The sequence below is a fragment of the Callospermophilus lateralis genome, chromosome 7 (assembly GCF_048772815.1).
Source record: "Callospermophilus lateralis isolate mCalLat2 chromosome 7, mCalLat2.hap1, whole genome shotgun sequence".
Classification (NCBI taxonomy): domain Eukaryota; kingdom Metazoa; phylum Chordata; class Mammalia; order Rodentia; family Sciuridae; genus Callospermophilus; species Callospermophilus lateralis.
In genome coordinates, this window is record NC_135311.1 from 19,958,294 (window position 1) to 20,101,839 (window position 143,546).

Here is a 143,546-nt window from a genome sequence, read left to right on the forward strand (position 1 = left end):
AGTGGCCACACTGCGATAGCGGGGTTCTACATGTGGCACGGCAGCAGCCGAGAGCAAGAGGAGCCGGTGCCCACCAGCAGGTGGGAGGTGACTGAGCTGGTTTCTCAAGGGAGGTTGTATCTGATCTGAGTCTTGAATGAAAAATAAGAACTTCCCAGGTGGACAAGCTGGCCAAGAGTCTCTCAGATAGAGGGGACAACAATGTTCTATGTCCCAGAGTTGACAGGACCACATTTGAAGCACCTATGATGCACGGGACATTGCGCCAAGTGATTTCACCTACACCCCCCACAATCCTTATGACACTGTTGACCCCACTTATAATACTGAAACTGAGGCTCCAAAGGCTCAAGTGACTTGTCTAAGGTCGCAGAGCCAGAAAGTGGCAGAACCAGACTAGGAGCCCAGGCAGTCTGCTCTGCAGCCCGGGCTTTTCCTATGGCCCGGCACTCCCAGACAAGCGGACCATGCTGAGAAGCACAGGCTTGCAGACTGAATCAGTGACCTATGTAAAAAAGGAGAGCACACCTCTGTGGGCAGGAGGCAGAAGGGTGAACAGACAGGTAGGAAAAGGTGTGTCCTGGGAGAGGTAGTGGCGAGATGAGTCAGTGACGAGGGCAGTGGGCAGAGAAGAGATGATGCAGGTGACCTGAAAAGACATCTCTCTTCCACCACATCAATTGCAGATTGAACAAGTCTACCCAGGGCTGCCATCTCCTAGCCTTTCCCTTTTAAATCACCTTGACGGTTAAATATCATCTTAAAAAAAAAATGTATCAGCTCACAAATTTTTTGTTCACCTACCTGCTACGAATATCATCCAGATGGCAAAATAAATAAAATCCACTGGTAGTTACAACTAGCCTCCCTGAAATGGTAACTGGCCTTGGGCTCACAGGGGCTCAGCTTTGCAAAGACAGCCTTAATAAATGAACTGGCAGATGAAACAAAAGGTTGGTGTCCGGGCACCGCGGGGCACGACAAGTTGGCCCCCCAGATCCTGCAGACACCCTTGGTCTGCAAGCTCTCCTTTTCAGGAAATGGTGGGGCGGCGGGGACGACAGACACCCATCATCATAATAAAATAACAGTACCAGCTAATTTCCTGAGGCTTCCATCTCAGCGGGAAAGGATATAATATTGCAAGCCAGCAGAAGCCAAGCAAGTGGTGATACAGTAGTTCTGTTTTACATTACATTAAATGTTACTATTTCTGAAGGGAATATCTGTGGAGCGCTGGTGTAACCCATGGCAACCAGCTAATAAATTGTAACTTACACTGGCTCAGCTTATTGTAGGGGTGGAGAACAGCAAAGGAAAAAATAAAAAAGGCAAATGCTGGCAAAAAAAATGCCACATTTTTTCCCCCTCTCACCACCCCACCTCCCCACGCACACTCTACAAACACAGGCTGCGTCAGCCTTCTCTAGCAGAATTACTTAAGGTGAAGTGGGACAATTAGCAGCCGAGGGTTTAGAATTCTTGACCTTTGTGTTGATTTATATATATGAGGCCTCTTTTAAAACCCAGAAGGTGTACTTTAAATGTTTCCAGCTCTATGCCCTGGCCTTTCCAAGGGTACCTCTTGGCATCATTTTGCAGCCTCTATTGAGGGTGACAGTGCTCAGCCTTCAGCCTACACATGGCACTGAGAGGCTTAGATCACCTTTCTTCCTTCTGTCTGCAGTAGCTCATGCCTAATTGCCCCCATACTTCAAATTCACAGCAGGCTGGTGAGCCTTGCTCTTTACCACACTGAGTCTACTCTTTGGCCGCAACCCCGATAGGTTCCTCCCATCCATTAACTTCTGTTCCCTGAGCCATTCGGTCTTTTCGCGTTCCGTCAGTCCCTGTGAAACTTGGAGACGGGATCGGTATTTACAGGGAATTATTCATGGGCACTTTGTGGCCTTCAGACAGAATGCGCATCTGTTGGGTTGATTAGCTGTGCACACCTACTGTCTGACCCTGGGAACAAGCACTGAACTTAATGAAACTGCTCCGTGTCTTAAAATGACTGTCACCAGCCATCTGGGGGAAGTGACCAGAACTCACACTATCAGAGTTTCACTGATAGCATCTCCCTTCTGTCTAGCCATCTCTGCTCTGCCTGTTAAAGAGGAGAGGCAGGGAGTCCACTGGTCTCCAGTTGTAGAGGTTCCCCTGTCTCTTTCTCTAGGGGACCCACCTGGGTTCAGAGAACAAGGAGGGCCTTGAGTCAAGCACTCGGTGTCAAGAGCCACCTAGGACACTTACTCAACTGAGTGTCATGTGGCCAAATCATTTTGTTTCTGGGGCCTTCCTTCTCTCACATGTATCCTGAGGACATTGAGGGTATCATCTGGGATGCACTTGGCTGCAGGTAACAGAACCCAGCTCACAGTTCTGTAAGAAGGAGGAAATGAATAGCCTTTCTCACGACAGTGAGTAGGGTGGCGGGAGGTTCAGCTTCTGCTTCAGTGTGATTCTCTTCTCAGTTAGTTCCTTTTATCCCCATTCCCCCACGCCAGGGCGGCTTTCTCCACTGCAGTGCCCACTGCACAGCTTTGGAAGAGTTTCACCTTGGTCTCCTCACCTGCACCTGGGCTCCTCACTCACCTACGAAGACTCCTGCTTCTAGCCCAGTGGCTGGTATGTGGTGGGTAAATGGGTGGGTGAGTGAGTGATTCTAAGCAGGCTCCCTTCTTAGACAATGACGAGGAAATTGGGGGAAAAACACAAGCTAAGGCAATATGTGTGAAGATGCTGTGTAAGCTGTAAGATATAATTACTTTTACTATTACAAATCTTCATGCCACAGAAGGAGCCTCTTGTTTGTTTGTTTGTTTTGGTACTAGGGATTGAACCCAGGTCTTTGTGCATGCTAGTTTGAGACAGGGTCTTTCTTTCTTCCTTTTTTTTTTTTTTTTTTTTAGTTGTCAATGGATCTTTATTTTATTTATGTATATGTGGTGCTGAGAATCAAACCCAGGGCCTCACACATACTAGGTAAGCGCTCTATCACTGAGCCACAACCCAGCCCATGAGTCACAACCCCAGCCCAAGACAGGGTCTTGTTAAGTTACCCAGGTTGGTCTCAAACTTGCAACCTCCTACCTCAACCTACTGAGTAACTGAGATTACAGGTGAGGGCCACTGTACCCAGCTAAAGAGCAGCTCTGCATCCCGGGTGAACTCTAAAGCACACCACCTTGGAAGTGGGATTTTTTTTTTTTTTTTTTTGAAGAAAAATGGAAGAGAATTTTCCAAGAAAAAGTAAATGACTTTTGTCCCTTAAAAAAAAATAATACCCACAATGTAGTTATTAAATTACAAAAATCAAAACATATCTTTACAAAGGAGAAATATCACACACACACACACACACACACACACACACACACACACACACTCCTTAACCAAATCATTGAGCCTAGCATCATAAGCATGAGGGAAAGAACTTACTAGGCCTTCTGATGTGGTTAGCCTCACTACACAGTATCACCTGTTTTGTTTTTTGATCCTCCTGCCTCAGCCTCCTGGGTAGCTGAGACTTTGGCTGTGTGCCACCAAACCCCTGTTTTGTGTTTTATGGTGTTTTATTTGTGTGTTTTGGTGCTGGGGATGGAAGGCAGGGCACCACACTGGTTAAGCACACTCTCTACCACTGAGCCCCACCCCCAGCCCACCTGTGTAGTATTCACCCCTCAAACATTTAGCTGTACTTAATCACCAGGAAACAATAGGCAAAATGAAGTTGTAGGACATTCAACAAGGCAGCTAGTAAATTCTTAAAAATGCCAATGTTATTAGCACAAGACAAATAAAGGGGCAGGACAACTCTTCTAGATTAAAAGAGACTAAGAAGATATAGCAAAAAAAATAAAAATCATAGTGAGCTGGGTGTGGTGGCGCAGGCCTGTAATCCCAGTGGCTCAGAAGGCTGAGACAGGAGGATGGCGAGTTTTCAAAGCCAGCCTCAACAAAAGCGAGGCACTAAGCAATGCAGTGAGACCCTGTCTCTAAATAAGTACAAAATAGGGCTGGGGATGTGGCTCAGAGGTTGAGTATCTAATCCCCAGTACCCTCCACTGCCCCCCTCCAAAAAGAAATCATAGTGAGTGAAGTTGATCAGATCCTGATTATAAAAATGCTATAAAATATATTTTTTAGATACTTGGACTACATATGAAAGAATATTATTACATTGTTAAATTTATTTCATTTTAGGAGTGTCCTTGTCTTTCTTAGTAGTTACATTGTGGCTGTAATTTACTTTGAAATACTTCAGCAAAAAAAAAAAAAAAAAAATCTCTGTACACGTATGATTATATATATATACACACACACATATACCCCTGTACGCACACACACACTATCCAGATGCACACAGAGAAGAAAATGTGGCCAAATATTGAGTAGTGAGCCTCAGGAAGGAATACTTAAATATTTTCTTAAATACTGTTCTTTCAAATTTTCTGTGACCTTGAACTTTCTCATTATTAAAAATCAGGGGACAGGGAGACCTTTGCAGACCACACAAAAGCCACGCTTGCCCATTGACACATGTTGTCCATTTTGATTCTATTTTTAGTACTATGCAGCTGTCTCTGGGCTTCTACCTGGGCTAACCGGGGGGACCCAGGGCACTGTCCCAGAGTTCACATATTTATGAGGACGCATCATTCTTTCAAAAGATTCTCTGGGGCTCCTGTTGTCCTGTTGAGTCTCCTTCCTTCCCCTTCCACTCCTCCATCCTCCTCCCTTTCTCCTTCTTTTCCTCCCTCGGCTCCTTCCTCCTCTCTTCCCTCTTTCCTGACCTCTCCTATCTTCCTGCCTGTGATCGCAAATGCCCTGAGCATTTAAATGACCTGGCTCTTGCCCTGATGCTCTGCATACCCCGGTTAACACCTCCTTTGAGCAGAAGCAGAGAGGTCGCTTCCTGGCCCTCCTCTCTAGGAACCTGCACTCCACAAACACACCTGAAGCATGAATGAGAAAGGACAGACTAGCATGCATCCTTAGTTGATCAAGTCCACATTCCAGGCAGCATTTGGGGTAAGGTCTTGATGCGGGTGGGGGGGCTCTGTCATGGAAGGCTTGGTCTGGCCCTGTCTCATAAACTGCAGATCAGGCCAAGTCCAGAATGCTGGACCATCTGGCAGAATTTCCAGGCGGCAAGTCCTTCCGGCTTTCAGTCCCTGAGGCCCCAAAAGCGGGCAGCCATTGGCAAGGGGCGCTTTGCCCTGTGGAGCGCCAGTCCTGGATATGCTCATCTCCGGATTCTCAGGCCTCTGTGGTATTTGGCCATCAGCTTTCTAACTCTCCCCTTGCACCCCACACAGGGCCAGACGGCTCTGTAGGCCAAATGGGTAACAAGGTCATGGTACACAGAAACTTTTTGGCACCGCACCCCACCCCACCGGCTGCTGTCTGAAATCTAGAACGGTTAGGCCTGACATCCGTTAGGCACAGCAGGCAAAGAGCCGCAGGCCCGCCACACTTTGCAGGCCCCACACAAATGTTTTCACTTCTAATGTCAGAAGGAAAATCATGGCCTTTTAATGTTGAAGATCATGTTCTCCCTTACTGCCAATCATAAAACATGATTTTTAATATTTTTAATGCACAAAGCCCAGGTCATCCCACTCCGTGCCCTCAAACACACACAAAGTGTCTAGCGTGGGAGGTCATCGTGCAGCCCTGGGGACAGTATGCTGGCTTTACTCCCCAGCCCTCCTTCCCAAACCGAGAGCACTGGAAAGGGAGTCCTAGAAACAAAGGCAGCCCTCAGGACCTTCGTGCATGTCCCCTTGGCTTGACTGTGACACCTTCCTCAGTTTCTCTCCCTGCCACAGCGCTATGGCTCACGTTTTCAAGAATCTGCGGCAAAATGAGAGAAATGAGGTCAGTGTGATGTGTTTCTCATCAAGCTACATGTAGACCAATTATTTTTCCTGAAATTATGTCCACCTTATTTTTTTAATTTTTTCCTCCCTTTTTTGGCATTGTTAAAATAAAAATCACAGGGGCTGGGGTTGTGGCTCAGTGGTAAAGCGCTCGCTTAGCACGTGAAAGGCCCTGGGTTCGATTCTCAGCACCACATAAAAAACAAATAAATAAAATAAAGGTATTGTGTTTATCTACGACTTAAAAACATTTTAAAAAACAAATGAATAAAAATCACAGGAGGACATTGTTTTTGCAGTAAGCTCTTGCACCAGGCCCCAACAGACCGGGCTAAAGATAAAAATGGAGTTACTTATACTACAGTTTTACTTCACCAAACCAAAACTAAGCCGTTTATCTGAACTTCTCAGAAATCAGGAGAGATGATAGCCAAATTTCCGACATGGGCCAGTTCACTCAGCATGATAATGAAGTTTTCTCTACTTTAATCCTTACCAGAAAAAAAAAAAACCTGAAGTTAACTAATCAGTAATTTTACTATTGTTCTGTCTCCCTGCCCCTGCCCTATAAGGAAAATAACTTTGAAACAACCAATCTGCTTTTTTCCTTTGTTTTTGCTTTCATGGGTCTTTCTCTACAAAACCAACCTCCTGCGCTCCTCCTGCTATTGGAGCACACTCTGTTTTATGGAATGAAGTTATCACCTGATTCTAGAATCGCCAGTAAAACCAGCTAAGGTTTTTAAATGTCTTGTAATTTTGTCTTTTGACAATTCTAAAATGTCGGGGTTTTTTTCTATAAAATCATGATAACAGCAGATGACCATCGTCTGAATAAATGTTATTTCACAAAAAAATGTAAAAGTTGATAACTCTTTATTGGTCCTCACAGCTACCCTACCCTCCACCCACCCCCAATTCCAAAGTCAGCTTCCTGGTCTATGAAGTCCCACACTCTGAGAAGTGCTGGCTTAGACAACCTGGGTTCATCTTCAAGATTTAACCTCTCACCAGACTGTAATCCCCGTGCCTTGGAGGATCAAGAGTTGAAGACCAGCCTCAGCAACTCAGCGAGACCCTGTCTCAAAATTAAAAATAAAAAGGTCTAGGAATATGACTCAGTGGTTAATTGCTCCTGGGTTTAGTTCCCAGTACAAAAAAAAAAAAAAAAGACTTCTCCTGACTCATCTGCACTGAGGCTCTCTGACCCCCGGCTCTAGGTTCTTCAGGCCCCTTTCTCTTTTCACCATTTTGCAGCACCCACTTCCTATGGTCCTGTGACCCTCCTCTCCCCTAGACATCTTCTGGAAGTCAGTACTGAGTCTTATTTCTTTGTGTCTCCTCTGTTTGGCATAGTGCCTGGCACCCAGTAACTGCTCAATCAATCTCTGTTGAATGAATAAATATATTAATTCCCAGAAAAAATTAAGTTAATGGATAGAATTTCTCAGCTTTTACTTTTTTTTTTCCTCTCTACATTTTTATTAAATCTTTGGCACCTGTTATTGCTTGTCCACTGCCCAGTGCAAGCAGATGACAGAAAGAATTAGCAAGTAGCAAATGAATATTAATGGAACCAGACATAGCCGACGGTGCTTAGTTTGACAGATTGTTTTTTTCTATGGACAGGTGTTTGGGCTTATGGTTGTGGTTTTATATTGTGTGTTAGTGTCTGTAAATTTAATTAAATTTAACATTTTTAAGCAACTTAAGCTTAAAGGCGCTAAATATGTGATTTTGTGCTAATTCATAGGCCGTATTTTAGACTTAAATCTATCAATATTTCATGGTGTTCTGCAAAGGCTACCATGACTGATTGGAGGAGGCCCAGGGTATGAAATGTTTGAGCTCAGAGAATAAAGAACCACTGCCCTAGTGCACATTTAGGCTCTGGGGGCAGATTTTAATTGGAATGCCTAAAAGGGGAAGCCCAAAAGAAGCCAGTAGAATGCAGAGAAAAGGCTTGGAGAAGTTTGTGCAATGCAACGCAATCCCCATCCCCCCTCCATCTTTTCCTGTTATTGCTGCTTTCCATTGTTTGGGTCCGAGAATCTCCTTCTCTCTCGTTCATTTTGTACCGAGGATTGAACTCAGGGGCACTTGACCACTGAGCCACACCCCCAGCCCTATTTTGTATTTTATTGAGAGACAGGGTCTCACTGGGTTGTTCAGCGCCTCGCTTTTGCTGAGGCTGCCTTTGAACTCACCATCCTCCTGCCTCAGCTTTCTGAGCCTCTGGGATTACAGACCTGTGCCACTGGCCTGGCTCTCTTGTTCATTCTTACTGGGGCTTTAAGTGGATCTTTATGAGACATCTGCGTACAGTGAGGGTGTGGTAAATGTCAAAAACAATTAGTTATTATTGGATAAAAGAGAAATGTTTTCCGTTTCCCTGCTAAACATGAGTCTTCCCACACTCAGCTTACTTTTATTACCTGCCTATTAAAACAATCTCCAGGGGTCACCACTTCCCATGAAGCAAACCCTGATTTCTTGAGCTAGTCTCCATCCTGACCCAATGTCCCTCTCCAGCAGTGTTTCTACTGCTCGCCTGCACACCGGCTGTGAGCCTGCCAAATTGAACTGACCACCTGATCTTCCAAACCAGTCCCCTTTCCCAGTCTCTAAACTTCTTCTTAACATTCCCTGTTTTCTGGATCTTGCTTCTTTGATAGAGATTGTCCAATTTCCCCCAAATGGATGTCATCACTATCTTCTTTGACCTCCTATATTGCTTTCAAGGCACTTAACAAATTCTGCTTTCTAGAATAGCTATTTCTGTATTTTATTATCCCCAGTCCACAATACAGGCACACATACATTTGTTGTAAGATGCTCGCTGTAAGGGAGTTTTATTCATCTGTGTCTAATACTGTGTCTGGCATGTTGTTCTCATTTTATCTATATTGCACTGAACAGAATTTGTGTCCTCAATAATGCTAAGCTGAATTCTGTATTTATTTTGCTGATGTTCTGTGTGTCGTAATTCTTCCAATTGCAAATCTCAGAAGAATCGACACAAAAGAGCATAGTGAGGAAAATATACGACAATATGTCATCTACTGAGAAGTCTGGGGGTAGAGAGGCTTCCAGGGTTCAATCTGCGGTAAGTAAGGTCATTTAGAAATCTGCCTTCTTCAGCTTGTAGGTCAGTCATGGTCCCGGCCATACTGTGGGTACTACGGCCCAGTTTCTACGTACTCATAAATATTGGGGATCAAAGAAAAGAAGCCAGTTCCTTTGTGATTCTCTTTTTATCATAAAGGAAAATCTTTACTAAGAGGCGACCAGTGGATCTCCTCTCATGCATCATTAGTTAGAATTGCAGCACATACCTGCGCCTAAAATGATCACAGGCAAAGGAAATAGAACTCTTTTGGCTGGTGCACACTATTCAAGATTTGCCCCCTGGATCAGGGAAAAGACTTAGATTCCCTAAGGGCTTGATCATCCCATATCTAAACCACATGGGGTTCTGTGTCCAAAAGGAAGTAAGAAGTGACTTTGTTTAGACAGGATAGTACCAGTCACAATCAATCTATATTATGGATGTCGTCACTCTCTTCTTTGACCTCCTATATGACTCTCAAGGTCTTGAGCTCTTGGACCCTAATGATTGGGATGGGAAACTTTGCCTCTTAAAGAGATGTAATATCAATGGATACTGTTCATTTCTCAGCCAGAATTTCTCTTCTCCTCAGCTTTCCAATATACCTTCACGCATCCTCAAGCTCAGCCAGTGACCTTGCTGAGAAAATACAAGCAAAGCAATTCCATATTTCTCTACCTACGTCTACCTGTTAACGTAGGTCGGCAGGCACATGGCACCTTTCCTTCCACGTCACATGTGATATACATACGGGAAGTCCCATCCCACCCATCTCCTCAAGGACCTCATCCAGTAGAACTCCTGTCTCCTGATTCTCCTTTCTCCTGTTGTACTGTTTGGTCCTTTTACCATGCTTGCAGATTCTTCCTTCTTTTCAACTGTTATGACACCCCCAAACTCCACCTTTATACCTCTCTACTTCTACTCACTCCCTTGGTGTTTTTTTTTTTTTTAATCAACCTCATGCTTTAATCATCATCTATATGCTGATGACTCCCAACATGCGTCTTCTGAGCCCAAACATCGTCCTTTGATTGGAAACTCAGACATCCAGCTGCCTGGCTTGACATGCTAATTTGAATGCCCTCAAAGGCATCTCAAACTGAGCAGGATCGTGCCAGTTACCTATTGCCACAAAATGAAGCTTAGTGGTAATTTAGGCTGGGTTCAGTCAGATGGTTCTTTTGCCTTGCCTGGGGCCACCAATGCATCTGAAGTCCTCTAAAGCTTTACGAGGACTCAATGGTTCAAGACGCTCTCACTTACATGTCTGGCCATGAGCTGAGGCTATTGACCAGGTCACTTTGGTTGTTCTCCATATGGCATTCCAGCAGGGTCACTTGGGTCTCTTTAATAACTAGGGGGGCATTCTAAGAAAGCAAGCCTCACTGTATAAGCCCCAGTCATGACTCATTGGGGGATTTAAGGTAATAATCTCTCAAAATGTCCAAAATAGAATTTACACTGTCTCATAACATCTACCAGCCTTCACCCTACCCCCAAATCTGCTCCACCCACAGTCTTTCTCACCTCAGTATATTTTCAGTTGCTCAGCCAAAAACCTCCAAGACATTCTCAAACTCCCCTCTTGTTTCCACTCTTCCTATTAAATCCATCATCAAATTCTATCAGCTCTTCCTTAAAAAAACATATCCTGAATCCAGTATGTCTCACCACCTCCTTTTCTACCACCTGGTCCAAGCCATCACCATCTTTCACCTAGATGATTGCATCAAACTTTAACTGGTTTCCCTTCTTCCACTTTTGACCCCCACACTCTACATCAACACAGCAGCCTGAGCCATCATTAAAACATTAGTCAGAGTCTATCACTCTTCTCCTTAAAACTCTCCCAAGTTTTTAATGGCCAACAGGTTCCCACATGACTGCACTCCTGCACTCCCCTCTAGCACGCAGATTAGCTTTTTTACCTCATTTCCTACTGTTCTCCCTCTCTCACTGAGCTCCAGTCATACCTGGGCTGAGCTTCTAGATATTTCTTAGTTATAACTGGCACACTCTTGGTTCAGGATGCATTTCTGAGCAATGTCTGCTTGCTTGGCTCCCTCACCTCCTTCAGGTCTACAGAAAAGGGTCACATTCACGGGGAGTCTCTGTGGCTCTTCTTTTAAGAAAATCTGACATTAAAGAAATTATAGCTTGCCAAAGGAAAAAAAAAAAAAAAAAGAAGTCCCTCTTTCCTGGACTCATCCTTATTCCCTTTTTGACTTTACTTATTTTTTCATAACATGTCTCACTGTCTGATGTACTATATACATTGTATTTCCTTTGCTATCCCTCACCTCCTTCAGGTCTACAGAAAAAGGTCACATTCACAGGGAGTCTCTGTGGCTCTTCTTTTAAGAAAATCTGACATTAAAGAAATTATAGCTTGCCAAAAAAAAAAAAAAAAAAAAAAAAAAAAAAGAAGTCCCTCTTTCCTGGACTCATCCTTATTCCCTTTTTGACTTTACTTATTTTTTCATAACATGTCTCACTGTCTGATGTACTATATACATTGTATTTCCTTTGCTATATATTTTACTTCTTTGTTCATTTCTTTTTTCCTCACCCTTCTAACATGTTAACCTCATGAAAGCAAGATTCTTTTTGCCTCTTTTTCACACTCAGCACCTAGGACAGAGCATGGCACTTAGTAGGTGTCTAATCATATTTTTAAATGATAAAATTCTCTGAACACTTACTACATGCTATGTATTTCACCCAGTGTATTATCCCTGTGGCCACCTGGCTAACCTTACGCAAAAAGCACTACAATATCTGAAGCAGATGCTATGGTTTCCACTTACAGATGAGGAAACCTTTACAGATGAGATTGACAAAATGATCTGAGGTTGCATAACCAGTATTGGGAAAAGAAAATGATACTTCAAAGACTGACCTTTTAACGGGTCAAAAGGCCTTAGATCTGCCTCAGAATTTAGGTTCTTCTAACCTTGTTTTGTTCCCTCCTCTCCCCCCAAGTCAGGGACTCTCTTTGGAATTCTCTTGTATGACAGGGGAAAGCTGTTTCCAAACAGGAGAGATTAAAAACCCAGAGAACACCTGGCATGGTGGCTCTCACCTATAATCCTAGTGACTCTGGAGGCTGAGGCAGGAGAATCAAGAGTTCAAAGCCAGCCTCAGCAACTTAGTGAGGCCCTATGCAACTTAGTGAGACCCTGTCTCTAAATAATATATATATATATATATATATATATATATATATATATATATATATATATATAATTGTATATAAATGTATATGTAAAAGAGGGGCAGTAGATGCAGCTCCTTTGTTAAATGCCCCTGGGTTTGATCTCCAGTACCAAATAAATAAATACAATAAAAATTAAAACAGAGAAAGAAGAGACTAAAAGTCTCCCACCCAGGACACCTGCCTGGACAGACTTTTCATCTATTCTTCTGAGGGCAGCTGAGAGAGATTACTTAAGAGACTTTATCTACCTAATAAGACAACCTCTCCTCTACTGTGCATTCTCTGAAGTTACTTAAGCCTCAACCATCTGGCCCTCAGGGAGACACATACTTGGTGTAATGACTCTCAAAAATACTTTTTTTTTTTTTTTTGCACATGGTAATAAATTTGTATGTATTTTTCTCCTATTAATCTGCCAATTATTGATCGATTTCAACAAAACTTTAAAGTCCAAAAAGCAGTCTTCTTTTGCCCCTTCGCAAAGAGGAAGGATGATATTTGAGTTTTGAACCATAGAGTCAAATTTTTCATTTGTCTTCTTTCTGTTCTTTTGCATTCCAGTGGTGAGGCTGGAACTCACAGCCAAGCTCATGGCCCTCCAATAAGCCTATTGTAGGGTGTGACTTCTCACCACCCTGCTGTGGCTCTTTTACTGCTGCCAACCAGTAGTTATGGAAGAAGAGAGGGAGAAAGACAAAAAGACTTGGAAGAAAAAAGATGGAGGAGGTGCTAGAAGCGATGGTGTCAGGTTCTGGTCTACAGTGGCCGACAGCACCATACACCAGCGCCCGGGGAAGGAGGGCTGTGTGCTCGGCCCCATGTCCCCCAGCCCTACAGTGCTCCTCTCACACCCTGGTATTATGTCTACTCCCTTTTTCTCCCATGGTAAAGACCAGACTCCCGAGCTACAAAGAGGCCTGTTAATAAGCAGCAGTTGTTGAACTTTGGGAACAAATCTACCCAGCCCCGCTCCACTCCCAGGGGGCTTTCCTTGTATCCTTCCCCACAACTGGCCTCAGGCAAGATCAGGCTTCACTCAGACCTGGGGTGGGGCTCAGAAACAGCTGTGAACCATCCCCCACCACTCCACAGGCTAAATGGCTCCGTGGTGGGTGAGAATGAAAGGGGATTGCCTACTGCCTGACATCTGGAGGCCAGGCGCAGGCTGGGGGAGAACCATCCCACTCCACAAGTCGGCCACTGTTGCAACGGAGGTTACTCTGGTCCCCTCACTGATACACACACACACACACACACACACACACACACACATTTAAAGGGAAAAAACACACACACACACACAAACAGTTTTTGAACAGGTTTTGACCATCTAGGCAGATGGCTGTGGTCTGGAGACAAACATGAACTTCTGCATTTGGGTTATCACACGACAAAGAAGCTCACAAAAGAAAGTAGCTTTGTTCTATCCCTGGATTCTCTGAGCAAGTAAATGCTTAATATCTGCCACGAGGTTCCTGCTGTTTCAGTAGAAACACTTCATATACATTTCATAGACACGTGTGGTTCCTTAAGGTTCTCCTTCTTTCTTGGGTATGTCTGACTGTATGCTGGAGATTTGACTTTGGAATCATTCAAGGCTGAGGCTCACCTGAAAGGATGCCCATTCTCTTCTGCCAGGTATCTGGCTCTTCTCCCAACACGGAACGACTTTGACCCCAGGTCTAGGTTCAAGATCTCTATCCGGGTGGCTGAGTCAGGTGGCAAGTCTGAGTAAGGATTGACTTACTTCCGATTCTCACTTATCCTAAGGACAGAGCTCCTGGGTGTCACCTTCTTCCTGGGCTTCCACGTTTGTCACCTTTGCCTTATAAAGACAACAAAAATTTGCAAGTTTGCTCAATTTGCAGATTTTTGTTCTATTTGCACCAATGAAGGCCACAGTGGCTTTGAGTCAGGGTTCTCTTCTTCTCCTAGCTTTTGCCTGCTAATTTCTTACCGCTTTCGTAATTTCTTTTTCATTTTAATACTTTATAAACAACATTTAAGTCTTGTCCAAGCATTCGAGTTGAGCTCAGAAGGAACATCAACCCAATCTCCTGGTGTGATATTATGAAAACTAGGACTCTTTCTTCCTCCCGATCTTCCATGCCTTTACCCTCCATTCATCTCTCTATGCGAATAGCATTCCTTTTTTTTTTTTTCTTTTCTTTTGCACTGTTAGGAAATGAACCCAGGGATTTACATAGGCGCTAGGCAAGTACTCTAATACTGAGATACATTTCCAGACTCAAATATACTATCTTCAAGCCTTTCCTGACGAGCCCATTGAAAATAACCACCTCCATCTCTGAATCCTCCGATTCTTCATAGCACTGAGCACTTCCTGATATTGAATCACATATGTATTTGATTACTTGTGTGTTGTCTGTGTTCCCAACAAGATTCTATTTATCATCCATTCAACAAATATTTATTGAGTACGTGCTATATGCTAGGTACTAATCTAGGCATTGAGCACACACTGAAAAACAAAGAAGACCAGATTCCAGATCACTGTGCGCTTACACACTCCTGCAGAAGTCAGACAATAAACTGAAAACCAAATATAGAATGTAATCCCATAAAGACAGAAAACTTGCCTGCATTCTTTACCACCTCAGGGCATGTAACAGCACCTTAAGGTAACTGGATATTTGTTCTTTTTTTTTTAAACAAAAAGGACAAAATTTTTGTTTCACTGTTACTTTCCAGTATTATTGAATCTCTGGTGTTTCAACTATATTGTTGGCTTACTGCTTTTTTCCTCTTAAATAGACAGCATTTCAGGTGCATTAAGGGTTAAACACACTTGCATGTCAGTCTGGAAATACAATCAGCATTTATTATACTACTGTTATGGGAAAATATGTTCTGGGTTCCAAATAATTAACTTCCAAGTGAACTTTTAGAAACCATCAGCCAGGCTCATGTGTATTGGGGTGAGATTTGCCAATGTCTTTGCACTCTTTTATGGGAGCGGCAACATGCCAGGTAGATCAGGCCAGACAGCCCTGGTGATCAGTGGGGTAACAGATGTCTTAGAAAAAGCACCTCATCCAGAAGGCTCTGTTCTGCTTTAAGCTCATATTTTGGGGGGGAATCTTAGAATCTCAGATCCACAGTGACACACCTCTCCCTGTGTAAGGACAGACACTCTGTGATTAAACCAACATTTCCCCCCCCCCCCCAGCAGAGGGCCCAAGACAAATTCTTAAAGAGTCCTCCACCTGGACCCCAGCATGGTTGAAAGTGGCAGCCAGCCTGGGCACACAGCCCAGATGCCCTGGGACATTGAGAGGGAGAAAGATTGGGGGTCAGCCAATTTAACACAGGGAAGTCACTCCAATGTGACAAGCATCATGGCATCCAGCCTCCCCACAAGAATTTTTTAAAATTCTTTAGCAAAGGGAGGATTCCCGTAGAAGGAAGAACTCAGGCCATGAGCCAGAGCTGGGTATAAGAAGAAGCAGACCAAAGTCTGTTCAATTAAAAAAAAAAAAAAGATGTTCTAAGATTTTTGGAAAAAGAGAAATGGAGAGCAAATATTCAAGGTTTGGAACGGGGGAAGAACGGGGAGCCTCTTGATCACTGCCAGGACTAATTTCAAAATGAATATTGATTTAATAAAAAGGTGAACTTTTTGGATTCTTTTGATCTCATTATGTAGTTGAGGACTTCTAGATCAAAAATCAGAAATGGACTGGAACCAAGGGGAGGTGATCCTGAACTTGTGAAGATCTTTTCTTGGTCAGTTTTTTTTGTTGCTATGACATAATATACAAGACTGGGTGATTTACACAGAAAAGAGTTCTATTTAGCTCACGGTTCTAGAGGTTTAAGAACATGGTGCTGGTATCTGCTCAGCTTCCGGGCAGGGACTCATGCTGTTATCAACTCATGATGGAAAAGTGGAAGGGAAGCAAAGGTGTTTGGAAGAGCATGTGTGGGAGAGAAAGAGCCAGAACAGGAAGCTGAACTCACTTTTTAAAAGTCTGCTGTCACCATAACTAACCTCCTCTTTCAAGATCTACACTGAATTCTTCATGATGGTTGAGGCCTCATGACTTAATAACCTAGTATTGGTTCTACCATCTCTCAACACTGTTACCTTGAAAAACCAAATTTCAACGTAAGTTTTGGTGGGGACAAACCATGGCAGATATATCATAAAATTTAAGAACCTTGAAAGTCATCTGGCTCTAGTTTTCAAACAAACTGTTCAGTAACAAAATCTGGGCAGGCCTGGGAATCTGAATTTTAGAGTGCTTCTGCTATAACTCATGCAGAGCAAGAGGAAGATTTTTGTGACAAGTTAAAGAACCTCATTTTACAGAAGAAACGTGCATCAAGAGAAGTCAAAACACAGCATAGGCAGTGAAGCCTGGATTGGAAGCTGAAACTTCCGGTTACTGGTTCCTTGCTCCCTGTACCATGTGAAGCACACAGCACACAAGTAGTGAAGAGAATAACTGATGAGTACTGAGAACTAAGTACCAGGCATTTTGTTACATGCTTTCCATATATAAAACCACTCAATCCCTGTGAAATTCAGGTTTTTCTTGTCTTTGTTGTTGTTGTTGTTGTTATTGTTGTCGCTGCTGCTGTGACTAAAATACATGACAAGAACGACTTAGAGGAGGAAAAGTTTATTTTGGCTCAGGATTTCAGAGGTTCAGCCCCATGGGGAGCTGACTCCACTGCTCTGGGTCTCAGGTGAGGTAGAACATCAAGGAGGAAGGACACGACTGAGGAGTGATGCTCTGCTCCAGGCAGCAAGGAAACAGAGGGGGTGGGTGGGGAGGAGACAGGGTGACAAAACATCACCCCCAGGGACAAACTTTCAGTGAATTGTCTCCTCTAGCCACACCCCACTTCCTACAGTTACCTCTTAGTAGATTATCCATTCAGATCATTAATTCATCAAGTGGATTAATCCACCGATTAGGTTACAGCTATCATAATCTAATAATTTCACCCCTGAACATCCCCACAACACAGGAGTTTTGGGGGGACAACTCAGATCTAAACCATAACAATCTCTTTGAGGCCAGGAGCTACTGTCACCCCCTTTTACAAATGAGGAACAAGATCTGAGCTAGGCAGCTTGGGGGGTGGGGGCTGAGGCAGGAAGATCGAGAAAAGGCAGCCTCGTAATTTAGCGACCTAGTGAGACCTTGTCCCTAAGTAAAATACAGACAGGGCTGGGGATGAGGCTCAGACCCATTGTCCTCTGTTGGTCAAGAAAAGAATGAGCAGAGCTGTGGGGTTTTGTGGAGAAAGGAGAACCTTAGCTGAATAGAATCTTATTTCCCCCTCTGGATAAACCAGCCATCAGCGCTCCACCAGGGCAAATCCAGGCCCTTCTCTGACACTAGATGGCACATGTCAAGTTCTGAGCACCCACGTCCGGGAAAGCCTTTAGGGGCGACCCATGCTCCACTTTGGTCTTGAGATGCAATAGTCTTCTTTCTCTATTTCTAAAGCCCCATGGTATATTGTAGAAGCTCTTCCTAGTCCTGGGCTCCGGGGATTCTTCCCTGGAGGAGGGTAAGCAACAGGAAGGAGGCTGGCGATGAGGACTGATGAGTGGCTGACTTTAGCTCTGCCTTGGTTGTTCTGTGGTGGGCAGGGGGAGGATCTGCTGCTCTCCACTTGGCATTTTCAGAGTGCATTCAGAGCAATTAACATAATTAACACTGGTTGCTTGTGAGCACATAGCTAGTGCCTGGCTACCTTTAGACAAAATTTCTTGCCCCCGACTTGACTTTGGGTGATGTAAGACAACTTGGCTAACCCCCTTTTTTTTCCTTCCAAATATAACTTTAGGCTGTTTTGGTTTATAGATAAACCTTGTGATGAAAGCTCCCATGGGTCTAGAGATTTGAAACTGATGGTACCATTTGTCCCTCCCTCAGTCAAAAAAACAAATTTTGTGTTGGGACTTAAACCCTATTTTCTAAAATTAGGAAAACTTAAAGGAAGTCTGGATTTCTCAATTTTCTCGAAAAGTAGGGAAATCAGGCACCAGGGACTTTTCCTCCCAGCAGCGGTGCTGGTCTGGAGCCGGGCAGCCTTCCTCGCGCTGTGCTCTCAGTCCCCAGGACCCCACTGCTTCTTGTCACTGTGCCTCCGCCTGGATTCTGCAGGCTTCTGGGTTTGACTCTAGAGCACAAGATCAAGAAGTCTTCTAAAATGTCTAAAAGATCCATTTGAGTCCAGGCCAATTCAGGAGAGGTTTCAAAATTCAAATGTAAAATGTTCCAAAGCAAACTGCTCATGTTCAGCTGGGGCCCCAGACAGATTTGCTGACTGGGGACTTGTGTGCCCTCCTCTCCTTTGATCTCTCTTCTTCCCTTAGGATTCTTTCCAATTTGATTCTCTGCTTGCTGATGATTCCTGAAGGGGCCAGCATCACGCCCCTGTTCATCCTTCCTTCCCGGAATTGCTTCGATGTCTGGAGGGCAGAGGCGTTCTTTTAATTGGACTTTTCTCTCCCTATCCAGCAGTTAGCACTGTTCTTTGCATATTGTCAATGCTCCATAAACGTGGAGATTAGAAAGAATGCTACAGTTCGAACCACCCAGAACATTTCTGCTGGGGTCATGGTACCCAAGGATGTGAAAGGCCATTCAGAAGGATTCAAGGCTTCTAGGAGGAGCGTAGAAAGGAAAGAATTTTAAGAACTGAGATAGGTTTATTGAGGGCCTGGGTTCAAGAGTGGAGCCTCAGGCAGAGGCCCCAGGAAGCATAAAAGTCTTGGAGAACGGTTTGGGCAGCTTTGGGGGTCAGAGAGCTCCCGAGTAGATTGAGGTGGACCTTCTAGAAGATTCTTTGAATCCCCTCTTTCTCCATATTTAATTCTTCGGAGAATTTCATTGGATTGACTTTGGAAATGCTTCCAGACTCCACCCACGTTTCATCACTAGCACCTCCAGTTGCTCTTGACCAAGCCATGATCGCCTCTCACCTGTGTGACTGCCAGAGGCTGGGACTCAGCATCCCTCCTCCACGCCCACTCCTGACTCTCCACTCTTCTCCAGCAGCCGGGATGAACCAACACTCTCCTTAGTTTTTAAGGTCCTACATGATTTGGCCTCTGTGGCCTTTCTGGTCACATCTCCTCTTCTTTTTCATGCTATTTCAGACCTAGTAGCATAACTATTATTTTCAGAATACTTGCATTTGCTGTTTGCTAAACTTGGGATACCCTTCCTTCAGAAACCTCCAAGGATTCCTCTTCCTTCTAATCAGGGCTTTGCTCAAATGTCACCCTTTCTGAGAGGTCTTCCCCGAACACCCACCTGAAGCAGAATCTCTCTCCTTATCCCCCTCTCCCCCCCCCCCCCCAGTATTCTCTTACTGGACTTTTCTTTAGGACATATGTGGCATTGTGTTATACATTTGTTTCATTGTCTGTTTCACACTACAGTATAAACTGCATGAAGGCAGAGACTTTTCTTGATACATAGTAGATGCTCAATAAATAAATAAAGGCGCCTAGCAAAAAGGAGAACAGAGAGATGCCAGAGTCACAGTTTTCTTGGGGAAAAGAGATAATATTAACACAAGAGGAGATTTTTAATACTTTACATATGTGGTAAATATTCAATTCAATTCAATTGAAGTGTTTATAATGCAATTACACACACAGATCCAATATCAAGAGTTATTTGGGATAAATGATAATTAAAGGGCAGATCCTGCCTGCAAGGAATTTACAGCCAAGGGAGAGAAGAGAGAACACAGGACTCTCCAGTTATCTTTGAATTCCCCATAGCATGATCTTCATTGTCCTGCATACTGGGGGTATTACACTATTTATTTATTTTTTTGGTATAAATTAATTATCAGTATATCCTTCCATTAAATTCTTTTACTGTCATATAGTCTGAAAATCACTTTACAAATCCATAATCCTTTTTGAGTTTTTAACTTCACCCACTTACCCACCACTGATTACTTCTTTGGACACTGTCACCTGCTGCTTCTTGGGCATTTCACATACAATATATCCAACCTTTTCCTTTGTCTCCTGATCTCCACTGAAGCTGGAATAGTTGTTTCTGCCCATTCCTCACATTCTCTTGCATGTAATGGGGCTACCTCCTGGCACCAGGGGACCTACGGATTCCTCTTTTTCTGTTGCTGCTTCTGTGATCTTGGTCATCATCATGTTTTTCTAGATTTTCAGCAATGCCACCCCCACCCCTGTCCCAACCTCTGGTAAAACTCCTTTCCCATCCTTTCTGTGAGGACAGATGGTCTTTCTAAAATTGGAATCTGATAACCACACTCCCTACTTAAGAACTCCAGGGTCTTCCTGATGGCCCCAGGCTAAGGGCCAAACCCCTTAACACATCATACAAAGCCCCCTAGCTTCTGGCATCTAAGAATTGGTTCTTCCAATTGTTTCTCACAGTCTAGTCTGGGTCCCACAGAGACTTCTGGTTCTCTAATGTGGCTACTCTCACCTTCCTTCCTCCTTTCTCTTCCTCTGGACCCTCCTTCTTGCTTCACTTTCTACCTAGTTTTCCTATGACCAGTACTTGGCTCCTTATCCCCCATAATGGGTTGTGGGGGATGTGCTTCCTGGACACTGTTCTTGTCATGCCTGTTTTATGGCCTGTATCCTCATTAGACTGCAAGCTCCAAGAGGAACCTTGTCCTGTTCTTCAGTAATGTTGAATGAATGAAAAAGCACTTGCTTGGATAAGGCGATTAGCCATAAAAGATTAATAGTTTATACTTACTGAGTGATTATGATGTATGGGACACTGTTCTAAGTGCTTTCTAAGTATGACCTAGCCATCTCACATAACCAAATGGGTTTCTCTCCTCATATAACAGAGGGGGAAACTGAGGCACAGAGAGATTAGATGACCTGGTTAAGGTCCCCAATTAGGTAGTGGAGAAACCAGGCTGTTTTCAGGGTCCAGTTGGCATCAGAGAGTGAAGCCACAGTATGGGGGGTACCTTACATGAACAGATCCAAGTCCCCAAGGAAGGGCTTTGCTTTTGTTTCCCAGAGAGGGGACGCGCTCTGGTGCCGCCCTCTTCACGCCCCTGAGTCCTTCGCGGGGCTTTGGAAAGGGCCTGGGCATCTCGCCAGCGGGCAGGGGTCTGCGTGGGAACCGCTGATTAACTTTCGGGGCCGCTCGATCCGCTCGCAGCTCTACCCAGGTCCTCCGGTGCCTCCCCCCACCACCTCGCGCCCGGCGAGTCCCCCAGGCCCCAGCCGCCCGCGGGTCTCCGGGCGGGGAAGGGGCGGGGCCGGGGCGGGGCCGCTCACCGAGGCCACCGCCCTCGCCCGGCGCGGCCTCTCCGGGTGCCGCGGGCCGGGCTGGAGCGGGAGGGCGGGGCCTCGGGAGGGGCCGGAGCGCGGCGGCTGGTGCGGTGGCAGGCGGAGAGGAGGAAGCGGCGCGTCCCCCGAGGCGTGCGCCGGCGACCCACCGACAGACGGACCGACGCGTGGAGGGAGAGGCCGCAGGGCCAGGTCAGGCTCCGGCGGGGTTGCGGGCGGCGCCGGGGCGGGGGCGGGGAGGGGGCGCCCGGAGCTGGGCGGAGGGAGGCGCAGAGGCTGGCGGAGGGCTCGGGGTCGGCCCGGGCCCGAGCCCCTTCCCCGGGGCTGGCTGGCCCGCGCAGGGAGCGCGCTTCGGCAGCGGAAAGTGGAGCCGCCGGCTCCCTTCTTCCCCGGTCTCTTTTCTTTTCCAATCAGCGAAAAATAACCCCCCGCCAAGGTACAACAATAGCGGGGCCACCTGGGACGCGGCGCGCACCGAGCTCCCGCGGTCGGTCGGGGCGGGGGCCGGCGTGGAGCCCGGGAGCCGTGGTCCCTCCTCGGAGCCCCGGACCGACTTGCCCCGGTGGTGGGTGGGGCTACCCGCGGCGCCGGACTCGGCAGGAGGCCACGGGAAACCTCCGGAGTGAAGCCGAGGGTGAAAGTGTTTCGGGAACAATCAGCCGGGCTTTCTACCAGGGCTCTGCCTTGGGGAGGGAAACTGAGGCGGAGGGAAAGGGAGCGACCTGCCCAAGGTCAGAAACGCAAAGATGGGTCGTCCTCCCTCGACGAGGGACGGGACCCGGGTGTCCGGAGCAGCCCAGCGCTCGGCCCCTGTGCGTTTTGCAGCGGTTGGATTGGCTGTTGATGAATCTGTTCTGTTTGTTTTAGAGATCGGGTCTTGTGGGACCGCTGCGGGGCTTCCGGATGCCCTGGGCAGGTGTGGGGCAGGTGACAGCTCCGTGACCACCATGGATGGAGAGGGACTTTTTGATGAGGAAATCCAAACTGTCGATACCAGCCAGGCTGATATGGCTGTCCAAGGTCTCCCTTTTGGGGAATCCGAATGAGGGAGATCGCAGACACCTTCACTGCGAAGCCAAGGACATTCCTGTATAATCAGTGGATGAAAGGATTTTCTCAGACTCTCCTGCTCGCCTTTTTTTTTTTTATTGAGGATTAATCCACCACCATCTACAGTTCCAGTGGAAATGACCAGGCACACAATGTGGCAGAAGCCTAGAGCGCCCTCCGCATTGCTCTGGACCCTTCCTTTAGCCTAAGGGAGTTTTCACACTTGCCACTCCCCCCCCCCACCCCCCCAGCGCCCTTCTTTTGATTGCCATCCTCAACCCGTGGTCATTCTCCGAGTTAAGTTCTATTTCCCAAACTGTTCTCTGGAGCTATAAGTGGATTGCCAGAAATGAGAGATTAGGTGTTGGGAGAAGAGGAAGCGCCCTGTGTTGTGTCCTCTCAACTGCTGCTGCGGCTGCCGACATGAAGTGCTTTCTCCGGGTGCTGAGCTGTCTGGCTATGCTGGGTAAGTGGCTGTGCTTATCACTGCAATCGATGTGAAAGTTTAACCTGCTCTTGATTCCTGTAATTCCTGTGTTTCTTTCCCATCCGCTCTCGACTTCAGGCGACACCAGGAGGGAGGTGGTGTGTCACAGGTTGAAGTAGAGACCTAGAGGCCCATTTCTGACCCTGGAGGAGTGGTGGCATATTGTGTTTGTGTTTAAGCAGGAACATTTCTGCTGATCTTCAGGTGTCTGTCCTGAGCCTTGGGGTGAGGTCTCTCATCTGCACATCCAATGGTGTAGGGCTGCATGTGGATTGTGACTAGCTTCCTGGAGTAGGACGGTCATGGATGCTGCGGTGTGTTTTCACGTTTGTGTTGGTCTGCATTCGTTCCTAATTGGAAGTGGCAATGTAATTTCTACTCTGTCGGGAAAGTCTATTTGGTGATAATGATTTTTTTTTTTTTTTTGGAGGGGAAATGAGTGGGATGGGGTTGAAAGGATGTTTTTCCTACCTAAGGGGTCTGTAGGCTAAGTGTTTGAGGATGTTAGTCCTGTGTCTCCTCACCAAGGAATCTCAGCATGAGCTCCCAAGAAGAGGAGAGATTGGAGAAGTGGAAACTGCCTGGTAAGGGGTGTGCTAGGTTTGCTTTTTGTTCCCTCAGAGAAGGTCTGAATGTTTGGAGTGGGAGGAATACACTGTGGTCCCAAGTGGTGAGCCTCTGATCCACCCCCAGGAAGAGCACACCCCCACCAACACTTGTTCATGCTTTCATGCCACCCCGCAAGGCTTAAGTTTGGTGTCTTAGAACATATGTTGGGTTTAGAGTGAACTCACTAGCCAGGACCTAGTGCATTCTCTCCCTATCTCCTCAAATCTCAACCGTGGACACACCCCTTGCCCTTTATGTATGGTTCTCTTCTCTGCATTTAAAGGGTATCTCTCACTGCTGCCTGTGGTGTTTGCCTCTCTAAATCTAGGTATTTTGCACTTACGTAATCTATTATTCGAAATCTTTTGGCACTGGAATTTCTTTCCTGCATTGCCCACACCTTTCTGAGAGTTAACAGGTGTATGGAAAGAGAATGGACTTTGGAATCAGAGCGTCTCAGCTCCAGGCACAGTCTCACCGTGATTGACATCTGAGTCTCAATAAAACATCCAAGGGCTGCCGTGGCAAGTCAAGAACGTGAGATAGTCTAAACATCTTGACTGCCTTGAGTAGTCTGAAAACTCCTAACGGTAAACATGTTCCATCAGTGACTCTCAAAGTTGGGTCCATGTTGATATCATTGAGGGAACTTTAAAAAAATCTTGAGGCAACCGCTCCAGACCATTGGAAGCAGATTCTGTGGGGTTGGGGCCCAGGCATTAGTCTTTGGGCTCTCCCAGCTAGTCCCACGTGTGGCTCAGTGAGGGAGCCAGTGTGCGAGTTCAGTAGAGCCAGCCCGACTGCTCGGTGCACACGCGTATCCCAGCCTGGCAGCTTGTTTAGTCCTTGGCTGCCCATCTGTGAGTCAGGATGCAGTCTCTGCGCCTCCTCTCTGCAAGGAGAGGCAAGGAGGCAGGTAGCCCTCCCTTTGCCAGCCTCTGAGTGCCGTGTTTGTGTTTGTTCTCCTGTATGTGTCATTCACTTAGTATCTGGATCTGAATCAGCAATTAGTGATTCATGTGGATTCGAAAGGACACAAACAAGGAAAGCCCTTTGAGAGTTCTTGGGTGTGGAGTGGGGTGTGTGGCTGGAGTGGGAAAGAGGACTGAGTGGAAGGGTTGGACCCCAGGGCAGGAGAAGGAACCAGCAATGGGAACAAGGAAATGTGACATTTGTGCCTTTTGTTTCTTTTGGCTGCTCAAGAAAATGTAAGGCAGCCTGCTGCTCTCCCTGCTGTTCGCTCTCTGGGCCGCCGTGGAGTGGAGCTGGGCCCTTGGCACTGGGTGGGTGCTGTCATTTTCCCTCCACCCGCCCCCCCTCCTGTGCCAAGAGGTGCCCTGAAGGAAAATGAGCATCAAGGTGGTTTTAATGGGGGAACAATGACAGAAGGCCAGACGTGGGTGAGAGGGGGGACGTTTGGAACCGTGGACGCACTTGGTAATCTCTGCTTGATTTTGAGCCTTACCTGTGGCACCTGTCACTCCTTAGCACCCGATAACTGTCGGCAAGTCAGGGGAAGAAGGCCTGGCTTCGACTTCACCTGGGAGAAGGGGAAGGTGTTTGGGGAGGGATCACAAAGCCTTCTTGGGCTTTTATTTCCTGCTTGCAGTCTGGAGCAGTTTGATTCATGCGTCAGCATTCTTGCCGTGTAATGTGAATTAACATGTAATGTGAACTAACGTACGGTGTGAATTTAAAACAGCCAAGAATCCCAAGGTTCTGAGCCCATGTGGAATCAAATTTTGTTTGCAAAAAAGTTGGGTAAGGCCGAGTGCTCTTCAGTGTGAGACGCATGGGTGCCAGTCTCCAGAAACAGCAATTTGAGTTTAGGAATCCTGTGATCCTATGTGCAAGGGGGTACACAGGGTAAAATCTCCTGAGATGTTTGTGACTCTCGCTCGGCATCAGTCGCCCTGTGCTTTTCTGCTCTTTTCCTTTGCCGGTATCAAGGATTTGGGTCAGGCTCATCTTTTACTGCCTGTTGGGATACTGGTCCTGTTCATGTCTTTGTCCCATTGAAGCTACTTGGCTGAGGCTTGTCCTCCGAATGCTGTATCTTGTTGCCTGCCGTTGCAGCCCTGGGTGACCCACCTCCCTGGGAACCATTGGCTGCTGCCACAGTCCTTGTTTCAGTTCCAAAACCACCTTCAACCTGGGCAAGCCAGGGCGACAGTAACATCTCCACTACTGAAAGGAGGTGGAGCCAGAGGGGCAGAAGACGGGAGTGGTAGTAAGGGCTGGTTTGAGTACGAAGAAGAGGGAATGAGGAGGGAGGAAGAGGGTGATTGGTGCTCTGTCAGTGCCTGGGAGCAGCCTACGTGGGTGACAGTGATAGGGAAAAATGACAACAGTGTGGGAGAAGAGAATAGGATTTGTATCTGCAGGAACAGGAAGAGAATAATCAGGAGAGATGAATGTAAGCTTTAGACACAGAAATTTTGATTTTGCGTACCATGAAGAGTCCCACCTCCCAGACCCGTGCTGATGGAGTTGCAAACAAGTTGAAATGACTTTGAAAGTGTTAGCCACGACAAATGAAGGGGGTGGGCTGTCTTTGGATCCACACAGGAGAACCTGTAGATGACGAGTGATCACTTGCATTTTCCTCCAGGGGAAAGAAGTTCTTCTGCAGAGTTTGGGAAGCCTCTTGTTTCAAAAGGATGGGAGTAAGAGATCACTTACCTCCCAGTTAGTTAGGGGGGAGGCCAGAGGGTGCTTCCAAAACAGACTGAAAGAAACTTTGATCTACTGATGGGTCTGGGCTGAGAGGCAGGACTGTGGAGATCAAAAACAGAAGAGGAGGAGGAGGCAGAGGAGAGAAGGGAGGTAGTTTGGGCATTGAAGGAGAGGTTCTCAAGGAAGGGATGAGGATGGTGATTTGTAGGCAAACAAACACCACTGTCCTAACACTGTCCCAGAGGTCGTACACTTTGCCTTTCTAAGGGTCATCTGATGAAATGCCGAAGAAGGGAATTCTTGTCAGGAGGACTCAACTGGCTAGGGTGCTTTTTTGTGTTAGTCGGCTTTCTGTCACTATAACCAAATACCTGCCACAATTAACTTAGAGAAGAAAGGTTTACTTGGCTTACAGTTCTTGAGGTTCTGCTCTGTGACTGATTGGCCGTGTTGCTTTTGAGCTTGTGACAAGACAGCACATCATGGCAGAAGGGTGAGGTAGGAAAAAAAAAAAAAAAATACATGCACTTCAGTTCCAGAAAATGGAGGAAGAGGAAGGGGCCTGGTTCCACTATCTCTTCTTTCCTTCTAGTTCCACCTCTTAAAAGTTCTGTCACCTCTTAATACCACTGCCTGGAGACAAAGCCTGTAACACATGGGTTTTGGAAGACATCTAAGATCCAAACTATAGCATCTTTTCGGCTGTGAGCATCATGGAATCACCTGTAGGCACTCAGGACTGTTAAGGTGCTCCATTTGCTCCATTTTGCATTGCAGCAAGATGACTGTTGCTATTCTAACAGCAGTAAACCAGCTCTCTTCACTCTGGCCTATACTGTGAACCAAGTTCTCAAAACAACCCTGCAAGATAGATATCTTGTATTATCATTTTTTTTTTTTTATAGGTGGGCATATTGAAGTCCAGGGGGATTCAGTTACTTGCCTAAGATGTATTACTGATCAGGTTGATGTAGGGCTTCATACTGTTAGGGACCCAGACTCTTCTGACTCGTCCCTTGTGCATGCCCCTACTCTCACGATCACCTCAGAGTCCAAGATGGCCATTCAAGCTCCAGCCATCAGGAATGAGGAAAGGGTTGGTGAAGGGCAAGTGCTGTTGAGTTAAGGATACTTCCTGGAAGTCATGCACACCACTTTTGCTTATGTTTCTCTTGGCTAGAATTTGGTCATGTGGTCAGACTTAGCTGCAAGGGAGTCTGGCAAGTAGTGTCCTAAGTGGGATCTGTCAAAAACTCGAGGACCTGTTACTTTAAGGAAAGGAGAAAATAGATTTGGGGGTCAATTACTGGTCTCTGCCATAGCCACAACCTTAGAAGTGATAGAGTGGAATTTTGAAGCCAGGACTGTTTGGTGTCAAATCCTTTGTTCTGTCATTTAACAAGCAGCCTCATCTGTGAGAAAAAAGGTCTGGCCTCAGCCTCTAAGAAACCCAGTGGGAGAAACATAAGCTCAGTGAACCACGAGTTGTTACCTAAAAGCACTATAAATAGGCATATATTTAACACTACATGTGCAATGTTAGCAGTGAGTACTATAATGTTATGGGATGCTTGTGTGTTGGGCCATCTCTGTCATGTTTAGTTGATCACTGTAGCCTTAGAAACTTGGCCTTGGGGCTGGGATTGTGGCTCGGTGGTAGAGTGCTCGCCCAGCATATGGGTGGCCCTGGGTTCGATCCTCAGCACCACATAAAGAAATTAAATAAAGGTTGTGTCCAACTACAGCTAAAAAACAAACAAACAAACAAAAAGAAAACTTGGCCCTGTGCCAGGCAAAAAGTAAGTAGGTGCTCAGTTAAATTTTTTAAATGAGTGAATGGTTTTATAAGACAAATGCATCTTTCTCTTTTGTTTTGTGGTGCTGGGATGGAACCAGGGTCTCCTGCATATGAGGCCAGCCTTCAGAAAATAAATGCTGTCTTTATGTTGGCTCTGTTGATCCTGATGAGGACTTTCAAGGCTAAGGAGACTAAGTAATTTTGTTCAAAGGAAAAAGCTAGAAATTGGCAGAGCCTGAATTTGAATCCAACTTTTTTTCTGATTACAAAGTTTATTCCATCGAGTTTGGGGCTTTTAACCTTTTTGTGGCATGAATTCTTTTGGCAGTCTGGTGAAGCTTATGGACCTTGTCTGACATAACATTTAAAAATGAATAAACTTGGGCTGGGGTTATGGTTCAGTGGTAGAGCGCTCGCCTAGCATGCGTGAGGCACTGGTTCCGATCCTCAGCACCACATAAAAATGAAATAAAGATATTGTGTGTCCACCTACAACTAAAAAATATTTTTTAAAAATGAATAAACTTAAAAATGCATGGGATAACAAAGAAAATAAATTTTATTGAAATATAGCTATTAAAATGTCAAAAATTAAATTTATGATAAAGCAATATACCTCTTTAAGAACACATTAAATTAAATAATTTCTACCAGCAGGCCTAACCCTTGTTATGATTCTGGTGTTGTGATAAGTATAAAATTGTATTTTGGGGTGTATGTAGCCACGGTGATATGAAAGGATGTGATTTCTATTGTGACAAATCACAGGCGCTGGAGATATTACGATGTTGGTCGTTCCCATTCGTAATCAAAGGAATTGTGAAGTTCACGTGGAGGCCAGCAAAAATAGAGAGATAATTTTTCCTCCATTTAAGTTCACATGCCTCTTGAATTCTCACCACAGACTCCCGCAGAGTTCAAAGTATAGTTCAGTGTAGGTGGTGGTGGTTCAGGAAGACAGTGTATTAGCAGAAACAGGATGAATGTTCAGAAATGGGTAGGATTTGGACAGGAAGTGCATGCGATTTCCAATCAAATCCTTTGTGTATTAGTTTTTGTCTTTGCTTGGTGAGCCGTCATGGTGGTGGTTGGAATGGCCTTTTGGGGATTGAAGAAGTGGCCAGTGGCCATGAGGGACCCGTTCAGGTTGGAGGATGCTGGATAGGAAGATTGATTTAGATAATAGTGAGTTTGGGGTTGGGGTTTGGAATGGGTCCCTAGTGCTCAGACCCCTTCCACTGAGCCCAGGCCTGGGAGCTGAAGGAAGGGGTTCCAGTTGCTGGATTATCTTGGGGACCCTGTGCCTGCTTGAATTGAGGCTCCTTGATTAATACTTGTCGGTTCCTTTAGGAGTTTCTGACCTGCCGTGAGCAGACACCTGTTTCTCTGCTGCTTCAAAGTAAGCACAGCTATTCCTTGTAAAAGGTTGGCTTTTAATTTACAGAAATTCAGGACACCTGTGTGTGAATGCCCCTGATTTTTCATAGAAAGGAGTGGTTACATCAAAATCAAGCTTATAGTTGTAGAAAATCACATGCTGCCGAATTCCCTCATCAAGAACCCTTTATTAAGTGACTAATTGTGAGCCACAGTGGTAGGCACTGCACAAAGACCTTGGCCCTGGAGCTCCCTCAACCAAAATCCTCAGTTAAGTGGGATTTTGTTTTGATTTTTTTAAACTTCACATTCAGAAAGGTAAAGAATCACAAGATGCAGTAGGAAGGATTTATTCTACAAATTAGCTTCCAAGCAATCATGGGCCCAGCCCCTACATCTTCCACTTCTATAATTATAGTAGCAGAAGGGAATGATGGGCTTGGGGCTTTGCAAGGTTTTAAATCAAAGGTTAAATTATATTAACTCTACCCAGGCTGGAAAGTGGTCAGATACATTTTTAAAAACCTTTATAATAGGCTTTATACTAATGAGCGTTCAAGCAAAGTTTCTGCCTGAACCTCTGTTAGCCCTCTAATTAAATTTACCAGAACACCCTCTCTTCCCCTCACTGAGTTGACTGCGGCCTAGCTGCTCACCACTCTGCCCCTGCCCTCTAGGAGACGGTCATCCAGGGCCACCAGAGACACAAACAGAAAATGGCTTTGCCGATGGATGGGAAGACACTGACTTCTGAGGTCTGTGCTCTCTGAGGATCGGTCTCTACCGGGGAGAGGCAAGTTTGGTCTTGTTTCCAGTTTATTAGGAGGAGTGGAGAGAGTTTTCTGTGGAGGAGAGAGATGAAGCTGGAGGAGTCGGTGAGTGGTCAGTTTGGAGAGGCTCTCTGGTAGAGCTGGGATTCGGGGCTATTTTTTAAGTACTAGGAGAGTAGTGTCCTGGTAGGATTATGGGGTAGTGGACCATCTGGGCTCACTTTGAGGAGGCTCGTAGAAGGGTGAAGACGCATGAAAGTCTAAAGATGCTGGGGACGGGAGAGGCAGTGCTTGGTAAGACCAGAGCAGTCCGTTGGCCTGAGGACTAGGTTTGGAGGTAGGTGGAAAATAGCAGAAAGCTCTAAGTGGGTATCCTGGAGGGACCCTGGGAGAAGTGGCCAGGGTCCCCTGGGCGTTCCTGGAAGTGGGAGTGAAGGCTGGCCTGTCCCTCTCTGCACCAGAGATAATCAGATCCAAGACATTCTAACAAAACTGAACTCAGAGAAATCAGTGTCCAGTTTCCTAGGGGTGCCCAGCTTCCCGTCAGGTCCTTATCCTCCCCTTTGATAAAACAGAAACAAAGAAAAAAATCTGATAATGGTTGTGTGTTTTTTCTGACAACAATTCTTTGATGCCTTGAAGTCTGCCCAGGCCTGTCCTGAGTCGCTGTTAATCTTTGTGCATTGATTCTTGTCTTGCTTGGGACCCACCATCCAATACTCCAGAGTGCAGCCTGCTGTCGCCTCTGGCAGGGCAACCTCTGAGACCGGCTCTGTGCCCAGTCTGGCCCTGGTACACCTGTGGCAGCGCTGCTGGCCAGGTTGCGGTGTTAGGCAGGCTTCCAGTTCCTACTTCTCAAGGACCCATTTCATTACTCCCCTGCCCCCAGGACCTCACATTTTGAAATCTGTTTCCCAGACAGACAGCATTTACCAAGAAGTAATTAATCATGTGGTAACTAGTATGCTCGCTCACGCTTGAGATAATCCAGCTGTGAAGCAAAAACCTAGGTTTGCACTCTGGGTTGCTGATGACCAAAGAACACAGGTGCCTGGCCCTTTAGCTACTGAGTCCTGCATCTGCCGTCTGGGAAAGTGGTGTTACTGCTTGGTGTTTTTGAAAATCTCCAGTGTGGCCAGCTTCTGGACTCCAAGTGCTGCTTTGGGCCTTAGGGACCTTGGACCACCTAGGTGGTGTTTGAAAGTGAATTGTTTGCATTAGTGACCTTGATTGACTTTGCCAGAAAGCACTTTCAGGAGGGAGAGGGAGGGGACCTGGGGTTGAGCAACCTTCTGTGTTGCATTCAAAATACACCCACCTTGTCCTGGCCTGGGCCAGGGACAATCAACTCCTTTTTATTTTGTTTTATTTTTTTAAAGACTTCCAGAGAATGTACACATTGTGTAATCGAAACAGCACATTGTAAATCACAAACATAGACAACTATTATGTATGGGTTCTCCAAAAGGGGAAAAAGGAGAGAATGAAGTTTTGTAGCCTCTTAGGTATAACTCCCCATCAGGAAATCTAGATTTTTACTGAATATTTGATTTGAATTAAGTCATAATTTACGAAAGCTAACAAAATGCTTTAGGGCAAAATGCTTTATAAAAGTAAGATGATGTGATACTGGTTTTAACTTTGTGTGGTAGGTTGTATTTTATATATTTTAACATTTTAACAGAGGTAACAGTGAATAAAATTCTGTTGTAAGAACTATAGAAAGTAAAATGTGAAAGTTCCCCCTTTTGTCCCATGACCCTTATCGCATTTGATACATATTCATGATGATTTAACATATATTCTTCAAGATCCTTTGCTATGCATGTATTCAAACAGATACAGTTTTTTTTTTGACACAAATGGAATTATATAGAATATATTGTTCAACAATATGATTCTTAAGGGGTGATTTACTTCACTGTTTTTTCAGGCTTAATTTTATGGCCACATCAGAACTGATTTGGTTATTTTATAGCTAGTTGAAGCTGTGATTTGTGAAATCATTGGGGAGTAGTGAACCTCATTCAGTAGCTCTATAACAATAATTTTGTCTTTCTGTATGAGGAGCGCAAGAGTCATAATAAAAATCCCACCCTTAAATTTTGATGTATCTAATGAGAATCATTGGCTCATTTATTCTGAATATTTTCTGTAAAGAATGTATAAATTCAACAAATTAAGCACATTTATATTTTATTGACCATTTTGTCATAATGTTGAAATTGTGTTGAATTAAAACGATGCCTGTCACATAAAACTTGTTAAGAAGACAACCAGATACCCTGCACTTTGCGTCTGATCCAATCAAGTGTTTGTTCATAGACTAGAAGAAAATGAGACGCCGGCTACATTTTCAATTCTCAGATGCTTCCTCCATTTAGAATGAAGGGACTAGAATAACCTCTTAGGTCTCTGGCTACCAGCTCTACAGTAAGACTTTAACTCAAAGAAAGAGAACTTTCCCCTCCGGCCTTGCAGAGCAGCTACTGCTGGGAAGAGATTATCCTCTCAAGGTGATGGGTTACTTTTTAAATTCACTAGTATGACTTTCCCTAAGACCCTGAGAGAAGGAGGAGGCTCCTTGGTTGGTTCACCTTCAGACCTGAGTTTTTGCATAGTTGCTATTTTTGGAAGTTGTTGGATTCACACATCGTAGTCAATGCTGTTAGACATCAGAGATTGACCTGCTACTACTGCCCTTCCAGGGATCACTGAAGACAGCCCCTCTTCTGCTAGAATCTACTTATTAGATTTTTCCTTAAGAAGACTTCTTTATGCATTCATTCAATAAATATTTGAGTGCCTGTGACAAGCGCTCATTGTTATCTGTGATCTCAAAAAACCACAGAATTAAGTTAAAATCATGATGCACATTTTTAAATAGTCACCTGATATGTATTTTTTAATCTTTAATAAATAGAACGATTAATTAAAAATACTCTGACACTGGGGAACTCTTTTTTTTTTTTTTTTTTTTTTTATCCCTAAGTCTTTCTTCTTGCTGTCACTTCAATATCCTTTTTTCTTAGCTCTTCTTGAGCAGCCAGGAATTACCAATACCCTGGGCACCCCAGAGAAAGAGACCTCTAGGAGTGAGCAGATGAATTCCAATGATGCAGGCAGGTTAAGATGGGTGGGGGGTAAAGGGAAAAATTCTTTCTCCAGAAAACACACAAACATCCCAAGTCCTAAATATAGGGAATGTCCTTATTAACGGCTGGGGATGTTGTCTGTCTGGGGGAATTGGGGAATTTCATACTTAGCTCTGAATTTCTAGGAAGCCAGAACAAAAGAGAAATAGAAATAGAAAAATTGCATACTTCCCATCGGATCGGGTAGTTAGCAGCCGCACCAGGGGGTTTAGTCAGCTTTTTTTTTTGCTGCTGTGACCAAAGGATCTGACAAGAGTCATTTTGGAGAAGGAAAAGTTTTTTGGAGCCTGTAGTTTCAGAGGTCTCAGTCCGTAGAGGGCCATCTCCATTGTTCTATGCTGAAGGAGGTGAGGCAGGTACAACCCGTCTACCCCAAAGACACGCCCATGGTGACCTCCTCCTGCCACACTAGTTAATCCATTCAAGTGGATCAGCACACTGATGAGCTTAAGGCTCTCAAGCCCAATCATTTCCCCTCTAAACGTTCTTGTGTCCTCTCACCCAGGAGCTTTTGGGGGACACTTCCCATCTAACCCAGAACACTGGGCTTTCTCCGGAGGACCTCTCATTGGGACTGGGATGGTTGGGCTGAGCCATCCTCCCTACCTTAGACTCTGCCCCCTGCCTCCCTCTGTGTGACTCCTGGTGGAGCCGTGGGAGGGAGCAGTGGGACATGGCCGCCACCTCACCGCTGCCCGGTGCCGTCCTGGACGTAGGCTCAACCCTAAAGAGGCACGAATCGGTGCTTTTCTCCCATGTCCTTGTTGACCTCCGAGGTAGCCAGGTGTTCCTCCCTTCTCCCCAAGTCCCCTAAGTCTTCAGGTCCCAGCGGGGTATGACTCTGCCATGGTCCAGAGCAGCTGGCCACTGCCCTGGAGGCCTGGGTAGGATCCTCCGCCTTGCGAGCTGCCCTTCTCCAGGCCTTTCTGGTTCTCCTCATCAGTTTTATGGGGCAGCAGTGTCCTGCTGGTCTGGAGAGGGGAGGTCAGTTGGGAATTCTGCCTTACAGGTGGAGACGTTATTAGAGGGCTGGTTGCACTGAGAGTTGGCTCATCCCCAAGCTGGACAACCCTTGATACTCTGGAGAGGTGGTTTACTGAACAGTTTTGTGATGTCTTTGGGTGTCTCTGTACCAAAGAGAGCTTGCTCAACAGCTCTGCAGTCTGTCTTCTGGCATTTCATTACTTAAAAAAGATAAATAAATAAAAAAAAGCAAGATCCCATTCTGAGCACCCTGACCAGCTCTTTCTGCTTCCGTCTGACGGGATGGAGGGGTGATGGCCCTGAACAGGGAGCCTTTCGGAAGATCGGGAACTAACGTGTCCCCCAGATCTTGAATTTATTTTGGAAGACTCTTTACAGGTCTCACGTTCAATCCTTTTATCTTAAAGGTGGATTCTTCTAGAGGTGAGGGAAAGACTCTGGTGGCCTGCGGCCAAGGGGACCGAGGAGTGGGAGGAGGACTGGGAAATGCCCCTAACGGAGACTCTGCTGCATGTGGCCTTTGTTTTAATTAAAACATTACACAATCCGAATGTTGCCTTTCCACTCTTACCCCCCACCCCAACCACCACAGAGGAGCTGTAATTTCCCATATTTGGAGTTTGGGGAGAGCTGGGCCTCCTCTGAGGATTAAGGCCAGATTGAATCTCTGCTTTGGGGGGAAGTCAGTGACTATGGGAGCCTCGAGGGCTGCGGCATTTCTGGTGAAGATGTGATTAGGAAATGTGCCTCCTAGTCATCATTATTCAGCAGCCCCTCCTGTCCTGGAGCTGGGGCTCTGCCCGTCAGTAAGCTGACTCTTGTTTTCTTGTGCATATTTTCCCTTCTGCAAATGTATCGGCATTCAGCTTTAATCAAGGAGGCTTTTACTCTGTGATCTGTAGCAGGGATGACTGAAGTCATGTGGAGGATTTTAAGTAACTAATCTCTTAAGACATTCAGAGCATAATCTCTCCTCGCCCGTGATCATCCTGCCTGCATCTGGGAGATTTGGGAGGTTCTGCAAAGAAGGCAGGATGGGGACTGGCATCCTTCAGAGAGACCAGGGGTCCTCCTGTTTGCTTTTGGCATGAGGACAAGGCCTGCTGTTCACTTGCCGTGTCAAGAGAGTTCAAGACGCCTGGTGAATGTGACCAGTGTGTTACTCAATCTCCAAGCTGGTGCGACAACAGGGACGGGCGGGCCAGAGTCACATGGAGATCGCATCCAAGCTCCCCCTTGTCTCTCCGGTGCTTGTCCCGGGCTGTGGAACAGATTCAGAGGCCTGGCACTCGCTGGCGCTCATTCATATTTTTCATTAAACTCCATCAGGTTAATCAAAAGATCAGGGGTGCAGGATCTGAAGTTTTCCTATACTTTGCTTATAATTTAAACGCGACTTCATAGGTATGTGGTCTGTTGGACCAAATTAGATTACAGTTGCTCTTTGAGTGGTCACTTCCTTTTCAATCTCCACCCACCTCCTGATGTTCGCTCAGGTTCCCGCTACCAGAGGTGTTCTTGCAATGAATCTGGTGAATCTTACTTAAAGTGCTGCCTTTGGTACTTCTCTCTTAATAGAATGATAAAATCCCTAACAATGTAGACTAATGAGGAAGATTAGTTTGAATTAGGAAAATGCTTGAATTACCAAATATTTTTCAAGAACTTCACTGTTATTACTTTTAAGTAAATACTGTAACTCAAACTACACTAATAGAGTGCCTAATAAAGATCCTTGGGGGATCCTGCTTTAGGAGAGAAATAAGAATGATTTGCAATTAGCCTACCGATTGTTTATGTAAATGGAGTTTCTGAAATACTAGGCTGTGCTTGAAAATCGTTTGTTCTCTTAAGTATTTTAAATAGTCCCTATGAAACCCTGAGCACGCTGGAAGTTTACATGTTGTATAAAGACCTGTTTTGTGAGGACCTAACTCAACCACGTCAACAATATCAGAAATTCCAAATTATTGATGCCCCCGGTTCTTTCCTCCCAAGATTAGGTTTGCTCTCTTTGCCAGATGCTGCCACAGTACTTGGCATTTGACTGATGTAACACAGATCAATAAATTCAGCACATACATAATGTGTTCTCCCGTGTGCTTGGCAGTATGTGAGATGGAGGAGACAGAACCGTCTTTGCGAGCCTGGAGACGGCAGACATCCTGAGGTGTCCTCAAGGAGGCAGTTTATAGGCTAACAGTGAAGTCAAGCAGTGAACGAATAAGTGCACATATAGTTGATTACAGCAGTGAAGCTAGACTGTGCGTTACTTGAGTAATTAACAGTGTAATACACTGGACTGTATGTCCCATCAGGACAGGGATTGTGTCTTTGTTGTCTGTCATGGTATCCCAAGCCTCTCTAGCCTTTGCCTGGCATTGAGTCAATCCTAGATTGAGGTGTATGACATCACTGTTTTTGTAGGTCCAAAAGGGTCAACTATCAGCAGTGTCATAGGGTTCAACCTAATAGTTGCTCGATCAATATGCGTTGAATATTGAATGTGTGTTGTAATCAATGAGGTCTTACAGGAGGCTGCGGTTAATGCACTTTTCTCTAGCCAAGGAAATGCCAGCTAGGGTATTTGAAAAGAAATTCCAAAATGTCAAGTAGCTAGAACTTGTGGTCCTCTGATGCAGACATGGGGTGTCCGTGGGGCTGGGGAGCCTTGTGTCCAGGATATTTTCTTAGGACATTTTCCAGCTCCAGGTGGAGGCATGTGTCTCTGGGCCTGGAGTGCTGTCAGCAGCCCCGGGAACCTGAGGGATGACAGGCAGGGAGGGGAGCTGGTTGGCCTCTAGAGGAAAGAGGGAGGAGGAGAGGATTGGCACAGCTGGAGGAGCCGTGTCTGCGCCTGAGCACAGGCAACACTTTTCCAGACAGCTCATGCCTCCGTGTGTTTCCTTGATGGATCTGTGTGTGCCCACAGTGGTGGAGTCTGGATCTTAATGTCTCCAAAGGCTCATTAGCTATAGGCTTAGTTACCAGCCCGTGGTGCCATTGGGGCTGGTGGAAGCTTGAGATCAAGTGGAAAGAAGTTAGGTCATTGGGAGAGTACCCTTAAAGGAGTGTCGGGACCCTGGCTTCTTCCTGTTTCCTCTGTTTCCCGGCTACCACGGGATGAGCAGTTTTGCTGAAATACACGCTCCTTGCCATGATGTGCTGTCTCACCACAGGCCTAAAGGTGGTGACAGAGCCAAGTGACCATGGCTGAAACCTCTGAAACCATGAACCATAATAAAACCTTTCCTTCTTTAAGTTGATCATCTCAGGTATTTTGTTACAGTAATGGAAAGGTGACTGACAAACACAGTGTGCTCGGTTACTTGCTAAGCACTAACATTCCTCATGGTGAGCCTCTTTGGGGCCTGGAATTTCTGCATGATGAATTGTGAGCTGGACTGTAGACCACTGGCCCATCAGAGGCAAGAGTTGAACTAAGGAGAAGGCCCCAGCTGGGCTTCCTGGGAGAAGCCCAGCACTCTGGCCTGGGGCCTGCTCCCTATCTATGGAACTGGGAGTTGGGCCCAGGCTAGGGCTTGGATCAGAGCTACCCAGACCTTCTGTATAAGAACTTCTTTTTTTTTTTTTTTTGCATCTGTTTAGATTTCATGGCTCTCTCTCCAATTTCTGTGCACAAATGTCCAATTGTGCTACCATATTATAATGCTCGGTATTTTCTCACACCCACAGGATAATTTCTAGTTCAGCTCAATTCCACAGCTATTTGTCGAGCATACTTATGTGCCAGCCAGAATGGGGGTGGCACGTGGGAGAAACATACATACGGGACCCTGGCCCCTGCCTGTGGCAGACACAATTAATAGCCCATGCAACAGCCATTTTTTCTCTTCCTGCGGGCAGAGCCCAATTTTGTTTGGGTGCTACACCTTCCACACACCATTCCAGGAAAGGTGACCCTGCTTCTGACTCTAGGGTAAATGCTGATGGATAAGCCAAACCTGCAGTCCGTAGTTTAGATGCAGGCATGTGATACAGAGTTGAGAGGTCTGCTGGAGGATTCTGGGAAAGACAGCTTCTCTCCTAAAAAGAAGCACCTTTTTTTTTTTTTTTCTTTTACTAGATTCGTGGAAATGAGGCAGGCGAATTGTCACCTTGAGCAAAGCAAGTTTGTTGAGGCTGTCAGAGGGAAAATATAGGAAGAACCAGGGTCCTAGTTGACTGAGCCCCTGGAGACCGAGAAGTCCAGCCTTCGTACTTTCCGTCCTGTTTAAGTCGTTTGTGTTGGTATTTTTATAGCTGAAGGCAACCCATATCAGACACTCCCTCAAAAGAGCACGGAACAGGGTTTCTTCCTATAAAACACTATGATTCAGATTATCATCAGAAACTGTCCAGTTCAGAGCCAATGTTTTGCCGTGGGGTAAGCCAGAGAGGAGAGAGGGAAATATGTTGGCGAGAAGGGCTTATAGGAGGAGATTGTGTTTGGAGTGGATCCTGAAACAGGATTAGGCTTCCAGGAGGAAGAGCAGAAGGGAATTCTGGGGAGGGGATGGCATGAGGCGACCCGTGGAGACAGGATGAACGCGGCACTGTCCGAGAGAACAGTGGGGTTGTTTCCTGGTTCTGCTACCAGAGCCCCTCAAAGGGCAGGTGACAAAGTTGAAACCTGATTTTCGCAGTGGGGGAAGTGCTGTGTGTGGGCAGGGAAGAAACTTAGCAAAGGATCCTGGTGGGAGGAGGACTGGGGAACCGTGTACCAGATTGATGGAGAAGGGGAAGAAAGTAAAAACCGAGTGACCAATTGAAGCTTCTGGAATAATTTAGTCGTGGGTGGTGAGACTTTAGTTGGTAGCAGTAGGAAACGGGGGTGGAGGGGAAGATATCAAAGGAACATGGTGACGGAATACAAACTGATGGAAGGAGGGTTGGTTGAACGTTGAGGGAGGGCAGAGTCTGAAGGTGGCTCCAAGAAGGTGAGCATGAAGACGGTGGGAATTTGAGAAAGGGGTGGATTTTTGCCCCTGGGATTTTGAAGTAGTGATAGAAAATCTAAGCACTGAGACCTAGAATTCAATGAACATATGGGCTAGACTTTGGGAATGAGAGCTCAGAGCTTAGGATGGTGTTGCACAGACCACGGCGGCGGCGTGATAGACATGCCCATGGGGTGGTGGGCTCGGGTGGTGTGCTCGGGTGGTGTGGGGTCCTCCTGGCTTGGTCTGCAGGGAGGGGCTAGAGCTCGCTGCCCAACTTCACTTGTCTCTAGGACTCTCTTCTTGGAAGGCAGGTTTACACCCTGGCTCCCCAGGCCCCTCCAGCTCTCCACGGAATGGGATCCCTGTTCATGAGTGAGATGCTGCTCTCTCCATGGGTCACCACACGGTTAAGCAGCTTGCAGAGGAGAACGTTTGGGGCTTGGTGTCCGTCAGTGAACCAGGTGGAGCACCTCAATTATCTGGTTAAATGGGCAGCTTCAGGAAAAGTCTCAAGATGCCCAATCTAGACTCGAAATGAGGTGCAGAGCCCATCTCTTCATCTTTTCCTACTCTTAAAAGATTTAAAATGTGCCTTAAAGGCTCAGGGTCCAGAGCTGAGCACTGGCCTGCATACTCTTTGTTATGGCGCTGTAGTCATTCGGTCTGGCTGACTCACATTATTTTCCTAAGGGCAGAGGGCCCTGGTGTGTGCTGGGAGGCATTTGGCATCTGGTTTTCATCAGGCAGCAAGGAAAAGTGCAGACGCAGAATCTGATCTTGCTATAAACAAAGCGGAGTGAGACGCGAGGGAAAGGCGTCTGTGAGCCCCTCTCCGGCTCTGTGTGTGATCTCCCAAGTCACCGCTGTCTCCTCTAGCTAAACACCTTGACTCCATAAACACCCGGAGGAAAACGCTTCAGGCTTGGGAGACAGCGGGCGCTGCCCACTCTGGGGCTTTTCTTTCTGTTTTTGGAGATTCGGACAGCAATGGCACCGTTTGTCTGTCGGATGGAGAGCTCAGATTCTTATTTTTCCTCCACTTTAGCATAGCTCTGGGGTGTCGTGAGTATTTGTTGATGACATCCAGTCGTGCACGCTGCCTTGTCTTTTCTGACCAATGAGCCCTAAGAAGGTCCAGGTTTAATCCCAGGAAGCAGATGTCACTGTGGAGCCATCTGACAGCCTGGCCTTTTCCTTGGATGGCCTTTCCAGTCAGGCATCCATCTGTCCGTGCAGCCAGCGTTCCTCAACATTTGCTATGGAACCAGCGGAATGGTTTTGGGCAAGTTATTCAACCTTTCTAGGCTTTCCATTTCCCCATCCGTAAAATAATAAGAGATACTTAGTGGAGTGATCGTGAGGTTAAGTGGGTTCACAGGGGAAGTACCCAGGAGTGTAGATGGTGGCTGCCTTTACTGTTGGCAGGGTTGCCAGCTTGGTCAGCTGACTGGCCACAGGTTGCCTTAGGTATGGTGTGGCCATTTGGAGATTGGATTCATGCCTCCCTATCTAGTTTGCAAGCCATAAAGGCCTGACCTTTGGACTACATTGTTACCTCCCTTGGGATTGCTTCTTGTTCTTATTTCAGTGTTTTTTTTTATTGTTGTTGTTTGTTTTCTTTTCAGTGCTGGATTGAACCCAGGGCCTTTTGCATGCTAGACAAGCACTGTACCCCTGCGCTATATCCCCAGCCCTTCCTGTTTCAGTCTCCATGAGGCCATTGTAACTGAACTCCCCAAATCCCTGAGCCACTGGCCCAGAGTGTGCACTAGCCTGGACATTGTCGATTGCAGCGGGCACTTTGGTGTGATTCCCCAGCCTCATTGTTTGGGTGTTGCTGCCCGAGCCTCCTCTGCCCTTCCTTGTCACTTTTTTTTGCCATCTGCTATATTGTTGTCTCTCAATGTCCCCCCAGTATTTAAACATTTTTGCTTCTACCTTTCTCCATCTGCTCAAGCTTCTATTTCTGTCCGTGCATCTCTTCTGTGGCCTGCTCTTTAGGGTTTCCTTTGTTTGGCTTCTTCCCTGTGTTTTCTGAGAATGGTGTTGATGTCATCTGGTGTCCCAGGGTGTGTCTAAGGGAGGAACCTGCATTAGCCCTTTGAGTGTAAGGTAATGGCAGAGTATCTAATGAGAGGACTCCTGGGGGAGGGGGGTGATTTGTCACTGGGTGGTGGGTCCAGGAGGGTTTGGGGAGGAGATTTGGGGAGGTACCTGATTTGGTACCTCCTGACACACGGGCATCGAACAGGCACAATCACGCTGGCCAGCCAGCATGCTGTCTTGGTGATGATGGTGGCCTGGGACCCGAGGCATGCGGGGTCCTTCCTTCAGCCGCCGTTGTTACCTCCGCTTAGCTCTCTGCTTCTTTTGCATCCTGTCACCACTGACAGCTTACTTGCTCCAGCCTGTGGTTACCTGAAAAGTCCATGCACCTTCTGCCTGGCTCCTGCTCTCCTCCAGTGAATGGAGGAAATTCTGTCCTTAGCCGTTTGTGAGCCAAAAAAAAACTCGCCCTGTCTTGGCCGGGAAGGCGTATTTACTTTTGAAGTAAAATTAGACATGATCAAGAACCGGCACCGTGAACTCCCAGCCTTTCCAAGTTCCTAGAAGTGTTTTGAATCCATCCTCTTTTCGCCCTCCACCCCCCACAGAAGTCTCCCTTCTTCCTAAAAATAATGATGTTAGTGTTTCACCCGGCCAAGGAATGTCGTGTCGGTCCTGTGGGAAGTGGCAGAGAGCCCTGTGTTCGTGTCACAGAGCCTGAGGGTTCAAAGTCACAGTGAGTCATAAAGGAGACTTTGTCCTTGTGGGCTCAGCCCTGGGTTGGATCCCACGTGTGCCGGAGGCGCTGCGGTTGTGGAAAGGCACCTCCGTGACCCCTCGTGATGGTGGAGAAAGGAGAGGCCTGCAGCCACGCTGGGACTGGCCCTGAGGAGAATGGCCAGGACAGCGGGAGTCCTGCAGCCCCCTCCCTTTGTGCCTCTCCAGTCTCCTGGTCCCTGCCAGCAGCCACGTCCTCCACTGCCCCCCACCACGGCCCCACCCAGCTGCCCTGCAGGTCTGGCTCTTCTCAGCCACTGTCCCTTGTTCTCTCTCCTTAGTGTTCAGTCCCTCATCGAGCCCTAGCTCTTCCCTGGCCCCGCTGGATGGAAGGTTTATGGGTGACTAGGAGGAGGAGCAGAAGTGGGCCACTATGAACCCCCACATTGTTTCTGGCTCTCTGCATGTGGCCCTGGCGGGGTGGGGGGATGTTACACAGTCCCCTGAGTACATGAGGTGGTGGAGGCCTAGCAAGGTTGTGTAATTTCACTAAGTCGCAGCTCGCATGGCTGTCTGTGTCTTTGGACTACAGCTAAGGAAAAGGAACCCAGTGTTTTTAAATACCGTTTATTGTGATGTAATTTGCATACAACAGAACTCACCAATTTTAAGTGTATGTAGTTCTTTGTTGATAAATGTGAATAGTTGTGCAAATACCATCAGAATGGAATATGGAGTACTCTAGACACCCCAAAAAAAGTTCCCTTGTGCCTCATGGGGTCAACCCCCTTTCCCACTGCCAGGCCCACGGCAGCAAGGGATCTTAATCATTCTCTCCTCTGTCCTGTCCAGACTGGGATGCACATGGAATCCTGCAGCACAGCCCTCTGACTCTGGCTTCTTTCATTCAGCACGATGCTCCTGAGAGTCCTTCATGTTGCCGTGTGTAGTTTGTGCTTTTTATGGCTGAGCAGTGTTCCATTGTGTGGATACACCATTGGGGTGTTTTTGGTTTGTGGCTCTTATGATAAAGCTGCGATGACACGTGTACATTTGTGTTGACTGGATTGTTGTCATCTGCCAACTTTATGTTTAACCTTTTGAAAAACTAACGAACTTTTTTAAGCAGTTGCATCGTGTGACATGCCTGCTGGTCGTGTATGAAGGGGACCTGGTGCTCATGACTAATGACCTGGAACCCTTCTGTTGTATTACAGTCACTAGCTGTTGAGGTGTTAGTGTGCCCTGAGCCTGCCCTTTAGTGAAATATCTGGGAGAGTTTGACACCGTGGACTCAGTTGATGGTGGAGAGGTTTCCTTGGGGAGGTCCCTTGACACACAGGGCTGCCTTCTTTGATGGCCGCCACCATCCACATATCCTCCCTCTGCTGCCTCCCGTTGACTTGGTTCACAAGTAAAACTCACCTGTGGAGCTCCCACTGCTGTAACTGAGACCCACTTACAGTCTGTGTACACTGGAACAACCCACTTGGATGCCGCTCACTTTCCCAGCTTTTACAAGCTCCTATTATGCAGGCTCGTGGCCAGAGCTGGAGTCAGAAATGCACTCTCTCAGATGAACCTGAGTGCAGAAGCCGCAGGGGTGTGGGGACGCTGCCCCAGTGCTGTTGCGGTTGCCAAGCTGGTGGACTGATTTGCTGGTATGGGGGGCGGCACAGGGCGGTCCCAGCTCTGTCTTGGTCTGGAGCTCCCTGCCCAGGGCTGTCTTTAGCAGGGGACCAGAAGGAGGACTGTAGTTTCCTGCATTGCTTTCCTTTAGGTCTCTGGTGTTTAGAAAGAGCCCAAACCAGACAGGGGTGCTATCAGGTTACAGTTCTGCCCAGTGTGGTGCCTGTGACTGGATCGAAGGATGTCAGGAACATGTGGTTGGATTTCCTTGATTTGCGACGGCATTTCCTGAGTGGGGACCACTGATTATTAGGTATTCCTTGGACCAGGGACCTGTGTGAAGGAAAAGCACAGGTTGTCACAACCAGAGTGCTGAATGTGAAAGTTGGTCCCACAGCATACATGCTGGGTGAGCTGCCTCACTGAACTTGTGCACATGATTTAGAAGGGCATAGAGGGCCTGGGGAACTCCCCTGGTGACTGGAGAGTCCTGGCCTTGGAATTGGAAGCTCTGTTTCTTGTCCTCCCCCTGACTCCTGATAACTCTGTGACCTTGGATTAATCACCTGGCCTTTCAGGACTTCATCTTCCTCACTGCAGGGTACAGACAACATCCCTGTTTCACGGGGGCTGGAAGATGTGCTGCACACAGAAGCCCTTTTACATATGTGACAATATGAGACCTGGACATGGCCACTGCCCTGTGTGTGTGCTGTGGTTGGGGAAGCAAAGATAGCACCCAGGCAGCTCCTTGCCATTCCTCTCCTTACCCTGGTAGTCACTATGCCTGCATCCTCAGGAGGATGTGCACGGCTTGGAGCAAGGGACAGGCTGGCCCCTGCCGGCCCCTGAGCATCAGCCTGGAACCTTCTTGCTGGCTCCTCAGGCTGACAGTAATAAATGCACAGAGCTGCTGAGGAGCGGCTGGGAGTCAGGACACAAAGAACTGCTGGGGGCGGGTGGTGTCAGAGCTCCTGAAGGTCACTCAAAAGGGAATACTCAGTGATCCAAGGTGAATGAAAAAGTAGCGGGCAATTCAGTACCCAGGAGTGAGGTGGGACGGGAGGGACAGGAGTATGGATTTGAGAATTCGGAGACCCATGTTCTTCAAGCCACTGTCAGGAACTAGCCGTGAGCCTTTGGGGAGGCTGACCTCAGTTTCCTTTTCAGTAAGATGAGGGTGCAGGACCAGATGACTAATTAGAGCTTCCACCTTGCACTGGGGAGTGAGGCTCATGAGGAGCCTATTCGCTGTGCTTTTTGGGTGAGACATGCAGGACAGATGAGCCTTGCAGCCCCTTTGTTGGTAAATCCCTGTGGTTAATGAATAATTGCTTCAGGGGCAGAGGTGGGCGAGTGGGGACAGATAGGCTGCAGGCAACACTGTGCAGAGCCACCTGAGAGTGACTCCACTAAGCAGTTTTGCCCAGGGCTTGCTGGCAGGTGGCCCTGGTGGCCCCTGCTGACATCTGCCACTGGAGCTCCCAAGGCCCAGCACGGGACAGTGATGGATGACACTGTGACAGAACCGCCACCCGAGAGCAGCTCTGCCCCTGCTGCCCACCACGCCCCTGGGTTCAGGACACCAGCTGACAGCCTCAAGTTCCCAGTTCCAAACCATTGATTTAAATTCTTGTTGAGGCTTTTCCTTTGCCACATTTTCTTGTGCTGTGGAGTCAGTGTGTTTTCCTCCTACTGGTGAGACAGGAGTTTTGACTCCCTTCCAGGTCAATGTTCGCTGGGTCCGAATCCCATGATGAGTGTGTTTCTTCCTTCTGGAGGCCCTGACCCACACCCGTCACCTGGGCCCCTTTCCCTTCAGCCAGGGCTCCATCTCAGTTCCCTGCTGTGGCTGCCTGGAGTATCCAGAATTCTCATGTTGTTGATCATAATTGCACTTCACTTGGAAGCATACAGTCTGACCTCTTCTCCTAAGTCATCCCAGACTTAAATTCCCAGTGAACCCCAAGGACCAGTTTTTTTTTGTTTTTTTTTTTTAAAAGTAAAACATTTTTGTGTTTTTAAAAATAATAAGTAATTCATGTACATGTTAAGAAAACAAAAGTGAGGTATTATGAAAACATGAAATGTTCTGGACGTCAAAGTAAAATTGTAGGAATAAAAGCTTGAGTGCTTTTTTTTTAAAATGGTGCTCGACATGCAAATTTGATAAATAGTGTTCTTCTCACTTAAATCATAAAGAGGCTCAGAAACATGTCTCGTAGCCTCCTTTCCCGGTTTTCTATTCGTCGTTCATTCCTGCCTGCTCTACCTCTGCTCGTGGAACAACCCCCCTCTGCAGTTTCCTCTGCTTTGCTTTGAACAGTCCTTGCTGGGATGCTTCACAGCTTTTTCTCCTTTTAATTTTCTACTGTGAAAATTTTCAAATAAATACCAAGGGGGAAGGAATAAGGTCATGAACCCTCACGCACCCCACCACCCAGTTCCAACAATTAGCAGCTCATGGCCAATCTTGTTTTATCTGTACCTCCAACGTGCTTCCCTACCCTCCTGTATTATTTCCAAGAAAATCCAAGGGACGCTTATTGAATTCCTTCGTTTGTTGAAAACTCTTATCTGCTAAGCTGCCTTTAATAGAAATTTATTTTCCCTTTTTGGGGGGTAGCGTGGGGGTAGGTTACTGGGGATTGAACTCAAGGGCACTCGACCACCGAGCCACATCCCCAGCCCTATTTTGTGTGTGTGTGTGTGTATATATGTATATATGTGTGTGTGTGTGTGTGTGTGTGTGTGTGTGTGTGTGTGTGTATATATATATACATATATATATTTCAGAGACAGGGTCTCACTGAGTTTCTTAGCACTTTGATTTTGCTGAGACTGGCTTTGAACTTGCGATCCTCCTATCTCAGCCTCCCGAGCTGCTGGAATGATAGATATATGCTACCATGTCTGGCTTATTTTTTTCTTTTAAAATAATTTTTTTAGAATAACATGAAGGTAAAATTTTGCCCTCATCAGTTTGGTGAAAAGGTGGTGGTCAGACAATACCAGGAGCTGACCAAGACATGAAACAGCAGGAACACTGAATCACTGATCTGAGGAATATAAATTGGTGTGATGACATTGCAGAGCAATTTGGGCCTTGCCCAGTGTGGGTAAAGACACCCTGGATGAATGTTTACAAGGATTTTTTTTTTTTTTTTTGTAGGGAAAAGTTAGAAACCACTTTAAAAGTTCATCAATAGGAAAGTAAGTGAATTGTGCCACATATGTTGCATATTTGTACAATGGGTTATGACATACAGCAGTTGAAATGAGCGCACTGGAGTGACACATGTCAACAAGGATTACCCTCAAACATGTTTTGTCAGGTCATAATAAGGATGCAAGAAGGTGCATACAGGGTGATGTCATTTTAAACAGTTCTAAAACATGCAAAATGATGTTGTGTATGGCTACATCTATATGTAGTAAAATATAAAAATGTGAGAGTGGAGAATACCATTTGGGGTGGGTGAGGCTGATTGGGTTGAGAAGCAGGTGGAATAGAGACTCGAGCGGAATCCATAATGCTCTTTTTCTTGGAAAAAAAATCTAAAGTGAACGTGGTGAAGCGTTAGGATTTGGCAAATCCTGGACACACAGGTATTTATCTTTTCTGTATGTTTTAAATACTTTTCTTATTTAAAAATTAGCTTACAAAATGGGTGATGGTCCTTTCCTTTCTGATGAGCTCAACATGGTCCCTGTTGTCTCTCGATGTCGCCGTCTTGACTGATGCTCAGAAACTTGACGTTTCTGGTTATCTAATCCTGAAAAAAAAAATGATATTTACTTTATCAGCTAGTGACAGTAGCTCATGGATCCCCCAAACTTAGTGGATTCCTAGAGGCTCATGACTCTAGGTGATTTCCAGACACATATATTACTGGCAAAAAAAGCAAAGTAACAAAGCCCTAATGATTTGACTTGACAAGTTTAAAGGGCAACCTGGCACTATCTTCTTTTTTCCTTTGGGAGGAGGGGAGAACAGTGGAAAGGGAGAAGGCAGAGGGGGGAGCGAGCTTTCTTTGCCTCTGTGTGAACTGCTCCAAGATGCAGCCTTTCTTCTGTCATCTGCAGTTGGTTCACACCTGTCACCACACCTGTGGCTTGCACAAAGTAGGGAGGATGGGTGCAGAGGAGACTGGACTGGGCCGTGCAAAGGAACTGCAGGATTTAGAGGTGATGAGTGGTTGAATAGATGGCACAGGATGAAGGGCCCCCAAGACACATACCCTTTATGTCCCCACCTCTGGTGCTCCCCACCCTGTTCACCGACCCCTTCCAGTAGACCCACACCAGCCTCCTCAGTGGGTGCCCCATTACCCTTTAGCAACAGGGTTTTGCATGTGCCCTCATCTCTCCGGTGGAATGGAAGGGGTGCCTTCCCCTTACCTGTCCTGGGCTGCCTGCCAGACTCTGGCTCACTTCCCAGACTCTGGTCAAGGTGATGTCCAGGTGAGCGCCCCCCACTGCCACCGGACTCCCTGGGCTGACTCCACCCTTCCACTACGGATGAGATCGGCACGTTTTGTGCTTCCATCCCTAATTCCAAGCTGGTCTTCCTACCTAGGACTTCCCTCTGCTCAGGGATGCCGGTGGAATGATTCAGAATGCAGACTTTGTGCACGACCAAGGGCAGAGAGCCACCTGCCGCTGAGGCTGAGAGTGGTGCCTGCTTCAGATGGTCACTGGGGGGCTTGAGTGTTGTCACATGTGTAAAGGCCTTCGTGGAGGGCTTGGCAAGACTCGCCTGTCATCTGCTGCACCTGTTGCCGTCTACCCCATTTCTTCTTTCCTCTCTCCTGTCCCGGCTTTTCCTATTCACTTCCTTCTTCCCTTGTTCTTCACGTTTCTTGTTCTCTCACCAACACCGAATGGATGGTTGTCCGTGTAAGGGTGTGAATGACAATGGTGGACTTGGGGGCAGTGGCACCAACCTGTCACACCACAGGGATGTGTTTGGAAGGGACCCCGGGAGAGTGAGGCTGGAGAAGTGGGCTGGGTCCAGAAGACAGAAGCCTTGGGTGCTGAGAGGAGGAGTTTGGACCCCACGTGATTGGTGTTGGGGAGTCACCAGGCCATTGTTCACATGCTGACAGACTTTGTGGGGAGACTTCCTAGCAGTGGCTTGTTAATTTACAAATATGCTAACGACCTTGAAGATTGAAGAGCAGAACTTTTGGTTAGGTTGGTGAGAGTGACAGTGAGCAGGACAGCTGTGGGTGAGAGAGGAGCAGGCTCACTGGCTAGAGGAGGGGACATAAGAGAGGTGTCATCTTGGCTCTGAGATTTCTAGCCATCCAGATTGCAGGAAACCACAGGAAGAGTAAGGACCGCATGGGTAACATTATTATTTTTAATTTTTTTTATATGTATGGGATAGCTTAGGATTTGGCCTCCATTGGCATATTTATTGAGTATACCTACTGTGGATGCCAGCAGGAGGGTCTGCAATGTGATATGCTTATAGGCAGAACAAGAGCAGAAGGGAAATAATGTGCCTGAGCTTTGTCTGCACAGTTTTCTGGTGGTGTTGGGGTGTTGCAGGATTCTGTCCTTGACCTTTCTTGAGTTTTCCTAGTGCATTTAAGGAAAGGAGAGTTCATACTCATCTAAGTCATTTAAAATCATCTGTGATTTTATGATTTTTAAAACGAGAAGGGACGGCAAATGTGTGGTTTGGCAACTAACCTGTTCGGATAGAATCAGGGGTAAATGCAAAGTTCTGAATCCAGTGCATGAAGAGTAGGAGGAGAGGCTATGGCAGGAAGGTGGTTTTAGTTGGCAGACATCAACCATGTGATGTGGCTTCCAAACAAAGCTGTCCTTCTGTACAGAAGGAGGGTGGTCTGCTTCCCCTGTCCTGGTTAGCCCATACGAGGGGAGCAGTGTGCATTTCTGGGCAATACACAGGGATGGAGACACACTGGAGCCCTTTTTAAGAAATGGGGACAGGAACTGATGCATAGAACACAAGCTCAGATTGTTCAGATTGTTCCCATGCACCTATTTGAAGCTTTAGTGCCAGCTTCAGTGTCTTATTCCTAGTGTGTGCTCAGCTGCTGTCCATTGAATAGATAAGTAAGATTGGGCTTGTCCTGTATCCAAGATTGCTGAGCCCAGTTTCAGTTCCAAGTCAAGGAGGACTTTCTAGTTGAGCTTCGTCACATGCGCTGCCCTCTACAGAGATGTGCACCTGCATGCAAGGTGTCCACAGGTCCAGGGGAGCGACGTGGTTCGTTGAGTGAGCCCCCAAGATTCCATTGTTCTCCAGATGATCAGGACTTTTTGGTTGGGGAGAGGAAGGGAGAGTGGGGTAAAAAATCTGTGATCAGTGAGGGCAGCCAGGAGCGAGTAGATTTGTAGATGAATCGGCTGGCAAACTTACAAGCACACCCCCTGCCACCAAACAATGCTTTTTGTAATTTCTAGATAAAATGCCCTAATTTGAAACAGCATCGAATGGAATTTAAGTTAATGGTGTGAATTGCAGTCCCATCTGCTCAGCTCCATGGCCCAGTAGATCTGTGGAGCCATTTGTCACAATTTGTTTTAAAGCCTGGAAGAAAAATACTCCTGGAGGCTGTCCAGAGCCTCTCGTGGAGATGCTGTCTTTGGAATGTGGAAGGAGTGGGTGGTGAGAAAGCTGGGGCTGGACAGAGGCGGGCATGTGCTGTGAGGGAGAAGATGGCTCCAGTCTGCCCTCCAGGGTGTGCCAGTGACTTTGGGTGAGTTCTGCAGCCATTTAGGGCTTGGGGCCCAGTGTATAGAGAGAAGGTAGACATCCAACAGTCTCTCCAGGGTGGGGGTGGGCCAGGTGACTATTTTTTTCTTTCATTCATTCAAAAAATTAACTTTTTTTTATTTTTGGGGTGCCAAAGCTTCAACCCAGAGATGCTTAACTGCTGAGCTACATCCCCAGCCCTTTTTTATTTTTTTTTTTGAGAAAGGGTCTCACTAAGTTGATTAGGGTATTGCTAAGTTGCTGAGGCTGGCCTCAAACCCGGGAACCTGCTGTCTCAGCCTCCCAAGTTGCTGGATTACAGGCGTGAGCCACGTTGCCTGGCTCAGTTAACTTTTTTGAGCTCCTATTATGTGTCACACTTCATCCTAGGATCTGGGGATTTAGCAATGCTAATATTTTTTTTCCGGGTTTAAGATCAAGAGTACTAAGAATATTGCTGTCCATTTCATTGTTATCGGAGGGCAGCATTTCTTCAGGCTTAAGGACCATATATGCATGAAAACTGTCCTGAACTCAGGATAAGTTGTCACTAGCCTTCCTCTTGACATGCTTGGGGCCTCAGCAGGGTAAGAGGTCCATCTTGCAGGGCAAGGAAGCAAGCCATGAGGGTGAGGGCAGCTGAGCAGATGTGTACAGAGCACCTTTGGTCACCAAGGGGAGGGTGAAGCTGGTGGAGGATTCTTCCCAGGAAAGCTGATTGTGGAGTGGGACTCTCAGGGGAGAGGAGGCTTGATAGGTGAGGGCCTGGGGTGATGTGAGGCACCCGTGGAAGGAGCGTTAGGTTTTGGAGTGGAGGTGCACTGGGAATGGGGTTGCAGGAGAATGACTAGTTGATTCAGCCCTAGGCATCTGTTTGGCACCTCCTGTAATGAAGCAGAGGCACACACGAAGATAGGTTAAGACGAGGCTCTGGCTGAAGGTGCCCTGAGTCTCAGGAGGCAGGCAGGTCTGGAGATCAGTTTCAGTGGGGTGCAGGCACAGAAGGGAGTTAGGAAGGGTTCCTATCAGAGATGCTAGGTGTCGGGTGGAGAAGGGGCCTTTCCAGGCAGAGGGCTTTGGAAGGCTCTTGTGAGTTTGCCTTCCTGTTTTGCTTGGAGGCCAGAGACTCCAGAACCAGCTGTTCATTTGATTCTTGGGATGATGACAGCTATATTTCAGGGCCTCCCAAAAGGAGGTGGTCACTGTAATGGAGGATGAGAATATTTTTTTGTGTGTGTGCTTGAGCTGCCTTAAGTCTTTTCTGGAACATTGTGGGTGTGGAAAAAAAAAATAGTCCTTGCAGTTGTGTGTGGGGAGTTGGGAAGGGTGGTGGATTGGGAGCTATGGGGAGGCAATGATGCAGCCCTGGGTGCAGAGGCCTGGCGGTGTGTGCAGGCTGTGCCGGTAGGAGGGTGTTTGGTCCTGGGGGTCACCCCTTAGGTAATCTTCCGGTTTCCCCCTCTAGGGCCAAATTCCCCACAGCCGCCAGCTGGGGCTAACAGGTGTTGGGAATAAGTAGAAGATGAGGGTAACTCTGTGAGTGAGGGTGAAATTAGGAAAGGAGAGAAGGAGAACAGACTCCTGTATTCCAGGAAGAGAAAGCCCAAGGCCTGCAACGGCAGGATTGTTGGGAGGGACAGGCAGTCTGGACAGACTCAGGGAATTTATTTAAATAGATATCTGGAATTGGTGGCTCAAGCTTAGAGCCTTCAAACCAGTTAAGAGGGCAGCATTTCTTTAGACTTAAGGACCCCTTGCATGAAAACTGACCTGAACTGGACAACACACAGGGATGGAGACACACTAGAGACCCTTTGTCAGAAAGGATTCTGTCCTTGACCCTTTTTGAGTTTTCTTAGTGAGTTTAAGGAAAGTAGAGTTCCTCCTCATCTGAGCGGCCGGGTATAGTGGCACACACCTGTGATCTTAACCCCTGGGGAGGCTGAGGCAGGAGGATTGTAAGTTTAAAGTCAGCCTCAGCAATTTAGTGAGGCCCTCAGCAACTTAGAGAGACTCTGTCTCAAAATTAAAAATATGAATGAAAAGGGCTGAGGATGTGTCTCAGGGGATAAGTACCCCTGGGTTCAATCCCTGGTACCGCTCCCCCCACCAAAAGGGATGGAGTAAAATGAGTCAGTAAAGTTCTGCTGTTTAGAGGCACATGTTCCAGTCGTCTATAGCTGTGTGTCAAACCGTCCTAACTCTCAGTAGATTAAAACAGAAGTCATTTAACCTCTTTCGTGCATCCTGTGAGTCGGGACTTCAGGAAGGACTTGGCTGGTGGCTCTGGCTCAGGTTCCAGCCAGCAGCAATCAGATGGTGGCCGGAGTCGGGGCGCAGGGAGCTGGAATATGGAGGGTGGGCATCTTGTTCTGTTCTCGGGGTCTGTCCCGAAGGCTGGCTTGGGCTTCCTCTTTGTGTGTGGCCTCAGAGCCGCGAAAGGGCTTGCAGGGTGACTCGGGGCTCCCAGGGAGTGTCCCAGAGAGATGGCTGTGGGGTTTTGATGCCCCAGGAGGGTCAGAGTCACTTGTCAAGCAGAGCAGGCTGGGAGGGGCCGCTGCAGCCAGCTTTTGGAAATCCACTTGTGCAGGTGGGACAGTGGCAGACGAGCTGCCTCTGTGGGTGACTGTGGGTCGGGGAGGGCGGCAGCCACCATGTAGGGTTGGGTGGGCAACCCCAGCACCAGGCAGGAGCCTGGAGAGCAGGCAGCAAATGACTGAGGATCGGTGCGCAGGGAGGGAGGAGGGAAACGGGAGGTGCGCTGGGCGCCTCGCCAGCCTTGCCGTGGGTGCTCGCGGGCAGATGTGAGCGAGTGAGGACAGGAACGGGCTGGGTTTGGCCAGGACCATGTGTTCTTGTTTTCTAGCTGTCTTCACTCACTTGAACCGCCCCCCCCCCCCGCCCCCGTTTCGTTCCCTTAGCTTTTTAGACAACATTTTATTAGGAAATTTAAAATTATCTTCGTCTTTTTTGCTGTCTCCGATTTTCCTTCAGCTCGTATTTTTGTGCATGCATCTTTGCGTAGGCAGGGCTCGTGCGTGTGTTCAGTGAGAAGGGAGAGCCGGGGAGACGGTGCGCGTAAGTCTGTTCCTCACCCTGTCCCCCAGAGCCCACCACTGTTCTGCTTCGTGTGTGTCCTTCAGAATCTGTTCTCCACCAACTTTGCCTGGTTGGTGGGCACTGCGTGTAGCGGGGCCAGTGTCCTGCTCCCTGGCCTCTGGTTTCAGCCTCTGTAGAGCCTTGAGAAGGAGGGCCTGCCCACTCAGCGCTGCCTCAGCCCTGGACTCGGCTCCAGCCTTTTCCGAACCCATAATTTTCAGTTCTGCTTCTGATTCACGTCAGAGTCATTCACGTTGGTTCTTCATTTTGTTGTCTGTGGTTTCTGAGTGTTTCTTTTTAAACCTAAGATCATGATTTGATTTTTATTTTGTGTGTGTGTGTGTGTGTACGTGTGCATATCTTTCTCTTGAACAGAGTATAATATAGAATTGTGGGGTCTAGATGTTCTGGATTTTGGTACAGAAGGACCCAGTGATGGAGCTGAAAGGGGCTTGTAAGAATTACCTTTTCCCCCTATCTTTTTACATAAACTTTAAAGAGTTTTTTTTTTTTTTTCTTTCCATATAGGGAATTTAGTCCTTGAGAGGAAATTAGGGCTATCTCACGTCTCCCCACCACAAATGTAAAACACTAGGAAAAAAACCAAACTTTCCCGAACTTTCTGGGGTGGATGGTGACCTGCAGTAACCTCCTAACACCTTTGGCTCCCTGAAGCCGGAGCTGAGACGCACTTGACCCATCAGTGACAGGATTTGAGCCCACATCCCAAGTGCAAGGAAGGTGGGGCGGTAGTGCCATGCCCCGGCCTGGGGCCGGCTTTCCAAGAGACCGATGCAGCTGAACTCCCAGTCCTCCCAGCTGCAGCCCCGTAGAAGCCGGAGGCTGTGTCTCTGCAGTGCGCAGCCTCATCGATCCATAGCATTTGAGGCTATTTTTCTCTGTGAGTGTCCACAAAATTCATTACTTTACAAGGAGCCTGGGAGGGGGATAGCTGTGGTGGAGAAACTCTGCTCGGTTCCCAGCGTCTCTTACTTCTGGGATTTTGCCTGAGCAAGTAAATCAAATGCTCAGTAAATACACTCACGTCGTCGCCCCCCAACCATGGGATTTGGAACTTTCCTGAAGCTGCATTCTGTCTTTTGACTTATCTGTTCCTCGTTGCAGCCTTTTGTTGTCCTGGAGCAGGCCAGCGTCTGTCCTGCTCACACTGGGGCCGGGGCGCTGTGGGCTGCACACGTGTGGCCCGTTGTTCATCCTGCCAGACAAGGTCGGCTCTGAGTTCATAAGCACCATCTCTCTGTTTTCCTCCCTAGAATACGAATCCCTTTAATGTCCTTCCTGTGTTTGGGGGAGATAGCAATACATGGCTGGAAAAGGATTGCGGGGAAGAGTTAAAACCGAATCCTTCAGCATCCGCCTGCCCGTTTGCTGTCTGGCAGGGTTGCTTTCCTACCCGCCTCTGAGGGCGCCTCATTCCGTATGCTGGGCCATCATCCTGCGGTTATCTCAGAGGTGGTGTCTGAGTCGCAGTGTAAATCCTAGAGAACATGTCACCATGTGATGGCACTCCGCCGCTGAGCCGTGCTGGCACCCCCCACCCCACACAGATTGGTATCTCACCTGGATGGACGGAAAAAGGCCACTGATAAGTCCGGTTGTCAGCACTCGGTAGACGGGTGGACCTCTGGGATGGTCAGCCTTCTCCGGGTTCGATGACCGTGTAGGTATTTTAAACGTGAAGCTCTAGCAAACTGACAGCCTTCCCTGCTCTCCCACCAGAGCCCTCATTAATGGGATCATTTTCTTCTTCTTCTTCTTCTTTTTTTTTTTTTTTGGTGTATGTGACGGTGGGGATTGAACTCAGGGCCTTGTGGATGCTAAGCATGTGCTTCACTCCCAGCCCAGTGGGATTATTTTCTGATAGGACATCTTGTTTGTCCTTCTTTTTTTTTTTTTTTTTCCCTCAGTAAGCTCATCAGAGTCTCCCCGAGCCCTTCCTTGGTTGAGCTGTGTAAGTTTTTGTAGCATCTTGTTTTCCAGGAATGGGCTCTGCCCTCAGTGACTTTTGCTCCCGTCTGAACCTTTGTGGTGAGCACAGCTCATTTGGGAGTTAACGGGGTCCGCAGCCGATGGAGACTTTGAGGAGGACCGACTGCCAGGTCTTTTAAAGTGGCCCTCAATTAACCATCTTCTGGCATCTCTCTCACATCGATCGATGGGTTATCACGGCCCGTGGAGGCAAATCCTGTCTGGATGCTTGCCATCTGTCAGCCATGGGAAGGTTGGTCTCTGCTCCCTCAGTCCTGCTGAGGGCGGGCTGCAGGAGATGGGGTTTTAGGGTACATGACAGGGTGGTTTAGAGAGTCGGCTGGGCCTGGAGAGTAGATTTTCTCTGTCCGGTGGAGACCCCACCATCTTCTCCCCAGCAGTTGTCCAAGGCCTGGGATTGGCTCTGGACTGCCCCCTGGGTGCCTCCCTGTTCTCGTCTCTTGATTGCATCTCCTTGGATGGGTCCTTCCAGACTTCCCCCTCTGCCCACATTATTTGCTCTATTGGGGGGGGGGTCCTCAGTGGCTTTCACGTATGTCACTTCAGGAGTTTTCTGCTAGGACTCCTTTTGCCATCTCTCCTGCTAGAACCGTCTCCCCGAGACACGATTCAGAATGTTTGCTTTCTTCTTTATGCTCTTCAGGGGCTGTCCCCTGCCCAGGGGCGGAAGCCCAAGCTCTTCAGCATGGCACCTGAGCCTGGCCCTGGCCTGGCCACTTTCTGCTGCATTGTCTCGGTCATCCCTTGCCCCTCTGCACCACCCCCCACTGTCGTGAAGCTCCCGCACTTCTCTGGACCTCCAGCTCCCTGGGTCACTCTTCATGTCCTCAAGCTGCTCTGTGTTGACACCCTGCATTACACCCCAACCTCCATCCAGAAAGACCCACTCCTCCTGTTGAACACCTGGCACAGGAGCCCTCTCTTCTGTGGGGCCTTCCTGACCCGTCCCCCATAGTTAGAAGGGACCCTTGGCTCCATTCTCCATGTCCTTCACAGCACCATTAATATATCTGTCTCCCCCTCCTCCACCGTGAGGATGTGGGTCTGGTAACGGGGCCCTTTGACACTGTGGCCATCAAAGAAGAGGCACCATAAATATTTGTGAATGATTACATGAAAGGAGCCTGGAGTCAGAGATGGTGGGTGATGCTTGTTCTGCATCTCTCTCTGACAGTTCCTTGGACCCTCAGTTTGCACGAATCTGTGAAGAGGAGACAACGCACTTTTCTCACAAGATGGTAATAAAGTTAAAATGAGACGGCACCACCGGGTTTGGTGGCGCATGCCTGTAATCCCAGTGACGCGGGAGATAGGAGGATGGCGAGTTCAAAGCCAGCCTCAGCATCTTAGCGAGGGTCTAAGCAACTTAATGAGACCCTGTCTGAAAATAAAATATAGGAAGAACTGGAGTGTGGCTCAGTGGTTAAGCACCCCCTGGGTTCAATTGCTGGTACACAAGAAAGGGTGTGGGAGGGAGAGAGAAGACACCTGTGGAAGAGCTAGGATTGTGCAGACTTGGGCAGTGCCTGCGATAGCAGGTACAGAGTGCTTTCTCCTTTCATGTCTGTTTCTAGGATAATACGTCCCCTTGTGTCTTTTGACTTCTTTCGAAGACAGCTTCTTAAACATTGCCCCCAAATAAGAGGGTGTACCCAGGGAGCTTCTTACAGAATGTGAACTAGGTCGGCCACCAGGGGCAGAGGCTTTGAACCCTTGCTGCGTTGTCAGGCCCTGCAGCAAATGTTCAAAGCCCAAATCCTGAAATCTCAGTTCCTGCAGGGCCTGGCGCTGGGTGGGGATTTAGAAACAGCCCCGCACCGCGTGCCTCGTCCTTGGCCCCGTGTAAGTCCGCGTACGCCTGGACTGGATGCCTACACTTGTGCTTTCTCAGGATCCTCCAACCATCTGTCATTCAGGTGCCCTCACTGTGCCCCAGAAGGATGATTTTCATCAGGCCTGTGGTATCTGTTAATGCTGCGTCGAGGCGTCCGATTGGAAGAGGCAAGAGCAGAGACGCAGTGGAAGGCTCAGAAGGGATCAACGTGGAACTGAAAGTTTAATAATTCAGAAAATAAGGAGTTTTTAGGGAAGTCACTAAACAGCTTAGAAAACTTAAGTAGATGAGGTCAAACCTGTTGGACCAGGCCCTAGGCAGTCAGCGTCTACATAGAGGGCAACTGAAGAACCCTCTGACCCCTCGCTCGCTCGCCTGCTGGGTTCTCCTGCCAGCCTGGCCCCGGCCAGTTTTGCCATCGCTTCCGCTCAACCCCTTCCCTATCTCACATGGGCTCCCTCTCCCACCTGAGGCCCTTGGCCACGACTCCTGTCCTATTACACAGCCCGGGAGTCATCTGCACCAAAATTCTGATCTCTGACTCCTTTTGGGGGTTGTTAAGGCAGACGATCTGGGGAGTGACTGACGATCGTTTGCCCTGATCATGAAGGCAATCCATTCAGGGTGCAGGGTACCTAGAAAACTCAAAACACAGAGGGGGAAGTCCCTTGAACCTCCACCAGCTTTTAACATCTTATTTATCCTAAAAAAAAAAAAAAAAAAAAAAAAAAGGCAGTATCCCCCTCCCCAAAACAACACACAAATATGTGGGCGGGTTATTTTTCTTTGCAAAATATTTTTAAACCCTTTATAGCCTTTCCCCCCTTATACTTGATAACATGCTACCAGCACTTTTAGGTGTTTCTGAATATTTGCCTCTGTGATTCTTATGGTTTTATTGGTGCATTGTAATTATACATAATAATGGGATTCACTGTGACATATTCATACATGCACATAATTTGATCCGTTTAATTCCCCAGGTCCTCCCTTTTCCACCCCCTATTCCCTTCCTCTATGGGTCTCCTCTTTTTTTTTTTTTTTTTTTTTTAAATTTATCCATTAGTTGTTTACCAAAGTGGAATATTTGTGCGTGGACCTGGCATAATTGGTCAGTTTTATTCTTCCTTAGCCTCCCCCTCCTCTGTCCCTCTTGGTCATTTTGTTCTTTTCTGTTGGTCTCTGTTTTTATGAAATCCCTTTCTTATTCCCCTTTTCTCGTCTCTCATTTTCACATGCGAGAGTTTTTCTCTGTGATATTTAGTGGCGACATAATACTCACTGCCTGGGGAAGTGCTGTGTGATTTACTTACTCTGTTCTTTCTCCGTGGACCTCTTTCTGCTTTTGTGAACTGCCCCATGGTGGGGTGCTCCTTCTTCCCTGCACTTCTCCTGTCGGGGCTACTGCAGGTTCATCCTGACCCCAAGGGTTCTGCTTCCTGTGTTTGTGATGCTGTGCCCTGGTCAGGACCCACTACCTGTCCATTGTCATGCTTAAAGCACGTAACCTTGAATTAGAAAAGGTGCAACCCCACATCTGTGCTGCCCACAGATGAGGGCAAAGGGCAAGAGCCCAGAGCACCAACAATGAAAGTCAAAAGTCCAGGAGGAAGGAGTGGCCATGGGTCACTGTCATAAGGGACAGGTACTGGGGAAAACCCCCAGAAGCAGTGTGAGTGCTCCCAGTTGAGTGTAGACAGTGCTCTGTGAGGGTGCTGTCTGTATTTCCAAGGTCCCTGGCTGTCCACACTCACTGCAGGGGGAGGTGGTTGTATGCTGAGTGGTGGAATACAGACGCTCAGATGGGCACAGCTGGCTACACCTGGCTAGAGTGAAATGCATGTCATCAAAGGCCCTCAAAGCTACAATTTTGGAAAGCTGGTTAACAAAAAAATTCCTTGGCCATTGCAGTTGCTGTCTGGGGAATTTGCACTCGAGCCGTGTGAGTCCGGCATGGGCAATAGACATGTGTGGGCTGAATATTTGGAGCCCAGGTCTGTGGCCAGGAGAATAAAGGGGATCCCTGGAGAGCAGAGGGACAAGGGGACTGTCCTGAGGAGCATGGTTGAAGTTAACAAGGCTTTCCAGTTCTGGTCTTCTGAGACCTCACGGTGCCCTGAGCTGTACCCTTGGGCTGCTTTGAAGTCTCATGCGCTTTTTGAACCCTCTTTGCCCTCTCTGCCTCCTCTACTCTGTGATTATGCAGTTGACATCCAAGAGGACATGCTGTGGGCTCATTGCTAGTGATTATGCCATAAAGGGTCACCAGAGTTCTTCCAGGAGACCAAGGGGTGTCACTGAGAAGGCTCTGGCCGGTGGGGTCCCACTTGGTTTGGGGAGAAATGCATATCATTAATGGCCCTCAAATCTACAATTGAGCATTGGTGGTGTGTACAGGGGTGGGTGCTGGAGGGCTGCTCCTGGAGCAGGCTCCTCTCCAGACCCCCAACTCAAAAGTCTGCAGGTTCCTTGTCAGCTCAACAGCCCTGTTTTATATGTCCATGGCATGGTGGGAGACGGAAGGAAGGGACATGGTGTTGAGGGATGTGCTGTGCTGACTTCCCGTGGCTTCAGGGAGCCGTGGGCACATCTTCATATCCAGGTCTGTTCCCCACGCCACTTGAGAAGGCCCTCACGGCCCTCTGCCTTGTTTACCCCTTGCCCACCAACGCTGTCCCTGTCTGTAGTCACCCAGGTGAGTGACATCCTGATGCTGCTGAAAGAAACCCTCTGCCGTGTTTTCAGAAAGGGCAGGCTTAGCAGTCCTCTTCCCGGGGCCCCAGGAGCGTCCAGGGATGCAGGGGTGGAGGGAGGGAGCACACAGAGGTGCAGCTTGACAGGCGCAGAGGAGGAGTTATTCCAGGCCTCAAGCTAGCAGGGCGGCAGCGGGGGCCAGTCCAGAGACTGTTTTGAAATCTAGCAGCCGCCTTTCTACCAGACTGAAAATCTGGAGAAACTTAGGGCATCCTAGGTCCAGAAATGAAGCCCACAATTGCAGCAGCAGCAGCTGTGAAGGGGAGCGAGCCACCGTCCCTGCTGTGAGGGGGCGTGAGCCCGTCCCTTCCTGGAACTCACTGTGAGCTTGAGGTTCTGCAGGCCACTGGGCTTGGCAGAGCAGGCGGGGCCCCAAGGCTGCCCTCCTCAAAGGAGGAGCCCATTTCCGCTATCTTTGAAACCAGATGGAAAGGAAAAGTGGTCAGGGTAATTACGGGGAGAGCATTTACAGGCAAGTAATCGGATCCCGTCTCTTAATTTCTTTTTTTCTCCTCCAGAAAATAGAAGGCAGATACTGGCACTCGTAGTCAACTGGAAGGGTTTGGATTGGGTGCTGGTTGAGTCCAGGTGGAGACGAGGAAAAGGCCTACCCTGTGGCCGTGGGCCTATCCTGCTGCCTGTCTTTCCAGATGCTTCTTCCATGCCACCCTTAGGAAGGCCAGGAGAGGGGATGCAGAAGATGAATAGAAGCGGAGGGCAGGACTCTGGGGCATGGTCCCACCTTCTCTGGAGAGGAGTTGGGGGTCATGGCAAGAGGCGAGTGATAGGAGAGAGGGGGCAGTGTTAGAAGAGCAAGAGGTAAATGGTCGGTGGGGACATCCTAGTGCCACATATGTTATGGGATGGAAGAGTTAGGGGCTTCCAAGTGATGGCCCTTGTACTAGAACTCACGCTAAGCATATGGTGCATGGAGATATTTTTATATCTCTTCCCCATGGTTTAAATGATTATGGAGAGAAAGGCTGGGAAAATTTCCCAGGACAAGAGGTAGAAGGTGGGTGTGCAAAGAGAGAAGAGCTCATTGATATAGGAAAAAAAAAAACACACACACACACACACACACAAAAAAAAAAAAAAAAAAAAAAAAAAAAAAAAAAACAGAGAGAGGGTGAGAGAGAAAAGAAAGACATAACCTAAATATTCACCAATGTGGTATAATCCTATGATAGAATACTATATAGCTATCCAAAAGGAAAGAACTCGAATTTTATTTGATTTAAAAAAAAATTGAGGAGGAAAACCAAGAAGTGTTAAAACAGTATAAGGGATGATGATATTCATGTAAAAATGCTGGATGATACTATAAGTTATCAATGGCTAAAAGTTATTTTTTAAAAAATTCTGGGTTCAGGAGTGTAGCTCAGTGGTAGATGGCTTGCTTAGCATATATGCAAGGCCCTGAGTTCTATCTCTAGCACCAGAACAATTCCGGAGAGCTGTATTCCTAGGTTACAGTTGTGGTAATCGAGGAAAACGAAGAGGAAGCTAGATGACCAGTGGTGGTAGTCCAAAGAGATCGCAGGCTTGTTAGAGTCTAATAGCTAAACATTTCTAAGTAAATATTTCTAACCTAAGTAAATGTTAGATTATGTAAAAATTTTCTGGAGTCATAGCTTAGCAATCCACTCAAGAGGCAGCTCCTGCATTTAGTAATGAGACCATTAGGCAACGGCGGAGCAGCAGCCCCGGGCTCACCAGCTGAATGCCTTGATCTAGGACAATCTGGCAGCCTGGTGACTCAGCAGTGTGGATGTCAGGGAGATGGCAGTGGGTCGGGGTGAAGTGAATCATTGGTAGTCACACCCGAGAAGTGGCATCAATAATTTAACATTGATTAATCATTGTGTCTACACCAGCTCTATTTTAGGCACCACTGGAGATTCAGATAAAAGAAAGAAGAAAGAGATGAATGAAGAGTATTTTTGCCCTTGGGCATCACACCCTGCCAGGCCCCATCTTGTGTCCCTTGACTGTTCATTTGGTCTCCTGCTCCCATTCTTGCCGTCTCTCCAACATCCTCCAGCTGCACCAGAGATTTAGAGACCCGAACCTGAGCTGTCTCTCTGTGGCCTCTGGTAGTCTCTGGCCCCAAAGGAACTGTTTCACTTTATTGATGTGCCTTCTTCCTCCTGTGCTGATGCGCCCTTCAGTCGCCTGGCAGACCCGGGCCAACCTCTGCTAATCTGGGGATGTTCTCCATTGTTCACATGTGGCCTGGGCTTCCCTGGCCTCACAGATCCACTGCTTTCATGAAGGCTTTTGGACCTACTTTCTCCCTCTCAGAGGCTCAGCCTTGCCCTTTGCACCTGCCTCACTGTTGGCATATCCTGTTGTACAATAATATTTATGCCTATTTTGGGGGGAGGAGGATTATCACCCCTGATTAAAACTCTACCTCATTCATCTCTGCCTTCCAGGTATCCATTGAAAAATAGGTTCTGAAAAAATCTTGATTGAAAATGTAGTGTATGTATCAGTTATTTTTGCTGTGTAACAAACCATTCCAAAACTCAGTAGCTTAAAACAGTTATTTTGTTATGCTCACAGAATCTGAGGGTCAGGAAGTTGGGTGGGGCCCAGGAGGTAAGACTGGAGCTTTAGCCGGGGAGATTGCAAGGCTGGGAGGTAGAGGGGTGTATACTTGTGTGGCTGGCAGGCACAGTTGGCAGTTGCTTGGAAGCTCTGCTAGGGCTCTGGACCATGGCTTCTTGAGGAACCTCAAGACAATGTGACTAGCCAAGTGGAAGTTGTGTTGCTGTTCATGGCCCAGCCTTGGAAGTCACACAGTCACAAGCCTGCCCAGATCCAAAGAAAAGGGAATTAAGTTCCACTACTAATTACTACTATTACTACTACTACTTCTTTTCTTCCTTCTCCTCCTCCTCCTCCTCCTCTTCTCCCCCTGCCCCCAACCCTTCCCATTCTGGGGATGTAGTTCTGGGACTCATGCATGCTAGGCAAGTACCATTCCATTAAGCTATATCTCTGGCCCCAAACTCTACCTCTTGATGGGAGTGTGGATGGTGACATTGCAGAAGAGACCATGGGACAGGAGATACTTTTATTTTCATGTTTGGAAACTGCAACCTATCATGATGTTTGAGAGAATCAGTTCCACATCGAGAGTTAATCTCTCTCTCTCTCTCTTTTTGGGGGTGGGTAGCAGACTGGGGATTGAACCCAAGGATGCTTAACCACTGAGCCACATCCCCAACCTTTTTTTTTTTTTTTTTTTTAGGTGGTGCTGGGGATTGAACCCAGGGCCTTGTGCATGCAAGGCAAGCACTCTACCAACTGAGATGTATCCCCAGCCTTCCCAACCCTTTTTAATATTTTATTTAGAGACAGGGCCTAATTGAGTTGCTAAGTGCCTTGCTAATCTGCTGAGGCTGACTTTGAACTCATGATCCTCCTGCCTCAGTACCCGCCAAGTTTCTGGGATTACGGGCATGCACCACTGTGCCTGGCTGGAGCTAATATCTTATACTACAACTGCTGCTGCTAAAGTTGGTGGCTTAACATTTGTTGAGCATATATTATATTCCAGGAATTAAGTTTTAAATATAGCAAGGGCTATGAAGATTACACTATTTTACAGAAATATCTTGGAGAAACTGAGTCTCTGGGAGGTTATGTAACAGTTCAAGATCTCACAGCTATTGCCTGTGATGTGGGAAGTCAGCAAGGCGGGTGGGGGGGTGGTGGTATTTAGGAATTGGCTCCATCCTTCAGGTTTGCTGTTGGGTTGTATAGAACTGCACTTACTATGTGGGAGTTGGTGGCTATTTCAAGGGACATTGGATTTGAGATAGGACATTGGGTTGCCCAAGCTAGTCTCAAACTCCTGGGCTCAAGGGATCCTCTTGCCTTAGCCTCCCAAGTAGCTGGGACCACAGGGGTACACCATTGCACCCAGCTCAAGGGACAGCTTTAATGAGAATATGAACCCAGAGGCAGGTCCCTGTGCCCGTGGTCTTGTGAAGCTGAGCCTCCAGTTGTCTTGGTTTTGTGGCTCCCCCTGTGCCCTCTGAACTTTGACTATACTGTCCCTAGAGGTGGTGACATTAACCTGACCCTGGCCTTCTTTGTTAGTGTGCTTTTCATAATGCAGGTATATTCAGCCCTGCTTTATTCACTCCCCGACTTCTTGCCTCAGGTTCAGTATCTGTGCAGGGAAGTCACTGAGAGTGTCTGTCTCATGGGGTCTCTGTCAGGGTTAAAATTAGTTCATGCATAGTTGACCCATGCCCAGAACTTGGAATAGTGCCAGATACCTGGCGGGGACTCCGTGAGTGCTGGCTCTGGTTCTTGGTAAGGCCCGAGCTTTATGTTTGTCTGCTCCCTAATCTGGAATGGGGTCAAACAGAGGATCTTTTAGCTGATGTTACTTCTTGTCCTCCCTTAGCTGAGGCTAAAAAACAGGAATCCTCAGAGGTTGACTCTGATGTTCTGGCTGACGCTGCTTTCCGGAGCTCCTCTCTTTGAAGCCTCTTAGTTATGTGAAGCACTCATTGGCCTGGTCTCCACCTATCCAGCATGCTGCACGTAGCTGTTCCCAATTTTAACTTGAGGTTACAAGGTTCCCCACTGTGTCCTCTAAGACCCGGTGGGCAAGGAGAGGCAGTTGGCGTTCTAGCACTTATCACTGATGCTCTCGGAGCATGCTCAGTACGAGTCGTGGACTACGAGAACCATTAGTCATGTTCTGTGTCATGGAGAAAGTCATTTAACCTTGAAGACCGTTTCCTCCTCTGGTAAATGTGGCTGTAATGAAATCGACCTCGTTCAGTTGCCGTGAGGGTTCAGTGAGATGATGTATGCAGAGCAGTAAGGACGGTGTCTGGCTCACTGAAGTGTTGATCATTATAGCCATTTAGCTTCATCGTAAGAGGACCATGTACTTGCTTATTTAAAAAATGGAGCCAGGCGCAGTGGTGCAAGCCTGTAATCCCAGGGATTTCAGAGACTGAGACAGGAGGATCACAAGTTCAAAGCCAGCCTCAGCAATTTAAAGCCACCCTAAGCAACTAAGTGAGACCCTTTCTCAAAAAAAAGGGAGGAGTGCTGGGGATATAGCTCAGTGGCTAAGCACCCCTGGGTTTAATCCCAGTACCAAAATAAATAAATTAATTAAAAAAACAAACAGAGAAATAAATATTTAAAAAAAATGGGATTGAGTGTGGTGCATACCTGTAATCCCAGCTGCTCAGGAGGCTGATCACATGTTTGAGGCCAGTCCCATCAACTTAGTGAGACCTTGTCTCCAAATAAAAAATAAAAAGGGCTGGGGATGTAACTCAGTGATAAAGCACGTCTAAGTTTAGTCCTTAGTACCAAACATAAATAAGCAGGAAAATTGGGGGAAAATAGAGAATAGGAGACATTGATATTCCTGCAAAGGGTGAGGGGGAAATCACTCATATTCACATCTCGGTCATTCAGCCCAATATAGTGTTTTGTGTGATCATTTTCTAGGTATAAGGTTGTTGTTTTTTTTAATTTATAGCAAATGTAATTTTAACCCAAAGAAGAAGAGTAATGTTCTTTTTAATACTCTTATGTTTATAAAAGTTTTTTTTTCCTGTTTTTAGATTGATATCTCATATTGGTAGAAATAAGGCGAAATTTTTAAATATTCATTTACTGAACTACACAGTATTATTTGATCTGTTGGGTTCCCTGTGAGAGTGCTACATTATCTATTACATTGTTTCCATATTACAGACAAAGAAATATACTAGTGGGACTGGGTCACATGCAGAATTTGGGACAAGGAGGTGGTGGATGAACTTTGGTGATAAGGTAGGCCTCCACTGGAAGTGTAGACGTGAGATGGCGAGGTGAGACCTTCTGACGCTTTGACGTGCTCCGTCATGCATCTTGATCCTATAAATTGGATCCTGTGCTTAGAGATGTAGGTCCCTGAGCCAAGAACGGGTTCCAAAAAAAAAAAAAAAAAAAAAAATGCATGAGAAGCACAGTGTCCTCTCCCTGCTGAATCAAAATGCCCCTAGCCAGGATCATCTAGGACTTGGCCACAAAGCAAAAGTTGGAGAGTCCTTGGGTAAGCAATATCTTGAGAAACTATTTAAGTGATAGCATGTGTTTGCCAGGGACTGTCAAACTCGATCTGAAAAGAACATGGCCTTGTCCACTCATCATGATTCTTAATCTTTTGGGGGGGGGGTTGTAAATCCCTTTCGGGGGGGTCTTTTGAAATTTGTGGACCCTTTTTCCAAAAGAACTCACATGCACATGCATCATTGTTTTTCACTTGTTGTCACTAATGAAAATGCTAAAGGTATATTTTGGTGCAAGTTGAATTACCCCCAAAGGCTTAAAACCACAGTGAACGTTTACTATTTCAGACTTCGTGACTCGGGAATTCAGTAGCCTCTGAACTGGGCAATTCTGAGCAGTCTCCCCGGAGGTCCTCTGGGCCCACTATCGTCTGAAGGCTTGCCTGGTGCTGGAGAATCCACGCCCAGGTTTCTCACTCACAGTTGGGTAGGTTGGTGCCGGCTGTTGGCAGAAGTCCTCCTGTGGTCCTCCGGGTCAGGTGGCTTTAATGCCCCACTACATGGCATTTGGTTCTTCTTCAGAGTATGTGCTCTGAGAGAGCAGGGAGAGACCCCAGTGTCGTCTTATCACCCGTGAAGTCACGAGTCGTCCATTCATCGTCCACTTCCTGTTGGATACACGGGTAGCCCCATTCAGTGCATAGGGCAGGGTTTGGGGGTGGAGGGTGATAGCGCTCCAGTGCCTCTCCAGCTGGACCACTTTCCCAGCACCTCAGGGTGCTCACTAACCTGTACATGAGGGTCTAGGGTTTCATCCCTTGGGCATGACTGGTTAAATCATTGGCTTGGTGACTGGACTCCATCCCCAGCCCCACTTCTGTCCCTGAGGTCTGGCGGCGGCGGGGGTGGTGGGTTGGGGTAACGGGGAGGGGAGGTGTTGAAATTTCCAACCCTGTCAGCATGACCAGCTCCTCTCTGGAAACTCTCCAAGGGCCCACCTGGCGTTGCTTCATTAGCATAAGCTCTTGTGTGGCCCAAACCAGCTCATCATGAATATGGAGAGACTCCCATGATTCCGCCAGTTCCAGAGGGTCAAGGAGTTGAGGGCCAGGAACTGGGGCCAAAGACCAAACATCCCCCCGCCCCTCCACACACACACCACCACCATTGAACACGTTTTACTGCAATAGTGAATACAGAAAAATATTTAGGCAGCAATCATACGTCATTTTTATTTTTTGTTTAAAAAAGTCCTCCTAGTTATAAAACTAGTTCACGCTCATTGCGGAGGATTGGGGGAGGAAGTAAAAAATAAAGAAGAAAAAAAACCCTTTGCCACCCGCTAACCCAGTATTTTCTCTCTAGTCCTCTTTATATAGTTATGTATAACACTTTGATCTTTCCTTTTGCTTTACAAAAGTGATATTTGCTTATTGCAAAGGAATCCAAAGAGTGCAGAATGTCTGAGGTTTAAGTTGTTTTTTCAAAAAGCAGTTCTTGCCTGGGAGGAGCCTTCTGTTGTCGACTGAAGATGGAAGTGGGCCCCGGGGCTGGAGGATGTAGGCAGGGCAAGGGACTCGGTCTGCGTGAGGGGACCACGGCAGGGACAGCAGCAGAAGGGCATTGTGGGGGTGCAGTGTGGAAGACTTTTATTTGTATGCTAAGACCCACTTCCTAGGTACAGCACTGTTTTCTGGCATCAAAGGCCCTTTATGGGGTGGGCGGGAAATTAAGGAGACATTTAATAAATGGGTACAGCTGAGCATGTGTGGTCGCAGTACAATCCCAGATTTATTGGTGAGATTGTTTATGTACCTTTTCCGGCCTGGACAAGTTGTTTTGACCCTGCTGCCCTGGCTCATTCAACGGCCACTTAACACTGTTTACCTTGTGTGCGGCGGGTGTGTGTGATCCGCTTACCCTGGTCTGTGAGTAGAATGCACTCTGGCTAAACTCCTCGTTGCAACATCATGGGCCGGGTCTGGTGGGTCTCAGCTGCTTTCTTTGGACAGGGAAAGACAAGAGGAGAATGAAACTTTCTTGAATGAACTCACCGTACAATCTCTAGAAGGAAGGAACTTAAAACCACTGAGAGCCTTAACTTAGGATAGGTTCACGTGAGCATCTGGCTGGCACCATCTCGAGAGAGACATTTTAAAGCAACCTTTCTTGACCCTGGGGGAGCTTTAAGATATCCTAATGCCCAGGCCGCGTTCCAAATCGGTCACGTTGGACAGGTAGAGCTCGCCCTGTGCCCTGTGATTCCCTTGTGGATCCAGGGTTGAGGAGTAGTCTTTACAGGAAGGTGCCGCGGCCCTCACCTACCTGCTGCCTTCTTTGCAACATGTGGGGCCTAATTCTTGCTGCTCTGTCATGGAATGCTGAAATGAAGGAGACCCAAGTGTTAGGATTGTCATTAAGTTGTTTTCAAAGTGTCAGCGTTTCAGAGTGACTACAAACATTTGATTCAACTGTCACAATGTGTATGTGGGTGGGTGTGTATTTAAAATTGTCATTAAGAGAGTACATATAACCAATGTTATGTGCCAGATTTTAACATTCTGAAAATTACTGATGAGTTCTCTTCTCCACGGTTTTAAATATAGTCATGAATGTCATCAGCCAGAATGTATCACAGTCGCATAGCTCCTGTATCCCCCTCCTCTCGCTCCACCCCTCTTTTCCATTTTTTTCCTACTTCTTCTGGAGCCAGGATGGGGTTCTGTGTAAGACTTGGGGAGAAACGGTTTTGTGTGAATTGGATTAGAAGCCACAGAGCTTTCCTTGTATAGCCAGCGGTTTTGAGGTCTCTCATCTTGCAGATGTCAGCTTGCTTTGAGGCACAGCCAGCTGGACTGTGCCTGAGAGCTGCCTTCCACTAGGCTTTGAGCATCCCCCCAGTCCCCCCACCAGCTGGGTCCACCTTTGATAGGTTTATGCTGGGGCAGCTGCCCTTCCCATTTGGGGATAGAAGGGAAACTGCCATGGGAGTGATCCGTAGCTAGGAGTGAAGGTAGGCACTGATGTGTTCTTGAGCAGTCGTTGGCCAGAGCCCATCATCTGTGGATCCAGAGCCACAGAATGTCCAGTCAATTTGGGTCCTAGTAGTAGCTTTTTATTGAGAACTCATTGTGTGCCAGGCACTGTGCTAGGGACTTTATAGACATAGCCAGTTCTGATCCACAGCTACTTCTATGAATAGAACTTGTGTGCTTTTTCTACTATGCTGCTGTGCCTGGCTACTGCTGAGTGGGGTACAAAAGGGAGTGCCTCCTCCCACCTTTCAGGTAGCTCAGATACAGTGTGCTGTGTTGGTATATTAGTCCGTTTTCTGTTACTATAACAAAAAGCCTGAGGTCGAGCACTGTGTTTTGAAAAAGGTTTATTTAGCTCACAGTTTTAAAGGCTGCAACTCTAAGACTATTGTCCCATTGAGTTCTGCCTCTATGATATTGCTCTATTACAACATGGTGGATGGCATCATGGCAAAAGCCTGTGCAAGAGGTCACATAGCGAGATAGGAGCCCAGAGACAAGGGAGAGGTTGATCTTGCTCTTTTTTATAAGGACCTACTCTTTTGGAACCAGTATTCACCCTTCTTGGGCATTATCTCTCATTAGGACCTGTCTCTTAATGGTTCCACCACCCCTGACATCACCACACCGAGGACCAAGCTTCTAGCACATGGACCCTGGCGGGGCTGCCGAGGGACGGGACCCACAGTCAAACCATATCCAGACTAGAGCAGTTGGCATGTAGTGAGAAGTTCAGTTCACCATATTTTATCTGTGTCCCTGTGAAGGGATGCCATGCGACAGAGAACACACAGAAGGCAGGCAGAAGTGACCTTGGAGAACCATATCTCCGCCAGAAGGCCGGGGTCTGGGGCGAGTCGGAGCTGAGCGCTGCGGGGCGACCTGTGGCTGTCCTGTTACACATTTCGCTGTGCACTGTCTGCTTCCCCCACTTGGCCAGTTGGTGGGAATCTGGGCGGCAGGGATCTGCCTCGGCGCTTCACGTTCGTATCAGCGTGTGCTCAGCTCCAGCTGGCAGTAGCGTGTAGGAGCTCCGCTCTGCTCCCATTTATGGAGGAAAAGGAAGGAAGGAATGCTCCTTGGGATGGTGGGGGGAGTTTGCAAATGTTTGCAAATGTAGAGCGTAGCCCCCCAAAAAGGGCCTCTCTCCGGCCAGCCTTCTAATTAAGGAAGACACGCTCAATTTCAGCTACATGGTGTGAGAAGGTTGCTTTCGTTTGTTTTCATCTGAATTTGTGCCAAGGGTTCAACTTTTCCTGCTCGTTTTATTTAAAACTTTGTAAACAGCCATTAATAATCAGATATAAAACTGCTGCCTACATGACAGAGGGACTGAGTGAAATTCACAAGGGTCAGCCGCCGAATAAGTAACAGAACCACGTCCTTGCACGATCAAATTCCCATATAGGCAAATCAGAGACAGTGCCTTAACCACAGAGTGTTTTAATTAATATTTGTAAATCACACAGAGCCTCTGAAAGGGCCAGTAAGCTATATTATATTATCATCATGTCACACAAATGACAAACCCTCTGGAGATGGCGGCCTGTGTTTGGTCTGAAAAGTAAGCGAGTGTGTTGTGTGTGTGTCTGCCTCTCCTATAGGTGTGGTGTCAGCACAGCGGCAGGTCACAGTCCAGGAAGGACCCTTGTACCGAACAGAGGGCTCGCACATCACCATCTGGTGCAACGTGAGTGGCTACCAGGGACCCTCCGAGCAGAACTTCCAGTGGTCCATTTACCTGCCGTCAGCCCCAGAGCGGGAGGTGCAGATTGTCAGCACCGTGGACTCTTCTTTCCCCTACGCCATCTATACCCAGCGTGTCCGAGGTGGAAAGATCTACGTGGAAAGAGTCCAGGGGCACTCGGCTTTGTTGCACATCACAGATCTCCAGGCCCGGGACGCCGGGGAGTATGAATGCCACACGCCCAACACCGACGAGCGCTACTTTGGGAGTTACAGTGCCAAGATGAACCTAGTGGGTAAGGAGATGCTGTTTTCATGTGGCCAGTGTCAGGCCTGAGTCCCCGTGTCTCGTACCGCGTGTTTGACTTTATCAGGGCTCCCCGGATATTTTAGAGGTCGACAAGTGGCGCACGTGAACAGAATTTCTGTGCTCACTTGTAAATAATGGAATGCTGGTGTTAAAGCTTAGAAGAGAGCCCGTGCAAATGTTATGCACTTCAGAGGCTGACCAGACCTCCAGCTGGTGAAAGGGATGATGAAAAAATATAAGGCAAGGACTTTATAGGTGATGATGATATAGAAATGAGATAGAAGATAGAGACTATTACACCAGCCAGAAGGGAGGTAAAGGCCCTGGAGGGACAAAAGAGAAAGCTTCCCTTGCCCCTTCCAATAGGTAGACGAGTAGAATAGCTTTAGGAGGAGGTACTCATGGGCATGGGGGCAAACTGGAGGAGAGTGACCACCCAGATAACCCAGGGAGGCCCAGATGCTTATGGGTCCCGCTTCACAGGGGAGAAGGAGATGGGGAATGAGGTAATTTTGAGGGGTCATAAGTGACTTTAGGTGAATGAATTGGCCAGTGTTCCGACAATAGTTTGTAAATTATTCTCCCTGGGAAGCGTATGGGCCAAGAAGACGGACAGTAGCTTGTGACAGAATCGGCCCAGGTGTGGTTGCCTTCTTCCGACTTCCTCCCTGTGGATATGAGTTTAGTTAATGAGAACCCAGGGCAGGGACCAAAGGTAATTGCTTTCTTCTTTGGCAGGTCTGGTCTTGATGCAGATAAGGGAATATCAGAGTATAACCTCTTGCAGCAGATGCTGCTTTCCCAGGGCCTTTCACTGAAAATAACCAGCCCATGAGGTTGCCCTATTTTGAGGGGGAATTCCCTGGACTCTTTCAACTGTCAGAAAGGATGGCCCCTTTGGACAGGCTCTGAGATGCCCGGGTGCTGCTCAGTTAGGAAGAGAAAGCGGCTGCAGGTCCTTGCTCAGCCCTCTGGCTGCCCGTGTAAGGAGTTGTGAACCGGCTGTCTCCCTCCATGTGTGTTGAGTGACGGGGAGGAGTCGGGGGGCGGGGGGCTTTCCACGTTGATGGCCTGGCCACGGTTTTACAAAGCTAGTGTGAAAGGTTGACAAGATCAGGGCTGTTATTTCTCTGCTCAGGTCTTTAAATCACTGTTTTTTTTTTTTTTTTATTATCACAATTAAGCAGGAGTGTTGGTGGTTCTTTGATTGACAGCAATGCGGAGTTTTGCTTATTTTTTTCCTTCCTCAAATAACAGGAGGACTTTAAGACCCAGTTCTGAGACATACAGGGAGAAGATGCCACACTGGTTGTGACCGGGGTGCCCTCATCAGGGAGAGGGGTGGTGTTTAATCTCCAGCAAGATGTAAGGATCAGGGTCAAATTCCCACCAAGGGAACGCAGCGCAGTCTCCTCACTTGCCTGAGTCCTCCCATATGTGGCTTCCTTCCAGTGTGGACCATTTTGGCTGAAAAATTATATGTGTTAAAAGTAGGGCCCGTGCGTGTTGGCGCACGCCTGTAATCCCAGGAGGATCGATAGTTCAAAGCCAGCCACAGCAAAAGCGAGAAGCTAAGCAACTCGGTGAGACCCTGTCTCTTTATAAAATACAAGATAGGGCTGGGGATGTGGCTCAGTGGTTAAGTGTCCCAGAAATAGGGATGGCGAGGATTTTCTCTACAAAAATCAAAACAAAACCAAAGCTTTCCAAGGACCATGCGTTGTTGATTAAGTTGTGGAATAGAGAAGACAGTGAGCTGAGGAATAGGGAAAATGAGGCCAGCCTTTGCAATTTCGCAAGGCCCTAGGCAATTTAGCAAGGCCCTGTCTCAAAATAAAAAGAGCAGGGGATGTGGCTCAGTGGTAAAACACTGCCGGGTTCAATCCCCAGTACTAATGAGTGAATGGATAAAGGAAGGATATCAAAGCAATACGGAAATCAACAAGAAGTCAGCTAGGTGTGGTGGTACACACCTGTAATCCCAGTGATTCAGGAGGCTGAGGCAGGAGGATTGCAAGTTCAAAGCCAGCCTCTGCAACTTCGGGAGGCCCTAAGCAACTTAGTAAGACTCTCTCTCAAAATAAAGTAAATAAAAGGGCTAGGGATGCAGCTCAGTGGTTGAGTGCCCCTGGGTTCAATTCCTAGTAACTCCCCCCGCCAAAAAAAAGCCTTATTAGACTTAAAAGAAAACTATTTTGACACATTATGTTTAGGAGAGTTCATTTATTACAGTTAACTAAACTGTTAAAGGTAAGTGTGATGTTTCCCTGCCCCCTGAGTGTGTTTCACAGCGAAACAGAAAACTCTTCCTGTGTATCGCCTTTCAGGGTTGTCTGTGGCCATGGGACAACTGTCAGAGGCCGACTCTGTTGGGAACAGAGGAACAGTTGTGCCTGTGTACACAGAGCAGGGACCTTGCTTCCAGTGAGTCCCAGACGCTGTGGCTCTGTGTTGGCTCACTGTTGGGACGTTTTGTGTTGCAGTGATCCCAGACTCCCTGCAGACCGCTGCCATGCCCCAGACCCTGCACAAAGTGGAGCAGGATCCGCTGGAGCTCAGTTGCGAGGTGGCCACAGAGACGGTCCAACACAGCCACCTGTCTGTGACCTGGCTCCGGCAGAAGGGTGGCGAGAAGCCGGTGGAGGTCATTTCCCTGAGCCGGGACTTCATACTGCACTCCAGCAGCGAATACGCCCAGAGGCAGAGCCTGGGGGAGGTGCGGCTGGACAAGCTGGGGAGGACCACCTTCCGCCTCACCATCTTCCACCTGCAGCCTTCTGACCAGGGCGAGTTCTACTGCGAGGCCGCTGAGTGGATCCAGGATCCCGATGGGTCATGGTATGCCATGACCCGGAAGCGCTCTGAGGGAGCCGTGGTCAACGTCCAGCCCACTGGTCAGTTTCTCTGAGCCTCTTGTCCCTGCTTGTCACCTGGTAGCGAGGGTGGTCAGACACTGGGAGGGTGCGGGGACATCTTTGCTTCTCGTGTGAAGTTAGAGATGATCTTGTCTGCAGCCGGAAGACACAGGGACATAGGTCTCCTGAGAGACCTGGTTTTCCAACAAGTCCCAGACAGTACTGCCCAGGCTGAATCCTGCCTATTGTCCTGGTTTCTTTACCTACACGCTATTGTACATTTTTTAAGAATATGAAATTCATTTTAAAAATTGAGAAATTTCACAGAAAGCAATTCTGCCTCATGACGCTGGTTCCCATTCCTGTTTAGCCACGTTCGATACCCCTTCTTCAGGTACCAATTCATAGAAGACCTTGTGATTATGAGCCTTTCATTGGAGGCCTAGAATTTTGAACTATAGAAATTTTGGCCTTACATTATTACTTTTTATATGAATATTTCTTTAGTGGTGGTGTTTTACAGTTTCCAATCTGCTTTGTCATTTGTTGTCACGATCCCTCAACAGTTTTGTCAGGTGATGAGGTAGGAGCATTTCCATTCCATAGGTGAGGAGGTGGAGTACAGATGACTTTGTGGAGGGACCCCAGGAAGAGGCCACGGGTGTGTTGATGAGGCCCGTCCAAAGAGCACCGTGTCCCACCATAGGTGCTTTCTCAAGGAAGACCTGGGCAGGGCCCCTCAGGAAGTTGGTGATGTTTTGAAGACTGTGGCAAAGTGATAGTGGCCTGGTGAGCTGCACTGATCTCCGGCTTCTCTTGGTGTCTACCACTCTAGGCTCCTGAGGCTGCTAAGCTCCAGGTCAGAGCCAACAGCTATTGCTATGCTTCAGTGGGGCTGGGAGCCAGGATCTCATATGGGCCACCAGCCCCTGGCTTTGGTTGGAGGATGATCATTAGGTATCCTGAAAGTGACAGTGGCCTGTGAGCCTTTCCTTGTGTTGACACTCACCACTGGTGAGGACTTTGGTGGTCCTGGTGAGGGAGTGGAGATTTGGGTGATAGATGGGCTTCTCTCATCAAGACCATCTCTTGACCTCCTTTCCCATTTGTTATAGTCAGTTGTCTTGGTCCCTGTGTGGTTCCTCTGACCTTCAAGAGCAGTGCTTCAGACTCACCAAATTGGACCCTTTATGGGCCTCATCCCAGAATCCTGAACCAGGGGACCCTTGGGAGGGACCTGGGAAGCTGGGTTTCTGGTGCACTTCTCAGGTAATTTCTTTGATTGTCTACAGTTTGTCAAGTACAGCTCTAGAGGGGATAGGGGGGAAGGGCTTCTCTGTACATTTATTTAATGGGTTTGAAGACTTTTACCAAGGGGTTGGATTCCTAGACAGGGAACAGTGATCCGCTCTGTAGGACCCAGGGCTTTTAGCCTCTTCTGGATCTTCTGAAGTTAAGAAGTCTACCAAAGGGGCTTTATTTCCTATTTTGAATCTTAATGCTTTTAAATTAGGTTGCATCAGTTAATCTTCTTTATTTTAATCTTACCAATTTGGAATTAGGACTTTTTAAATTTGCCCTGCAAACGTATCTAGACTAAGCCAGCAAGGGGAAAATTAACAACACCAAAAGTCGATGACTTTGTGTTCCTGTTCAGGCTCCGTGGTTGCATGACTAACTTTGTCCTTTGCTTTGTTCATTTTAGTCAACACCAGTCAAGTCTCTACAGCACTGAAGTTGTGGTGCAAGGCCATAGGGGATGCAGAGATGAATAATACTTAGTCTCTGTACTTAGAGTACTTGCAGACCTGGGAACCAGTGGTCAAGGAGAAGGTGCTGAGTGCTCGGTAGCATTTGCAGAATGCTCTGGAAACACAGTAAATGCAAAGATTTTTGCTGCTGTGATTTTTTCCCTGGATGGAATATTGGTTAAGAAAAATCCAGGAAGGTTGGTGACTTGCTTGAGGTGTCAAAGCTTGAGGAGAAGCAGACAGAGGAAGAATCTGAAGGCACAGAATGATTTGTTTGGCAAGTGGAGAAAAGTCATGCAGGACCGGATGTTGAGTCGTAGCTATGGGTGGTGGGAGAAGAAAGGAAGGGTAACCTAGGGCCCTAAATGCTGTGGTGTGGAACTTGGACTTGACTCTGTGGACCAGTAGTTTCCAAGCCTGGTTCTTTCTTCTGGGAACTTCCGAGGGGAAGACACCGAGGAACCCCTGGGAGGTGCCCGAGAAGGTCCACCTTGTGTATGCACATGTCCGTATGCACGTGTGTGCATCCTGGGGCTCAGGGGGAGGTGTGGGAGGGCCTGAGTCTTCCCCTCTTGCTTCAGCCAAAAAGATTTTATATGAAGAAAGGAGTTCCCCTTCCACTGCCTCCTCCTGATAAAATTTGACAAGGGCAGGATAGAGATTTTTAAGCAGTTAGTGACCGATTAGGGGTTTGGAAGGAAGAACTCACGGGGGCCACCTGCAGGCTGATCAGACAGGGTGGGTCTGAAGTCAGTAGACCTAGTAGAAAAGAGTTGTTACAGCTAGAGCAGTGGCAGTGGCCTGGAAGGGATGCCGTGACCAGAGGCAGAAGGATGGAGGACTTGATGGAGGGAAGAAGCCAGCCGGAGGGAGCCCTGGGGCTGGGCCTGGGGCTCCTGTGGCTCTGGGCACTGGGGGGAGGTAGGAGGAGGAAGCAAGGGTAATGAGGAGCTGCAGAGTCCTGCTTGAAAGTCAGTTGGGGTGACGCTGGCTGTTCTTTAGTCAAGGAGTCCATCCCTCAAACTCTCAGAGAGATGCTCAAAATGTAGAAGGAGGCCTGTGAGTGAGGAGGACCCAGGGAAAGCCCATGTGGCCACAGGAGGAAGAGGCTCAGGAGAGCCGTAGAGGGGGTCCCTGGGGGGTCAAGGCTCGTTCCAGTGAGAGAGAAGACCAGAGTGTTCCGGCAAGCAGGGGGAGAAGCCGAGGGGGGGACACCAAGGATCCCAAGGGACTCGGGGGGGCTCCAGAGGCTGAAGCACACTTGAGAAGAGCCTTTGCTTAGGGTGGGGTGGGAAATAGGGTGAACCACGGGTGCCATTGGCTAGGTCAGTTACTTGTGGGAGAAGGGCCAGAAGCCAAATTTCAGTGACCGGGACTCGAAAAAGCCTAAATTAATTACTGTCCATTTACTTGACTGGACATAACGGAAATCCAATTGCTCTTCCGAAAGGGGGCGGTGTTATGTATCTTCCACCCCTGAGCCAGGCGGGCATTCTCCTGGGATGCAAAGTCTTTGGCTGGCAAAAGAAGAAAAAGCCAGTTGCAGCCAGCCTGACCCAGGGCAAATGGAAATTCCCGAGGTCCAGGGCACCCCCATCGTGTCCACACTGGCGTTTATGTGGAAGGAGTGCTTTTTTTAGCATTGATGTTGGGTTATGAATCACTGCACTTGGGTTGACCAGAGGGCTAATAACAGAGCAGATAGCATGGATAACCTTCCCACATGGTTGTGCTCATGCGGGCAGACGGTGACAGAGTAGCCACATCTTTTAATACTGGCTTCTTGGGAAGGGGACGCATGGGCAGGCACCGATACATTGGAGGTGAGCCCTGGAGTTGTTGAGTACAGTTTGCTCTGTCAGGAGGTTTGGGTAAAGGCAGGAAGGAGTTAAATCACTGGAGAGAAGGGATGTGTGGGGCAAGACACCGTCCCACACGGCAGGGGAGTGGGGATGGGAAATGGGCGGGTACAGAGCTGAGCTGAAGGAACATTGAAGTATTTGGGTCATGATTCCTGTGTTTTCTCAGGGAAATGGGATTCTCCTCTGCTGGAAGAGTGGGTGGGATCCTAAAGTGAGGCAAGGGTCCTAAAGATAGATGGAGGTTAAGACTGAAGGCCATAGAGGGAGGGCAGTTCATGTCGAGACTATAAAGTCTACAGGGAATTCAAACAGCGTTGCGATGGGATTTCCCTTTGACGTTCTCTTTTGGAGGAAGGAGGGGAATTTGGGAAGTGGTCACAGCCAGGGCTCTGTGACTCCATGTGACTCCATGTCCAAGGACAGAAGTCTCCTCCATCCCTCAACTTCTACGTCTTTCCCCTTAATTTTGCATGGGTGCCTCTGAGATTGGATAATAGTCTCATGAGTTAACAACTCACTGTGCACCATCATATAGAATGTGGTCCCCATGACGAGCCCTTCTTGCATCTCTCCCCCGTGCCTGGTTGGACACCCAGCTCTTTGAAGAATGCTTGGGTTCCTTGGCTGCTTTGAAGGTGGTCTGGCTGTCAGTGCGAATGGGCACAGCCCACATTTAATCTGGCAGGTGATAGGCCAGCGAAAAGATGTTAGTTTTCATTTTCCCTATGCCGTGCCGTTGGGGCTTGTCTTATCCATGTCTTAATTCCAGTCTTCACATGGGGGTTGAGAGAGAATTTCAGTAGATTCATTTTTGAGTATTTATTGGGATTGGGGTCAGCACCTAGGCCACTATAATTTTTTTCTCACTGATGTGTGAGGTAAATCCTACAATATCTGCTGAAAATACTTGCAGTGGCGTTGCTTCTGTGGATATTCAAGGCCAGACCTTTGCCATCTTCCATTTAAGTGATATTAGGAGCTCCTATTGGGTTCTGGGGAGTCTAATCTAGGGCTGTATAAGCTTTGAGCAGAGCCTCATTGGTCTTAACGGAGATAACAAACTCCTTGGAGTGTCTGGATCTAGGTGGGACTTTGTGATATTCATGAGTTTCTTTGGGCCTCAGGTAACCTGGGTCTGAATTGGATTTTCTCTCAAGTGCCGGGGCTCTTCCCTGTGGTTAGCATTAAGAAAGGCCAAGGGAGTAGGGTTTTTCCAATGTAGTTTATCTGCAACCCTCATTCTTCCAGAACAGTTCAGTCTTTTTTATTGTTATTTGTTTTCTCAGACAAAGAGTTCACCGTTCGGCTGGAAACGGACAAGCGGCTGCACACGGTGGGTGAGCCCGTGGAGTTCCGATGCATCCTGGAGGCCCAGAACATTCCCGACCGTTACTTTGCTGTCTCCTGGGCCTTCAACAGCTCCCTCATCGCCAGCATGGGGCCCAACGCCGTGCCCATCCTCAACAGTGAATTTGCCCACCGGGAAGCCCGGGGACAGCTTAAAGTGGCCAAAGAGAGTGACAGTGTCTTTGTGCTGAAGATCTACCACCTCCGCCAGGAAGATAGCGGGAAATACAACTGTCGTGTGACTGAGCGGGAGAAGACAGTCACTGGGGAATTCATTGACAAGGAGAGCAAGCGTCCCAAGAACATTCCCATCATAGTCCTCCCCCTCAGTAAGTAGAGAGAGCTCTATGTGCTTGTTCCCGTTGGCCCCTGGTTCCGTGCCTAGAGCCACTTAGCAGAAGAGAGAATACAGCTGGGGTGGGGGAGTGCAGGGAGGGTGGACTGCAGCGTTAGAGTGGAGCAGGAGAGAGCCCCTCTGAGACCCTCTGCCTCCTCCTGCCCACCTGCCACACCCAGCAGCCCCCCAGGTTCACAGGCGTCAGGCGTGTGTCTCAGCTGGAGATGGGCACCAGCAGACCCCAGCTGGAGCAGCTCAGTGCAAACACAGCCGTGCCAGCTCTGCCTGGAGAAAGACCAGGATTCCTGGAGAGCTGATAGCTCCTGAGTGGGAATGGCGTCCCAGAAGAAGTGGGTTGAGGCCTGTCTTGAAATCTCACCGAAGGAGAGTTGGTCTTTTAGGGGAGGATTTTAAATGATAAAGTGCATTCTTAAGAAGGATTTGCTGTCTGGGTTTTTCTCAGTATAAAGGTGGGCATTTCCCACTGGTTTCTTCCCTGGGTGGGAAATGGCTTTGATCAAAGTCAGCGGGTGGTAGAGGTGTCATTACCAGCACAAAGGAGAGGAGCAGTCAGCCGACGGGGTCTCTCCTGGAGCAGGCCTCGGAAAGCTCAGCCTCCGTGAGGCTGCTGCAACAGGCCCTGCCTCCGTGTAAGCTGGCGTTGTCCGGGTGGGGTGCAGCCCTTGCTGGGGACTCCAGAGACCACCCGGTGTCTGGGCATGTTGTGTTCCAGTGTCCATAGCGTCAGGTTGTTCTTATTAATCTCCTGTCTCTCGTAGTTCTGTTTAGTAGAAAGATAATAAAAACGTAACAATGCTCTGATTGTAAACAAGAGGATGAAGTTTTAAAAACTAACCTTTAACCTGTCCTTAGCTGCTCAAACTGTTCTTTCAGTCTTCTAATGATTTCCTTTACATTTTTATTTACACCTTTACATATTTAAAATATTTCTCTTCAAGTGGAAAGTCAAAAATAGATTTGGGATTTGAGATTTTTTTTTTCTTCTCCTCAACAGGGTTATTTTCTTTCATGCTTGTTGTGTTTTTAAAAACCACACAGGTACATGCACACACACACACACAGACACACACACACACCTAATTACCTTGAAAGTCTTCTGTTTCTTTGACCTTTTCCCCTGTAATGCCTAGCATGGTGCTTTGCATAGAGTAGGTGCTTGCTGAATATTTGTATGGTTGAAACTGTGGAATTGAATGCCCACTCTTCTTTACCATTTTCCTGTCTGTCTGTGCTTGCCTTAACCACGGACTCTCTAAAATCTACGACTAATTCCTCCCTTATTAAGGATCCAGCGAAGGGCAGCCACACTGTTTACTTCCTGTATCTTTTGTACTGAAAGATTTCCCCCCACCCTTTCCAAGAACCTGTTTGATGATCTGTGGCCTGCTATATTGCTTTTCCAGCAGATAACTGGGTAGTTAAAGTCCCCCAGCACCACCAGATCCTGCCCCAAGGCCACTTGGGTAAGTCTACCAAAGAACAACAGCAATCACATCGGTAATGGTGATGATACCTTGGATTTGAATGGCGCTTTTTCTCCCAAGAGTCCAACCGTGATTCTGCTTAAATTATCTCCCTCTTTGCTCCCACCTCTTAAATCCCTGTGGAGGCCGATATTATATCCATCCTGAGATACAAAGAAGTCAGAGCAGCACACAGAGAAGGGACTGAGCCCATTGTCCACTCAGGGGTTAAGCTTGCATTGCGTTAGAGACGTTCGCTTCTAACTCCAGATCCACCGCTCTGCGCTTGGCCTGTGCTACACCGTCAGCCTCCTGTTTTGAAGTTTCATTTTTGAGCCTGCACTCAGATCCTCATTAGTTCTGTCCTCGTTTTCACTTAATCCAGAGAGTTTTAACTTGTCGGTTGCCTTTTTTATAGGCCTTGGGGTCCTTGTAAACAGTCAGAATGGGCATCACGGCAACAGGTCTGTGCTCACCTTTGCCTCGCCTGCCAGAGTGGTTTTCCTCCCAAACCGTGTGGTTTTCCAGCCTTGCTCCACACAATAGCCAGAACTTGAACCAAAGTCCACTGCGGTGACAGTAGGGTTAAGAGTGACATCCTGCAAACCATTCTTCTGCATGAGACAAACAAAAGGATGTTCTCCCTCGATGCTGAAGATGACCTTTCATCCCTCTCAGCATCTTGACCCCAAGAAGTAGGCACGATTAGCATCTTCACTGTGTACATGAGAAATCAGAGTTTGAGTGGGTTGTGAAATGACACCGTGCTTACAGAGTCAGGAAGTCGTGAGCTTAGCCAGATCCGTGCTTTTAACCACCAGTGCTGTGGTTCTGCAGGAGCCCCCTCATCTCCATAAATTGTCTCTGCAAGACCCTCAAGAGAAGTTGCCCTCCTGAGAAATTGCTATATTCCCCACCTGTCCAGCACCCCTCACCACACACCCCCCCCATGTAAAACAAGCAAGTCCAGAATAGGTAGCAAGCACACGCACTGTAACAGGAGCGCCACGCTGAGCCTCAGTGCTCATCTTTGTCTTTTTCTGCCTGTGGGAGACATAAAGAGGAGAAAAGATTGATTCAAATGCATTGTTATGTGTACGTGTGTGTTTCCCTCGGTAATTGGGTGCGCTTCTTAATCGGGGATTTGATTGAATTGATTGGTTTAAAATCACTGTACATGTTTTGTGTGAGTGGTCTCCAGAAAACTGGAGCCAAATTAGTTATGGCGCTGCGCTTTGTGTTCCTTAATACTTACAGGTCTTTTGAACTCATTGTAGATAATCGTATAAAATAGCGTATGCACCATTCACATAGATGAAAATGTACATGCTATATACGAAAACAAGGAGTTTTTGCAAGGAGTAAAATTAATCATGATCATGGTGAGCACTTTTGAAAAGCTGTTCTGTTAGGTGATCCATATGTATTGTCTCATTTACTTTTTACTATTTAAAAATTCTACAATTGCAGGTAGCATTCTACCTGTCTTACCAAAGAAGGGATGGAGGCATGTAGAGTTTAAGTTATTCAGCTGAATGAGACCGGCTGGCTAAGTGAGTAGCTAGACTGAGGTGGGAAGGGAATGGGATTGTCTTTCCCACTTTGATTGGCTGAGTCTTTCGAGGTAGGGAGCAGAGGAACCCCAGGGCTGAATGAGGACAGGGAAGAGAACAGTAGCTGACAAGCCCCTGGCTTTGGTTTATTCCTCTGTGTTGATGAAAGTATGAACGCTCACCCCCGTGCACTCTGTTAAACTAGACCATCTGTGCTCCGTTATTATCCACCCTCAAGCACATGCCATCTTCCAGATACTTCCCGACATTTTTTTTTCCACTTCCTAATATTATTCTGAAGGACTCAAATGGCACATTATGGATATTTAACTTTGATTTGACTGCTGTAGCACAGGATGGTGGGAAGACCAAAATGCAAGCAGGATTTGGGACTTCCTCATCTTGCTAAAAATTCAAGTTAAAAGTCTTAAACTCCAGCTGAAGAGGTTACCCCCATACATTGTTTTATGCCTTAAATGTCATATCATTGTACTGCGATTCGGTCTCAGGTCCTAGAACCTCATTATCCCAGTTCTCTGTATGTAGCAAAGAGCATCCTGGGTCATCAGATCTAGAGTCACAGGAGCAGTACCCAGAAAGAGCCAGGTCATGTAGCAGCGAGTGTCACAGTATTTTTATTCTCCATCACCAAACATGATTGCCTTTGCCCCTCTCCTCCGGTGGCATCTGTGGGGAGGGCACCATGGAGACCATAAAGGCCCCAGTGTGGCACTCTCTCCTCTCCACAGAGAGCAGCATCTCCGTGGAGGTGGCCAGCAACGCCAGCATCGTCCTTGAGGGCGAGGACCTGCACTTCTCCTGCAGTGTCCGCACAGCCGGCAAGCTGCAGGGCCGCTTCTCTGTCATCTGGCAGCTCGTGGACAGGCAGAACCGCCGCAGCAACATCATGTGGCTGGACCGCGATGGCACCGTGCAGCCAGGCTCGTCCTACTGGGAGCGCAGCAGCTTTGGGGGCATCCAGATGGAGCAGGTGCAGCCCAACTCCTTCAGCCTGGGCATCTTCAACAGCCGGAAGGAGGACGAGGGCCAGTATGAATGCCACGTGACCGAATGGGTGCGGGCCGTGGACAGCGAGTGGCAGATCGTAGGGGAGCGCCGAGCCAGCACCCTGGTCTCCATCACTGCTCTCGGTAAGCGAGTCCCGGGCGGTTATGGAGGCTGCTCTGCTGTTCAGCACTTCACCTCGATTTTTATGGGTCTGGAGTTCTCGTAAGGAGGCAAGGCACTTCAAAAGTCCTTGATTGAAGGGAGTCTTTGGGGTGGTAGTGGCACGGTTGAGAGAACCAGCAATGGATGGGAGAGCTCCTGGGGCCTGCAGTTGCTGGGAGCAGTTATCCATCCTGGGACCAGGTGGTGGGGAGGGGTGTTATCAGTATTCTAGCCAGGTTAGTGTCACCACCCAAGAGGAACATGGCCACTGCCTAAACTGGCCTTACAGAGAAGGAGAGGAGCCCTCAAAGTGGTAGAGCTGGGTAGAAAACCCCACGTCGCCATTTATTTGGCATTTTACTCTGTGTATGGCTGAGTCTAGGCATTTGAGCTTAATTGTCCCCCTGAATCCTCACCTAGCCAAAGGGGGACATGTTCATTTTTCAAGGAAATGGAGACGAAGACAAGCTCGTTTGCCCAAGCTGGTGGCTTTTCGATGACCGACCCATAGTCTGAACTCAGGAAACAAACAATTCTGTCTTAATATTTTTCAAGGTCTGTGTTTTTTTTTTTTTTTTTTTAATCTATTCCTCTGTAAGGCCCCTACTTAAGAAAGCCATTTCCTCATTGCATGAAAAGATATCTTGAGGATTTGCTAAAACCAAAGAATATTAGATTTGCTTCTCATGGGGTGGTTAAAGAGGCTTCTGTCAACTTTTATCTGTCAAAGTCAATCAGCATATTAAATTATAAAAGACCAGCCTGCTCCTTTGCCGGGAAGATAACGTGGCGTGGCACATCTTCTGTTTACCAGGAAGCTGGCCTCCGTTATCCTCAGCAAAACTTTACGTGTCATTTCTGGGGACCATGTCACTGTGTTCTCACAGGGAGGGCTGGTGGCACTGTGGGAACACCCAGTAAAGAGCAGCCCCAATGGATTAGCCTGATACCAAGTCCTCTACTTTCTCATCCCTCTGAGATTAGGATTGTATTTGTTTTTATAAGATTAATTCCAAAGGTGGACCTGCTGTCTGTAATAACCAAACAGCTCGGATTTCTGCCTCCCAGAACTCCTCCAGTGATCGAGTTTCCTAATCATTGCTGCCCTATCCTCAGCGCTAGTGTGGACCTTTGGAGACAGAACTTTGGGTAAAGCTCCGGGCATCTGTACTGACGTTTCTCCCCACCCACGGTCCTGTGAGGTTTAGATGTCTGAGGAGTGGTTGGAGTTAGGACTGTTTCTCTAGAGGTAATTTCACGGTGATTTCAAACTCACCACGTGTCTGGCCAGTCCCACAGCCAGGTCATACTGAGCGGCCTGCCCTGGGCTCTGGTGCCTCAAGATGCCTCTGGCTAAAGCCACATCAGTGCAGACCAAAGAGGTGGATTAGAAAAGTGCAGGAGGGGCCCCCTGGACTAAGGTTGTCTCTTTAGTCTAAAATAAACAATGACCCCCACACAGATTTTCACATTGGTACAACTAGGGTATGGATCTGCTCAGCAGGAGGTGGCAGCCTCAAGGTTGTGGATGAGGTTGTAAGAGGGGCATCTTCTCCTCGCCTGCAGGCCTCAAGACTGCTCAGGTAGGGTGGCTTGGATGCTGTGGCACTGTGACCATGGTGCACCAAGCAAATCTTGTCCCCCAAGGTCCTGTTCCACATCACTCTTGTGATAACACGCTACACACAGGTGTGCAAATGACTGTCATAGCCACTTAGTGTTTAAGGATGGGCCTCTGAGTCTGAAATCTTTCTTTTAAGAATATATAGTAGGAAATCCAAATTGAAGATCCAGAGTTCTCAGCAACCTTTGCCTCCTTATTCACTGACAGTCTCCCATAGAAAGCCCAAAGGTTCATTCTGTATGACCACTTTCACCTGTGGATTTTAAAGTACTTGACTTGGTATCTGTTTTGTTTCCTGAACAAAACACACATTTAACAAAATATGTATCCTGTGTCAGGAACTACCCAAGTATTTTACAGACACTTATTTGTTTAACCTTCAGAAACCCATTTTACGTATGAGGAAACACAAGCAGAGAGAAGCTCAGTAACTTGTTGTCACACAGCAGGGAGGTCTCACAGTCAGAAGGCTGGCTCCAGAGTCCGTGCGTTTTAACTACTGTGTTACACTTCCCATGGGTAAAGCAACCTCAAAAGGCCCCTGAAATCAGTACAGTCAGGTCTGCAACCTGATGGTGCCATTTGCTAGCATTTTAACTTTGGGCAGTTTAATTTCACTGTGCCCTGCAAACAGGGACAGTAAGCCTAACTGTCCTGCAAGGTTGATTCAGCGAAATGTGTGAGCAAAGCATTGGGCACTATGCCTGGCATATAGATGGTGCTCGATTCATACCGGCGGCTCTTAGATCCATGATTGTACCCTAACATGAACTAGCTTGATTGAGGTGTGACCATTAGGGATTAGTCATGCTCCCTCATTCTGTAAGGAGTATCCAGACTCACCAGCTTACGGAGATTGCAAACCCTGAATTCAGGACCATTGTCACCACCTGCTGAAGATCATTCCCTCCTGCTGGACATCCCTTACTGCCTCCCTGCCCCTGGACTTTGTGGGGGAAGTGGAGCAGGAGCTGGGGCCTTTGTCTGCCTCCCTTCCAGGGCACCCATGCACTAGGGGGCTAAGGAAAGATGTCCAGGTGGGTGGGTGTGCACTTCTTGCTAGCAGTGAAGAAAATTGGCTTTGAAGCTTTTTTCCTCCTATTTTTGCACAGAATTCTGGGATTTCAAGGAATGGCCCTGGCTACATGGAATCAGCCCCCCCCCCCCCCCCGAGCAAATGATAGCATCCAACTCTAGAGGAAGGTCTAAAGCAAATCCATGTGACAGTCTCCTGAAAGGGTCTGGGCTCTAGAGTTTCTCTAGGAATTGCTTAGACTCTTTCTGTGAGGTCTTGTAAATTGTCAGTTTGTGCCTCCATATGACATAGAGTTTTATAAACCATCACGTGAAAAGAATGTTCCAAAGAGAGCTGGTGAGCCTTGTCTTTGCCAGGTGCGCCACTGCTGAGGTCACACTGCCCCAGGAAAGCCAGGTGCCTCCTCTGGCTGATTCTCTGCTCTCTTCTCCAGAAACGGGCTTTGCGGTCACAGCCATCTCCCGGACTCCAGGGGTGACCTACAGCGACTCCTTTGACTTGCAGTGCATCATCAAACCTCACTACCCGTCCCGGGTCCCCGTGTCAGTGACGTGGCGGTTCCAGCCCGTGGGCACTGTTGAGTTCCATGACCTGGTGACCTTCACACGGGATGGAGGGGTCCAGTGGGGGGACAGGTCCTCCAGCTTCCGAACCCGGACTGCCATCGAGAAGGCTGAGTCCAGCAACAACGTCCGCCTGAGCATCAGCCGGGCCAGTGACACAGAGGCGGGCAAGTACCAGTGCGTGGCTGAACTGTGGAGGAGGAACTACAACAACACGTGGACGCGACTGGCGGAGAGGACCTCCAACCTGCTGGAGATCCGCGTGCTGCAGCCAGGTGGGTGCTGCCGGCTCAGGGTGTCCCTGTTATAGGACCTGTGGGATGTGCACTTGCACCACATGAGACTTTTGTTCTTGGAAAACAAATTGTTACTTTTAATTTGTTCTTTTTAGATATTCATGGCAGTGGGGTGTATTTTGACATACATACTTGGACTATCACTTTCTGTTCTCGTGGTTATGCATGATGTGGAGTTACACTGGTCCTCTGTTCACACATGAACATAGGAAAGCTAACAACATGAGATTTGAGGACATGAGCTTGCATGACACAGAAGACCCGTGAGGAGGGACAATAAGTGTGGGTTGAGCCCTGCCATAGCTTCAGTTTCCCAACTCAGAGAAATTTCAAGTCAGTAAGAAGTTGCAAGAATTGTGCAATGAACCCTTATCTTCTCTTTCCTTGATGGCCAGTTCTTGATGTCCCACCAAACTTGTGTTGTGCCTATTTTGGTTGTTTCTGAACCATTTGAGGGTAAGTAGTAGACATCAGGACACGTCCCCCTGAATACTCGGGCATGTAACTCTAAGAACAAGACGTCGTCCTACCCAACCACAACACCACTGCCACACGTGGGTATTGAGCATTAGAGAGTGGTTCCTTACTTACCTTTCTCCAGTTGTCCCAATATATATTGCCCTTTGGGATGTTTGTGTGTGTGTGTGTGTGTGTGTGTGTGTGTGTGTGTGTGTTGTGTGTGTGTTTTCTTGCAAACAAAGGATTCAGAGAGCATGCATCACATTTAGTTGACCTGTCTCTTTAGACTCTTAATCTAGACCAATTCCCCTTCTTCTGTGTGTGTGTGTGTGTGTGTGTGTGTGTGTGTGTTTGTGTGATGATATTAACACATATTGGCCTGGAGTCTGCAGGCCAGTTGTTTTCTGGAAATCTCCATCTCTTTACTCAACCTTATCTCCTATAGTCTTTGCAACAATTGTGTAAATGAGATATCATTGTCCCCCTTAGTAGACAAGGAACTCAGAGGGGAGGGGAAAGGAAAGGGGATGGGCTCTTTTTGAGCATCTGCTTCATACTACGTGCTAGTCATCAGTTACTTTCTGAGAATTTCACAACCTTGGGAAGGATGCATTAGCCTAAGGTCTCCTAGTTGGTCAGTGGTGGAGGTGGGATTGAACTCCTGTGGTCTTTTGTCTGTAATGTTTCCTTAACCCAGGTCCTCTCCATAAGTTCCTTATTCCATGGAGTATGAGACCTCTCAAAGTAGAGATAAATAGAGTTTGGTGGTTTCTGTCATCTCCCACCTCAGGGCCTTCCATGAACATGGAGTGGTAGCTCAGTATGTCCCGCTCTGTGGGCTTTCCCCGTCTCTTCTGGTGGCCTGCCAGGTTAGAGGCTGGTGGAGGGGGAGCCCAGGCTGCAGGCTCCTGCATGCCTCCTGTTGTCTAGCCCATACGCCGGGTAGAACAGGCACCCACACACTGAAAGGTGAGAGTGGACCTTTGCAAAGACTTTTTTTGTGACTTTCTGCCCCGACCATTTTGCAAAGATGATTTAAATGCCTTGAAAAAAAGGATTTTTATTTTTTTCTGCCCACTAAGAGCTGCGATTAGTGCCCTACCTGATCTGCTGGCTGACTTTGTATAGCCACAGGGTTGTTTTCAGCCGTGTGAGGTTAAATAATGGTAATGTCTGCGTTTTTCCTTCCCCGACTTCTGACGCCATAACAGAGGCCTGTTCTGTACTGGTCTTGTAACAAGTGAGTTGTATAGATGATGAGATGTTCCCGGGTCAATTAGAGCCTGAGGCTGGGCTGAGAAGGGCCGGGGAGAGGATGTTCTTAAGTGGCGTTGCAGGTTAATGGCAGGTTAAGCGGGACACATTTGATGTGCGCCCTTGTTGAGGAAGCTCTGAGGCCCCCACTTGCCCGCCTTATTGAAGAGAACATTGGGATCATAATTGTGCCTTTTGTTGTCTCCCCTGTCACTCAAGGTCTGTGTTCTGAGCAGCAGTGGCTGTCACATGGTCCTGTAGCTGTGGAAGGTAGAGCTGAGGCTCCCAAGACCTTGCCTGTCATTGCCTCTCTGAATAAGCCCCTGATATTTGCTCCTTTCTGTTGCGGCTTGGACTCTTAAGTCTGAGTGCCTCAGGGATAAATATAGCGTTGGGTCATTGAAGGCTCTCATTATTTGGATTCTGGTTAATTCACAGTAGCGCTAAAAATAGAAAGGGACAGAAATGAATGAAGTTCCACCTGGGCGCCAGGCTCAGTGCTAAATACTTACACTTCCTTTTTAAACTCATCCCACAGGCTGATCATGTGGATGTCTGGGTCCCCATTTTGCTAGAGAGGAAACCCAATGGTTCCGAGCCCTGAGGGAGCCACCACCTCCTTAAATGGCAGAACCGAGAGGCTTGAACTGAGATTGGAGCCCGGTTTCCTCTGACTTGTGCACAGTTGCATTTTCCATCGTACCATTTTATGGCCTCCTAATAGAAAAGTAGCTGGAGATGCAGAGGCCCAGCCTCTGCTCCCAGGACTGCCCTGAGTCTTGTATATGTCAGGGTGGCTTCTGTTTGTGTTTTCACTGTACGGTGAGGACCAGCAGTGGTTGGCCCAGGGGACTTCCGAGCATCCCTGGGCTCATAATGTTGCGAGCCCGCTGCTTTCCTAAAAGTGCGCCGTATAGTTCACTTTCCTGACCCTCTGGAGGCTGGAAAGAGCAAAGGTGGGAGCTTGAGGCCCCTCTTGGCTGAGGCACCAGGGAGAGTGCGTGCCCTTAAGTGTAGCTGTCTCTCCTTATTAAATATTTATACAGTTAGCACTTAATATTTTCCAAAGAGCTTCATGTCCATTTCTCCTCTTTTTCCTAAATATGCTGGTTGGTACTGGTGTTTTTATGTTTTGGGGACATAAAAGTGGAAAAGTACGTGAAGGCTGACTGTGTGCCAGAGACAGTACCGAACACTTGGTGTGTATTATCTCACTGAATTTTCACAGCAAGCGTGAAGATCCTGTTTGATAAACGAAGTAGCAGAGGCTCGGAGAGATTCTAACTTGCCCAAGTCAGATAAGCAGTGAGTGGGGAGGCTGGGGTTTGAATGTGGGTGTGTCTTATTAAGAGCACTCAGGGTGGGAAGAGTTGGACATCTCCTGAAGCCTTATAATCCCACGTTATGTCTTCTGCATTCAGCTGATGGCACTCTTTATAGAAGAGGCTTCCCCTCTTCTATAGGGGTCGCTAGTGCAGAAGAGTCTTGTCACTGGTGAGGCTAGCAGTCACAACAGCAGTGGCACCAACAGCAAATGGTGACTTTCACCATTTCTTGTGTGGCCATCACCATCCCGAGTGCTTTGCATGCAGTATCTTACTTAATTCTTTCTCACTCTGTGCACTGCCGCCGGGGATACTGCCTCACCCATTTTACAGAAGAGGACAGTGCAATAGGGGTTAAATAAATAGCCCAGTGATTCATAATAATGGGCAGAGCCAGGATTCAAATCTGGACAGGCAGTCTGGAATCCAAGTGCTTAATTTTATTACTTTATGTACTTTCTAGACAAAGTACCATTTATTTATGTAATTATTTTAGGAATCCTTTGGCACCACGTACTGTGTGTGTGTGTGTGTGTGTGTGTGTGTGTGTGTGTGTCTGAGAGCACACATGCTGGGGAGGGAACCCAGGGCTGTGTGCGTCCTAGGCATGCCCCCCACCACTGAGCTACACCCGAGCATATGTATTTCTATTTACCATCTCCTCTCTCTGGTTTACCATCTTGATTTCCCCACCCTTAAATTTGTTTTGTAGAAGTTGGGGTCACACAGCACTCAGAGAGCTTCCTCAGGAAACAGGTTGCTAATGGCAGAGAAGTTTCATCTGTGCCCCTTGAAGCTCCGTTGTTTCTTCTAACTTCTGCCACAAGGTGGCTCTAAGGCTTGGCAATATCAGAGCCCCCAAACCGTGCCAGCCTCCCTTCCTTCCACCGTCCCTGCATACCTTGCTCCCCAACACATGAATTCTTGGCCCTGCTCTGACATCTTCTATAGAAATGTCTCCTGTCCTTTGCCCCCCCCCCCACCTTTAAAAGAATATTCTGTCGAATACTTTTATTCTGAGAGAATCAGTAGAAACCCAGGGGCTGGTGACTGTCTCAGGTTGGTCCATTTGTCATTGGCTTTGCTGCTGTGATGTCATTGCCCCCAGCAAGCCTCTGTGTGGCCTGTGCCCCGCTGGTCCCTGCCAGGGCCACCTGCTGATCCTGACCACATCGCGGGTATTTGATTCTTCAGAACCTGCTGTGGCTCTTTTACCGCCTGCCCCTTGGCATTGCTGATCCCTGGACACCTCCTCAGAGAAGTCTTCAGGGAGTGAGGGCCTCCCTCTCTCTTTCTGTTGCTGATTAAGCTGAGGCTTACTTGCCTTGATCTGCATAGTGTGACCCCCACCGGGCATTTAGGCAAGACTTTTAGCCAGGTTAGCATACTCTATTCTTAATTCTTAATCGGTTCTTTTCTCTTTTAATTGTAAAGCATCACCTTGCTTCCTTCTGATTTTCCAAAAACACCCTCCAATTACACATGGCTAAATACAGAAGCAATAAGGGAAATGTCAGCCCTCATTTTTCCAAATGTTTACGACCATATCTTGGCCTGCCTATTAAACATTGCACATTAAAATCGACAAAGCAATAAACAGGCTTCCAGGAGGACAGCCTCCGGTGGTAGAAAGCCGACTCGTCGGTGGGTATATTCTGCTGGGATTTTACTGATGGGTAGTCAGGATGAATATTTAATATTCTATGGATGTTGCCAAATCCTTTTCCTTCTATTTCTTATTGCTGACCTGGCAGATTAGGTTAGCTGAGGGCTTTTTCTTTGACTTCCAGGAGTCCAGGCCAATTGAACACTGGCTCTCATTATCACAGTGCAGCAGGGGCTGGCTGCCCCGTCCTTCCCCAGAGTGGCCCCAGCTTTCTTTCAGGGAAGCCTGGGGTTCTCCTTCCGTTCCCTGTGGCTTGTGCCTGTCGTCTGCATAGAGACAGACTGAGCATGAGGACAGGAGCCCTGGCCCTCTCCCTGTGCCTCACGGCTTGTTGTCATGTTGACACCAGGTCCGCTTGCTATTGGTGTCAACCAGAAAGGATCACTGGTCCCCTCTGCAGACAGGTAAGGCGAGGAAGGGTGTGTCTGGATTTCTCCTAATGAACTCTTACTCCGTCCTTGCGATTTTCCCTTTATTCAGCTCTGTCTCCTACCTCACCAAGCATCTGTGCAGCTTCCCTGCTGGATGCTAAGGCTGCAAAGACCCATATGTCATGGTTGCTGCTCTTCAGGCTTCCTGGAGGAGGCAGCAGGCTAGGAATGCAGGAGTGTCCTAAGGCTCACAGGTGTGGTGGCAGAGCCAGCGCAGGGAACACTGGAGCATAGAGGTCGCATGTGTAATAGTTAAAAGCAAATTTGAACCAGGTGGCCTGGGCTGGAGTAACTGGCTGTGTGACCTTGGGCAAATGTCTTTGTAAGAGGATAATAATACGTATTTCACAGGACTGGAAAATACGTTCTGTTTGTAACATGCTTAGAATACTGCTGAGCACAAAGTAAGAGGGGACTATATGAAAGTGTGTTGAATAAATAAGAATATACTGAACTGAGGGACTAGGACTTTCAATCTTATGCAGATCACATACTCCTTTTCAACAACAATTTGTGATATTCTCTTTACTGCCCTGGAATGAAACTCATAGACAATATAATATTCCTAATCACATAACCTTTAGAAATTGTTATATTACCCTAATAGTGGGATAAAGGAGATTTTTTTTTTTTAAGAAGCTCATAGTAAAACAATGTGCTTCACTATGTAACTGCTCAGGGACAGTGACACTAGGAGACACACTAACCCTCACTGCTACAGCTGGCAGAGGCTCTGTGAATGTCGCCCTTAAATGCAGAGTGACAGTCACTACCACAGATCTGCGCCCCAGGCAGCACTGCCCACTGGGACCGACTTTCTGAATCCCCAACCAATTCTGAAGGAAACAGGAAAAAACTCTCATTTATTGAAACCGTGAAAAACAACAACAACAACAAAATATTGTGCTTATGATAAAATCAAAGTTAGGGACACACTTTTCACCCCTATGTCATTTGAAAGTCACATAGGACGCAAGGCAGAGCTTTATCCTGTAGTTTTCCCCAAAGATCTGTTATTGGCTTCTGACCATCAGATATTTCCAAGTCAATTTGACAACCAAAGACAGGCCTCCAGATTTTCATGATGTTTGGGGGCTTTGGCCACCCTGTTGAGAACTGCCTGGCTGTGGGTGGTGAGTTGAGGCGGGCTCCTTGCTGGGGAGTGACTGTTCCCCCTTGCCACTTAGGAAGGTCTCCCTGGCTGTAGCTAAGGCTGGGGGCCCACAGGTTGCTGAGTTTCTTTCTGACCCAGTTGGTTCTAACAAGTTCCAGATAATCCGCGCTAATCTGTGTTGATCTGTGCCACAGAGGCAGGGATCTTGGCCCGGGAGCCACAGGTAATCGGGATCGAGTACGAGCTCTGGGTCCCTCACAGCCTGCTGAAGCTCACCCTTGTGACTGACTCACCGTGCCTGAGCACTTGCCCTTCCCTGGTCACAGTGCACAGAGGGGCCATCTTCTTCTCAGGTGCCCTTTCACCTCCTTCTCCACTTGTTGAACACCTGCTCATCCGTTTCTCAGAACCAGAGTCGCTGAGGTCACAACTTTTTGAAAGGCTCTCTCCCTCCCCTCACAGTCAACATTCATAATCCCTCTTTCAAAGATTAATCCCATTTCCACTCAGTCATCCGTTTGTGAGTTTGTTTAGCCATGACTGAGGTATGTAGTCCTTGCCCTTCAGTCCTAGAGAAGAGAAGACCTTTAAAAAGTTACCTGCAGAGCAAGGCATCGTGTAACAGAAGTGGAGTGGGGTTTATGGGAGTCCTCTGTTTTGGTGGAAGGAGGGAATAGTATGTGGGGAGTGCACACACAGATCAGAATCGGGTGGGGAAGCTGGCCGGAAGGCAGCTGCTGTTTCTTGCTGCCCGTTTCTCTTCTCTCCTGTCTGTCCCCTTGATACCACCCATCCTGGCTCATCACACGTGTCTCCATGCTCTGATCCCAAGCCAGGGAAGGAAATGTCCAGCTTGAGAAAGCAAGGGCCATTCCTGCAAATGATGGGAGCTGTTCAACTCCTGGAATGAGCTGGAGTGTTCTCTCGTGGATGGGGCATCGCTGCAAGCTACCCTGGCCCTTCTTCCTGCCTCTTGTTGGGTTTTTTTTTTTTTTTTTTTTTTTTCCTTCCTCCTACTTATTCACTATTGGGGATTAATCAAGTTTCAGTCCTGGGCATCTTTCACCTCTGCATTCATTGCTTCGCTAAAGCCATACACGGACACAGCCAAGTCCGGGGTTTCTCAGGCTTTCACGCCTGTCTGAATCACTGGGGCATCTTGTTAAAAATGCAGATTCTGACTTAGCGGGCTTATGAGTCTGCCTTTGTGACAAGCTCCTACTTGATTTCATGCTGCTGCTCTGTGGCAGCACTTTCAGAGGCACAGGTGCCACTGAGGTTTGACAGTTTCCATCTAGTGTGGAGCTTTGGACTTGGCACCAGGCACAGAAACCAAAGGGAATGAGAATATCTAAAAATTCACTGTTTTTATACACCAGGACTTATGCTAAACTCTTTCTGTGGACTTTTTGCTTTGAATCTGTACAGTGCTCCTAATGAGCCAGACTGCTGTTATTGCTCTTGTTTTGCAGAAGGAAACACCTCCAGGCCTTCAGGGGGCTGGGCTCTCCTAACCGTGGAGGGAGGTGAGGCACAGACGCTCACTGCCCAGGGCAGTGCTGTGACAGGGCACATGAGTGTTTGCTAATTAGCTGTGGAGCCTCCAGTCTCCCCTGGCCCTTAGGAAAGGTCCTCCCTGCCCTTGAGAAGTGGGAGGAAATTCCGAAGTGTAGGATAAGAGCTGCCCCCTTGCCCACCTGTCAGGCACATGCCCAATTTCAAAAGTGCCTCTCTTTTTTAAGCCTCTCAACACTTCACAATATTTTGACATGGGAAGGGGGAAAAAAAATGGAAATGCTTTGAAACACTTCTCTTCCTTGGATTCTCGATCTCAGGCCATGTGACCAAATTGAAGTTCAGTCATAGGATTCCAGTTTAACATATGCAGTTGCTATGGCAATGAAGGTTTCCTTAGTAACAGTTGCAAAAAATAATCTGGCCCCAATTAATAATACATTTTAAAGCTCTTTCTACTCTACCCTGAAGAGCCCACCTTTTTTTTTGGCCAAGAACCAGATAATTCAGGTGGTGTCATTTGCACGGATAGAGATATCATTCGCGTGCGGTGAATTGGGTTGGAAAGGAAAGAAAAGGGAGCCGGTTGCATGAAGCTCTATGGGAATCCCCTCTAAAAAGTCGACTGGTGAGCCAGTGTGAGTCCAGTGTCCAAGGCTGGGGAGCTTGGTGGTAAACCCCTCCCTGAAGGTCTAGCATGCCCTTAGGGGACTTAGGAAGAAGGGAGAAGGCCGCAGACTGGACTTGTTAGCAAAAATGATGAAACCAGAAGGTGGGGCCACGGGTCGAGGGATTTCTCTCAAGTTGCTGTGTTCTGGGTGTGAATCCCACCTCTTTGCATAAAGAGAAAGTCTGACTTAGCGCCAGGAGTCATGTCCTCAGAGATGCTGTTGTAGTGATGGTGCTGGGGTTGGGGTACTGCCGCACCTTGGCTTGGTTAAAACTTTCTACCCATTCAGGACCTTGCCCGTGTAGTACCAGGGGACCTAGTGGCCATCTGAGGCCTTTGATTCCTTTACACAAGGCACTCAATCCTTGCCTCTGTCTTTGCATACTTAGAGCTGACTGAAGCTGGCAGAGGGCCCCAGGGTCCCACCCGCTCAGTCCCGTGTCTGTGTCTGGTTGTGCTTGCTGCTCCTGCAGCGGGACTCTGGCCTTAAGAAACAAGAGCCTGCCCAGCAAAGTACTGGAGACCGGCCAGGGCACATCTGCCCTGCTCCTTCCCTCCCGGCTAAGCGCCCAGTTGGAGGAAGCCCTAGCTACCTTCCCTGTGTGGGGTCTGTACCTTGCCCTGGGTTTTTCTCTCAGCTGGCAAGTGGCCAAAACTCAAAGCGTAAAGAAGTGTAAAGAGAGGAGTGGGGTAGAATGTGGCTCTTACTCCCGGTTCCCTAAGACAAACTTAGGATTGTTCCTTTTCAGTAGGGAGGAGGAAGGTGGGTAGGAGGAATCAGAGCCAAGTGTAATCATGATGGAGTGGGTGAGAGCTCACATTACTTTCATCAGATATATTTGGTTAGACGTTGGCTTCGTGCCACCGAAAAGGTGAACATGGTCGTTCATGAGCAGCTGGGGTGGCACTCTGGAGTCTGGCCTTGCTGCTGTTTTTGGAACAGGGGAAGGGGACACCGGAGTCAGCTCCGCTCTCCCTTGCTGCTGTCATCTTCCCAGCCTTCTCCCCTCACCCCGCCCCACGAAGGTCCCTGCAGCACATTGGCATCGTGTGCTGCCTCGGTTCCCCAGAACGCGCTCGTTCGCTCGCCCACCTGAGTGGGCGAACACTCCGAGCGCTCTCTGAAGGCTGGGCATTGTGCTAGGCCCTGGGCTGTGGCCATGAGGACGTCCACTAGCAGAACTCTATGGGGCTGGGACTCTGTCTTGTCCTTCAGGGCGTCCCCAGGACTTAGCAGCCTGTGGGAAACGGTGGGTGCTTAGGAATATCGGCTGGTTGAGTGAAAAAGGACTTGGTCGGTCCCCTCAGATGCTCACAGTCTGGAATCAAAGAAAGATGAAAGGAAAAACAGCCTGGGGTCTTTATAGAGGGCTGAGCAAGGACACCTGACCAGGTGGAGGGACAGGAAGGAGGAAGGAGGGCCAGAAGATGAGTGGAGAAGGGTCAGGGTGGGGAGGTGGCGGAGGAGCTAGGCAGAGAGGACAGAGCTCAGAGGGAAACTGCATGGGACCATGGAGGGTGTTTGGGGCCAAGTTGTGGAGATGAGTCAGGACAGCTGGACAGAGGCCAGGTCTCACAGAGGCTCTGCACTGGGAAAAGGAATGGTTTTCTTTAGAACCTCTAGGCAACTGGGAGCCGTTAAACTTCATCAAGAGAGGCAGGATGGGGTCGGGTTTGTGTTTGAGCTACATGGTCCTGGGGGGCAGAGGGAGACAGCGGGGACCGGGAGAGGTGGTGAATGTCTAGTTCAGGGGTGTGGCAAGGAGAAGTAGATGGCGGGGAGTCCTCAGACTGAGCCACGACTTGGAGGGAGCCTGTTCGTGTCTGCGAGGAGCAGTGCTGGACAGAGGCAGGCCCTGAGCCCGCACCTGAGGTTTAGAGTGGGCCCCCACGTCTCCAGGAGGGGGTGCGGCGATTTTCCTGAACTGCTCCCTCTCCTTCACAGTGACAAAGCTGCAGGTGAGCAAATCCAAGAGAACCCTCACCCTGGTGGAGAACAGGCCCATTCAGCTGAACTGCTCAGTCAAGTCTCAGACCAGCCAGAACTCGCACTTCGCCGTGCTCTGGTACGTCCACAAGCCCTCCGACGCCGACGGCAAGCTCATCCTCAAGACCACCCACAGCTCCGCCTTTGAGTACGGCACCTATGCTGAGGAGGAGGGCCTGAGAGCCCGGCTGCAGTTCGAGAGGCACGTGTCTGGGGGCCTGTTCAGCCTCACTGTCCAGAGAGCGGAGGTCAGTGACAGCGGCAGCTACTATTGCCACGTCGAGGAGTGGCTGCTGAGCCCCAACTACGCCTGGTACAAGCTGGCCGAGGAGGTTTCGGGACGCACAGAAGTCACCGTGAAGCAGCCAGGTGAGGGCGGATGATGTGACCTTCCTGGGCCAGTGGGTTTCCAGCACAGGCTGCCCGGGGCCAGCCAGGGCTCTTCGGGACCCTGGGGAGAGGTTGTCCAGAGTGGGCACTGCTACACAGACCATCATGCTGGTGCCCGGAAGTCCTTCTGCTCTGCTCAGGGGGGCCTGTTTTGGGTGCAGACTCACAGAGAACCCTCAGCTCTGCTCCTGCAGGTGCCATCTTCACCGGGGGTGCTGAGGGGTGGCTGGGACCGTAGGACACGGCTGCAGTTTCTAGGGCAGGTGCTAGATCTCTTTCTGCATTTGCAGTCTGCACCTTGGATCTTGGGCTAGCAATGGCTCCACCCGCCCAGTTCCTGCCTTGAAGCGTTCCCTGGGCTCCCTCAGCTGCTTCCCCTTCTTCCTGACCTCCTATCTCAGCCCAGGCAGGACCTTGCCGTCTCAGCCCTCGTTCCCTCTCAGTCCCAGGGTGGAGCCCTTAGCCTGACCCCTGTGTCTGACCCCTGCCACATGCCCAGGAGAGGGGGCTGCCTGCCTTGGCAAGCCTGGGCTTCACTTTGGGGCAGCCTCGATGGTTAAAAAGACTGCTTCCCTGTCGTTTCCCTCCCAGGTTTTAGATCTGTCCCTGGAACAACCCAAGGTAAGCCAGGGTCGTAAGCCAGGGTCGTCTCCTTCTGCAGGAAGGCTGCACCTTGCTGTCTCCCTTCTCTTGGTTAAGGAGCCCCTTCAGCTCCCTGCTCCTGGCGTGGCCCTAGTGCCCTCTCCATCCCTCCTTCCCACACATCCCACAGTCTGTGGTCACTCGGTGCCTTCTGAAGGGCCTTTGCTGAGGCCGTTCCCTCAGCACCTCCTCCACGAAGTCTACTCTGATTTCTCCTGTATTGCTAAGAGTGCCTTAACACATGGTATAATAATCATCTGCATTTCTTCTGTACTGTAATATACATATTAAGGAAGGGCTCTTGTTATATCTTTAGCCACTAGCATGGCATCCTTAGTGAATACTGGTTGAATCAGGAACAGAGGGTTGATTTAACCCTTGAACACCACAGGGCTTTGGATGTGCTGCTCTCAGCCTAGAAAAAAGTTGGCCATAGGTACTTGCTGTTCCACCCTTCCTCTGCAAGGTGTTGCTGGCTTATTTTAAGCTAAAGAGCACCCTAGAAGTCTTTCCCATTCCCTTTATAGTACATATCAGCACCTGGCATTCCACTCGTTTACTTATTCTCAGGTAAGTAATTATGAAGCACTTACTCATGTTTGTGCTTATATTCACTCATTCCAGCTACTGTGTATTACCTATTCATTATTTACATATTCACATACACACATTTATGTTTGTGGAAGCTCCCTGAATGAGCCCAGGGACTTGGTTTTCTTCACCTGACTTGACTCCCAGGAGGCCTCAGTGCATATTTGTGGAGTAAAAGCCAGGGGGCCCAGATGCCCTGGTCCCCATGTGGCCCAGCCAGTGCTGAGTACAGTGGGACTGTTGCCCACCTTCCCCTGGCCGTGGTGCGTCCTCTGCTAGCCTTGTGCTCTTCAGCGGCTCTGGTGACCTGCATCCCGACTGCAGACGGTCCTTGGGCCGCCAATGCGTTCTTGGTTTCTATCCTCTCCGCTCCCTTTCTCTGTACTTCTCAGCTGGGAGAATGTCACCCCTGCCCTTCCACTTCAGCCACCATGTCCTTTCCCTTTCCTCATTTATTCTGAAACCAAGAGACCCTCGGTGCCTCCTAAATTTATCCAGGGAATACCCCGAGCTGAGGCTGCCGTCAAGCTAAGCAGGGCAGTGCCAAAGGACAGCATGGATCCCTGTCGACACGTTTAGTGACATCTCTATCACAGGGAGTTTCAAGCAGAAAACTCACAGGACACACATTAAAGCAGCTTCCCCCCTTCTATCAATTGAGATTTGGGATTCATTTCTATTTCTTTTTCTTTCTTTCCTGTTTAGAAAGTATATACTTACAGAGCTTTGGGGAAATACAAAGTAAACAAAATCCCACAATGAAAAAATAATAATCTTGCAACCCAAAAGATAACCAGAGGTAACTTCTTCTTACGTGTATGTTTTGGGAAGCTGGCTATTTCAAATGTATGTTCGGTTTTTTAACTTTTAAATTAAAACAGCAATCCTGAGCACCGTAAAACTTTCAGGCCACACTGAAGTGTGACGTACTGAGTCCCAGGGCGAGGCCCCCTTCCTGTCCCCTCCTGTCACCCGGGGGTTGCTCCCCAGGTGCCTCTGTGTGTTTACAGTGCTGTAGCATTTAGATCCTTCTGGTCCAGGGAGGCTCATTAGGGCCCTTTATGAAATTACAGGCCCGCTATCAGTGTGTGCCATTGTTAATGACACTCTTTCACCCGAGGAGCATCTCGTTAGTGAGCTTTCAAACCATCGGGTCCCATCACTATCAATCTTTTCTTTACTGATGTCAGATCCGTTCTCTTCCCACCTTGAGAGGGAGGCGATTATGAGGGAGCACGTGAGCTTATTATACTGGGTGTCCTCTGCAGTCTTTTATGATTGACACCCAGCCTTGTCCAGCCATCATCTGGTCAGTTTCCGAGGTTGACTCTTGTACAAGAGGGGTTCTCCCCGTGCCCTGGCCTTCCCCTTCCCGGCCACCCCATCAGGCAGCCGCACCCTTTGTGATCGGTCGTCCTGTGGATGTGTGGTCCCCTGTACCTCGTGTTGCCCTCCCGCAAGCCTCTGAACCCGCGAGGGTGATCTACTGGGGGCAGTTGCTTCTGGAACACTGGGGAACTGGAAATTCAGGTCCTCTGTTCACATGATCCAGAAGCTCGGTGTCTGCCGGCCGAGTGAGCCCTAGCTGCTGTCCTGTACTTGGAGGGCACCCGTTCACCTCTCCTTGGAGAGGGTGCCTGTGTGGTGACATCTCTTTCCTCTCTGATCCAGACAGCCGCCTGAGGCTCAGCCAAGCCCACGGGAATCTGTCGGTTCTGGAGACCCGGCAGGTGCAGCTGGAGTGCGTAGTCCTGAACCGCACCAGCGTGGCCTCGCAGCTGGTGGTGGAGTGGTTTGTGTGGAAGCCCAATCACCCGGAGAGGGAGACCGTGGCCCGCCTGAGCCGCGAGGCCACCTTCCACTACGGAGAGCAGGCAGCCAAAAACAACCTGCAGGGGCGGCTGCACCTGGAGAGCCCTTCCCCTGGCGTGTACCGACTCTTCATCCAGAACGTGGCGGTGCAGGACAGTGGGACCTACAGCTGCCGCGTGGAGGAGTGGCTGCCCAGCCCCAGCGGCCTGTGGTACAAGAGGGCCGAGGACACCGCCGGACAGACTGCAGTGACGGTCATGAGACCAGGTGAGGGTGATGTCCCTTTGAAGTGTCCCCTTTAGGTATAATATTTCATACGATGAGTAAGATTAGTTTATTATCAAATTACATTCAGTTAAGTATATGCAAAAGTTCACATTATACGTTTGTTTTCAAGATTGTCTCAGGGTTTTGTTTCCTTGTGAGTGGAGAATTGCACATCGGCATTTGGCCTAAGATGATTTGATTTCTTAATGAGAATGAAATGGCAATTCCTTATTGCAGATTATAGACTAAAAAAAAAAAGTGCATTCAGATCTGGACAAGTGGTTGAGATCACGAAAGAATTTTGAGAGAGAGAGAGAGAGAGAGAATTTTTTAATATTTATTTTTTAGTTTTCGGCGGACACAACATCTTTGTTTGTATATGCTGCTGAGGATCGAACCGGGGCCGCACGCATGCCAGGCGAGCACGCTACCGCTTGAGCCACATCCCCAGCCCACAAAAGAATTTTGAAACAACAGCCGGGTGGTTCAAAAAGTTAAGCTGGTCAATTTTTAGTGGAAAGGAATTGATTCTTTAAGTAGAAATCTCTAGCCACCTGCAGCCTCCACTCTCGCATCCTAATAATTCTGTTCTAATGACTAGTCCGTGTGACCTTTGGCTTTTCCTGTCTCTGTTGCTGTTTCTGAAACACCTAAATACTTGTAATTACTGGGTGTGATAATTGTCACACAATCAAAGCTGTGCAGATTCCCTGTGTGTTTTTCAACATTGCACCGTCATTCATCCACATCAGGGCAAAAAGTCAGCGGTTCCCAGGAGGAAATGGAGCAGAAATGAACTCACCTCCGTTAGTGTGAGCAGCTTGTATCCTCTGGGCACTCTGCTGTTCACATTTGTGGTTTGGCCCCGTTGGAAGCCTTGGTCAGGTTTTCCTGTCCGGCGGAGCTGCTCCTTCCCTTGGTGGCCCATAGGAGCCTCCCGAGTCTGCTGTGCCCATTCATCATAGAACATGCTTCAGGGAGGGAGGTGAAGTGCCTTTGTTACAGGACAGGGACATTTTCTCACTTGCCTGTGTCTTCCCGAAGTTGGAGGGGAATTCACCTCTACTTGAGTTACATTTCCTTGGAGTTGTTTTGTTTTTTTTTATGTAATTTTCTGCATTTGTCCTTATGTAGAGACTAGTCTTTCCTGATGGGAAGACTGTAGAGTGTGGCAGCGGAACGCCCTTCTCCCCCAGCTCCCACCCATTTTGCAGATCGCCATACTCACGCCCCTGCGTGGACAGGAGGAGACAGGCATTCCTTGAGTACTAGCTGCGCCCTGCCACAATCAGGAAGCATTCAGTCCTCCCAAGAACCCTGCCATGTGGATTTTACTGACCTGGCAGAAAAGAATTATAGCCCAGCCAGGAATAGCAGAAGGGGTGCCCACCTGCTTCCCTCCACTTCATTGTGTGCTACCAGTACAGCCCTTATGACCCTGTGACCTGTGACCCTGTGACCCTGCAAATGGCCTCGCCTAGACCTACCTTCCTTCCTTCCCCCTGGCTGTCCCTGATTGTGTAAGTCATGCTAATTGCGAAACATACTGAAAACAGAACAATGTAGAAAAGTCACTTGTAACCTCACGACCCGTGAATACCTCCTGTTAATAATTTGGTGTATTTTTGTTTTGGGGGGTTGGTTGGTGGGTTTTGGCCTTGTGTCTTCCTATCCTCACCGACTCTTGGCTCTGAAGGACATCAAGTTCTCACTGTCTTCAGAAGTGTTTTTTCCTACCCTCTCAACATTCTTGGGTGAGCGTGTCCTAGAAAGCATTTCCTAGCCACTGGTTTTGCATCATGAGGATGTACTCCAAAGGCTGGTTTTGAGCTGTATGTTGAGCATCTGGAAGATTCAAAATAAAGAGCTCTCTGAGAGCTGTGCTCACAGTGGTTTTGGGGGACTAGAGCCTACCATCCTCCATGGCATGGGGTCTGTGAGGTGATCTCTGATCTCTGATGGATGTACGATGGCTCCTGCCCTCAGCGAGGTGGTTGTTGAGAAGGTCAGAACCAGGGAGGAGGGAACAACCACGTTCATCACACACACAGGCCAGAGGTGGAGGTCAAGGTGACAGCCAGGGAGCAGTGGGCCTGAGATGGAGGGGACGGGCTGAGATGAATTGCTCTCTTGGGTCTTATCCTTGGGAACGTGTGGAAGTCAGCCTGAGGGGGGGAGGGTTGGCCTGATTTAGAAGGGGACAGACACAGGGATCCAAACCGGTAAGGAAGCATGTTAAGGGGAAGGAGGTTGTGGAAAGGTCAAAGTTAACTTCATTCCAGAAACTCGTGTGGAGTCGTGAAACGCACGCAAGGTATTCAAAAGGATCACGCAGAAGAGAAGAGAGCAGAGAGAGGGTCAGTGGGGAAGAGGACCCGAGGAAACGAAATGCCTGATGGTCTCGCTCCACCTGGCCACCTGGCCGTGCTGGACTCGATCACACATCACCACTCCCTTGACACCATACAGTTGCCTGGAGCTTCGGAATGCCGTGTCGGATGCCGGAGGTTAAGAAGCTCCAGGGCACCCTTGGTCTGGGGGGGAGCTTTCTAATGGCTCCAGGATGACATTTTCGCTGTCCTCTCTGGAAAGAAGCTGCTGAGTCGTGTGAGTTTGAGTCACCTGTAGACTGATATTCTCCACCCTGACGGTGTCTGTTCTCGACCACGTTCTCCTCCCTAAGATCGGGGCTGATACGCTGTGCCCACCACCCGTAGCCGTTTACGAAACCATTGTGCGCTCACAGTGCACACTGAGATCCCGGATGGGCCCGGAAGATGTGGAGGGGCCTGGCAGAGCCCCACAGAAGCAGTCAGAAGCCCAGCTTCGTGTTCACCTGCAAGTGACATTGAGCCAATTCATCGACAGACAGCCCAGGACGGTCTTTGGGAAGCACTCCTTTTGGCCTCTATCCAAGTACCACCTGATGTGGTGTGTCGACGTCTGCCGATGTTACGTCAACGTTTTTCATGAACGTTTCATAAACAGAGCCAAAGGGAGGCCTTTTAGAAGCTGGGAAATGAATCATGTGTTCAGAACCTGCCACAGCTAGTCCAAGGAAAAAGTCAACGAAACTCCCAGACGAGAGACTGGCTGACCAGTGGTGTCCAAGGCATGGTTCGCCAGCCTGGGCACCTCCGTGGTGATTCTGTGTCTCCACCTGACCTGGGAGGGCATTCCCCATGCACGTCCTCTGTGAGCCGGTGCCCAGGAGGAGGGGCCTCTGCAGGCCGGGGGTCTGGTCTTGGGCTTCAGTCCTTGGGCAGGATGTTTATCTCCTTGGGGTCACTGTGGCTGTATCGGTAAGCTCCATGCACAGTTTAAATTCAAGAGTTTCAAAGTGGATACGTAAGTCTCCTAGGGTTTCTTTTGCATAAAACAAAAGAAATTTATTCTCTCCACAGTTGTAGAAGCAGGGTCGTCCTCATAGCCATGCTCCCTGGTTTCTAGGGGAGAAGATACCCTTGCCCCTTCTGGTGGCCCCGGGCATTCCTGAGTCCTGGCGTAGGTGTGTGTCACTCTAGTCTGTTCCTCCATGGTCTTACAGCCTTCTTCTCTGTGTCCTCTCCTGTTCTGACGAGGACACCAGTTGTCTTGCTCTGCTACATTGTCATAACACAGTACCATAGACTGGGTGGCTTAGACAACAGAAATGTATGTCTCGCGGTTCTGGAGGCTGGAGTCTGAGGTTGAGGTGAAGCCTGCTCGTGTTCTGGTGAGGGCTCCCCTTCCTGGCTGGCAGATGATAGATGGCTGCCCTCTTGCTGTGTGCTCATGTGATCCCCCATGCCTATCCCTGGAAAGAGATCCCTGTCTCTTACTATAAGATCTCTTTCTGTGATAAGGCCACCTGTCTTATTGGAGCGCTACCCTTATGACCTCTTTTAACCGTAATCATCTCCTAAAAGCCCTATTCTCCAAATAGTCACGTTGAGGGTTAGAACTTCAACAGATGAATCTGGCAGGGAAGGGGATCACAGTTGAGTCCACGAGACCAGTCCCTGGATTTAGTGCCCACCCTAGTCTAGCATGCCCTTACCTAGCTAATTACATCTGCAAAGACTCTCTTTTCAAGTAAGGTCACATTCTGAGATTCTAAGTGGACATGGATTCTGAGGGGATACTGTTCAGTCACTATAAGGGGTCACAGTGAAAATAAGTGGCCCTTCCTCTCTGGATTCCCACACACAGCCACTTTACCGCCTTCTTAATTCTGCAAATATAAACAGAGGTGTAGGTCAGAAGGGGATATTGTTCTGCATATGATGATGTGTCGCGCATACAGCGTCCTGTGCTCCGGCCGTTTTTCCTCGACTCTCTTTCCACAGCTCTGTCCACAGCTCTGCCAATATGTCCTTCTAATGGGTGCACAGTACTCAGTGTGGGTATTTCTACAGGATCATGTGGTTAGCAGTGGACATTTAGTTTGTTTCCAGCAAATAAATCAGCCTCTTCTTCCTTCTTTGTCCCCTGTCCCTCCACAGATGCCGCCCTGCAGGTGGACACAGTGGTCCCCAACGCCACGGTGTCCGAGAAGGCGGCTTTTCAGCTGGACTGTAGCATCGTGTCTCGTTCGAGCCAGGACTCCCGCTTTGCCGTGGCCTGGTATTCCCTGAGGACTAAAGCAGGAGGGAAAAGGGGCAGCCCTGGTCTGGAAGAACTAGAGGAGAAAACAGAGGAGGAGGAGGAAGAGGAGGAGGAGGAAGGGGAGGAGGAGGACGCACCGACAGAACGCAAGGTGCTGCTGCGGGTGGGCCCCGACGCCGTCTTTGGCCCCGAGGGCAGCCCTTGGGAGGGCCGGCTTCGCTTCCAGAGGGTCTCGCCCCTGCTTTACCGGCTCACGGTGCTGCAGGCCAGCCCCCAGGACACGGGCAACTACTCCTGTCACGTGGAGGAGTGGCTGCCCAGCCCTCAGAAGGAGTGGTACCGGCTGACGGAGGAGGAGTCCGCCCCCATCGGCATTCGCGTTCTGGACACCAGTGAGTTTCCCCAGTTACAGAGGAAGGACGGGGGCTGTCGGTTCCAACTGTCTGGGAGATATACATTCAGAGCTCGATTATGGGTTAATAAGCAGCTTTCCTAACGGTCGTGGGTAGGTATCAGGGTTGGAGATGCGGCAGGATTGGACATTGTAATTGTCATGTAATGGTCCGTGCAGTTGACCCTCGATTGCCCGTGCAAAAAAAAAAAAAAAAAAGTGGGGGGATCAGGATTAAAGTGATAATATGCCATCTAATCTTTATAATGAACTTAATGCTCCACCAGAGTCTATTCTAGGAAGATTTCATTGTGCACGTACATTGCTAAGATATGACTTTGTTTCACTTTGGAACACTGAACCCAGTCTCTCTTTAGTGAAATAGCAAGGGTTTCAGACTCATTAAGAGAAAGGGGAGAGAAGGAAGCCTGACTTCCTCGCTGTCAATCATACTTTTTCTGGGTCAGTTTTATTTCAGAGGATGACTTGGAGGTTCAGGTGGATTTTTGCGTGGTTAATAGGAAAGGAAAGCCTCCTAAGGCAGTGATGTTACAGGAGAGTCAGGAGAAGCAAAGCTGCAGCCTGTTGCTGCAGAATGTTCCAGAACGGAATTTTCCTCATGCAGAGGGACTTTCACTCTCAACAAAGATTTCAGAAAATTCTTGAGGGCCTGACTTATTTGTTCTAACAAGGCACCCTTTTGATTGGCCTTCTGTCAAAACGTGGAACGCATCAGACTGAAAATAGTGTTTGCTATTGTAGAATCAGCCTATCCTGCAGAAATAAAAAAAATCGGCTCGGATTTTCAACTTCTTTTCAATCAAAACATTTTACCCCATAATCTTGATTTGAGGTTTTGAGTTTTGTCAGCTCTTTCTTTGCCTCAGTCACCTCCTGTAAGCGCTGCGTTAAATAGAACCGTATGAAATTGAGATTTTTTTTTTTGTAGGTCAAAAGTGGTTGACGATCAGCAGTTTCATATACTTTGGAAATCCAATAAGTGTAAATATTTGTTAATGTTTCTTAATCATACTGATGAGCAGCAGCTGTGCAATGGAAGGAGAAACCGAAAAAGACCTAAATCGGGCTTAGCCTGCCGAATGGTCCACCGAATCACCCAGTGTCCAGACGTAAAAGAGAAGATGTTTAGGCCTCTTGTCGTCTTCCCTTTCTGGACATCTATGATTATGAGACTTCCTAGAGCAAAGGGATCTGGCACCCTGATTTTGCAGAGAAAAACATAGATATTCTGAGGCCACCCACCTCCGAGGTCCAATGCAATCCCTCCGCCTGGGTTCTCGCTGTTCCACGTCCAGCTGTAACTGTGTCTGTGCAGCCAGACACACTGGGCATTGTGAGTGGCCCATAATGGCATTTTAATTGCTGACGTTAATCAAGCAGGCATCCTCTCTGGTACAGCTCTTCTCAGAAGCGGGCCGGAAAGGATCCTGTTAAATTCCCTAAGAAGGAAGTTTAGCAGGATTGAGTGCAAGGGGGACATTTAAAATAGAACCCCACAGGAGTCAGCTTCTTTACCGACCTAGACGCAGTTGTTTGCAATCGATAAGCTCCATTTTATTATTCGGCCTTCCAAGCCGAGGTAATGGATCTCAATGGAAAGTGGAAAGCCTTGCGTTATCTGAAATTGCAGCTGTGGATTGGAAGAGGCGTGGTTATGAGGAAAAGGATACAAGGGCACTCTCCTTTGGGAGCAGACCCGTGGGGTAGCAGGGGAAAGGCAGGAGGGTGTGGGAGCTGCCCCGTAGCTTCTGCTGGGTTGGGTGAGGTCTTGGGGAGCCAAGGGTGGACGCTCCGGGCTCTCAGGGCTCACTGTCCGTCTCCCTCGTGTCCTTTTCAGGTTCCACCCTCCAGTCGCTCATCTGCTCCAACGACGCGCTCTTCTACTTCGTCTTCTTCTACCCTTTCCCCATCTTTGGCATCCTGGTCATCACCATCCTGCTGGTACGCTTCAAAAGCCGGAACTCCAGCAAGAACTCGGAGGGGAAGAACGGGGTGCCTCTGTTGTGGATCAAAGAGCCACACCTCAACTACTCCCCCACCTGCCTGGAGCCCCCGGTGCTGAGCATCCACCCAGGAGCCATAGACTAAGGGGGATCCGCAGGGGACATCGGCCACAGAGGGGCTGAGGCCCGCCCTTCCTGCCTCTTGCTCTGTGATTGGACAGTCGACAGCACCCAAACGTTGGGGTGCCAGTGCAGAAAACTGTCAGCCTTGGAACGTGTTCAGAGCTCCGGGTCAGTCACCGAGACGGACTGCCCCAGGCGGTGGTCTTGGTTGGTTAGCTATTTGCGCCCAAATGTCGTGATCCTGCCGTTATAGGTTTCTAGTTTTCGGTTTTGGTAATGTAGTGAGTAGCTCCAGGTGCCACATCTACTCACCGATTTATCTAGTATTCCCAGATAGATGTTACGCAGGGAGGGGGGTTCTTATTGTTTGTACTGTACTATTTTTAAACCACTTTGGTTTATCCCTTTTGGATTCCATAAGGTTGTGGACAAATTTCTCTTACATACAACCGATGGCAAGAGGAAAGGACCACGTTGTAGTAACAAGGAATCTCTTCCAAGACTTTTTGTTTTTTTTGCACATTTGAAAATGCCACCCGTGGATCAAAATACAACCCAAACATTTTTTTACTTTCTTAACGAGACTCGAAAAATATGGGTAGCGTGGGCCCAATTTGTATCTTATCTTTTCCCTCATCTGGAGTTGTTGGAACCACTTTGTAGTCAAGATGAAAGCATTGAATTTTGCTTCAAAGAACTGCATATGTGCAAGAGAAATCCTGCACAACCCCATTAGGAGTAGATGGTGCCCGGCCAGCCTATCTGTCAGGGAGGCAAAAAGGCTTCATCCTATCCTTGCCAAAAAAAAAAATAAGAACACTGTCTTGGAGAATGGGTCAGAAGTTCCAAGCACACATGCTTTCTGAGCTGAAGTGGAGCAGGGCGCTGCTTTTGGCAGCTACTGACTCTCCCCTTGATCAAAGCCAGTGATTAGAGAGAAGGAAGGAAAAAACAGCTGGTTGTTGGCTTGATCCATTCTGCATGGGCAGCTCCAGCTGATCATGGTGACAGGTGGCTTTTGTTGGCAGGTACTTTGCCAAACTTGAGGGAAAGTTTCCAGTGATCCTGGAAGCAGGACCACCCTGAGGTCAGCCCAGAGGCTGAAGCAGCGGCCATCTATACCCCATGGAGGGCCCTGGGCCAGCAAGCACAGTGAGGGAGGATGGGAGGGGGCTTCCAAGGCCGGATGCTGAAGGGCCTTGAGGAATATCTGCCTCCCTGGAGGTGTGAGGACTAGGTCTTTCTTGTTCTTCCAATGAGCTGTTCCTCAGAGATATTGAAGTCTTCCTCATTCACCATTTCTGTCTCCCCATGTCACTGCTGGAAGACTGCCAGCCTTGGGGACGTCCAGACATGACCCCTTGTAACCTTTTCGTTCACCTAGTCTCAGCAGACAGCGAGCACATGTGTTGTCTTTGCCCTCCCCCTCCCTTTTTTGGATTTTTTGTTTTTGTTTGGTTTTTTGGTGGTTTTAGGTCATCTGGTTGGTATGGTGATTTTTTTTTATTTTAATGCTTCCTAGGACCAGTGTCACCATATGTTGGGCCAGTTGTCTAGGTCCCCTGGTTGCAGATACTTCCCTGTGCTCACTCTGTGAAGATGTCTTTATACCCTCGCTTCCCCCATATTTCGCTGGCCAGGTGTGCCATGTCCTTTTCCCTAGGAACTTGTACCTTGGATTATGAAGGGAGTCCCATTTGGAAGAAGGTACCCCGGGATTCCAGAACTAAGTCTAACAAAAGAGATTCCTGTGAAGCCCAGTCCTGAGAATGTACCAACCCCAGGGAAGGCTGTGGGATTCCCCAGGCCACACGGGCACGGATCCGGGTCAGGGGTCTGCAGGTGCCCAGGCAGGGTGGGCCGTTAAGTGGACGCTGGCTGGGAGCAAGATGACTGCTCCGCCATTTTCTGAGAAAGGCAGACCTGTCTTTTTTCTGCCCGATGCTCCAGCTCTGTCCTCTGAGACAGGGTGTAGGCACTGCCACCTTAATCCCACGGATGCCTACTGTGCTGATTCCCACTTATTATGCTGCATCAACATGTTAGAGGTACCGAATTGGCTCAGTCATGAAGAAAGAATGTCTTTTGCTCTGTTTCTTCATTTCAGGGGGTGTGGGCTTTCCGTGGAAACTGCTGACTCCTGATGTTTGGGCTGAGTCAACAAGGGGAGATGACTGACTTTTCCTTTGTCTGAATGGAAAGATGCCAGAGGGCTGGCCAGGACTAAGATTTCAGTTTGAATTGGTTCATAGCAGTAGAAAAGTAGGTGCTGCACATAATTAAATATGTGAAGCCAATGCAGGAAAATCGAAATGAAAAAAAGAAACCGAAGCCAGTATTTTAATAATTGCTTTTTCTGTGTATTTTCTACTGGGCTAGGGGATTCCATCAAAGGTTGAGCTTTTTGAGCTTTGTATGAAAAAAAAAAAAAACAAAAACACCCAGGACCTTCTTTCTTTGGCCATTTCTATGGAAATGTGGTATCAGATGAATGGTAATGGTGCCCTCTAGTGGCTGCAAAACTTCATTGCACATTGTCCACTGGAGCTCAAGTCTTCTGAGTTCAAGAGAGGAAACCTGCTGGACTCTCCCCACTTACCTACGTCTACAATGTTGCATTTATGAAAAACTACACTGTGCTAGGCGCATCCCAGGACATGGATATAACCACACCCTCTTTCACCAGGGTGTTTCTGTAGCAAGTTTTCATATTCTTTTCAAACAATGGTTTCTCTGCGTTCATTGTTGAAGAAAAAGAAAAAAAAAAAAAAAAAAAGAGATGGGGTAAGAAAACTACCCATGCATGATGTAGAGGGCTGTTGATTTTTTGTTTTGTTTTGTTTTTTTAAAGGAAAACTATTTGTAAGATGTTGCACTAAAACATTTTATATACACTTCAGAGACCTGTAGTAAATTATGTTGACCATATGGCTGTTTACATTTTCTGGAGTCGGCTGTCTCCTTCCTCTCTCCCTTAACCAACCACTTTTTCCCGTGGAACTGTGATGTGGGGACCCAGAGTTCTGCCCTTGGCATTGGCCTGCTAGGCTCAAGGTCCGTGAATTGCAGTCTTTGGGATCGTGCAACATCCCAACCTAAATGATGCTTTTGTACAAACAATTAAAAAAAAAAAAAAGTCTCTCCCAGAAATTCCCTCAAAACACCCATTGTCATCTACTGAAATGTATCATACATATGCACGTCTGCCTTGACCATCAGTGCATGGTGCCCCTGGAGCTGTGAAGACCCTGCCAGGCAGGGGCAGGGTGTAGAACTTATGGGTGTTTTGGTTTTTTTCCTTTAATCTTGGTGGGGAAGGTAGGGTGAGAGGGAGCTAATGAGAAGGAGGGGAGAAAAGTAGGACAACCCTCCTGGACCCCCAGGGCCTCTGCAGCAGCAAGACCACACCCACCCCCTCAAAGTGTCTAGCGTACCATGGCCAGGGAATGGTCAGCAAGAATTTTCCAGGTGCAGGGAAGGGCAGGAGCTGGATGTTCCTATTGAGCAAGACCACACAGCACACCAGTGTCTTTTCCCCACACAACTTAAATGCTGCTCGGAGCTCACCACCTGTGCAAATTGAGAAGCGGGTCTGGATGATTAAGACCAAGGAGTGATTTGTGGTTCGTTGGAGCCCACCACGATTCATTAAAATTCGTAGAACATGCAGAGGGTAAAGAGCAGCTTCTCTTGTCTTCTTCTAAGTCCATACTTGGCAAGGCTTTGCTGGATGCTTTGCCCTGCTCCCCAGCCCTGTCTGCTGGGTCCTTATCAACTTACAAGGCTGGCGTGGCCACAGGCTGAGAATGGGATTGTGCATTCCTTGGGTACCAGGGATGGCTTCCTTATAAGTCTTAGGTGTTATTTTTGCCTGATCCCTACCCCATGCTCTCTTTATGTAGGAATTGAAGAGGAAAAGGGGAAATCGAATATTATGGAACAAAATAACACCTTTATGCCCTTCCTGAAAATCCCCCGAGCATTTCTATAAATGCAGTAAACATATGCCTCCCAGTGAGGTGTATGATGAAGTGGCAGGTGAGGGGCAGCATCTTGCTCTCTCTGTTCTGGGATTCCTATGTTTTGAAGGTGTGGCTCCCAGGGTTTGGAAGAAACTAGATCACCAGAGTGGTGTGTGCGGAAGAGCCGTCTCCACCTCCTGAGCAGGCGGGATGGGCTGTCCCTTCCTTCTTGCCCACGATGATGGTCTACATTGGCAAGATGATAAAACTGGACCTCACAACACCAGTCACGGGATGTTTCCAATAGATCTAGAAACTCTTGTAATGCCAAACTTTCAGTGTGTTTGGTCCATCATCTGGACCATGATTTGTGAAGTCTACTGGGCCAGGCGTACCAGCACTTCCAAAATGCCCGGAGACGCAGAGCACTTCCTATAATGACAGCTGGCACTGCTTGTGGGTCAGAGTCTGCATTTCATTAGACGTGTTATTTACCTTTCCCCAGGCACAGGTTCCTCAAGCACAGAAATAAAACATGGCGATATTAAAGCAATCCGTGTAATGCACGTAATGCAGGGCCTGGCGCATAATGAGTGTTCAACAGATGTGTGCTGTTCTCTCATTTCCCAGCGCAAAAACTTTCAATAGCTCCCTAGTACCTGAGGGACTGACCCACTCTTCCTGCTTTCCAAGTTGGCCCGAGTTCCTCACAGTCCAGAGCAGAGGAGAAACTTGACTCCTCACTTTTTGTGCTGTATCCCGCACCTGTATCCCGACAAGCCTGGTGTGGTGGCACACACCAGTCATCCCCAGCAGCTTGGGAGGCTGAGGCGGGAGGATTGCAAGTTCAAAGCCAGCCTCAGCAGTTTAGCAAGACCTAAACAACTCAGCGAGATCCTGTGTCGAAATATTTAAAGAAGGGCTGGGGATGTGGCTCAGTGGTTAAGTATCCCTGGGCTCAATCCGCAGAACAACAACAACAAGTCGTGTGGTGCCACACGTGCAGGGAAGAAGAGGAACATGCATGGTGCTGGGCCAAGAGGGGATCAGACTGAGGAGTCCCGGTGACAAATCACCACCACTACCAAGGCTGCACCTACCTGCCAGGCCCTGGTGTCCAGGCTGCTGGAAGCACTGGGCCACAGGCATGTATCCTGGGGTCCTCAGCATGGTTTGTGGTTGCTGGGGGTTAGTGAGTGGAGGCCTTCCCTGGGGTCCCTGGACAGCACAGGTCTGTTGGTGGCCCCAGGACTCTGGCCAGGTGGGCAGGCTGCCTGAAGTCAGTCTTTTAGGTGGGATCCAGGCTTCTAGGAGAACCTCCGCCTGTGGGTCTTTTCACAGAAGGTTGTTTCGCCACTGAGGGGCCCTCATGCAGTCAGGAAGAAACTTTGTTCTTGGGCATCTGGGTTTGCAACAGTGGCTGCTCTTTTGCAAGCTGCCCTTTGCAGATGACAACCCCCCACCCTTTGCCCAAACTGCCATTTAGGTGGTTAAGATGTTAACTGCTAAATAATCTTTCTTTAGATTTGCAGAACTCAACATCTGGTTGATCTTCAGATTACATCAGAATATGTAACAACTCTTAATGAGTTCTGTGCATCAACCAACACAAAGTATGTAGATTGCTGGGAGCTTTAGTTTGCAGAAAAATAATAGATCTGTCTAAAGAACTATAGGAGCAAGTCCCACGAGGTCTAAGTTCTAGCTAGAGGTAGGGAGCGGGGAAAAATGTAAAAAAGGAGACATAAGCCACAGGTGACCAAGACTGGCTTAACACAGTTTTTCCTGCCATTGCCCCTCTGCTCCTTCGGTCCCTACCTATAAAACCCTTTTATGCATGTGAGTGTCCTAAGACAGAGCTTTGAGCACAATAGCCCCTCCATCTGCTTAGGGCCATCCCTTGAATAAAACTGATCTCCCTACCAGTCTCTCAAGCATATTGGCTTTTGAGTGGTGAGCAGCTGGACCTGGGTCAAGTAACAGGTCCGGTTAAGGAGGAAAGGAACTGGGCTCCTGTGCTCTCTGGGTTTTTTCCCTCCCTGGGGATCCTTCTCAGGCCATTGCTGGGTTCATCTCCCCACCGGGAGTTCCTCCAGGAGGGGGTGACTTTTCACAAGTGACCAAGTTACTTCTCCTGCCTTCTGAGGTAACCTTTTCCAAGGACCTAGGTGGACCTTTCATCTGCTTCCCCATCCTGTGAACTCACCCAGGCCCAGTCCACCCTGCCCAGGAAGCTCATTCTTCCTGTTGCCCTCCCCTCCTGTCCTCTGGACAGCCACCCATGGCTTTTCCGAACTACGGCATAGAGACCCCAGTGTGTCTGGGTGAGCCATGGCCTCAGTTCAGGATTCCTCCTCCCACCCCCTAAACATGAAAGAACCAGTGTCTAGAACTTTCCATACCTTCCATTGTCACAACAGCCCTCTGGAATAGGTGTCTTTGTCTCAGTCTTTATGCAACTCGCCCCCATCCACTTTATCCTTCAGGCAAGTCCCCACCAAGCTGAGGAGCCTCACAGTAACCCCCTTGTTGGTGGCTCACCTCTCCTTGAGGGTTCCCCCCGGCAGGCCTCTGTTTATGACCATCAGGTCGATTTTCTGTCTCCATCCGTTTGTTGGATGTGCATTCCATGCAGGTGGGGTACAGACGTTCTCAGAGGATAGCCTGGGGGTGGGGGGGCTGAGATTCACTCAAAAGGACTCACAATATGGGGTCAAGAACATTGTGTCCTGGGAGTGCAGAGGGAGGAAAGTGGCTGCTCTTGTGAACCTGGGTACGTTGGTGAAGCAACGGGCTTTGAGGGCGAGTGGTATGTGGACATGGGACCATATGGAAAAAGATTTTGGTTTTAGTCAGAACAACTTAGAGGACAAAAAAAAAAAAATTATTTAGGGGTTCATGGTTTCAGAGGTCTCAGTCTATAGATGGCCCACTCTGCTGCTCTGGGTCAGAGGTGAGGCGCCATCATGGGGAAAGGGCCTAGCAGAGGAGAGCTGCTCAGCTCATGGCCAGGTCAGGAAGGAGAGAGGGAGAGGAAGAGGCAGGGACTGCAGGAAGGACAGTCTTTCCAGGTCACACCCCAGTGACCCACCTCTTCCAGCCGTGCCCCACCTGTCTACAGTCACCACCCAGTCGTTCATTTAAATTAGGATGGACTGGTTAGGTTACGGCTCCCAGTGTAATGATTTTTTGCCTCTGAATATTCCTGGATGAACAGTAGCTTTGGGGACACGTCGGATCCAAAGCGTCCCAGATTCCCAGAGAGGAGACCATGTCAGAAAGCCAGGTGTGCACAGCGAACTTGAGAGTCATTCTGTGTACCCATGAGAGCTTGGAGCCCCCCGCCATAGGGAGTCCAGAATGTTCCCTTTAAGCATTTGGATTTTCTTGTGCATGTAAAGGAGGGCTATTTATGGAGCTGATGGGACTCGGACACCTGTCTGGGAAGAATGCTCAGGCAGTAAGGAAAGGTAGGACTGCCGGCAGGAGAAATTGGAGGCAGGGAGGCCAGGACCCAAAGAACAGTGGTGATGTCATATAGAAAAGGAGGAAGAGGAAATGCAAAATCTGAGCAGGTGAGCTGTCTCGTTCCCTGGTACCTTGGTCAACACTGCCTCTACCTGTGAGCTCTCTTCCACTGCAAACCCACTTTACCCACCAGCCCCCAACTCCTCCAGAAGATCCTTTGACTCGCCCCTTCATGGTGGGCCCTCCCACTTGATTCATGTATTTATTCTGAGGTCATTTCATTCTGCAGCCTGTATTTGCAATCTGCTCAGCAGAGGCCTTAAAATAAGGACAAACCTGAGCGATATGGCCTTGTCAGAGGTGATCCCCTGGGCGGGGACCACACCTGCCCCCCTAGGGAGCTTCCAAACACCAAGGTTGATGGAACCAACTCTGGGATCAGTCTCTGGCTTTGAACCCTGACTTCCCCGTCACCTGGTATGAACTTGAATAAGTCAGCTAACTGCGGTGTACCTCCGTAGCTTCACCTTTGAAATGTGCGCCGCTCCCGTGAGAGAGAAGACAGTAATGTGGACAGATATTTATTGAGTATCAACTATGTGTCAGGCACTGCATGAGGAACTGGGGAACCGCCCAGCACAGACTTTGTGAAGCTCACAACATGACAAGAGAGAGAGACAATAAGTAAATCCACAAGTAAATCCACAGATATTGGATGATGGTAAATATAATGCAGAAATTGATAAAGCAAAGGAAAAAGGGGGCCAAGTGGTTAATGTTTCTTTTTAGTTTTTAGAATTTTTGGAGCATTTCAAATCATAACAGTGCAATAAACATGTGTACACTTTTCTCCTTGAATCACATCACATTTCTTAACATTTATTGTTTTTCTTTTTATGTGCATGCACACTTTCTTTTAAAACCACCTGAGAGTTGCAGACCTCATGACCCCTTACCCCCAAATAATTCAACATGTACTCCTAAGAATAAAAGCATTGTCTAACAAGCTACAGAATTGTTACAACCAGGAAGAATAGTTGTCCCTTGGTATCTGTGGGAGATGGATTCTAGAATCTCCCCAGGAATAACAGAATCTGCAAGTCCCTTATATAAAATGGTGTCATGTTTGCATATAACCTACACTCATCCTCCCATTTAAATCATCTCTAGATTGTTTATAATACCTAACATAATGTAAATGCTGTGTAATTATTCTTCAGGTAATCATGACAAGGAAAAATGTCTCCACGTTCGTACAGATGCAAGGTTTTTTTTTTTTTTTTTCCTTCCTTGAATATTTTTGATTCATATTTGGAAGTCAAAGGCAGAGGGGGTTGACTCTATAGCATTGATACAATAATGTATTCTGTTAGAGTTCAGAAACCAATGCTGGTATTTATAATCAATAATCTAAAACTGCTGCAAATTTTTTTTTCTTTCCCTTTTTTTTTTTTTTTTTTGTACTTTATGACATCACCATTCTTGAAGAGTCTGGGCCAGCTGATCTACAGAACGAGCCTGGATTTGACAAATCCATTTCCTCGTGGTTAGATTCTAACTCTTCTGAGCAGCAATATTTCACGGGTATCTTGAGTCTTTCTCAGAGCATCACATCAGGAAGATGTGATCAGGATTCCATTATTTGAGTGGCCAACGTTGACAGTTGGGTTAAGGTGAAGTCCACCAGATTTCTCAGTTGTAGAGGTACCTTTTCTGCCTTGTAACTACTTGATCATGTGATGCTCTGAAGTTGAATGAGGATCCTGTTCCCCAACCATCTTTCATCCAGTGGTTTTTATCATCCTATGGTAGTTCTTCCCAGAATCCATTATCACTAACATATGAGTAAATGGCTATTTTCTATCCCAGTTTTTCTACATACACTTATTAGTTGGCATTCTTTGGTAACAAACAGCCTTGACACACACCCATTTTATTCTATTTTTTGAGCATTCGTGTGAACTTGTGGATTTCTTTAAAAAGAAAATTCCTGCCACCATTCATTTTCTTGCTCTGTGATCTCAAATTTGACAAACGGGAACCTCGTTAAGTGTCATTGTCCCCTTTGCTACATTCCCATCAGTTTTTAAGCATTTCCTTACTTTCCTGGCCTTGAAAGCTCTTCTGGGCTCATTTCGTGGTTTCCTTTAGTGGGTGATAATACTTGGAAATCAAGGCAACTGAGTCATTGCTTCTTGCTCCTGTCAGGTTTCAGAGCTAAGAAATGAGAGATTCCACAAAGGATGAGTTTGTCCTAATGATGCTAAGATGAATCTGACAAGCCACTTCTTCTGCCTCTTCATCCATTCCATGTGTCTCTCTCCTCTCCCTCAGGGAGAATTTCTTTAGTATCCTCAATATGCTTTCCCTACTCTATCTTAAACCAAAACCCCATTATGCCAATACCACTACCAGCCATAAATACACCAAATGCATTCAAAGATTTCTTAGCATTTTTTTTTTTTTTGGTACTCTTCAAGGTAGATCAGTGATGAGGTATAGAACACCCTATTCAAAAGTTACTTTTTTCTTTACCTTTTGTGTGGTCATGTTACCAATTTAGCATTCGATGACATTAATTTGGTTCCATTTCTTATCAACTTTTGGGGTTTTCCACTCGATTTGATTTTTATTATGTCAAGTTGGGTTCAAACCATATAAAAAGACATGCTCACAGAGATTCAAGATGGCGCACTAGAGGAAGGATGCGTTCCCAGTTGCTCTGTGGCTTCTCACCTCTCAGTGAGAAGCCCTGAGTCCTAAATTCCTATGTCATAAAGATCTGGAAGGACCTGTCAGAGGGAAGTCTGCCACACCTTGCAACGCGGCATGTTGGTTTGCATAAAGTCTTCCAGAGGAAAGGTGCTGTCACTGGGCACTGACAGTGTCACTGTCACCTTCAAGTGCTGCAGATGACCCGCTCAGCTCCCAGAGTGAAAGACCAACAGCCAGAGTCCTGCTTCCTGTGTGAAGCCAGCACCACAGGAGGACTGGACTGTGGTCCCCGCAAAGGACCTACAACTTCAATTCCCACAGTAACTGGTGTGGAGCTCAACTGAAAAGAGGGATTCTGGAAAATGTGTTCGTCTTCTCCCAGGCTGCTTGGCCTCCCTGCTAGGGCAGTGTCGATCCAGTTACTTCAAGGATCACACGTGGTTTGTTCCACTTCTCTTCCTCTCTGCACTCCCAGTGATGGTCCCCATAACCTCCCATTTCCAATCAGCTCGAAATTGTGCTCCCAGGATGGACACGGTCTGGACTTATTCGCGTGACACATTGATTTTGGCAGAGTACAAGTGAGACCGTCATCACTAGTATTTTTTGACAACAGTAAAAATGATTAATATGCATCTAGGTCCTCAGGTTCTAAATTTGACACAAAAATATATGATTGGAAGGATGAGGTAGAAGAGGAAGTCATTTAATAATAGAAACTGCAAAAGATCAGGTCTGATGTCGCTATCTTTGGGATGCAAGTTCCCTCCGGTTCCCCTAGAGATGAATAAGTGAAGGGGCATATGCCTGCTATTACCCCAAGGCAATTATGATGCACTTTTAAATTCATCATCTTGTGATATGGTGATTCTGGTAATTGCTTTGTTTGCTTTTTACTATGGACTCGCTGGATATTTGGGCAACTGCAAGTTGCTCAGAGAAAGGTGAGAAACTATAACGGAAATAATTAGAAACAGACACCGGGAAGTGATTGTGAAGGCAGATGCCTGTTAGAAATAAGGGGCTTAGCCAGCATGGTGGCCGACACCTGGAATCCCAGCAGCTCAGGAGGCTGAGGCAGTAGGATCGCAAGTTCAAAGCCAGCTTCAGCAATTTAGTGAGGTCCTAAGCAACTCAGTGAGACTCTGTCTCTAAATAACATATAAAAAGGGCCAGGGATATGGCTCAGTGGTTGAGTGCCCCTGGGTTCAATCCCTGATACAAAAAAAAAAAAAAAAAAAGAGGCTTAACCTTTCTCTGTTGAAAATAATAAAGGAAAAGAAAGACCTCCCCTTTTTCCTTAAAAAAAAATTTAAAAAAAAGACATGTTCAGAGAAATCCTATTCCTACACTTACCCCATAACAACATATGATTTGTTTTATTTTTCCTATTTCGTTTGCAGTTATAAATAGATATGTATGTTTATTCCCAGCTCTCCTTCTTAAACGAGGCAATACTTATGTATTCTTCCGTACCTTTATTCTGTCACTTAATCGTGTATCTGTAAAATCAGTTCATAGGAATCATTTTTATTCTTTTTCAGAGGTTTTTTTTTTTTTTTGCATAATATTCCATGGGTTGTAAAACTCATTCAGCAAGTATCTGGGGGTTAGTATCATATAGTGTGGTCAGGGAGGGTCTCTTCAGTCGGTGGCAGTGGATAGTAGGCTTAAGGAATTGAGAGAGTAACTCGTGTAGCCGTCCAGGGGAGTAGTATGCAGAGAGCACAGATGGGACGAAGACCCTGAGATAAGCTTCAGGTATTTGAGCACTTTCAGAGAAACCACCATGGAGGAGAGAGGTAAGAAATAACACTGTAAAAGCAGTCAGGATCAATCCTGTAGATAAAATGTTACGGGCCCCTTTAAAGACTTTGATGTTTTAACTCCCAGTGAAATGGGAAGTTTTAAAGGGTTTTGAGGAGGAGTAAAATTATGATGACTTGGGTGTTTAAAGGAGTTATTCTGGATGTGCTGGGTGGGGGACAGTAGTGGGGACTGGTACGGGAGAGCAGGAGCAAAGCAAGTAAGCTTTGCTTACTTTGCAGGCAGAGGAGGTGAGACGGGGTGGGGGCTTGTGGACATGTTCTGAAGGTGGAGCGGGAAGGATTTGCTGCTGGTTTAGGTAAGTGAGGAGACACTCAGAAAGGATGCAGGTTGCACTTTAAAAGTAGCAAGAGCCCAAGAATGGGAACTATTTTATTATTTAGTTCTTAGCCTTTTGCTGCTGTGGATCCTTTATCTTGCCAACTATCTCCCCAGCTAGGCTTAAGTCCCTGGTGTGACTTTGATTGGATTCAACTTTTTTCTCTTGGATAGTACAGACTGTTAAATCTGGATGTTAGATGATAAGGTATCCATCAAGTATTTCTTCATTTGATGTCATCTCACATTATTATGCGAGACGTGTTCAGAGGGTTCGCTGCCCTCAAGATGCAGGTAGTCTGTGTTTTCAATTAGAAAAGGTCATTCAAGTCAGAACGGTGGTGCCGTGGGACGTGTTTCCATCAGAAAACAAGGCCCAGTGTTATGATGGGGTGTAAATGACGTCAACGTGAATTATACACACCTTCCATATCAGGTGCTGAGCTTAGATTTTAGATTTTTGTTTTCATTTAATTGTCACACCAGTGCTATTAGCTAGGGACTATTAAAAAGAAAAACAAGACTTAGGTAGGTTCAGGACCAAGTTCACACAGCAAATAAGTGACAGAGTAGCTTGAACCCAGGACTTTGTAAATCAAAATCCACACCCTCACCTGCTCTGTTGCATACCTAGCCCTAGATTTGCTGAGCAACTTTTTCAAAGATTGGTACAGCCATAATTGATCTCTTGTATATGGCCTGTAGACATTGTCCAAGGTAATATTTTGTTATAACATGTGAAATTGTACAGAACAGCACAATTACCAATCACGTAAAATTGTATTTCATATCATCATCTGTAATAGGTCATGTAGAATTCAGAATAGGAGTTTAAAATGTACATCTTTATTTATTACCATCATTTGTGATGTGTGGTTGCCCAGCTGCAGTGAAGTTTCCCACTACAGCTGGGCAACCACACATCACTGCTAGACACTTTTGCATGATCCCAACAACATCATAATGTTTGCAAATTAATCCCATATACCTAACTTTTAAACTGATTCTGAGTTTCCCAATTATCATATGGATGTCTTTGTTTTTTAAAGAAAAAAATAAGGATCTAACAAAGTTTCACTCATGGCATTTGTTAATGTTTCTTGGGTTAATTTTGATGGGCATCTTTCAGAAACTTTGAAAGACTTAGAAGCACTTTTTAAGAATTAGATCTAGGAGGCATTTACATTACTGACCTCTGTCACACTGATGCTTCTTGAGTGACTCCAGGCTAAAGTTAGGTGTCAGCTTCTCTATTTCAAAGCAGAGTTTCTCTGCATGGTCAGCTCTTCTTTGCACAAGTTTTCTGCCTTTGGTTTTCCCCTGGGTTGTTTCTTCTCTATTGCAGGATGCTTCTGGAAGCTTGCACTTGAAGGCTACCCTGCAGATTCTGTAGTCACAGAACAAATCTTCCCTCTGCAAGTGAAGCCAGGGTGCAACCATTTCCTTTTTCCCAGACAAGCTTAGGTTTGACTATGAAGTATGACTATAAGACAATGAGACTGTCCCCAGAAAGCCGTGAGAAAACTCTTGTGCAATTCCTCTTTGAGGTTGGCTTTCAGAGCCTGCCTACCACCAGCCTGGGAGGAAAGTGCCACTCAGTTACCTTCTAGGCACTGGGTCCTCCTTGACCTGATTCTTTTTTTTTTTTTTTTTTTTTTTTTTGTACTGGGGATTAAATCCAGGTATGCTCCACCACTGAACAACACCCCCAGCCCCTCCACTCCACTTTTTGAGTTAAGGTCTTGCTAAGTTGCTGTGATCCTCCTGCCTTGCCTCCCAAGTTGCTGGGATTATAGGCGTGTGCCATCACATGCACCAGTGACGTAGTTTCTTTTAAAATTTCTTGCCTTTGGGTTCTGTGGCCTTCCTGTTTTCTGCAGCTGATGGTGACTGTGCTGGTCACTTCGTTAGTCCTTGAGGTCAGAGGCTCAATGTGAAACCAGTAGAAGTGAGGGGACCTTTGCCTAGAGTCACTGAAATAAATCTGTGTTCCCTGTCCCCAGCCATTAGTTTAAAGTTTATTCTTTGTGATGTTGACCTCAAACCATGGAGGGATCCAGATTCTTTTGATAAGGTTGTTCTCAGAAAAGTACCCATTTTGTATCCCATGACCTTCACATCTTTTAAAAAAAATATATTTATTTTTTATTCATAGGTGGACACAATCTTTATTTTATTAGTATTTTTTAACGTGGTGCTGAGAATCCAACCCAGTACCTCATGCATGCTAGGCGAGCACTCTCCCTCTGAGCCACAACCCCAGCCCCTTCACTTCCTTTTTATAAGGTTCTGCAAAATGTTGATTGAAATTAGTGCTTGACTTTCTCCTGGGCTCACGGTTCTGTAGTATCTTGACCATGTTCCCCTATGTAATGATTAAAACCTAGAAGCAAAAAAGAAGCTTAATACACACATTCAGAAAACAAGCAATTCAGGTTAATAAGAAACTAATGAGGCTGTGCCATCATCAATTAGCTGCAGTGAAGTTTCCCAACTACAAACAGAGTATCTGCAAAATAGCAGGGGTTTTAAAGGAATTTTAATGAAATGATCAATAGTGTATTGAATTACCTTGAATCAGACTTTGGAGGATAGATTTTCAAAGACTTAAGAGTTTAAAATAGCACTAGTAAGAACCTCATTCCCCAAGGCATGCCATAGATCTCAGCTAGATCTAAGACGTGAGCAGTCCGAGGTAGTATGGCCTTGGAGGGCAATGGGATGTGGGTTTGCTGAGTGGACAAACTGGATCAGCGCTGGCTAATAGAAACATACTATGGAACAGGTGAAATTAATTTTTTTTTGGTATGAGAGATTGAATCTAGATATGCTTAACCACCAAGTCACATCCCCAGCCCTTTTTATATTTTATTTCAATACAGAGTCTTGCTTAGTTGCTTAGGGCCTCACTTGTTAGAGTCTGTAAACAAGTCAGATTGGCACCTGTTATTTTGCCAGAGAAATGTTAGAGTCTGTAAACAAGTCTGGATGGCGCCTGGCCAAATGCCAGAGGGAGTGGTTTGTGAAGTAACAAAAGCAAGCTATTAAGTGTGGAGATTCCTTATTGGTTGACTGTTGTATCTATTTTATGCTAATTAGATAAGCTGTGTAAAATGTATAAATATCGGTCAGATTCTACAATAAACGGTTCCTATTCCTGCTGCATCAACGTACACAAGTTATTCGTCACCCCCCGGTTATTTTGCCCAGCCAGCCGGGCTGCGGCACTCACTAAATTGCTGAGGCTGGCTTTGAACTCATGATCCTCCTGCCTCAGCCACCCAAGCTGCTGGAGTTAAAGGTGTGTGTCACCATGCCAGGCTGAAATTGAATTTATTTAATCTACTGTACCCACAATATTTTCAACATTCAGGTAATGTAAAAAGTTAAGAGATTTTTTTTTTAATTCCACTTGCTCATATTAAGCCTTCGGAGTGGGCTGTGTATTTTCTGCTCAGAGCACATCTCACTTCACACTCACCGCATTTCACAGCTCACTCGCCACACGTGGCCCTGGCTGCTGTACTGGACCACGTAGACCTAGAGGAAAGCAGCCTGGGAAAGAAGGACTCAAAGTGCAAGAATGAGAGAGGAAATAAAATAGGAGATGATTTCAGACCGAGGAAGACAGCGCCAAAGGAATCTGACGTGGAGAACCAAGAGGTCACTTCTGGACGAGACACCGAGAGGCAGATTGACAGCTGTGCAGGTTCCAGCGTTGGAGGCAGCCTCCAGAAGTCCTTGGATCTCTGGGACCAGGGTTCATTGCCTGTCGGGAGGCAGATGGCCACAGTTTCAGTCTGAAATGGACAGAAGCAGGGAAGCTGGGTATTTGTGCCTGAAACCAGCAGATTTCTGCCTTGAGCCATCGCAGCAACAGAAGCCACTAGCTGGACTGTGTGAGGGTGAAACTGACAAGGAAAGAGGGCCGGTGGCCCCAGACAATGGTTAGCTCTAACACCAACTGCCTGAGTCTGGATGCTGACTGGCTCTGCCCCTGAGTCTCTGAGTGACAGCTGTCTGTGGAACCTCTCTGAGCCCAGTATCCTCATCTGTAACCTGGTGGTTCCTACCCTTCAGGTGTTCTTCCCCAAAGAGTCTCTGGTGCTGATTTATGTGCCCCCCACATTCAACACACTCATCGTCCTCCCTGCTCGGCTTTATTTTTCTCAGGAGCGCTCAACACCACCCACCTCAGAAGATGTTTCCTTTGGTGTTTATTGTGTTCTTCTCCACACGGCAGCACAGATTCCAAGAGGGCACGAGGACTCTTTGTCTGTTTTGTTCACTTCTGTGCCCTCACCGATCATTACAGTGCCTGGCACACGAGAGGGACTCCACAAACGTTTGGTGAATGGTGAAGAACTAATAACTACTGCACAGAGTTGAGTTGAGGATTACATGAGTTAACATGTATAAAGCTCTTGGAACAAGTGCTTGGCATGCAGTAAGCCCTCAGTAAATGTTTGTGCTGCTGCTGCTGCTGCTGTTGAATGTTGTTATTGAGGCTTAGCTGGCCTAGGATCATTGGATTAGATTGATAAAGAACTAGGTTAAAAGAATAAGCTGCACCACATTTGCTGTGTGGAAAGACTATGTTCCTCTTCTTCATTATCCATACACCTGGTGAGCTTATTTCCTATCCTCAGAACTGGGAGTGACTAATCTGAGAATTTATGGACTTAATCAGGCAGATCATTTGATATCAATACTGGCCTAGAAATTTGAGATGGGCTGGTCCTCTGTTTTGCAAATGTGTGTGGGTGCATGGAGAGAGAGACTTAACTTCCCAGATTGCCGCACCTTCTGATCCTCTGGGTGATCCTTGATTCGAAGTCTGTTGTGATGCCAAGATCCACAAGAGTGAGAGGATCGAGGCTGTGATCCCCAGTTCAGAGCTGGAGGAAAATCCCATCTGCTCATTTGAGAACCAAAATGGCCCTGGACCCTGCCATCCCCAAGACTGGAATAATATTTTAGCCCAATCAGCACTGCGATGTCGCACATTCAAAAAGGAAATACCAAGATTTATGTATTTAGATACAAGAACATTTTAGGGGACTGTTTTTATCAAATGAATTTTTTTTTTTTGACCTTTAACTGCTCAAATCGGCAGGAAATGTTGAAAATAAAGAAATGTTTTAAAATTACATTGCTCATTGCTAAGAAAAAACTCAAAGGAAATCTGTCATCCAAATTCTAAGAGAATGATTAGTTTGTCTCTATGTAAGCACCATGCAAATGTGAAATTAAATAAAGTGAAAAAGCTGTCATTCTAAACCTTAGGATCCATGTAAAAATTTGCAGAAGAATTGTGGCTGGGGGTAGGGGAGAGTTTTTTTTCATCAAGCCTGGAGTTAAAAAAATATGATGATCACATTTTCTAAATGAAAATCAGGACACCTCATCTGCAGAGATATTGAGTTCCATTTATGACTTCAAGCCATAGAATAAGAACTATCAAAATCGGAGTACTGAGGTTTTGTAAAGCTATTGCAACCAAGTATTTAAAACAAGAGTTGTGCCCGTACAACTCATTAGGTGTTAGTTGTTTTAAGAAAAAAAAGATATGAGGATAACTAATAATAAGAATACTCAGGACTCTTCTTTCAGGGTAGGGGATTGCCAGCATCTCATTAAGGGGTTCCTTTTCCTGCCCAGGATAATCCCAGCCACCCTAAAACTTACAATCTCAGATCATTAGCAAAAAACAAAACACAAATACTCAGAAATATATTTATAGGAAATAAAGCCCCTGATAGATAGATCTAGTCCACCTGGATTCAGGAACTAGATAAAAGGAAAATGGCTCTGGTAGTTTATTTAAGGGGGTACACCCAGGCAGGGATAATATTTCAGTGGTGGAGTATTGCTTTGTGAGGTCTTACAGTCAGCAGATTGACTGACATCTTGGCAGGTCACACCCATCTCAGGTGCTGTGTGGGCCATGACCGAGCAGGAAAGACATTCACATTGTCCCTGGGCAACTGACCAAAGGAAATGTCCGTGGCCATTCCTCGACACCAGATGTCTCTATTCATGAGGCTTCCAAGCAACCCACAGATAGCTTGTGACATTCTTCAAAACAAATAAGCCTCTGATAATTAAAAAAAAAAAATTTAGTTAGCAGAAAAATCTGCTTAGATTATCCCAGGTAAAACTGTTTCCCTCCCTCTCTTCATCTCTCTTTAAACAGCAAAAACTATCTCCAGGCCCAGTTCTCACCCAGTGAATTCAACACAGAGAACACCTGATGTCTGCTTGATTCATGGGAAAAAAAAATTTAAAAAACATGGAAAACCTATTCCATGTCAGGCAGTGTGCAGACTCTCAATAGTATTCAACTTCAAAGCAAGCTTCTGTGGCAGGCATTATGATTTCTATTTTATCACCATTAACGCCAGTGAGACCTATGTACAGAGGCTCTGGGGGCTTCCCCCTGGGCCTGTCTGGCTTCACAATCTGGGTACTTCCTATTCTGCACAATGCATAATTAGGTAGTGACCCTGGGTCTCTTCTAACCACTCACTGTTATCAGTAAAGCAACCAGCTCACTGCAGACTCCCTTCCTTCCCTGCTGTTGGCTTGGGTCCATTCATTCATTCATTCATTTAGGATTTGGGAGGCCTTTGAGAAAAAAAATCTTTCTTATATTCTTCTTTCTTCACTGGAAATCGTCTTATAGCAATTTATTTAAAGTCAGTCTTGGAAAGACAACAGAAGACTTTGCTGTCAGGAGGAAATGATGGACATAGCCATGCATATAAAAACAGAGGCTGATATTCGCTTTTAGAGATCATACTCTTCTTGGTTGAATAATTCTGTTTATTTTTAAAGAATTGATATAGTTCTATATTATAATAGTAACATGAGATTTGTTTTTAAAAGTAACACATTCATCAGATGTGACATTTATGGAGGAGTGAGTGAGGTCAGAGGTGGAAATCTCAGCATCACCACAATCTCAGTCTTTAAAAGTAAACACTGTTAATAATTTAGAGTATCTCTCCACAGTCTGGAAAAAAAAAAAAAACAGGCTTAGGAATTCATGGACACATGTATCTGCAGATTTATAGTCTTTTTAAAGAGGGCTGTTCTGTACATATTGTTCTGTGACTTCTTCTTTTAATGTTAACTCCTAAAAGTATAAGGATAGTCTATAAAAAAAAAAAAAGTAGGTATAGGCTGAGAACAGGGGTGTGTGCCTGTAATTGTGGTTTGGGAGTTTGAAGTAGGAGGATTGCAAGTTCAAGGCCAGTCTCAGCACATTAGTGAGACCCTGTCTCAAAATTAAAAAAAAAAAAAAATAGAAAGGGCTGGGGATATAGCTTGGGGATAAAGAACCCCTGGGTTAAAAAGAAAAGTAACTACATAGTAATTTATAGCATAAAACTAAATATTGAGCTATCACTGGGTGCTTTTTTAATTACTACAGATAATTTAAAAATGAATATCACTGTGCAAGTACCTTATGTCGTTAGTACTATGGTTTTATTCTTTATGTCTGGAACAAATGCTACCCAGATGCTGCCATCCGATGAAACTATAGTTCATATTCTGGTGTATTTCTTTTCGGGGTTTCTGAGAAAATACATAAAAATCATTTTTATACATGCATGCATATGTGTTTAATCCTGCTTCCATCTAGATATCTTGCAATTCTTCCTTTTTATCTGATTCATAATGCTAGTGTGTTTTGTTCAGTCAAATCTCCACCTCTTGTCTCTCTTCTTGGAGTTGTGACGTCATCCCCTCCTGGTCTTCCTCCTGCTTGCCAAGCCATTTTCTCTTTACCCTGGTGTTCTTATCCTTTAAAGAGAAGAACAGGCCTTCATTTCTCACCTCATATGCTCTCCCTAGGTGATGGTCCCCATGGCTTCCACAGTCACTGCAAGCATGATGATTCCCAAATCCACATCCCCTGCTGTGAGCCCCAGACCTGTGCACCAGCAGCCCTGGACATTAACAGCTGGACATCTCACAGTCTTCTCATGCTGGTGTCCCAGGGTGTCCCAAATGGAGAGCATGTTCTTCTAGCCCAGACCTGTCCCCTGCTGGGTTCCCTTTCATGGGAAATAGCCTCACCCAGCTAGGGGAAAGCCAGAGCTCTAAGCCCCCTCCCATCCTCACGTGCTGCCAGTCACCCAGTCCCACCAATTCTATCTGCCAGATGTCTCTTGAACCACCTTTGCCTGCACCGTGGTGCCTCCTGTCCTGTCCACCATCACTCGCTGTCCAGGACGCCGGAGTTGCCTCTGGCTGATCTCTTCGTCTCACCCCCCCCCCAAGGTCTTCCATGTCACAGCCAGAAGAAAGAGACATTTTCATCATGTAAAAATTTAGAACCTTTGTACGGAAGATAAATATTAAATGAAGTCAGTAGTCAAAGGCAAATTTGGAAAAAAAATTATAATACTGATAACAAAAAAAAATTCATACCATATAAGGAGCTTTTAAACTTTGACAAGAAAAAGACAAGTAACCTGATTTGGGGGAGGGGGGGGAAGTGGCAAAGACTATGAAAAGACAGTACTCAGAAAAGGAAATCCAAATCCTCCACCAACAGAAAATCTGCTTCAATTTATAAAGGTCAGGAAGATGCGAATTCAAATAACAATGAAATGTCACTTTATATCCAATAGTTCCATGTGAAAAAAAATTACCTAATGCTGATAGGAGTACAAAGAAAATGTGACTCGGGCATTACTAATGGAAATGAAAATTGCAAAAGTCTTTTTTTGTAAGCCGTGTGGCAGTTTCTATTAAAAATAAAAAATCTGTTGGATATTTGATTGAGCAACCCCAAGCCCCTTCCTGAGACCTTGTCCAATAAATATGAAACCATAACTACATGAGGACACATGCACAAGGATAGTTTTTGCAGTGCTACTGAAGCAGACAAAGCTAGGGACAAGAGGAGTGTTTGCCGGGGGTCCATGGCAGATTAACTGCGATCCATTCACACCCTGGAATATTGTGTAGCCATTAAAAGAATAAATTATAGCTAGACCAGTTGATGGGGTAGGCAGGATGTAACACACTGCATAAAAACATTTTTATTAAACGTTGGCCAGACCCTTACAAGGATATGCAAATGTGTGATATATGGTCTTTGTGATTATATAAGCAGGAAGGAAAATATTGAAGGAGGTATACTGAGTTGTTAATGTAGATTATAGAAGGAGAGATTGTCATGGCTATTAGGGGAAATCATGAGGCATCTACACCACCACCACCCCCCAAAAAAAAAAGAAAGAAAGAAAGAAAAAAAGAGCCTAGATAAGATTAGGCAAAAACACATATGATTATTCTGCATTGGGGTAAAATCATACGTGTCTATGTATAATTTCAGTTTTTAAATGCAGTTTTCAAAGGAAGAGTTATTTTGTCACTGTTCTGTTTAAAACTCTATAGTGGCGTTCTTATCTCAAAAACTGCTTCTCTTTCTTCTGAACTCAGGGGCGCCTCCCCTCCTTGTTTTCTTAGGAATATACTCATATCTCCACCCAGTTCTTCTGCTTAGAGGCACTAAGCTGCCATTGGCATTTGGTAACTATCTGTGTAAAGCCCACCTCCCCCTAGATACAGTAAGCTCTGTCCTGTGCTTGAGAATAGACGACGCCCACTGAATATTTCATGAATGAATGAGGGGACCTTGGTGTTCTGAAAAGGCACTGACCAAGGAATTGGAAAATGTGCATTCTGGTCCCTACGATGCAATAAACTTGCTGAGAGACGCTGAGAAAATTGATAAGCCTCCTAAAGCCTGTTTTCTCAGCATTTATTATTATTATTATTATTATTATTATTATTATTATTATTATTATTTTGGCCCTGGGGATTGAACCCAGGGCACTTAACCACTGAGCCACATCTCCAGCCCTTTTTTATACTTTATGTTTGAGACAGGGTCTTGCGAAGTTGCTTAGGGCCTCACTAAGTTACTGAGGCTGCCTTTGAACTTGTGATCTTCCCACCTCAGCCTCCCCAGCTGCTGGGATTAGAGGCATGCATCACCGGAGGGGGCTCTTTTATTTTTCTTGATGCCATGTTGCTTTCCTAATGAAATGGAGAGGGGGGGGTAATTTGGTTAAATAAATTTTAGAATGTCTTCCATCTCAAGATTACCGTGGTTTTTTTTTTTTTTTTTTTTTTTTTTTTTTTCTGAGTTCAGTCTCCCCTTTGTCCTTTCTTCTCTAGGTCCCTAGCTTCACTCCTGACTTCTCATTGTCTTCAAGCCCAGGAACCCTGGCTCCTCCCTGGGAATCACAGAAGCCATCTTTATGCGGTAGCTCATTTTTATGCATCTGACACCACCCACCTACTATTGTTCACTCACTTAAAAGGCATCTGTGAGCCTCCGCCATTGTGTTGGAAGGACCCACTCCTCAGACGGTTCTTTTTGATCTGCCTTTCCATGTGCTCTGTGGACATATGATTGGCGACACAATAAAAAGATGCAGGTGAATTATTTTAGGACAGCTTTCCTTCCTTGAGAGACACGGATTCTAAAAATCCTTGAAAATAGGCAAACAGGATATTTAATTATTGGAAATTACTGAACACAGCCGCCTACAATTCGTCTATTTAACATTCTCGTTTTTTTTTCTGGGCTCTTTCAATTATCCTGATTGCTACTAGGAAAAAAAAAATTCAATCAAGATTTAATTGATCGGGGCTGGGGTTGTGACTCCATGGTAGAGCACTTGCCTAGCTTGTGTGAGGCACTGGGTTCAATTCTCGCACCACATATAAATAAATAAAGTCCATTGACAATGAAGAAAAATGTTAAAAAAAAAAAAAAAAGATCATCAATGGTAACCCTAAATAGTTTCTCTTCTCAACAAGAAAGTCAAGTCTGGAACAAGACACATCTAAACCCATTTGGGGAATATCTACAGTATCCCAGTCCTGTGATGATGGAGAATGTTTAGCGTCCTGATCAGTGTGGAGGGGCTGGGGCTCTGACCCGAGGCCCTGGTCTGTTTCTAGGCTGCGTGAACTCCCACAGTAGTGGGCCCCAAACTGTCAGCCCGACCGCACTGAACGAAGCTGGGCAGAGATGCTCACAATTGGCTGGTGAGAGTGAGTTGAGCCCTGGTCCTCTCTTGCACCCCAACCCTTGTCCTTGCTCTTTTGTGGGGGGGAATACTGGGGATGAACCACTGAGCTACATCCCCAGCCTTTTTGTTTTTTATATTAAGACAGGGTCTTGCTAAGTCTCTTAGGACCTAGTGAAGTTGCTAAGGTTGACCTCGAACTTGCAATTCTCCTACCTCACCTCCTGAGTCTCTGGGGTCTTGCTCTTATTTTACCCCTGACTTGCTTCTCCATCATTGTTTCTGATTCAATGAGGGACACCTCTCAGTCAGGAAAGAAAGAAACCTAACAGTCACCATCATCTTCTCCCTGACTTCCAGTCACCAAATTCCACTGATTTCATCTCTCAAATGTATCCTCAGTCTGTCCACCGGCCAGTCTTCTTCACCAGCATCTGGCCTCATCTGTCCCATCCACAGCTCCCCCATTGCTGCAGCATTGACTTGGTTCTGGTTTCTCTGCCTCTGTGCTTGCTTCTGTCAATCACTCTCCACTCTGAAGACAGAGTCAGTTTGCTGAAGCTTGACTTATGTCAGGCTGGGGGTGGCAGAGCTCTTGCTTCACGTAAGTGAGGCTCTGGGTTCCATTGCAGCACACACACACACACACACACACACACGTTTCCAGGCCCATCTTTGGTTAAAACCTCTCTGTGGCTTCCCCTTGCCCTTTGGGTAAGAGCAAACCCTTGGCGTACCTTATGTGACACCCCCACGACACACACGACTAATTGGTTCCTGTCAGCCTTACTCCTACCAGGCTCCCTGGCCTCCCTTCACCCATTTGGAACTGCTTTTATATCCTGGGTACACCCAGCTCTTCTCCATTCAGGAGAATTAACCACTGAGCTACATCCCCAGCCTTTTTGTCTTTTATATTTTATTTTTGTTTTTTATATTTTTTATATTAAGACAGGGTCTTGCCAAGTACTGCCTGTTTCATCTGCCTGGTCATCTCTCCTCCGGGTCTCCCTGCATTCACCCCGCCTGCAACTGGTGACCTCTGTGCATTCTGTGTCAATTTCAGCATGACTGAGGCCCTTGCTAGGCGGCTCCCCTTGCTGTGGCCCCTTGCATGGTACCTGCCCTGTGTCTTCTCCATGGGATGGGACCCCTGGTGGGCCTGCGGTGACCTGGGTTGTGGCTGTATTCCCGACGAGGGCCATGTGCCTGGCTGGCCTGGACTTGGTGTTGCATAAATGTTGAGTTAAATTCTTGGACTTAAGCAGGTGGCAGTTTCCTATTGAAGAGCAAGCTCTACTGGGTCAATGTGTTCTTCACTTCCTGTACTTTCTGTCAACTGTTTATCAGTCTGGCACAAAACATAACTGATGAATAATCTCTGCCATTACATTGGACTCTGGTTTTCTTCAAAGAACATCTTGGAAGATGCTTTTCTATTATCAATAAAGTGATTTTTTTTTTTTCCTTTAGCCAACTCTTCTTCATCGTCTTCTAAGTTTCAGCGGCTGTTACAGTGATTTCCCACTGTTACTGTTACAGGGGCTGTGGACAAGAGTGTAATGTGGCCTACTTCAATAGCCCTGTGACTTCTAAAGGCATCATTTGAGAAGAACAAAAGGATAAAGTGGTAGATGGGAAGTAAACCGAGGTCAGAGCTTTCCCGCAGTTTGAGTGTCAGGTGACCTTGGCGTCTTCAATTTGACATCACCTGATGAGGATGATCATGCAGTTGAAGCCCAGTGTCACAAACTCCACCCAGGTTCTCTTTTTTTGTGTGTGGTCAGTGAGTACTCCACGAGCAGATTTGCTTTAAATGGTAAATTTCCAACTATGTTCAAGGACTGTTGTGAGGCTCATGAGAAGTAAAAGAAACGGATGTCACATGTCACAGGGGTTCCCTCTCTTTCTAGTACACAGGAGCCAGATACAGTGGGCTCCCTCAAATTCTTCGGGTGGGAAAGAATTAGACTGAGGTGTCAGAGCAGCACCACTGTCTTGCTAGGAATGTTCTAGAAAGTGAAGTAGTGGTCACCGCTCGCTCAGAACTCTTTGCTTGGCTGATAGATGGTGCTCTGTAATTAGTGGGTCTGCTTCCTCACCTGGTGGGACATGGATTTTATTTCCAATTTTAAGCCAAAACTGAAGAGAGGGTACTGTTTTCACTTTGCTCCTCACTGATATCTCCAGAATATTCTCCTTCACTCATCACTCCCTGACCTTGTTTCAGTTATTCTGGGTCACACCCCTGTGCCTCTTGATTATTTCAGTGCCTGGCTCCGTTTCAGTGTTCTGACACTTCAGCTGCCTGGATTTGGGGTGGTTGTACTAGCTAAAGAAGTTCCCTCTGTGCCGTAACACCTCAGCCGTTGACCTCCTTTCCTGCAATGGGCTCGTCCTCCCACGCCATGGATGTAACCTAGAACTTGTCCATGCACCCTCTCCATGCCCAGGGTCCCCCTCACTTCAGTCCTTCCCCCACCTGCTGTTCTCCCTGCCATCCTTTCTTGGCCTAAATACTACTGTCACTCAGTGCATTCAACCCCACTGCAGACACGCTTGGGGTCCTCAATCCTTTTTTGGTGTTTTTTAACTCCCATGGCCAGATGGTGACTGGGGTAAATGCAGGGCCCTGTCTGATCCGGGCTGGCACACTCTTGTGGTTGCAGAAAAACACATCCCTCTGCAGGGTTCTGTACTTTCCATTTCTGATCACTGACCTTAGCTCAATCCAATATACCCTACCCCATTACTCACCCTCCCTCCTAGCACTCATTTCCCCTGTCCCCAGACCTCCTTCTCCAAGTGCTCTTCTCAGTCGAAGGCTTTGCTGCTTGTTTCATTGAAGAAAAGAAGCAATGGAGAGGATGTCCCCAAGCTCTCCCACCCTCCCACCTGTCCGGCTGCACCTGACCTGCTCCTCTGCTCCTCTTCCACGTGAATGAATGAACCTGCTGAGTCCTCACCAAGGCCACCTTCCAGCTGGGCCCCCGGCCGCATGCACTCGCACCATACTCAGGAATCTCACCCTTTCCTTACTGGAACCTCTCCCCTGGGTTGATGGCTCATTCTCCGCAGCATGCAAATATGCTGCTGTTTTTCCTATCATTAAAACCCTCTCATGACCCCTCCACCCCTCCGCCCACTTTCTGTTTTCACTTTAAAGCTCCTGAATGCTGTCCGCACTCACTCTTTCTGATCCCACTTCTCCTGTTCACTTTAACCCACTCCAGATGGACTTCCATGCCCACCACGGTGTCCAAACACCTTCCAACCTCCTGCTTAAGAGATCCCCGGTCCATTCTCAGCCCACATCTTCCTTGACCTCCCAGCAGCTTTTAGACACAGCCGATCACCCCCTCCACCCGGACATGATGTCTTCACTTGGTGCTTAGGCACCACCCTGTGCTGGTTTCTTTCTAACTCACTACCTCTGCTTCTCACTTTCCTTTGCTGGTGCCCTCATCTCCCCAGCCACTTAGCATCGGAGACTCCATGGCTTAGGCCTTGGGCCTCTTCCCTGGCCTACCTGTGCTGACACCCAGGTGGGTGAGCTCATCCTATATCAGGGCTTCAAATTGCTTCTCGATGCTGATGATGCACAGAGTTAGACCAGACCCCCAGGCCCAGTTGACCCCCCAAACTGAGCTCTGTGTATATGTGTGTATCAGACTATGTCTCCGCTCAGATATTTAATTGGTTTTTCAAGAGTCACATGTCCAAAATTCAGGTTATTCTTTCCCTTAAAATCTCCCCAGCCCAAAACATTTCCCCCTTTGGTTAATGACTGCTTCATCCTTCCACTTACTCAGACCAAAACCTCCATATCATCCCTGCCCGCCTATATTCACTCACTAAGAGATTTTGTTGGTTCGACCAGAATGATCCTTTTAAAACAGAAGTCATAGCATGTCACTCTTCTCCACAGAACTTTCTGGTGGTTCCTTCTCACTCTGAGTGAAGGCTGACATCTTTACAGCAGCCTGCAAGGTGGCGTGAGATCTGGCCCCCTGAACTCCATTTTGACACATAAATCTGGTTAAGATGCCAGGCGTTCTGTTAGGAAAGCCAGCTGATCCCATGCAGGAGTCAAATCTGAGAAACATGGAAGAAGTCAGGGATTGGCAGTTTACAGGAGAGGCAAACCAAACCTTGATTCAGAATTCAGATAACCAAACCAGTCAGCGCATCTTCAGAACCCTGCTATAGAGTTTGTAAAAATGAGTCTGAAACATTTGAGTAATTTTCTTAATGTAATGAAATGCTTTTAAATAATTTAGCTTTTAAAAATTTTATAGTTACTCAACAAAGGTTCATAAGTTTGACGATCGGACCAGCGGGACAGACCACAGGAAGCTTCATGAAGATCCACGGAGGATCCAGCAGAGGGCAGGTATATTCTGATCAGAACGTGACACCCACGGTATTGAGTGAGGGACTTTAAGTGCTGGTTTGAGAGTCTGACCATCAGCCTGTGGCAGTGGGAGCCTTTGCATTTGATCCCAGAGCAAGGAAGGTGACCCGAGGCACATATTTTGGGAAGATGGATCTAATGGTGGGTATTTACGATGGATTAGGGAGAGGAGATGCCACGCCAGAAACCGCTGTGATCACCCAGGCAGAGAAATTAGTAGCAGATGGTAGGAAAGGAATCAAAAGATACTACCAAGAAACAGTCAAAGAGATTGAAGTTTTGGTTGTGAAAAGACATGACTCGCGATTTCACGCAATACAGCAATAGGTCACGCTTCCTTGAAATTATGTTAGCACTTACTTTAGAGATTTAGTCATCATCTTCTGGAGACTCCAGACCTAGTGGAAGACTTTCCGTAAGTGTATTTTGCACAGAGGAATTTCCTGGCACCTCCTAGGTTTAGGGTGTTCACTTCCTTCTGTGATTAAGTTGAGATCTGGCTTTCCTCCCTAACCCAAACCCCTTAAAATTTTTACCATTAGTATTTACTAGTTATTTTCCTTCCCCTCACATACCTTTATCACACCCAAAATGATGATGTTCTCATAAATGAATTATCAACTGTATAGATCAGTATGTGATCTTTATTAAAACTATTGGAACTATCCCATATGTTTAATAAAATGTCATCAGATATGTATATATATTCTCATTTCTTACGTGGCACTGAGCTAAATCCACTCATCATAAATGGACTAGTTATCTTACAGATGAAGTGGGAACTCTTCTTGCCTGTTTCATGTTGTTTGCAGTACAGATGTAACTACTGATCGTTAGATCTGGCTGTAGTCAGTCCCACGGTCAGGGAGAAAATATCAAAGATGGAAAGAAGGATGAGCTCTGAGGTGTGCAAACTCGGATCCAGATGCTGCAGGAAGGAGGCACACTCTTGGGTGTGTGGGTTAGACCCTCCTGGGCTTGCCGGAGGGCAACCGTGATGTAACCAGACGGCCTGGGACAGGGCCTGCGGAGTTGCAGGACTTCTGACCGCATAGGAGACAGTCCTGGCGCTTCCAGATGTTTCCCCCACATTACTTTCTCATTCCATTTGATCTTGGCAATGACCTTAGAAAGCATTCCTGTTTACAGTTGAAAATGAGGCCTAGGGTCCCGCAGCAAAGCAGGGCTAAGGCTCAAACCTCGCAGGCCCTGGTCCGGGACTCTGCTGCAGTATCACGTGCCCTCCTCCCCTGGCATGGCTTCCTGGAGTTGACGAGGCTGCTGTTGTATCACAGCTGGGTTTGGTTAAGCTTTCCTCTGCGCAGGCCCCCCACGTGGGTCCGCGTATCGACGTTCCTATTGGTTGTTTAATCCTCATCTCCATCCAGTGGGGGAGGGACAGATGACTCCTCATCGTGGAGAGGGGGAAATCAAGGCTGGGGTGATTAGGTATCTTGCCCAAGGTCAAGTGCCTCTTAGTAATGGAGCTGGGATCGGAACCCGGGCATTCAGGCTCCTGAGTTTGTCCTCTTAGACTCCATATCGTTTCTTTTGGAGGTGAGCAGGGTGGAGAATTTACATTTCTAGAGTGGAGGAAGAAGACGGTCTCCCTGGGTTTATCCATGGGTCTTCCATCTCTCCCTCTGTCCAACACTACTTATTAAGCAGCCACCTGTGCCTCTTGTTATGTCAGGGGCTGTGGGTGGGAGGGGAATGATCCCTAGCTGTTGCCCCTTTTTGAGGGCAAAGCTACAGCCTGAGGAGCTTGGAATGTACCTCTGTTCAGCTCAGGAAGTATTAATGAAAGGGTAGATGGTGCCTGAATTAGATCAATGAACTGGAATCTGTAATAGAACACAAGAGAACAAGGGTCCCCCTCACTGCAGTTGACAGGGCAGGAATTTTTTTTCTTCAGTGCTGGGGATGGAACCCAGAGTCTGGCATATGCTAGGCAACCGCTCTACCACTGAGCTATATCCAGAGCCTAGGGATATGAATTTTTAACAGGCACCCTGAGTGATTTTTAAGCATGTTACTGAGAGCAGGTGTTCCTGAACTGTTCTGGGGTCACGTGGAAGTTCCTTGGAAGTGTTCATGGGCTGCTGTGGGCGTGCTGTGGGCGAGATGGATGAGGGGAGGCTGGAGAATGCTTAAAGGCTCTGCCTCTTCCATATGGGAGTCAACTAGAACAAGTCCTTTTTCATTTGATGTGAGGATTGTCACTTGGGAAGGGGACCCAGGGCTTAGAAAATGAATCAACATTCTTGTTGTTAGAATATTAAGGCAGTGAACATGGAGGTATGTGAGCCAGATGAAACCTGAAAATGAGACAGTCCTAGTTAGGAAAGGGGACATCAGTGTGAGATTCTGGTCTCTGACAAGGCAGTCTGGCCACATTGTTTAACTGAGCAAAAGCAAATTCAGAAGAAGATGGGGAAGGAGAGATTAGTTAACCATTTTACCACTTTTGCTTTTTAGATTATTAATTGAAGCTTAAGAATTCCTTTGTCTTGGAAAATATCGTTTTTGATGGCAGGATAGTATTCCACTATTTTAGAGAACCTTAATTTATTTTAATGTCTTTTTAGGAGATGTTTATAATGTCTTGAACCAGCTATGTAAACTTATAAATGTTTATAATGCACCCATATACTACCATGGCCATATATAGTGTGTATTTTTGCATGCTCTCTCAAGTCTCTGATGATTAGTTGCTGGGGGAAAATTGAGGTGAAAGAAGACATAAGAAGCTGGGCAAGGTAGCAGGTGCTTGCTAATTCCAGAGACTCAGGAGGCTGAGGCAGGAGGACTGAAAATTTGAAAATAGTATGAGCAACTTATGGAGACCCTGTCTCAAAACAAAATAAAATAAAAAGAGCTTGGACGTAGCTCAAGGGTAGAGCTCCTTGGGTTCAATTCAAAGTAACCCCCCCACACACACACACACACATGGAAGGCATGTGAATTAATAAATAAATGACGAATAGGATAAACTAATTATCATTGGGGGGCAGCACTGGCATAAGAAGATATGTGATTGTCTTAAATCATCCTGGGTGTCTGGGCTTCCTGGGGGAAGGGTGGAGGGGAGGCCTAGAGATTGGCAGGGCTATGCTACAATCCACTCTGTGTTCCACTATTAATAGGTCAGTCCAGCCAGTGGGCAGGACCCCACCAGGCTCTGTACAGTTTTCACAAGACCCTTTGAGTCGAGATGTTTTAGAGTTTGCTTGTTCCTTTTTTTTTTTTTACATTTTAGAAGGGTGACATAAACTCTTCCCTCTCGTGTCCTTTTTAGTTATGAGGAACACTCTACAGTGAAGCTCAGGACTATTTTTGTGGTGAAACCTAGTGAATGGTTAAAGTGAGAAAAATAAAACAATCGATCCCCATGTCGATTCAGATCAGCAGTTGAAGGTAAATGACTCTGCCAACTTGTGAAAAATCTTTTGACTTTCAGTGGTTTTTATTCCACAATTGAGGATCAGGAATTTGGGGCCTGAATCTGTTCTATTGAATCTGAACAGGTGGGTCTGACCCAGCCAGCAGAAGGGAGAATCCTCTTTTCTAGTTGCTCCAGAAAGTTATCTGCTCATTTTTTCTAGCTTATAAGGAAGTAAAACAACAACAACAACAACAACAAAAACTTTCATAAATGTGAAGATGATGAGTTTAAATATTACACTTTCTTCTACTAAATATGATGCTTTCCCTCCCCCCTGAGCCCCTTCCATATCCAACCCCAAGTTGTACATTGGCAGCGGGTCCCATCATCGTCCAGTGCAGGATCCTGGAGCATGATAGCAGCCCCTGTACCTATGAAGTCCTCGTGCACTTGGCCTTTAGAACAATGTAAAAACAGCACACATCCTGAACTGTGTCTTAAGAAGAAAAATGATTGTTTACAGAAAATCCAGTGTGCAAATTGGTGCAGCCATTATGGAAAGCAGTGTGGAGATTCCTTGGAAATCTGGGAATGGAATCACCATTTGACCCAGCTATCCCTCTCTTCAGTCTATACCCAAAGGACTTAAAAATAGCATACTACAGGGACACAGCCACATCAATGCTTATAGCAGCACAATTCACAATAGCTAGACTGTGGAGCCAACCTAGATGCCCTTCAGTGGGTGGATGGATAAAAAAATGTGGCACATATACACAATGGAATTTTACTCAGCATTAAAAAAGAACAAAATCATGGCATTTGCAGGTAAATGGATGGTGTTGGAGAAGATAATGCTAAGTGAAGTTAGCCAATCCCCCCAAAACAAATACCGAATGTTTTCTCCAATATAAGGGGGGTGACTCATAGTGGGGTAGGGAGGGGGAGAATGGGAGGAGTAGATGAATTCTAGATAGGGAAGATGGGTGGGATGGAAAGGGAGGAGGCAGGGGATTAGCAAGGATGGTGGAATGTGATGGATATCATTATCCAAAGTACATGTATGAAGACACGAATTGGTTTCAACCTACTTTATATACAAATAGAGATATGAAAAATTATGGTATATATATGTAATAAGAATTGTAATGCAAAAAAACCCCAAAGTACATGTATAAAGGCATGAATTGGCGTGAACATACTCTATATAAAAGATATGAAAAGTTTTACTCTATATATGTAATAAGAATTGTAATGCATTCTGCTGTTGTGTATATAAAAAAATAAAATCAATAAAACTAAAAAAAAAAAAAAGAAAAAAAATCCAGTACAAAGTTAGTAATCCAGTATTTATGAGGATGTTATGGATCAATTTGGCAACCTGGGACCCAGGAAGCAAGCAGACAACTAAAGTACCAAGGTGAAGATATTATTTGCAAGTGGGGTCCATGGACCAGTGGTAATTTGTGGTTTTCAAACCACAGCTGTGGTAGCTAACAAGGTTCACATATCTGAAATGTAAAATGAGTGATAATTTCCTCAGAAACCTCATTATGGATACAAAGTAACATAGTTTAGCACTTTGGGTGTTCTAATACAAGTGTTAATTCAGTCCTCACACAACCCTAGGAGTTAAGTACTAGTAGTTATCCCTATTTTATGTGAGAAACCAAGACCTAGGGAGTTTAACTTCCTTGTCCAAGATCATCAGCTAGTAAGCCGCAGAGCCTGAATTTTAAATTGAGGCTAAGCATCCAGGTATAGTGGTACACACCTTAATCCCAGCAATTTTGGAGGCTGAGGCAGGAGGATCACAAGTTCAAGGCCAGCCTCGGCAACTTAACAAGGTCCTAAGCAATTTAGTGAGACTCTGTCTCAAAATAAAAACTAAAAAGTGCTGTGGATATAGCTCAATGATAAAGTGCCCCTGGGTTCAATCCACAGTGCAAAAAAAAAAAAAAAAAAAGAAAAGAAAAAGAAATTGAGGCCACTGGGTTCTAGAGCCAATGTTCTTAACTATTGCAGAATTGCCTCATAGTACTCTTAGTCATTGTTGTTTTTAAAAGTTGTACATATGCTACATGAACATGCATAGCATGACAGTTTGTGGCTATGTTTTAAAATATTGTTTAGGTATTACTTATATTTGCAATTTTATCATCTTTTTAATGATCTATTCCCAGTTTGCAAACAAAAGGATTAGTGGACTTGCAAGTGGATTATTAAAATTCAAAAGAAGACAAGAAAATAGTAAATACTAAGATTCAGAATAACATTACAATTTTAACTAGTGAGCCGGAATTCCAAGGCAAATAGAGAATGTGAATCTCTTTGGGCTGAGACAGAGTGAGTCTTTCTTTCTTTCTTTCTTCTTTCTTTCTTTTTTGTACTGGGGATTAAACTCAGGGGCACTTTACCACAGAGCAACATCCCCAGTTCTTCTTATTTTATTTTGAGACAGGGTCTTGCTAAATTGCTGAGGCTGGCTTTGAACTTAGGAACTGGTATTACAGGCATGTACCACTGTGCTTGATTGAATTAAAATTTTCCAAACAAATTTTCTGAAACAGAAAATAGAAATTAGTAGATATGATAAATATAAACACTTGGGTTTTAAGCTGGGTGTATGGTGTGCATGCCTATAATCCCAGCCACCTGGAAGGCTGAGTTTGTGGCCAGCCCAGGCAACACAGGGAGACCCTGTCTATAAATAAATAAATAAATAAATACTTGGATTTCAACTGATGAGTCACTTTCCCTAGGTCTCTCACTTATTGTCTTTTTGAAACTTTTCAAGTAATGACATCAAAACCATGAAGTCATCATTATTATTTTCAGACCAATCAAATTGAATTCTCAAGAAAGCAAACAAAAATTTCCAGAAAACCTACAAAGTCAGCTTCAGTTTCTAACTGATGGATTTGATCCCTGAAGACAGAAAAGACCAAACCCAGGGAAGGATGGCTCAGAGTGGCACCATTTACACAAGTCACACAATTATAAGAAGTTTTTAAAACTAGTTGCAAAGTTATAGTAGTTGTTATGCTTGGAGCAAAGATTCCTTTATTAATTCTTCCTTTCGGATGTCACCTGTGTTATACCCAAGGTACACAATGTGGAAGTATAATTTGTTGTGTTAAAAAATGGATAGAAGGACTTAAAGAGCAACTTAAGAAATATATCAACTAATTTCAATATGAGTATCTTATTTGATTCTGATTTTTTTTTAAAAAAATAGGATAAATTTAAACAGTGATTACATATTGATTATATTAAAATACATGTATTGAAGTATTTATGGCTTAAGTATTGTGTTCTCTGGGGTCAAACAGACAGGGATTCAGCAATCTACTTGCTTCGTGGCAAGTGGGGAGGGAGGACAGAAGGAGATTCTTCCCTTTAAGGGTTAAAACCAGGCTCTGCTGCTTACACATCCTTCCAATCACATCCCTGTGGCCAGACTGAGTTCATGGCCAAGTGTAGATGAGAGGTTGGAAAATGGAGTACTTAGCTCTCTGGCCAAGTGCTCGTTAAAACACAGGACTTCTATTACCAAAGTAAAAGGAGAGACTGGGTCGGTGGAAGGAAGTAGAGACTGGGTCAGTTGGAATCTTTGCTCCAAGCACAACAACTATAATAATTTTTCAGCTGGTTTTAAAAACTTCTTATGATTGTGTGTTGTGTGTAAATGGTGCCACTCTGAGCCATCCTTCTGTGGGTTTGGTCTTTTCTGTCTTCAGAGTTCAAATCCATCAGTTGCAAATTGAACTTGTTTGGCACTTTTTCTAAAATAGGCACTTCTACCATAGGATACCACTAAATGAACACATTTATATTATTTTAGAACATATACAAAACAGAACAAATTAAAGAATTATATAAGTACTAAATATAATTAGAGGTTCTGATTCTCTTTGTACCTAATCATTTTATGTACCCCTGGGGAACCTGCACCCCACTTGGAAACTCTTGATCTTAGCAAAAAGATATGGTATTATGAACCTGAGTGATGTCAGGAGGAGGTAAAAGAAGCGGTTCAATTTAGGCTGCATCTGGAAATTAGAGGCAAG

General features: G+C 47.1%; 1 protein-coding gene across 1 annotated transcript; it reads left to right on the top strand.

Annotated features, from left to right (window-relative positions):
• The first annotated feature begins 22,846 nt into the window (after positions 1-22,846).
• Igsf3 (immunoglobulin superfamily member 3) lies at positions 22,847-111,169 on the top strand. The gene is made up of 10 exons (XM_076861524.1): positions 22,847-23,034; positions 70,870-71,247; positions 73,745-74,155; positions 79,016-79,405; positions 83,200-83,601; positions 86,714-87,118; positions 97,519-97,929; positions 100,855-101,262; positions 105,747-106,241; positions 108,099-111,169. The coding sequence occupies exons 1-10, from the start codon at positions 22,992-22,994 to the stop codon at positions 108,347-108,349; spliced, it is 3,594 nt and encodes a 1,197-aa protein (XP_076717639.1). The 5' UTR covers positions 22,847-22,991; the 3' UTR covers positions 108,350-111,169.
• Positions 111,170-143,546: the final 32,377 nt, after the last annotated feature.

Excerpts from the sequence above, each read along its gene's own strand:
- Igsf3 (XM_076861524.1), top strand. The coding sequence starts at position 22,992 with ATGAAGTGCTTTCTCCGGGTGCTGAGCTGTCTGGCTATGCTGG. Across the intron at positions 97,930-100,854 it reads AGTCACCGTGAAGCAGCCAG|ACAGCCGCCTGAGGCTCAGC; the intron begins GTGAGGGCGGAT and ends TCTCTGATCCAG. Across the intron at positions 101,263-105,746 it reads AGTGACGGTCATGAGACCAG|ATGCCGCCCTGCAGGTGGAC; the intron begins GTGAGGGTGATG and ends GTCCCTCCACAG.